General features: G+C 37.7%; 1 protein-coding gene across 1 annotated transcript; it reads left to right on the top strand.

The window, feature by feature from the left end:
• The first annotated feature begins 34,417 nt into the window (after nt 1–34,417).
• SDHAF3 (succinate dehydrogenase complex assembly factor 3) lies at nt 34,418–100,411 on the top strand. The gene is made up of 2 exons (XM_077765360.1): nt 34,418–34,730; nt 99,512–100,411. Exons 1-2 carry the CDS (start codon nt 34,557–34,559, stop codon nt 99,713–99,715), a joined length of 378 nt encoding a protein of 125 aa, XP_077621486.1. The 5' UTR covers nt 34,418–34,556; the 3' UTR covers nt 99,716–100,411.
• The last annotated feature ends 43,768 nt before the right edge of the window (nt 100,412–144,179 follow it).

The raw sequence follows: 144,179 nt of genomic DNA, 5'->3' as shown, positions 1-144,179 counted from the left end.
GAAAATCGGAAAGCAATTGTGTTTATGAATTCACATGTTTTAAGAAACTACCTTAACAGGCCTTTTTTAAAAAGTGGGATTTGGGGTACCCGAGTGGCTCATTTGGTTGAGTGTCCAACTCTTGATTTCCACTCAGGTCATGATCTCATGGTTTGTGAGTTCGAGCCCTGCCATCAGGTGCTGCACTGACTGTGGATCCTGCTTGGTATTTTCTCCCTCTCCCCCTCTCTTTGCCCCTCCCTCTCTTGTGTGCACACACTTGCACTCTCTCTCTTCCTCTCTCTCTCTGTCTCTAAAAAATAAATACATAAATATTTTAGAAATTTTTAATTGGGGTTGGACAGGGGTGCCTGGGTGGTTCAGTTGGTTAAGTATCTGCCTCTTCATTTTGACTCAAGTCATGATCTCATGGTTTGGGAGATGAAGCCCCTGCCTTGGGCTCTGAGCTGACAGTGGGGATCCTGTTTAGGATTTTCTGTCTCCCTCTGTCTCTCTGCCCCTCCCCTCCTCCCACCGCCCCACGTGCTCTCTCTCTTTCAAAATAAATAAATAAAGTTAAAAAATGAAATAAAAATAAAAAGTGGAATTGGACAGTGTTTCCACACAGCTCCTTACCATTTGTAAGACTGTGCCCCACAGACACAGACTTTCACAGGAGAGAGATCTACACCCTCAGAAAAAACTATTTGTAGTTACATTCACCCCACAAGTGTTACCTATTTGGTTTTATTACAAACTTTTATTATTATATTACATCTATACACATAGATTGGTATTATGAATTCATCACCCAGCTTCAGTGAGTATCAACGAATGTCTAATCTGTTTTATCTATATACCCCACTCCCCCTAGCCACCATGATGTCATAATTATTTGGAAGTATATAAGTGGCTTCGTTTTTTGATTTGAAATAATATTTTGTGAGCCTGTTCTGGAGTAGAGGTTAAGAGAAGATTATTCTGCATAATATATATTAGAAATATTGCATTTCCTCCAGGACCTGGGAGAGAGGATCTGCTCTCTTAGGCCTGAAAGAGGAAGAAATTGGAAAAACGATGTATGCATCAAAGAGAAATAGACACTCCAAAATATGGTAGAGTGTGGAGCCCAGGAGGAAGAAACTAACATTGAGAAATTCCCTAAGGCTGCATTGGGGAAGAATATTTTAGATTTATCAAAGTCCGTTGAATGTTATTTATTATTTGGTGCCGACCTGTAATTTGTTTCCATTTTCCTCAAATTCTACTAAAAACGTGAATGTCCATAGAGCTTTGGTTGCAAATAGCAAACAAAAACCTACTCTCTGAATAATTTTTAAAAAAAGGAAATTAGTACAAGATTATTGATGCCAGAACTAAAAAGCCATGGCCTCCAAAAGGATGGGAGTTAGACTATCTTTGGGAACATATGTAGCAAGGATCAGTGGACAGCTCTTACTGTCCCTACTGTCATAGGGTGAATAGCTTGAATTTCTTTTTGTCTTTGCTACTTGCTCAGGATTCAGATTCTAGCAAGAGAGTTTCATATCGGGCTAGCCTGGATCACATGTTCATTGCCTTGATGTAAGTCCTGTCAAAGACGTACCCAATGGATGAGTCTTGGTATCTCAAAGAAGAACAGTTAGTGGCTGCTGAGCGGGCAAAACCCACAGATGTGTGCTTCTCAAAAGCATTTTCTTTTACAAAAATATACAATGCCACATAAGTAGCATTTCCGTTGTACCATGCACAGTGATCCTTGAGCTTGAGATTTTGATTGAGAATGTGAAGCTATGATCTTTGTGGCTTTCCTTTTTAGTGCATCAGAACATAGTTTTAGGTTCTAATTAATATGGTCTAGAATGCAGGTACCCAAAGACAGACAATAGCCTGTGTCAAACAATAGTCTTACATAAATGCAAGTCATATGCCTACCTTAAAACCAAAAAAAGCAGTTTTCTAGAGTCACATACTAAAATCTTTTATGAAAGATAAATCCCAGTTGTCATCAAGTTACATATAGGGTTAGGAGAGGAAACAATCATCTTTTTGGAACTTGGTGTCAGCCCTCGGCGAGAAAGGAGAGGAGGTCAGAGGCAGTCTTGATATAAGATCATGTCTTTTTAGATTAAGATAATGATGATGGAAATTAAGACAAACATGTAGACTCAAGAGATATTTTGGAAGTGGGCTTATGTGATTCTACATTGTAAATATTTTTAGAAGTGAGAGTCTGAAATGACTGTAATACTACTACTGTTTGCTTTTCAAGTCCTCTTCCCTGGTAACCACAAAATGTCCCTCTAAGTCTGAGTAACATTATTATTATTCCAACTCTGCAAATACAAAAAGAAGACCTGCACATGTTTAGTGATTTATCCAAGATGAAAAACGAATCCTGTCACTTTGTTGATTCCCAACTTGTTTTATATCATATTATGGCAGATGTGGCATCTCATTTTTCATAACTATAGGGTTTCAAGGCACTTCCAGGTACCTTGATATCTTCAAAAATCAGGATATCTTCTATCTGTCTAAAAGGCCCCATTTTTTAATGTTGTTCATTTTGGAATGGATGACAACTGTGTATGTGTTTTGAATAAGGAAACGGACAGCATATCACAGAAATCAGGACCTTTTCAAAAACCTACTTGGAAATTCTACTCCTTTTATATCTATTTTGTCATATTTTGTTCACTCTGACAGTAGTTAAGATGATGACAATTTCCATGAAGAATGTTTGTTAGGGAAGAAACCAATCATGATTTCTTTTTTACCACATCTACTGTGTGGAGACTGTACAATTGCAAAAAAAGACAGATGGCAAAAACCATGTCTGCTCCACTGAAAACATGAGGTTTCTTAGCATTTGTTTAATTAAATACGGCTGCTTCCACAGCTTCTGAACTGATGTTTTTGAAGAAATAAACTCTCTAAGAAGAAAAACTTATTCATTTCATTTTATTTGCACAGTTCATGCCAAGTTTTCCAACCAACTCACTTTACAGAGCGATAGTAATATCCAGGAGAGCTCAGGAGAATATGTGAAAAATGGATTGACTCCAGAGTGTTTAGAGTAGGGATTTGGGGTCAGCTCTGGGTGCTCACTAGTTCATATTTAGTACTTACTGGTGGCATTTACAGTTTCCCTGGTTTCTAGCCATTGGAATGTACACCCGGAAAAATCCAGTTGCTGAGGTTATGATGCTTGTTGGAAGGATTTAGGGATTAAATGGAAGGAAACAGGATTCTGGTTTCTGGCTCTGCTCCTGATTGTCTCTCTGTGACTTCAGACAAGTTCCTCAACTTCTTTGTGCGTCCCACCTCCCCTGCCCTGTGCCATTTCTCCACCCTCTCCAGCAATGAAAGGAGCAGTGAAAAATAGAGATGAAGACACTTCAGGGCCAATATAAGTAAATCTGAACTGATGCTTCATGATACTTGGTCTCTTTGTGATCAAAATGGAAGTGGAAAAGAGTATGATTAAAAAGAACTGGGACGTCTGGGTGGCCCTGTCGGTTAAGCATTTGACTCTTGATTTTGGCTCAAGTCATGATCTCATGGTTGGTGAGATTGAGCCCCACATTAGACTCCACGCTGATAGCGTGGAGCCTGCTTGGGAGTCTCTCTCTCCTCTCTCTTTCTGCCCTTTCCCCTGCTCTCTTGTGTTCTCTTTCTCTCTCAAAATAAATAAACTTAAAAAAAAAAAGACCAAGTAACTAAGAGGTAATCTTATGTAATATGGTTTTTTTGTTTACACTTTCAGAGAAATCTGTTTTGTTTTGTTTTGAAATACAATATGAAAGTTTCAGGTGTACAACATAGTGATTTGACATTTGTATACCTTGGGAAAAATGGTCACCACAATAAGTGTACTTATCATCTGTTTCCATACAAAGTTGATACAATGCTAGTGACTACATCCCCATGACTTAATTTCTTTTATAACTTAAAGTTTGTACTTCTTGATCTCCTTCACCCATTTTGCTCCTCCCTCAACCTCCCTCCACTCTGGCAGCCACCAATCTGTTCTCTGTGTCTATGAGTCTGGATTTTGTTTTGTACTGTTCTTTTAGATTCCACATATAAGTGAAATCATTCAGTATTTGCTTTTCTCTGACTTATTTCATTTAGCATAATACCCCCAAGGTCCATCTATGTTGTTGCAAAAGGCAAGATTTTTTTATGGCTGAGTAGTATTCCTTTGTGTATAGTGTGTGTGTGTGTGTGTGTGTGCGTGCGTGCATATATGTCACATCTTCTTTATCCATCCATCCACTAATGGACACTGGTTGTTTCTACCTCTTGGCTATTGTAAATAATGCTGTAATGAAAATAGGGGTGCATATATCTTTTCACATTAATATTTTTGTTTTCTTCAGATAGATACTCAAAACTGAGGTTGTTGGATCCTCTGATAGCTCTGTTATTAATTTTTTGAGGAACTTCCACGCTGCTTTCCAGAGTGGTTGCACCAAAGTACATTCCCACCAATGGTGCAGTAGGGTTCTCTTCTCTCCACATCCTTACCAACATTTGTTATTTCTTATCATTTTGATAATAGCCATGTTGACAGGTATAAGGTGATATCTCACTGTGGTTTTTATTTGCATTTTCCTGATGATGAGTGATGTTGATCATCCTTTCATATGCCCGTTGGCCACCTATATATCTTCTTTGGGAAAATGTCTATTCAGAACCTCTATACCCATTTTTAAATTAGATTGTTTGTTTTTTGGTTATTTAATTGTATGAGTTCTTAAATATTTTTGATATTCCTCTTATAGGACATATGATTTGCCTTCTCTCATTAAGTAGGTCGCCTTTTCCTTTTTCAATGGTTTTATTCATTTTTCAGAAACTTTAAATTTTGGTGTAGTCTCAATAGTTTATTTCTGCTTTTATTTCCCTTGCCTTTGGAGTCAGATCCAAAAAAATTACATGAATACTGATATTAAGGAACTTATTGCCTATGTTTTCTTCTAGGATTTTTATAGTTTCAGGTCTCACATTTAGGTCTTTAATCAATTTTGAGTTGATTTTTGTGTATGGTGTAAGAAAGTAGTTTAGTTTCATTCTTTTTAAAAAAAATTTTACTTGTTTATTTATTTTTAATTATTTTTAAATAATTTCTACACCCAATGTGGGGCTTGAACTCACTACCCTGAGATCAAGAGTCACACAATGACTGAGCCAGCCAGGTGCCCCGGTCCAGTTTCATTCTTTTGCATGAGCTGTCCAGTGTTACCAGCACCATTTATTGAAGAGACTGTCCTTTCCCTATTGTATATCCTTGCATCTTTTGTTGTAAATTAATTGACCATATATACATGAGTTTATTTTTGGCCTCTCTATTCATATAAAGAGATTTATATGTCTCTTTTTATACCGATACCGTACTATTTTGATTACTACAGCTTTGTAGATAGTGTGAAACCAGGGAGTATGATACCGTCAACTTTGCTCTGTCTTTTTCAGAATTATCTTGGCTATTCAGAATCTTTTGTGGTTCCATATAAATTTTAGAACTATTTGTTCTAATTTTGTGAAAGATGTCATTGGAATTTTGATAGGGATTGCATTAAATCTGTAGATTACTTTGAGTAGTATGGACATTTTACAATATTAATTCTTCCAATCCATGAGCATGGAATATCTTTTTTTAAATTTGTGTCTCCAGTTTTTTCATCGATGTCTTATCATTTTCAGAGTACAGGTCTTTTACCTTCTTGGTTAGTTAAATTTATTTCTAGGTATTTTATATTCACAGAAGTCTTTCATTGTATACTTCCCTACATCGTCGAACTTCTAGATTTCAAAATTCATTTCAGCTTCTTATGTTTTGTATCTATCTGAACCCTATAAGCTGAAAATGCATCTCTAAAGAAATATACTTTTCCATTATTATTTTTTACAAAGGTTTTTATTGTTCCATTTCACTCTAGACAAATTTCACTCAGAGGAAAAGATAATAATGACTGATGTGTCAAGCGAAGGTTTGTTTAGACGTGCATTAAGGATACAACTTGATGTTTTCATAATATACTGTGTACAGTAGACCTAGTCTGATTCTTGCTTTTAGCAGATGCCTGCTTCTAAAAGGGAGCATTAGTTTTTGTCTGTGGGAAGTTAAGTACTTGATAATTGATCACCTGCATGTACATTCTGCCTTTTACAAATGATCACTTTGTGATTATTTGTTCTTCGGTTCACTTTAGCTGAGGCGAATTTACACCCAGTTGAAGCATGGAACTACACTAACACCATATGCCATGATATGTCTTAAGTATGTCTTAAGTTAGGGACTGTGTAGTTTTCCTTGGTCTGGCTCAGGGGCTTGTGCTGGGTACTAATGTTTGTTGCTCCCAGTTCAACTGGGCTGGCTCCATCCCCTGGCATCATGGTTGGCACGTGATCTGGACCTCATAAATGGAAGTCCGACTCTGTCCATTGCCCACAGTGACTGGTTCAGGACCATGTGTGTTATTCTATCCAAGCCAGCAATAATTTGGGAAAGAGAAGTTCTTTTGGCACTGCTATGCTGGTAGGATGTAAACCCAGAGCTATCTAGCCATCTTTGCCATGATAGCTTATTCATTCTTGTAGGAGGGCATAAAAAGGCAATAAGCTAAAAAGGTAGTAAAGATGAGTGATATTTGATCTTATTAGGAATCAAAGCAATGCAAATTAAAACAATTAGGCATGATTTACTTTTTGAATTGGAGGGTGACTCATTGATTAATTTGATGATAAACCTAAGTGTTGGAAGGGGTGCTGTAAATGCTCAAATTTGTAGGGATAGAAATTTCTATGATGTTCTTTAAAAGCAATTTGAATACATATCAATAGTCTTTATCAGTATCATATTCTTTGTACCAATATTTGGGAATCTATTTTAAGGAAATAACTCTAAATACAGAAGATTTGGGGGTACAAAACCAAAACCAATTAATATCTAAAGGTAATAAAATGGTAAGTAAATTATAGCAGATATATTTGGGGTATTTTAAGGTCAAGTGAATCAAGCAGAGTACAAAATTGTAGGTCCATAGTCTCTCAGTGCCGTCTATAATATAATTATAATTGATTTGTTATATATAATATGATTTGTCTCTATGATATTTCCCTTTAAAATATGTATAATAACCAGTCATTATTGTACACTTTTAATATCTTTCCACCACTGCCCCAAGTACTATTGTACTCTCTCAGCTGGTGAGACCTAGTGAAGTGTCTTAGGCCAAATGCCACTAGCCTCACCTCCTCCACACTGAGTGTATCATGCAGCGGGCACCATTTATTCTTCTGGGGTTTCTCTTCATATACTTTGTACTTGGTGAATAGTTTTCCCTCCAAACAGTTGACACAGTGCATGCAAGTAGTAGTGGAATAACCATTTCCGAGCATCAGAGGTTAAAACTCAACATTCCTGGAAACCTNAATAAAATAAAATAAAATAAAATAAAATAAAAGGAAATAAAATAAAATAAAATAAAATAAAATAAAATAAAATAAAATAAAATAAAATTAAATTAAATTAAATTAAATTAAATAAAGAGGATCAGGAGTTTAGGGATAGGTGAAAGTCCTTCAACTTTTTGAAAGCATATGAATATCACCGCCAATCAGCAAAGTTTTTTAGGACAGAATTCCTTTTTTTCTTTGTGGGAAAACAATTCTTTCTGAGAACAAAATTTATAACACATGAAAAAACATAATCAAAACTCTACATACTATGTACATAATACTCAACATAATAAAAACTCTTTATGACTGTAATTTGTAAGTCTCAGCGCAAAATAAAAATGTGGAGCCTTTGTTTAAAAGATGGGAAAATAAATAAAAAGCAAGGGGAAAAGTGCTGTTAAAGGTACACATAAAGCTTTTCTCTTTTGCTGTGGTCTCTCGGCCTTGTCAATGTTTTTTATTTGTTTTTTTAATGTCATTCTAAGTAAAGAAAAACTTGAAATTTCCCCTTATTTTTATATGATGCAATGCCAATTTTAAATGCAAATATCAGAACACAATATAAAAATGGAAGGGAAATTTCCTGCCTCTGGGCGTCCAGTAGAGAAATACAAGCCCAACTCCGGCAGGGTGGAAGAAGTAAGAGAGGATCCCCCCCCACCCCCAGGCAGAAGCAGGACGTGCTTTGGGGGTAAGTACAGATGCCCACAGCTATCCAACGGCATGCGCGGCTTGTGTGCATGCGTGGCTTGTGTGCATGCGCCTGATGGTTACCAGCTTCTGCTCTTGCCAACACTGAACCCAGGCAAGGAGCCTCAGTGTTGGGGCAGCGGGGAGATCTAGGAAGTCCACAGTAGATGACTGACCCCCAAAGTTCTTTAAACCTCAGGGCCAGATATGCTCACGATCTGGGTGGGAAAAGGGAAGAGGCTTACCCCTGCCAGATGCAGCCTCTTGGCTGGCTGCCCAACAGATGTGTGGTGGTGCTGTCAGCCCGGGGCTGGGTGCTGGCCACCAATCATCCTTCCCTCTGCTTACAGCCATGCTTCTGCCAGCCGTGGAAGACGGAAGCTGTCATGGGGCAGAAGAGAGGGAGATTGGCTTGTGTGGGGTGCCTAGGAGAAGAGAAGCAAGCCACTGAGAGCCCACACATTCTGCGGGGAGATGGAGGGAGGCAGGATCTCACCAAGCCGAGGCTCCAAGATCCTGGTGCATGCTCCATTGTCCCACTGGATTTCACTCACAAAATCCAAACATAACATTATTAAGAATTTCAAGACAGTGACTATAGAGTACAACACCCCAGTAACGGGGCCCTTCTGAGCATCTGGCCCTGTGTGGCTGCCCTGGTCTCACGTCACGTTCCTGTATGAAGGACACAACTAGACTTGCACTCATCTCCCAGTTTCAGGATATGTAACTCCAGTCTAGGTCACATTTCTCTTGCTGTGTGTGCTTATGGAGCTTGAGATTATATAACTGAATTCAGTGCTTATTAAAAAAAATACCCAAATAAAACCACTGAACAACAATGAATCCCTTAGTGTGACAAGACTGATGTGAACCTTACTTCTTTTCTTGCATGGGGGTTCTGTCTTTCCAGATGATTTGTGAAAGCCCTAGAGGGCAGAGATCCTGTTTTGTACCTCCTGAATTCCTTTGCCCCCCATCATCACCCCTTCATCACTTAACATGCAATGTGAGTCTTCTATTTATGATGGTGATAACTTGGAGTGTTAAGTTTGCTCTCTCCAAATGAAGTAATTACCTTGTTTAGAACAATAAACACATGCCTAGTCCTACGTACTGTTCTGTAAGTGTTTGCAAATTCATTAGGAAAGCATATTGAATCATCGGATCTTAAAGCTGGACGGAAGAAGGGGGTTCACCAGTGGGCTTGCACTTCTGGTCTAAAGTCACACAGCTCATTACTAACAAACCCAGGACTAGAACCCACATTCCCAGATCCTCAGTTCAAATTCTCTTTATAATACATGGTACTCTTGCTAAGATTTTAATTAGCAACGTGTATTTTGTAAATGTTTATTTTATTTTTGAGAGACAGAGCACGAGTGATCACAACCATGAAATCAGCTGAAGTCAGATGCTCAACTGACTGAGCCACCCAGGCACCCCTATTAGCAACACATTTGAATACTGNTCATATTCTTTCTCTCTCTCTCTCTGTCTCTCTCTCTCTCTCTCAAAATAAATAAACATTAAAAAAATTTGAATACCAGGAGCTCATTATACTACACACAATGGAGAGATGGCTTATATCTGACAATAAGAACAAATTGTGAGAGGGTTATATATGTTTTAATAATTCATTAGCAACTTGAGAAGGATGATGAGAAAAAAGGAACAGCTTATTCACATGATTAAAAAAAAATCTTCTGTTTGTATTTTCCTGTTAGGTCTCTATTGCCTCCATGTAGTTTATTCTTTGTGGTAGAGAAATGGAAAATGCAAACTCCAGACCAGCTCCCCAGTCATTCTCCGCTTGGCTGGCAGCCTTTCTTCACTGTACACAGCACTAATATTAACATGAATCTGCTGTTCCTCAAAAGATACATCAGTTGATTTCTTGCAATTATTCACTGCATTTAACTCAACACGTTTTTGCTAAAAATCTATGCTGTGTTAGATACTGCAGAGGTTATAAAGGTAATTAAGTAAACAGCAAAACATAACAATCCTATTTGCAAGGAGCTCAGAAACAAGGAAAGGAGACACCAGTTTTCTTTGCTGTTCTGTTTAATCCAAGTCACTGCTACCTGTTATTATGACTAATCAAAAGTTGAGGTGTATTAGAAAAAACAAACACCAGATGGGGAAGCTGGAGACCTTGAATCTAGTTCTTACTCAGCTTTTAATTAGCTGTGTGACTTTGGGCAGGTCACTTAATCACACTGGATCTCCATTTTTGTTTTTTCATCTCTAAAATGAGAGGTTTAGATGGTAAATAATTTCAAAGCTCCCTTCAAAGTCTAAAATCCCAATTTATGATTACAATATACTTATGTGAACTAAGCAATCACCTAATTTATTCCAGATTATGCCAAAATTAACTTGTAATTAACTGATGTTACCCTCACTTTAATTCCGAGTACTGAGTAAAACTGAAGTTACAAATTGAAATCAAAATGAAACAAAGCTTTTTAGTGCTGGTGATGTTGTCAAGGAAAGCAGTAGCGAAGGTTTAAATGACTACGATATATTCTTTTTGTTTAGCTTTTGCCTGATTTAGACCTGCTGGTGGGAAAGCCCTACTGTGTCATGTCTTTTCATTTTAAGATTCAGAGTGTGTGTGTGTACACACACACACACACACACACACACACACACCTTATTTAAGTGCAAAGGAAGGTAAAAGAAGGTATTTTGGCTCAGAACTTACAATTCACCTATTCTTTGTGCCAAACGGGGGTTTCCTCTTTCAGCTGTGGTTAGTCTTGATTTCTGTGTGAAGCGTTGGGCAGCCTGGTACATACACATATACCACTTTGCCACAGATCATGCCCAGAAGTCCTGACAGTTAAAAACTGTACATTGGTGGTCCTGACCCCTAAGATCCCAGTTTGACAAGGTGCAGTGTAGAACCCACATTCTTGCAAGTTGTCCTCAAGGTTGGCTTTTTTCTTAACATTTCAGCATATCTTTGCTTTCCTTTGATATTTCTGAGGTTTAAGGGTGGCCACTGGCAGAATTACACAAATACAGTGTTCACAGCTCAGCAGTCCTTGGATCCACATTTGGAGTTCTACGTGGGTGGCATAGGAATAAATGCCAATAAGAAGCCAGGACAGATCTGTTAACAGAAATTAAATGACTCAGGATACAGCTCTGAAAGCTTCCACTATAAAGCCTGCAACACTTAAAAATTATAATAGTAGAAAAAAAGCCGAATTAAAAATTTCAAACAGTGTGAATTTACTGACCTTTTGCAAATATATCTTTTCATATGTCTACCAATTAGTTTTAATAGTTTTAAATTAAGAGGCAAGGCAGCCTTTAGAATTGAGTTTAGCTTCACATTAGATTTTTAAAAATTGAAGCCAGCAACAAAATTTCTTTGTGTTTCTACTCTGGCAAAAATAGGGTTGTGGAAACAGATTGGAAGATGAGGAAAATATCACCTAAAACGTAGCCTATTTTTCTACATGTATAGTAACAGCTTCTAGGGTTTGTTATCAGTTATCTTGATGAATTCAAAGTCAATTTCACTGAATTCAACATTAACTATTTAATTATATTTCCAAAATTCTGATGACTGTAATACCAATGATCTGTGCTTGTGTTCCTTTTTTAATACTAATGATCAATTCATGAGTCCCATGCTCAAGATTTTCACTTAAAAATTATAATGATTGATCAATTCATATTTCGTGTACGTAAAAGTATAGGCTTTTTTTTTGGAAAACAATCTCAATTTTAGCTTTTAGGGTAGCAGCTATTTCAGGTTCTGTTTTTCTTTGGTCAGAGGTAGGACATATATCTGAATACACAGGGAAATACTTAACTTTCATTATTTTCCTTTAATTATGAACAGTAGAAGTAACCTAGGTTAAGAACTGTCCTTGTAGTACCTCCATGCCTGGTTGCTGGGCCACCCATGCTGAGCAGCCACAGAGCCCAGTTTCTGCATCAGAGCAATATTTTCCTCCAGTCGTCACTATACTGTGCTAGGATCGGCATTAAATAATGGCCTCAGACAAGGCTTTACTGGGACACAGTTATATGTTCTTCCCTGCCTCACTGCCAGGGCGGTTATTCTCAGGGAAAAGCTGTTTCTCAAGAAGATTATGAGAGACTTGCTGGCTGCCAAGGGAGGGGTTTTGAAAAGAGCAGTGGGGCTGGAAGCAATGATTCTGACTGCATATGTTCCCTGGGGTCTCACAGAGAGCAAAACTCATAAAAGGAGAAGACTACTGGTTCTCCTACCTGAAAAGCAAGGGGACCTGCCCCTGTGGGGTTATAAAACAGAGATATAGGGTTGGAAGCAGCATTCCCCTCTACAACTATGGAAGGGCTAGTACCTTTCATCTGTAATAGAACAAGTCAGAAGGTAACTGACATTTAATTGGACTCAGACGACTTTCTTGAGTCTGTTGGACTCTATTGAGTCTGTTGGAAATATCCACCAAATTGTTATCCATTTCATCCAGCTTTGGCTTCTTACAAGACTTGCATGAAGATGAACGGGCATGACGAAATCAAACCCCAGGTAATATTTCCTGAATGCTTTCCTTGGGACGGTTGTTCCTATGGTTTCCTTTTGACCCTTATACTCTTCCTAAGAGCCACATAGGTTATTGGTAGGTGTGGAATCTGAAAAACTCACGTGAATTACTTAGTTATCCTTTATAAGCAAGTTGGGGCAAAGAGTAAAGACCAAGAGTCTTGAATTCAAATTCTGGTCTCTATGCCAGAACTCTCAGGCTGCAAGGGCTCTAGTCAGAAATGCCCTTTGTTCCTCATGGCCCCAGAAAAATTGGGTAGTGGGTTCTATACTTTTGGTGACTACTGTAGTTATTGATGCTGTGTAACAAGCTACCCCAAAATTAGTGGCTTAAAATAACAATGTATTTTATAATACGTCATGTTTTTTATGGGATAGCAGTTTAAGAAGGGCTCAGCTGAGTAGTTTTGGTTCAGAATTGCTCATCTGATTGTTGTCAGTGGTTGGAGCTGGAATAGTAGATGGCCAGAACATCTGAAAGCTAGCCAGTCATCTCTCTCTTTATATTGTATCTGAGGCTCCTCCCTGTCGACTCTCTGTGTAGCATTAGCTTGGGCTTCCTCACAGCATGGCAGCCTCAGGGTAGGACTTCTTAACATGGTGTCTCAGAGCTCTAGCACAAGTACTTCAGCAAACTAGGTGGAATTATATCTGAGATTGAGAGTTAAGAGACAAGCAGCTATGCATATGCAGATATGCAGGCTTCTCTGATTGGAACCCTCCTTCTTGGACCCCAGTTTCTAAGACATCATGTGTTCCTGGAGAATATACCATATGGTAGAGCTCTTCCTTGAACTACTAGGGCATTGGGGAAAAACATCAAATATGTACATTCATGTAGCAAAAACTGACACTTAAGCCTGTGTTTGGTGAAACAAAAGACAAAATGAGAAAAGGCCAAAATTTGGTAGACTCTCCCTACAGAAATCACACTCTGTAGCTCAAATAAAGCAATAGTTGGTGAAGGTGGTGCACCATGTCTACATTGCTTGGACATCCTTAAATAGCTTTGCATATTGAAATAAATTCAGACAGAAGCACAGAGCCTGTGCATAAGCTTCTGGAAAGTAAAGTATGTGGTATAATCAAGGGACAGCGGTTGATCTTAACAAGCCTTATTTATCTGGAAAATATCCACATTAATTAGGGTAAAGGCTAAGTGTCTCTCATAAAGAAATTTGAAAATACCATGGTTCAAATGAGATAGAATGTTCTATTTCCTTTACATATCAGTCCAGAATTAATTGGCAACTTAAGGTATGTAGGTGGTTCTGTTTCATGAAGCAATTCAGGGACCCAGGGTTCCTTTTCTCTTGTTGTAATGCCATTCTATATGGTGTTGTTATCTTCAAAATTGGTTCATTAGCTTTATGCTTTGCACTTGAGCCTGGACAAGGGGAAGGAGAGATAAATTAGATAGGAAAGAATTCAATTCTTTTTTAAAGAATTTGACTGAGAACATGCACACATCACCTTTGTTCACACCCCACCAGGTGGCATGGGGTCCTATGCCTCTGCCTAGATACAAGGAAGACTGGACAATATGGTGTCAGCCTGGCAGCCATGTGTTCAGTTAAAATGTGAGCTTTCTGTCTCGAAAAGGGAGAAGTGAGGATAGTATCAGGGACAGTGGACAGTCTTTGCCACAAAATCCTCATGGAATTATAGAGCCTGCGTGGAAATGCTAGTAGAAAAGATAATTATGTTGAAGACATTATACTCTCTTTATTCTCACTTTACTCAGCTGAGCCATTGCAACCATATCTAGTTTGAGCGTTGCTGGAGAATACTCAGACTATGAGAGGGATCTGCCTGAGGGTCCAAAAGGAATGAAGCCAGAGAGCTGATCAGCTCCAGATTACAAAGCAAGTTTTTCACTTGTGGCATTTATATGGAGCCACTTTTCATCGATCGTGTTGAATAAGAAATCAAGAAACACATATTACTTTGAGCACCTACTATGCACAAACTGTTGTTTGGGGAGCTCTGTTAGATAAAAGGAATATGACATGATCCTTGCCTCTACAGAGCACAACATCTACTTGGGCAGATTCAGTCTTGAAAAGTTGAAGAGCAATGAGATCATAAAATAATGGTTTAACATTTCTTTTGTTACTCATTGTGTGTTCTATAACTCCAAAGGACCCTATGGCCCATTAAAGATCCACCTAAGCCCTCTTAGGCTGTCTTATGCAGGCAAGAGATGAGCAGAGCAAAAACAACAACAGTCCTGAATGATAAGGAGCTATAGAAAAAAGATGCTCTCAGAGTATGTGGACTGGGGACTGATAGTCCCACTTAATCCAGACCATCTACCCCTTATGCCCACTCATGGCCTAGTGAGTTCTATAGAGAAAAGCACAGTGGAGTCCAAGGATGGAGGGCATTCTGGGGTTTGAAGTCCTCTTAGGGAATTTCCTGAAGAAGTAAATGTCATCTATCATTGGAGAATGGATAAAATGGAGAAAATAAAGGGGGGCTTTGGGGATAAAGAGACAAAAATGAAAAAGTGAGAGGCACGTTCTGGAACTAGCTAGTTATGCCAGTTGCCTAGAGTGGAAGGTACAGGAACAGATTGGGAAGGAACAGGAGCTGGGATCAGTTGATGAAGGACTGTAAATGCCTAGGCAAGAAATCTTTTTAATGCGCTGCCTTTTGTGGAAAGCAACAGGGTGGGCTTGGCAGCAGATGTTTTTAAATAACACACTACACCTAGACAGTGAAGGAACATGACTTAGCTACGTTAGAATTTAAATGTTAGCTGGAAGTTGCTAATCACAGTGGTTTCTTCTGGAACCTGGGGCAAACACAAAAGTTCCATTTTGGAGATCTATATTTAACTAGCTAAGCATCTTTTACAGACTTTGGTCTTTGAGTGTTTGATCAGTTTTTGTTTATTGTGTTTAATGAGCCTGGTCTCACACAGCCTCCTTTGGGGCTTCCTAAATATGAGTGCCTTCAGGAGGGAGAGGAGCAGGCGTTCACTGACGCCTCTCCAGGTCTGCCCGTCGCCCTCAGAGGAGTATGGAGGCTTCAGTATCATTACTGGATCTTGGCACAGAGCCATTAAAAGATGGATGTGAAACTATACACTTGTGCTTTCATGGCTGAAGGCAGGTACTCCTGTAACATCAGGTGATACCACTTTAAAGATCAAAACAAAGTGATAAAAAAGCTTGCTTGGAGTAATTCTACTCTGACTGACATTAAGGAAATTTGGAAAATAAGGAGAAATTTAGTAGAGGAAGCTGCATTTCTGGCACCCTTCATAGGACAATGGAGAGCATTTGGCTAACTATTTGCTTGATAAAAACATGTAATATATGTATATTAGCACATTCCCAATGCCAAGCACAGTGCCTGGTGCTTAGGAGTTTCTTAATCAGTTATGTTGAATGACTGAATTAAGTAATCATGTAAAATAGTTGTGGAACAAATATTAACAAGAAAAATCACTAATTATGCATCTGCTTGTAGAATAGCCTTCTTGTTTGTTTTGTTTTAAAAGGCTCAGAAATTATGGGGGAAGGAGAAGCAAAGCATAAAGAAAATAATGAAAAATCACTTCTTATATCACTTTTCCAAGATAATAACTTTTAACATTTAGGTGTATTTCTTACATTCTTCTTTCTGTGTATGTCTTTGTTCATGCATAAAATTTAGTTTACTTAAACCAGGTACATAACCGGAAAACAGAAGCATAGATTTAAGAATACTATGTGGACTTACTAGGTTTTTTTCTCTGCTGTTGTAAGACATGAAGAAGATATGCAGAAATATACTTAGATCTTATATGAGTCATTATTAGCTTTTTTGTGAAACAAATCTTATTTAATATATCAAGAAATCATTTAAATGTTAATTAATATTAAAACAGTGATTGAGATCCTTACACCTTTTTAATTTTATTGTGTTAAATCTTGGATATCTGATGTGTACAGCTGACCCTTAAACAACATGGGTTTGAACTGTGTGGATCCACTTACACACAGGTTCTTTTTGATGAACACAGTCCTGTAAACATATTATCTCTTCCTTTAATGATTTTCTTTATAACATTTTCTTTTCTCTAACTTTACTTCACTGTACGAATACAGACACAATACATAAAACATACAAAATATGTGTTAATCAACTGTTTATGTTATTGGTATGGTCAGCAGTAGGCTACTAGTTAAGTTTTGGAGCAGGGAGTTATACGTGAATTTTTGACTGCGCAGGGGTTTGGCACCCCAGCTCCTGTGTTATTCAAGGGTCAACTATATTTTACACTTAACTCAGACCCGCCACATTTTTTTAATGTTTATTTGAGAGAGAGAGAGAGAGAGAGAGAGAGAGAGAGAATGCGGGGAGGGCCAGAGAAAGAGGGACTCAGAATCTGAATGAAGCAGGCTCCGGGCCCGGAGCTGTCAGGGCAGAGCCTGATGTGGGGCTTAAACTCATGAACCGTGAGATCATGACCTGAGCTAAAGTCAGACACTCAACTGAGCCACTCAGGTGCCCCCAGGCCTGCCACATTTCAAGTGCTCCAAAGCCATGTATGTCACCATTAGTTTATTCACACCTGTTTGGAGCCTGTTGTATTCAATACACATACTTCATATTATGCATATGCTCCTTTTTGCTCTAGATTTTTAGCAGCATTCAACTGAAGTCTAATTAATATTAAATTAAAAGAAACCAAACTTTTAAAAATAGACAAAAATTCAAAAGGTTTTGAAGCCACTCAGCAGTGTGTCCATTAGTCAACCCTTACCTTCTTTGCTGAGGCTTTACCAAAAGGAAAAGGAAGTTAGAGCATGTTTACTGATTGCCCCCATGTTGGTTATTTTGCTAAGACATGATTGCAGCCTCTAAAACTGGCTTCTAGAGGAGCCTCCAGTCTGGAGATCTATGGTGAAGATAGCACTTAGGCCAGGGAAATATTTTAATATATTGGTATTATATAATTGGATACCATCCTTATTTTCCATAAGCCCTGGAAAGCTATCCACATACTTGAAGTTTAATGTTTTGAGTGTCCTCCATCAGTATGCCAGGAAAATAATGGGCTTTCCTTCAGTACGATAGAAGGAGTCTTCTATGAAAGGCATTTATTGTGCAGTTGGGATGTTTCCCCCGCTTTTTTCTTCTGCTTTCCTATCTAGCCACACAGGAGGTACGATTAGGCGCCTGGGAGGGCAGGGGGGGTTGGTATGTGCTCTCCCAAACCTTCACCACAAACCCGGCTGCCTAAGCTGAAGCAGCCACACAGAGAGCTAAGGAAACTTTAAAAACTTAATTAAGGGAAAAAAAGCAAACAAAATAATACTATAGTGGATTTACTTAGTGCTGTAGCCTTGCCAGGGAAACCGCAGAGCCTGCATTTATATGTTTCTTATATAAGACATATCTAATTAAAACAGGAGATGAGACAACAAGCTTTCTTCTAAGTTCATTTAAATACATGTTTATGTTTGTGTTTAAATTCCCTGTGGGGTAATGTAACGCTGATCCGAAGGCATAAAAGCAATTTGATTAGGCAACTGTAGGCCTTCGTGAATACTTTTAGCCTTAAGTACTTACGACTTAATCCCTCCCATACCCCATACAAAAGCTATCTACTGAGGCTGGGCAAGCCCCAAACCTGAAGAGAATACTTCTCGGTTTGGAGTGATTCACCTTCACCTTCTTAGTATCCTTTCTCTCCTGCGATGGCCTTAATAACTCAAAGATTATTATACTTGAGCCTTACTGTTGCTCTTCTCTTCTCTTGATTATTTATGCTATCCTTTCAGATGATATTTGGCTCTTTTCTTTTTACTTGTCATGCCACTTTTTTTTAAGCAATGGAAATACTTTATAGTGGATTTCAATTTGGAAAAATTTTAGATAGTTACAGGTTATCTAAAATATCCACATTATACATATCTGAGTAAGAAGATGCAGTTTGGGGAAGTAAACTGTCATTCTCTATAAGCTGATAATACAGATTATGTTTTAGGACCTCACTTCTTCAAGTGTAATTCATGGTCCAGCAACATCAGCATCACCTGGGAACTTCTAGAAATAGAATCTCAGGGCCCTCCCCTGACGAACTGGATCAGAATCTGCTTCTCAGCAAGATACCCAGATGATTAGTGAGAAGCACTAATGTAGGAAAATGTTCTTTCTGGACAATTCATTCTTCCTTCAGGCTCATCTTGAGACATTCTATAGTTTCTCCAGTAGGAGAACTTTGGAAAACATCGTGTGTGCTCAGGTTAGAGTCGTCCTTAGGCCATCTTGACTGGCCTTTTATGGACCCATTAGGAGTCTGTTAGGTAGAATAAAAATGAAAAACTACTGCGTAAGTTTTTAATCCTCCCCTTTAATTATTTCTGAATTTAATTTTTAACGGTGCTGGACTCTAATTATTTTAAAAGCTAATTTGTTTTACATTTGTGAACACATAAATTGGGTACTTTTGAGCAAAAATTTTTCTTTATTTTAAAATTTTTCCTTATTAAAACATTTTTTTAAAGATTGTAGTTTTATGTAACCTTTACTTCTTTACATCTAACGTGGGTCTTGAATTTACAGTCCTGAGTTGAAGAGTTGCATGCTCTAGGGGCGCCTGGGTGGCTTAGTCGGTTAAGTGTCCGACTTTCGCTTAGGTCATGATCTCGGGGTTCATGGGTTCGAGCCCCGCGTCGGGTTCTGTGCTGGCTGTCAGCTCAGAGCCTGGAGCCTGTTTCAGTCTGTGATTCCCTCTCTCTCTGACCCTCCCCTACTCACACTGTCTCTCTTTCTCTCCTAGAAATAAATAAAACATTAAAAAAAAAAAAAGAGTTGCATGCTCTACTGACTGAACCAGCCAGGTGCTCTCCCAAAATTTTCTTTAATATCATGTACCTATACATGGGAAAATAGGTTCTCTACAAAATGTTTATTCTCTGCTTGAGAAAGTCTGTAATTCCATAATATATCCATAAAGGAAGACTGGGCTTACGTTCTTTTAAAAATTTTGTTAATAACCATCCTATTTGATCTTACTTTGAAATGTGTATTTCATAACCAATTGCATGTGTGGTGACATTCTTGAGAAAGGTTATAATTCCATCCTATATCTATTTTAACATAATCTCATCTGCTTAAGAACATTATTGTACTATCCAAAAGGCTAGTTGAGGTCCAGTTAAATAAAACAATAAAACAAATTATGATTTGTTCTAAAGTTGAGCCTAATTCTTAGACATCTGTGATATTTGCTATTAAATTTCTAAATAAATCCTGTAAATATTCACTGCCAAGGCCTTATTTTAATGACAGAAGAACTAATGTTACTTTGCTTAATTAAACACTCTTAATTAAACCTTGAAAACAATTTCTAAGAAGTTCCTGGTTCAGAATAATGTAGTCTCCAGAATTATGCAGTCCCTACTCTTCATTCCCTAGATAAATGATCCTCTTTCATCACCATGACTATAGAATGTTAGATAGAGACTAACCACTAATCTTCACTTAATTTGTCATTCTCAGCCACCATGCATAGTAGCAATTCAAGTGATTTCACAACACAAGTCCAAGACTAAAACAGTCTGTTCCTGTCACTGATGCTGACAGTCTGTCAGATATTGCAGTATTTATCTTGAATCAGTAAACTCGGTGCAGATTTACAAGAGATTATCTCTTCAAGAGCAACCATCCTTGTTTTTCAATGGAAGGTCATTGGGAAATGACCTTGTGTATAGTAGGAGCTCACATATAAACCCTACCTAAGACTTAAGGTAGTCACCTAATTGCATTATCTTATTTCAGTTAACTTAAGTTTCATACATCTAAGATGTTATGTCTAAAGTGGGCAAAGTTAAAAAAGACCTCTTAAAATAAGAAGTGCAGTTTCTATTGGTTATCAATTTACATCACCATCATCATTGCTAAGACTAATCAGCACTTCCTATGTGCTGAAATCCTTTTTACATATTAAGTCATTAAAACATGCAAGAGGCTTTGAAGTACAAAATATTTTCATCTTTAGTGGAGAAAATGGAGACCCAGAGAGCTTCAACATTAGTCCAGGATCTAATTTGTAATTAACAAATGGCAGAGCAGGAATCTGGCTGAATATAAACATGATTTAGTCACCTTGAATTTGTGAGGATAAAGAACACATATTGTGAACTTACTCTAATGTGGGGGTTGAGGAAAAAGAAATGACTTCCTTTTTCAGACAATTATTTTTTGCATTTGTTTATATACTTATTTACTTTAGCTTTTTGTAGGTTAAAAGCATAATGACATTATGAAATTGAAATCTTTGAATATATCATTCAGAATTTTTTCCTTCAATTTTAAGAAAATTGTACAATATATAATTGTATATTGTTTAATATAATAAAAATTATATTGTATATGATCATAAAATACTTTTATACATGTATAATATAATAAGAAAATAGATTAATAATAGCTCAGCTACAAGTCTTGCCTTTGATTTCAATGTGATTTAAAGTTTTTTTTAATGTTTATTTATATTTGAGAGAATGAGAGAGACAGAGTGCAAGCAGGGGAGGGGCAGAGAGAGAGGGAGACACAGGATCCACAGTAGGCTCCGGGCTTGAGCTGTCAGCACAGAGCACGACTCCAAGTCATGAACCGTGAGATCATGACCTGAGCTGAAGTAGGACCCTTAAATAACTAAGCCGCCCAGGTGCCCCTCAATTTGATTTTTTAATCTACTTTTATATTTTAGGGGCACAGGCGTTTACCCTGAAGATAGTGGGAAATCTTTGAAGACTTTGAAGAAAGGAAATCCAATTAGATCCATTTGTGTAATCATTTAAAAGGCGAAAGATTTACGTGATCTGAAGACAAACCAGAGTTTTGTGTAATCATTTAAATGAGGATAAGAATCTAGGCAGGTGGGTCAATAATGTGGAAAAAGTGACTGATTTACAAAAGAAGTCTCAACAAGCATTCCTCAATAACAAAATAGATGAAAGCAGTGAAAGATGTTACAGATGTCTCTTGAGTCTTGAGTCTAAGTAAACTGAAGAGTGATGGGAAAGAGGTCTTTGGAGAAAAATGTTAAGTTTATTTTGGGACATAGACTCTAAAGAGATGAGTGGACATCTGATTTGAACTTAATCCATGGTTAGATAGGAGGGCTGAAACTGTAGAGAGGTCAGAGGTGTGTGTGATTTGTTAAGGTGTCCTGGCACTTTTCCAGGGAAGGGTACCAGAGCCTCCAGAGTGGTTACAATGGGCTTGGCCAGGTGGGGGCAGCAGAGCATCACCAATTGCTGGAGACAGCTGGCCAGGACGAGGGCGCTCAGGAAAAGTTGATGTTTGGACATTTGGCAATGGGAAGAAGAACTGCAGGTAGTTAAGGACACACAGGAAATGGGGCCCTAGAGGTGGGATCACCCGGGCAGTACAAATGTATGCGAGTCAAAAGATTTGATTTCAAGAAGGATTTCTAGAAGGTCAGGAGAGAGTAGGTATAAAAACTGAAGGCAAATGACTAGTGACTTTGAAGAAAGTGATTTTAAAAGAGTAGTGGGGCCAAGAATAGATTAAAAGGGATTAAGTGGGGAATAGGAGTGGAGATAGAAAAATATGTAATTTTTTTCAAGTTTGCCAATGAAGGAAACAGAGTGATGGATGGTAATTTGAGGGGGTGGAAGAATAGATGGGAGGGTTTTTTGTTATTTTTTTTTGTTTTTTTTTAATGTTTTATTTATTTCTAGGAGAGAGAGAGAGACAGTGTGAGCAGGGGAGGGTCAGAGAGAGAGGGAGTCACAGACTGAAACAGGCTCCAGGCTCTGAGCTGGCAGTCAGCACAGAGCCCGACACGGGGCTCGAACCCACAAACCGCAAGATCATGACCTAAGCGAAAGTCGGACGCTTAACCGACTAAGCCACCCAGGCGCCCCTCTTTTTGTTTTTTATGTTAAGTTTTCTTGTAAATGTTTACGAGCTGAATGCAACAATCTTATGAAGAGAAGAATTGTAGATGTCAGTGAGAGAAAAAAGTGAGTGGATAATTATGAAGCCACATTTCAGAAGGATTAGGATATAATCAAGAACACTGGTGGAAGTCTTGGGTTGGAGAAGAGTGGGAAGGAAGAAGATATAGTAATAGAGATTTTTGTAGATCTTTGTTAACTGTGCCAACTTTGTGTAAGTAAGCTGTGTTCTTTTTCTTTTTTTTTTTAAGTTTATTTATTTATTTATTTAGAGCACACATGCACACGCGGAAGCAGGAGAAGGGCAGAGAAAGGGAGAGACAGAATCCCAAGCAGACTCCAAGCTGCCAGCATACAGCCTGACTTTGGACTTGAACTCAAACTCTGAGATCATGACCTGCACCGAGATCAAGAGTCGGACGCTTAACTGACTGAGCCACCCAGGAGCCCCATGTAAGCTATGTTCTGAACATTCATTATTTACTTGGAAAGTTTACACCGTGTCGTGAGAGAAACACTCCGGTGTGCCGTGTGGGAAGCGGGACAATTCTAGAGTGAGTTCTTCAGGCAGCCCTGAGGTTATAAATCACCTCCTGCTCTGTAACTGTGGATGCAACCTAGAGTTGTATCACTCTCTTTTTACATTCTCTTCCTTAGAGACAATTTTGCTTTTATGGTTTAGAATATTGTTAGCTATATACAATCTCTAAACCCATGATTGCAGAAACTCCTTAGCATTGAAGTACTGGATATTTAGTAACCAGTTTTTTAATAGTGTCTAATATCCTAGACACTTTTCCCAGAACCTAAGAATCTCCAAGTTGGAAATTTAGACCGTTGGTTCTCAAGCCTGCCTGCACATTAGAATCATTGGAGGAGCTTCTAAGCAATTTCAATGCCTCATCCCACTCTCAGAGATGCTAATTCAAGTGATTTGGAGTGGGCTCAATTATTAATATCTTTTATAAACTGATTTCCCAGGTAATTGTAATTATAGCCAAATTTGAGAACCACTGACAGACCAAAAGTAAATTCCACTGATACTATTAGCAACTTTTCAATGCATCCTGTAGCATAGGCTGTCTCTTCAAACTCAGTGTGACTAAAGTACAATGCATTCCTGAGAGCAGTTTTCCCTCTTGACTTTTCTGTCTTTGTCAGTTGTACCACCCAAGGGAAACCAGAGATACTCTTTCATTCAGCCAGTTGTCCCATTTCCCCCATCTGGTTTGCCCCTAAATTAAGAATTCAGAGTCCTATGACTGTACTCTTTTTTTTAATGTTTTTTAAAAATTTATTTCTGAGAGAGAGAAAGAGAGACAGCATGAGAAGGGGAAGGTCAGAGAGAGAGGCAGACACAGAATCTGAAACAGGTTCCAGGCTCTGAGCTGGCTGTTAGCACAGAGCCCAACGCGGGGCTCGAACCCACAAACCGTAAGATCATGACCTGAGCCAAAGTTGGACACTCAACCAACTAAGCCACCTAGGCGCCCCCCCCCTCCCCCATGACTGTACTCTTAATGCTCTTCCTCCCTCAGGTCACTGACCCCTGGCAATCTCAAGCACAGACTCAAGTGTAGACAGTTGAGTTCATCATATTCTTGTGTGAGTGGCATGTTGTAGTGATGGGTTCAATACAAGGCCTTTTTCTCATTTGAATGAAAGTATGTATGTATGTATGTATTATAGATGTTTATTTGAGTGAGAGAGAGAAAAAGAGCAAGCATGCACAAGCAGAGGAAGGGCAGAGAGAGACAGCGAGAGAGAGAATCCCAAGAAAGCTCACCATTATCAGTGCAGAAGCTGAGGCAGGGCTCCATCTCACGAACTATGAGATCATGACCTGGGCTGAAATGAAGAGTCAGACACTTAACTGACTGAGCCACATGAGCACCCCTCATTTATTCTTTTAGCAGACTATTTTGTGCATGGCTGCCATATTTTTCTTTTTAAAGCACTGCTCTCACCATGTCCTCCTGGCTCAAAATTTCCAGTAACTCTTTATTTCTTACCCTCTAAATGGTAAACTGTGGGGGCATCTGGCTGGCTCAGTTGGTAGAGCACGTGACTCTTGATCTTAGGTTTGGGGTTCAAGCCCCACTTTGGGCATAGAGCTTACTTGAAAAAAATGGTGAACTGTGTTGCGTGCCTTTTGAGGCTCTCCATATTCTAAACATTTTATTTTTTAAATTTTTTAATGTTTATTTATTTTTGAAGGAGAGAGAAACAGAGCATGAGCGGGGTAGGGGCAGAGAGACAGGAAGAGACAGAATCCAAAGCAGGCTCCAGGCTCTGAGCTGTCAGCATAGAGCCTAATGCAGGGCTTGAACTCACAGCCATGAGCCAAAGTCAGACACTTAACCAACTGAGCCACGCAGGAACCCCTCTCCATATTGTAAATCTCTTCAATTGCAAAGTTACTTCTTTGGTTCCAGTTTCACCAATTGTTTAGAATGAGACATTAAGAAATATGTATACATATATATAATTATAATTATATATAAAATATATATAGGTATATATTAAAACATATGTATATTCTTTTTAGCTCCAAACCTTTTCTTTTTAAGACAATTTTCTTCTACTGTCCAGACTATCCACAATTCTAATCAGCTTGGCTTCTTCACTGTTTTAATGACACAAGTTCAATGTTGCTTCTCGTGTTTTTCTCTTTCAACGACCCTGCAGTCTTTCTTTAACCTGTCCATATTGTATTTGTCATTCCAGGCCCAGCTTAAATTCTACTCCTCTATAATCTCTTCTTAGAAGAGCAGCTGAGTATATGTATCATGAAAATGATATGTAAAATGAAATGCATGTTGTTTCATGTCCTTCCCAGTTCTTCAGTGCCTCTTCTTGATATTTCTTGATACTCTGTTATGTTCCTTTCCTTTGCTCAACATTTACATAAGAGAATGTTTTAAAACTTCCAAATGTTTGTATTTTTTTAATGTAAACTTCTGTTATGATTTTCTAATTTAATGTGTGTTGGTCAGAGAACAAGGTCTGTGAGTTTCCTGCTTTTTAGAAAATATAATTGGAGGGGCGCCTGGGNAAGATTTCATGAAAACTTGAATATAAACTCTTTCCCAACTGCTTTGATTATTTATTATTATTTTTAAATGTTTATTTATTTTGAGAGAGAGATAGAGAGAGTGCATGGATGGGGGAGGGGACAGAGAGAGAGGAAGGGATAGAGAGAATCCCAAGTAGGGTCTGCACTGTCAGTGCAGAGCCTGATGCAGCGTTCTATCCCACTACTGCAAGATTATGACCTGAGCCAAAATCAAAAGTTAGATGCTTAGCTGACCAACCCACTCAAGTGCCTCTCAAAAGTTTTTAAAATAGTGATATAAAATATATTTTATATCTAAAAGAGATGGAACTTTCCAAAATTGGAAAGTACATCAATAATCCAACCAGACACAACAGCACTGTTAATATTTTAAATATTAATTTCTGGCTTCTTTTTAGTTAAAAATTACTATCCCTGTCTTATCTATCTGTGTATCTGTCTATCTATCTATCCATCCATCCATCCATCCATCTATCTAATCTCCTGCTTTTGGTGCCTAACAATAATTAAGATGTACTTTCTCACACTAAATATCAACATGGGCATTGTTTTAAAAAGCATATTAAATATTCCATTGCATAAATATATCATAATTTACTTAATCAGTTCCCTGACGTTGGACATTTAGATTTGATTCTGTTTTTTCCAATTATAAATAATGCTTTGTACTTCAAAGGTTAAGGTAAAGACTGGAAAGACAGTAGAGTCACCCCTTCCTGCTAATCCTTAGAAATGTGATAAAAGATATATTTTAAAAAGCTGCAACTGGATTAGAAAAATAAAGGGAATGCATGATGTTCTAGAAACTGTGAGGAATCCCTGGGAAAGGAAGAGTAGATGGAATCTCCTTTAAAAAGAAAATTCAGCCCAAAAGGTAAGCAGAGGAGTAGCGCCAGCAAAGGTGAGATACAAGGAGGCACAGGAAGGGCTGGCAGCTCAGGGGGTGATTGGCTAGGGTGCTATGGCAGGAGCAGCCAGGTGTCGGTCTGCAGGTGAGGGCAGTGAGTACCAGAGCTTGGATCACAGAGAGAGGTGAGTGCCCTTCGTTGGCTTGACAATTACCCAAGGAGAAAGGAATTTCTAAAAGTGGGAAACCACCCACCGAGATACACAAACTGGCATGACAGCCTACAAAAGGCACATCCTCCCCACGCCCTGACTCCTCCTGAAAAGAGTTGGGCATGCAGTCCTTAGTTGCTTCTCTGGCCTTTCCCTGGAATAAAGCAGAGGGAAGAGGAGCACTAATAATGTGTCCGAATACAAAAGTAAATCCTCAGTCAGAATCACCCACATTTGAGGAGAACCAATATCGGGAAAGATAATGAACTTTAATCGAAGGACTGACACCTCAGGAAATAGTTAACAGACAAGCAGAGCAGAGCTTTAGAATAAGTAGACATGGACTTTTGGATAGAAGTATTCAAGAAGATAATAGAGGATAGTGCACCATTAACTAAGAATAGTGAATGAGACAAAAAAAAAAGAATGAGTGAGCCGAAGGCAGATGAACACATCTGGAAAGTCCAGATATTCTTTCATAACAGAACATCCAGGGCTACAAATACAGAAAGTAGAGATATTAGTGACTACTGTAACATTTTGACATCCATCCAGTATAAATTCCAGAAGGCATCAGTGGAGATAAGAGAGGGAAGGTGAATTTTAAAGTTTATTTTTTAATTTTTTAACATTTTATTTATTTTTGAGAGACAGAGTGCAAGTAGGGGAAGGGCAGAGAGAGAGGGAGACACAGAATCTGAAACAGGCTCCAGGCTCTGAGCTGTCAGCACAGAGCCGATGCAGGACTCAGACTCACAAACTGTGAGATCATGACCTGAGCTGAAGTCAGAAGCTTAACCGTCTGAGCCACTCAGGTGCCCTTCTTCTCTCAGAAGGTAAATTTTAAAGAAAAACAATAGAGTAGACTGTCCCAGACTTAAAAAAAAGTCATGAGCCCTCAGTTTGAACTTAATCAGAATTAAAACAAACCAAAGCAAACCAAATAAACCCAAACTACCAAAAGCTTATTCTCAGATCTTAAAAGGTACTGAGGAAGAAGGAATCAAGTACAAAAGTAGTGGTGAGGCAAGAAACTAATAAAAATTAATGTTAACTTTAAATATGTATTGATTGCTAAGAGTACTTTTAAAGCAATAAGTTGAATTCAAAATTCCAACTGACAACAACAGGAGACTTTGCAGAAGGCAGGCAGGGAGAGACGTAGAATTGTGCCAATGTTCTTCTCTCATTTAGAGGAGGACATAATTACTGACTAACTTTACATATTGTTTGAACAGTGTAACTTTATGGGTACATGTTAAAAATCCAAGAGTTATAACCAGAAACACAGAAATAGAATTTAAAACTTTCCAATTAGTAGTTCAATAAAAGGAAATACAGTAGAAATAATCTTGGAATTATGATAAGTAGAAAACAAAATATGACAGCAGGGACTATTCCAAAAAGACCGTTAAACACAATCAATATGAATAGGCTAAACTCATCTACTTAGAGAGTGCATAATAAAAGTAAAATCTAGCTATGAATAATGAAGACAGGACAAAAGAAAGTGACAGACTATGGTTGACAATGAAAAGGTACCTGAAGCAAATGCTAACAAAAAGAAAGCAATTGTAACTATACATTAATATCAGACAAAATAGAATTAAGACAAAAACACTTAAAGGTTAAAGAAGAACTCATTTCTAAAAGGTACAAGAAGATATAACAATCATATATCTTACTATGTCTAACATAATTGACTTTCAAACTAAATTTTTTTAAAGTTTATTTATTTATTTTGACAGAGAGTGAGAGTGGAGAAGGGGCAGAGAGAGAGACAGAGAGACAGAGAGACAGAGAGTGAATCCCAAGCAGGCTCTGCCCTGACAGTGTGGAGTCCAACACCGGGGTCGATCCCATGAACCGTAAGATCGTGATCTGACCCAAAATCAAGAGTCGGACGCTTAATCAACTGAGCCACCCAGGTGCCCCTCAAACTAGCTTTCATATGTAATCTAACTTCTAAAATATAGAAGGCAAAAACAGATATAACTACATAGAGAAACCGACAAATCCACGATCACACTGGGCAACTCCAGTGCTCTCTTTTTGAGCCTGAAAGATGAAGTAGGCAAAAACTTAAAAAATGGAGAATTTGAGTAATATAATTAAGCTTGATCTGAAATATATTTCACATACACATTTTGTACCTGCAAAATAGAAACAACATATTCTTTTTTCAATTTACTTTTTATTTTTGTAGTAAGTTTTTAATTTTAATTCCAGTATAGTTAACATACAGTGTTATATTAGCTTCAGGAGTACAATAAAGAGACTCAGCGATTCTATATATTTCTCAGTGCTCATCATAAGTGTACTCTTTAGTCCCTTACTCCTATTTCACCCATCCCATATCCCCCTCCCCCACTTCTGGTAACCACCCGTTTATTCTCTATAGTTAAGAGTTTGTTTCTTGGTTTGTCTCTCCCTCTCTTCCTTTCCTTTGCTCATTTGTTTTGTTTCTTTTTTTTAAATTTAGGTAGTTAAAAAATTTTTTTAGTGTTTTTTATTTATTTTTGAGAGAGACATAGAGACAGCATGAGAAGGGGAGGGTTGGAGAGAGAGGGAGATACAGAATCTGAAGACAGGCTCCAGGATCTGAGCTAGCTGTCAGCACAGAGCCTGACACGGGGCTCGAACCAAGGAACCGTGAGATAATGACCTGAGCTGAAATCGGATGATTAACCGACTGAACCACCCAGGTGCCCCTCATTTGTTTTGTTTCTTAAATCCTACGTATGAGTGACATCATATGATATTTGTCTTTCTCTGACTGTCTTATTTTGCTTAGCATTTTACTTTCTAGGTCCATCCATTTTGTTGCAAATGGCAAAATTTCATTCTTTTTTTTTTAAGTTTATTTATTTATTTTGAGAGAGTGAAAGAGAGAGAGCAAGAGAATCCACTGTCAGTGCAGAGCCTGATGCCAGGCTTGAACTCACAAACTGTGAGATCATGACCTGAACAAAATCAAGAGCTGGACATTCAATTGACTGAGCCATCCAGGTGCCCCAAGATTTCATTCTTTTTTAATGGCTAGGTAATATTCCAGTGTGTGTGTGTGTGTGTGTGTGTGTGTGTGTGGGTGGGTGTGGGTGTGGGTGTGTTTGTGCCACATCTTCTTTATTAATCTATTGGTAGACACTTGGGCTGCTTCCATAATTTGGCTCTTGTAAAACAAGGCTGCAATAAACAGGGGTGTGCATATCCCTTTGAATTAGTGTTTTTATATTCTTTGGGTAAATACCCAGTAGTGGGACTACTGGATTGTAGGGTAGATCTATTTTCAATTTTTTGAGAAATCTCCATACTGTTTTCCACAGTGACTACATCACTTTGCATTCCCACCAACAGTGCGTGAGGGTTCATTTATCTCCACATCCTCACCAACACTTAGTATTTCTTGTGAAAACAACATATTCCTTTAAGCATACTCAGAACCTCAAAAAATTGTGTGGAAGGCCCCAAAGGAAATTTGAAGAAATTCCTTTTCCCTATAAGTTGATAAATTACAACTGATTCATTGATTATAATGCAGTAAAATTAGACAAGAGTTATGAAAGAGAGGCAAAAGTCAATTTTTACACCAACTAAATAACATTTGGGAAAGGAGGAAATAAGTGTAAGTGATGAACTATTTCACATGAAACTCACAGTGCATGGCCAAAGCAGGAGTCAGCAATCATTCTTAAGGTTTGCTTTTCTATATCAGCATTAACTTTTAAAAAATTTAATGTGTTTTTTTCCTCAGTGTAAGATATTTTCACTGCTCAAAAACTACAGAAAAGTATATTCTTCCATCCTTATCCTCTCTGCCTGGCCAAACTCATCCCTATAGGTAACTTAAAAAAAAAATCAGTCTTTGGTTTATCTTTTTGCACAATGAGGGAAATACTACATAAGTTCTTTTTCCATTCTCTTTTATGCAAAATCTTGCCTACTGTATCAGATGTTCTCCTGTTAACTAAGATATTAGATTTTGTGTTGAGAAATTCATTGATTTCTTATTATTTTAAAATCAGAAATGGGTGTTGACTTTGTCAGATGTTTTCAGCTTCTGTGGCAATGGTCAGGTTTTTTTTTTCCCTTAGAAAAAATTAGTATCTTTAGTATCTTAAATTATTATACATGACAATGTATCTCAACTTTGGTTGATTTTCCATCCTCATTTATCAACAATTGTAAACATTTAAAACATTCCTTATAGTTAGATCTTCCTCTCCAGGTAGAAACACATTTAGTTCCTCTTTGGTATTTCTTGTGTAACATGTTTCAGAAACTTAGAAATATACCAAATGAAGACTAATATGTTTTCCAAAGTGACTTTCAAAGAATAGATTTCCCATGAATTTATTTGCTTCTCTCATTCCTGAACTGTTATGTTTTAAGTTTGAAATTTGGGCTTTCAAGATGATCTGCTTCCTTACCACTGCATTTCGGTACTTAGAGATACTCGGCTACCAAGTAAAAATGTTTAAAGAAGTCTTTCCTCTTACATATTCACCTCCACATAGTAATGTTCCTATTTGGGACTCGAAGGTAAAGTAGAAAATGAGAGACCATTTCTGGTTTTGTTTGGGGGACTATAGGTGATTAACATGGTTAAGTCCAATTTATTCATCTTTCCAGGCCTCTAAGCATATGAAAGCTGTATGGATCAAAGTTGTATCTTGTTCCAGGCATTTAACTTTTCATTATTTTCAAAGATTGAAAATTTGGCATTTAGTAGCCATAAATTAAAAAATGAGCCACATGGCAACCAAATCCAAGCCTGAGGTTGTGTTTCCATACCTACCGGCATGAAGCAGTTTCCAAGTCTTTCCCCTCCAGCCTCTCCGATTCACTAACCATTTCTCATTCTGCTGTAGAGGAAAAGGCTTTAACTAATATTATTTGCAAGTAAGAATTATTTTCAACATGTCCATGCAAAGACTAGGGCACACTACAAAGTAACAATACAGTATGCTCCTCACAGGTGTCTCCTTTCTCCTTTCAGTTTATTTTTTCTTATTCATTGATTTTTCTCTACCTCCTTTGTCCTCACAGTTCTCTGTCTGCTTGTCAGAAACCTTCTCTAGCAGCCTCTTCTATCTCTATTTGTGTGGAGTTGGTCTGCACAAATTCCACACGGCATACTTCAATTGCTGGGTATACTGTGGTTGTTATATTTTGTGTACCCTGAAAGGCTTGGGGGTTTGTTCCACATAGAGTTTTGAGGAGCCCTTTCTCTTAAAAGTATTTTCAAAGCAATTATTTCAGAATGGATATGTGTTTGCTTCAAACTACACAAGAAAATTTTGAAGGGACTCTGGGAGAAATCATGATTAGATTATAGATTTGGGAAGTACTGACAATTGTCTAACCCAGCACAGATAGGCACAGAGTGGTTGAGTGACTTGCTTAAAAGCACATGGGAAAAAGAAACACATGGAGGAAGAATAAAGGAAAGGCCTGCATGTGTTCTAATCTGAATTAGTGACCAGGAATATAACTCAGATCTTATTTTTAATTCATGGCTATTTTGACCACAAGAGGAAAACTGGTCAGCCTGAATTGGAAGGAAGGTCAAGTAAACAGAGAAAGTCTTGTCCTCAAAATATACCTCATTGTCCAGCTCATTGTAAAAAAATAAATAAATAAATAAAGGTCATCTATCATTATAGATGTTATTGCTTGATTCCTCTTCCCAAGGCCTAACCGCTATGTCTTGGCTTCTTTTTCACCCATCATTTGCCATTTCTGAGTATTGATTGCCCAATCAATGTTCTCTGAACCTTTTCTGCTCCCTTTAGGCTGAATTGAATCTTTCATTGTTATTTTTTATTAATTCATTGGCAGAATGTTTTTTCCACATTTTAATAAGAGCTTTGGCTCTGAAAGAAGTATTTATTATACATATAATTTAGCTCCAAAGGAAACTAGAAAAAAAGCAAACGAACAAGAAATTAATTTTCAATTTATAGGGATATTAACAGATGAAGTATGGTTAAAAAAAATGTCCTGAAGTAAAATAACCACACTGCCATTCAATCCTTGCCATTAATGTGGTTTGTCATAATACCAAATTAAATCCATTTTTTAAAAATGTTCTGTGCTCTTTTAAACAAAATTTTTTTTTCTAAATTTTAAGCAGAAGGAAAAAGTCCATTCAAGGTAATCAGTATTAGAGTACTTAGTATTTGTCAGGCACTGTGGTCGGCCCTGAAAAGGGTTCTAAAATGAGTAAGCCCCTGCCCTTATTAGCCGGGTGTGTCTTTGTCTTTCACAAAGTCTTTGCACAGAAAGAAGTCTGTGAGGGAATCACACAAATTCCTACACTGCCCCTTCATCACTAGGTCATATGAGTCATTTGACACCCTCAAGGTCAGAAATGCCTGCCCTCCTGGAGTGTGTGTGTGGGAGAGACAATAAGCAAATAAGTAACATTTGTGTTAGAGAAAAAAAGAGGGGCCTTAGGAAGTTCTTGGCATGGTGATGTTGCAATTTCAAATACAGTCGCCAAGGAGGGTCTTAGAAGGGGACCTGAAGTACTGAGCTGGGTGAAATGAAGATGTGAGACAAGAAGACATATATATGGCAGGGCATTCCAAGCACAGAGAACACCAAGTGAAGGCCCTCAGTTGGGTGTGTGCCTGGCCTCTTCAAAGATGAACTAGGAGCTAAAATACAAGTGTGGCTGGAACTGGTCAACTAGGGAGACAGCAGTAGGAGAAAATTAAGAGAGTTAAGAAGTGGAGAGACTTTGGGTTTTACTGGAGGATTCTGTTGAGCATAGGAGTAACATGATCTAATTTACAGTTTAGGTGGATCATGGCCAAAGCTGATAATAGCCAGAAGCAGGAATACAAGAAGCTATCACAATATCAGGAGGTACTGACTGGAGAGAGAGAGAGAGAGAGACACGGTCGTAATGGAGAGTATGGTGAGAAATGGTCGAATTGGGCAAACATTTTGTTAGTGAAGTCATCAGGATTTGCTGAAGAATCAAAGGTGTGATGGGAGAGAAGGAATGAGGCCCACTTGCTGCCAGCTTTGGAAACCAGTCACATTCTCAGCAGCATCTTTGCAAAAGGTGGAGATTTTTAAACGTCCTGGTTTTACGTTTTCATCTCCGACTGTTTATTCAGTATCTCCAGGATCGTGGCCCTGGAAACAACACACTCAAAATGTTTCTCTGTGATTCTTCAGCCAATTTGACTGGAGCTAATGAAACCTGCTGGCTTCGGGCTCACTTGAGTTCCATGAAAGAGGCTACACATTGAGGGTACAAATTGCGAGCACAGCGCTGTGCAAAGTATGTGGGTAGGTGATCTCGTGAATGTACAGATCAATCCTAATTCCCCTCCGATCCCTCTCGGAGAAGAGAAACACTCAAAGACACCTGAGGTAGGTCAAACCAAGCACGGAAGGCTTCCTGGAGGAGGCTGATTTTGAAAAAGGCTTTCTCAGACCTGTACCAGGAGGGTAAGAGGAATGGAAAAGAGAATGCGGCGTGACTGAGGGGTGACGAACGGCACACGCCAGAACTCCAGCTGTTTGCCATTCCCCGGACTTCAGTAGCCGCACCTCAGGCGTAGCTCCACTAAGGCCACGCCCCCTCCAGGGAAGGACCGCCCATTTCCCCCGTCCGCCACAGCAGCTCGGGTTTCCGGAAGGTCCTGATTTTAGAGCGGACCAAACCGGATGAAGGTGGGGTGCCCTCTTCCGCCCGTGTTCCGGTTCACTGAGACCCCGCTTCTGAGCGGGGTGGGTACGCGTCGTCCTTTGGCGCAGGCGCGGTGTGCGGTCCACGCTCGCTGCTATGCCCGCCGGGCACGTCTCGCGGGTCCGCGCCTTGTATCGGCGCATCTTGCTGCTGCACCGGGGTCTGCCCCCAGACCTCAAAGCCCTTGGTGACCAATACGTGAAGGACGAGTTTAGGAGACATAAGACCGTTGGTTCTGACGAGGCCCGGCGTTTCTTGCAGGAATGGGAGGCAAGTGAATGCCACCTTTTCTTTGCCCCAGACCCTCAAAGGTGTCCCGTTTGTCCCTGTGCGAGACCGCCTGTCTCTGCTGGTTTCCCCCGGGCTCCACGCAGGGTCAAACAGCGGCAGCCTGTTCCGTTTGAATTCAACAGCACGAAGCTGTTCAAACAGTACTTCCCAAAGTTACATCCCGTGCACGTCTATTTCTGCCACCGGTTCCTGGCGGGAGCAGATCTCGTTACATCAGCGTCTCCAAAACAGTTGGTCTTGAACTCGTGCCAGGCTCTGGAGGGGTGAGGATGGGAGGTTACAGAACTGAATAAATCACCGTCAAGCAGCTTTCTGCCTCTCCAGTGCCTTGCACGTAGCAAGCGCCTATCGGTAAATTAATGATTTTCTCGTAACCGAGTTTTCAGACTTAGAGGCTTGTTTCCATACGGTTTTTTAAATTCCCGTGCTCTTCCGTGGGTCTCAATAATGTTCTCAGTTGACTGATACAGATATCAGATACGACTGCAAGCGGTGGAGGAGAAAACTGCTCAAAGTCAGGTGGAAGTTGGTTTCTCGGGAATTTCAAGTTCCGTTAGTTTGTTGCCTTGCCCTGTATCATTGCATTAAATCTCAGACACAGCGTTAGGGATTAGCTCTTTGCCTACCCATCCCTTTTTAGAGTGAGGGCATTTAGATATTTAGAGTTTTGCCGAATTGCCCTTAGTTATGATTTGCAAATATCAATAAATGCATGGAATTGGAAATTAGAGCGTCATCTCATGTATTTGAAAGCATGAAGCGGTGTTAGAAAAAGAGCAGAGGTAAGTGATTCTTTGAAAGCTTAAAAAGTTGATGGCTAGATTGATGTCGGGTTTTTTTTAAATTATAAAGATTATGGTTAGAGTGAACACTGAATCTCAGAATTCTTGATTGTAGCTTGCAAGACGGTTATTTAGGACAATGGTGAAATTTAGAACTTTTATAAAAATCATGTGTGTTGGAGGTAATTAGACTGCATGGAGGCAGGGAAGTTGAATCTTAAATGCAAATTGCTTTCTTTTAATATGGTAACTTGGTCTTGGAGCCAGAAGAACTGGATTCGGCTTTAGGTTCTGGAATTTATTAAATTTCACATCACTTAATTTTTCCTAGTCTTATTTTCTTATCTGCAAAAATAATCGCAGTATCTATGCACCTCTAAATTAGTGTATGTAAATTTATTTATAAGCACTTTGTAAATTGGTAATTGCAGTGAATCTGTAAGAAATTAGGGTGTTTAAGTGACATTTTTTAAAGCTAGGTCAGTTTGTGGCAGGACAGGAAGGAGACTCTAGCTCTGCGTTGAGAAGATAATAAGGGCACTTGGAGAGGTCCTAAAGTATAAGAACTTGGAAGCCTTCTAGCAAGCGTAGACACTCAGAATAAATTGATAATAGGCTGGAGGAGAGACAAAAGTAGAAACAACCAGGTAAATTAAAAAATGTGTTGATCAACCTAGGAGGCTTGGTATCAGGAATTCACCTCCCCCCTTTTTTTAAACCTGTCAAAGTAATTTTAGGCTTATAGAAGATTTTCAGAGGCAGTGCTGATTTCCCATATATTCTACATCCATCTTCTCCTTAATGTTAAATTAACATCATACATAACCATGGTGCAGTTCTCAAAAATAATATAACATTAAAAAATAAGGAAGTTAACATTGTTACAGGAACGTTATCTCCAGGCCTTATTCACATTTTGCCAGTATATCCACTAAAGTTCTTAATCAGTTGCAGGATCCAATCCAGGATCCCACATTGCATTTAGTCATCCTGCCTCCTTATTTTTCTCTAGCCTATGACAGTTCTTCAATCTTTTCTTATCTTTCATGTGTTTGACACTCTTTTAAAAAATACTGGTAAGTTGTTTTGTAGAATATCTCTCAGTCTGGGTTTGCCTGATCTTTTCTTCCCCTCATGATTAGACTGATGGTGTGCATTAGTGGGAGGGACACCACGATAGTGATGTTTCTCAACACATCATATCAGAGGGCACGTGATAACATGACTTACTGTTTGTGATATTAACTGTGATCACTTGATTAAGGTGATATCTGCCAAGTTTCTCCATTGTAAAGTTATTATTTTCCCTTTTGAAATTAGTGTATCTTTTGGGAGCATACTCTGATGATATACAAGTATTTTATTTCTCCTTAAACTTTGCCAACCAGTTTAGCATTCATCGATGGATCTTGCAGTTGAGTTCTTGTGGTGATTTTCTATTTCTCTCATTCTCTCTGAATTTATATCTTGGAATATTTCTGTAGGTAAGCCTTGTCCCTTCTTCCCTATTATTGATGTAGTATTTTCATTTATTTTTTTGTAATGAATAAAAGTGTATTCTGTGGGGCTAGGACCCTGTAATTAATGAGTTAGCAGCTGGGTAAAGATTAGTTTAAACCTAGTGTTCTATTTGGATAAAGTAATAATTCTCACAGTTTCAAGGCAGCTCAGTCTTTCTCAAGCCTGGGAGTTAGAAGGGGGGTAGGGTGGATTCTGCCAAGAGAGCTAGTTTTTCTATTCCAAGGATGAAGGCTAGAGAAGATTCTAATGACTTGGAGGGGACCAGAACTTGGCTAGCACAGCGATACTGGCAAGTGATATCTTTCAGTCTTCTGGGTTTTTCTCTTATGTGTTACTCGAAACATCCAATTTATGATTGTTATATCTGTCGCTACTAGTTATGGCATGGATTTCTGTTGTTTTGGTTAATAATGATTATATATTTGGCACACGTGAGTATTACTAGCTTGCTACTTCTGTTTATGACAAGCTAATTAATTGAGAGTAATAAAGTTGTAGACTTACTGTTTTTTGTGGACTTTGGTATTTGATATTCTCTCATATACTTCTAAAATTACTTAAGAACTTGAATGGATCCTGAATTTGTTTTACTCTAAAGGGTAAATTTGGGTATGGGTACCACTGGGGAAAAGAGAAGGGAAAGATCCAGGCATTTTAGAGGTCCCAGCATTAGAAGGGAAGTTCTCAGTTCCTTTCATTTGTAATCAGGGAAAACTGTGGCAAATGATGGATGGAATTCATCTGGGGAACTTTTCTGTTCAAGGACCACTTAGGGGAAGGTAAGAGGAAAGTATTTCATTTTATCTTAAGGATAAAAATGTATATGCTTACATACAGAGAAAATAGTGAATTTATATAATATCTTACCATAAGAGGAAAAAAATGTAGGTTCAGGAAGAGATGCTGGGAATCTGTTAGGGAGAATGTTCAATATCTGGTTGGTAAGATGTTTATTGTAATCTTACCTCAGATCTTTTAGGAAGTAGCTGTTAGTGGAATTGGGGTTGGGTAGATCAGGGGTCTTATTATTGCATTTAAAAAGTTTTAACTGCTCAGTTTTGAAGAATAGCTGATTTAGGTCATGCTTTCTTTTTTTTTTTTTCCCCCCTCTCTGCCTGCCCTGTTGTGGTGAGAACTATTCACCCCTTATTTTCTGGGAAATCAGAATAAGTGTGGAAGATTAAATAGCAAGCAAAACATGCTTGTGACAGAATGTGAGATGAAGAGTGAAAAACAGCTCTTGGGACCCACTCTAAACGGATTCCATGTGTTTAATTTTTCCTTTTCTTTTTTTTCTTTTTTTTTTTTTTAAATGTTTTCTTTATTTCTAGGAGAGAGAGAGACAGCGTGAGCAGGGGAGGGTCAGAGAGAGAGGGAGTCACAGACTGAAACAGGCTCCAGGCTCTGAGCTGGCAGTCAGCACAGAGCCCGACGCGGGGCCCAAACCCACGAACCACGAGATCATGACCTAAGTCGGACGCTTAACCGACTAAGCCACCCAGGCGCCCCTAATTTTTCCTTTTCTAACCCCATTTGTTTATGTCTATTGTTTTCTTACCTGGTTTCTTTTGTTTTTCTTAAGTAGCTGCTTTGCTCTGAGTCTGTTGGGGGATGTTTATAGTACTTGTTTCTGGAAAAAGCCAAATGGCCTACACATTCTATAAATAGTTATTGATCACTTATTATTTCCAGGCAAAGTGCTAGGCATTGTGGGACACAAAAAAGAATAATAATTGCATTTTACTTTCATGGTATCCAAAATTAAGTAGCGTGTATTGGATTATTATAATACAGTATAGGGGCGCCTTGATGGCTCAGTTGGTTGAGCATCTGACTTCAGCTCAGGTCATGATCTCATGGTTCGGTTCGTGAGTTCTAGGCCGCATCAGGCTCACTGCTCTAAGCACAGAATCCACTTCAGATCCTCTGTTTCCCCCCTCTCTCTGCCCCTTCCCTGCTCACTCTCAAAAATAAATAAACATTAAAAAAATTATAATACAGTATGAAGTGTCTGTTAAATTAGATGAGAGCAAGTAGGGAGTGTAGAAAGTTGAAGGCCACATATAATGTCCAAGCTGAGTCTTGAGCAAGCAAGTCACAGTTACCATGTCAAGAAAAAGACTTTCTAGAAAGAGGCATTAACATATGCAGAGGTACTAAGGTAAGAAACGGTATGTCTTTTTCCAGGATTTGCAGTGATGTATTTAGAATTTAGTGTCATATATGAGAGATTAGGAAGAGATAAAGTTAGAGAGGTGACAAGAGACAGGATATTCTCCTAAGGATTTTAGGTTTTTATTTGGAATCCCTGAAAGATTTTAAGCAGTGGTGAAATGATTCAAATTATATTCTAGAAAGATCACTTTAGCAGCAGTATAAAGGAATGATTGAAGGATGAGTCAGATTGAAGGTAGGGAGAATTATTAGGAGAGATGTAGGAATCCCAAATATATATGTGCCTGAACAATGACAGACGTTGAGAACCCGGAGTGTGGATTTAAGTGTTACCCTTTTTTTAAAAAAAATTTTTTTTTTTTTTAAATTTCTAGGAGAGAGAGAGACAGCATGAGCAGGGGAGGGTCAGAGAGAGAGGGAGTCACAGACTGAAACAGGCTCCAGGCTCTGAGCCGGCAGTCAGCACAGAGCCCGATACGGGGCTCGAACCCACGAACCGCGAGATCATGACCTAAGTGAAAGTCAGACGCTTAACCGACTAAGCCACGCAGGTGCCACAAGTGTTACCCTTTTTAAGGTAGAATGGGTCTTGACTTGGTGACTGATGGAAGATTAGTAAAAGAGGAGGATATAGAATGGATAACTCTCAGAGGTTTGAACATGATGCCAGTAACCAGACTAGGGTCTATAGAAAGGGCAGGTGAAGAATGAGTATACTATGGGACATTTTGTGTTAAGCATTCCGGTGGGACAGTCTGGTGTCTCATACTCAGGAGACAGATCGTGGCTGGAGATAGAGAATTGGAATTCATTATCTGTAGTTAGTTGGTGGTTCAAAGGTATGGTTGAAAGTGCCCAGGTTGGGTATAACTTGGAGGAAGGTAGGCAGAAAAAGACCACCAACTTTTAGAAGTTAAGAGAAAGAAAGTAGAGTGTATTGCTAGAACTGTTTTATTCTTTTCTACTGTATTTGGTTGGTTTCTAGCTACTTCTGCAAAGGAACATACTTTTGTCTTTCTTATGCTTAATTCTTTAGATTTGTATGATAGTCTAGATATTATATGTAACATTGCTTTCTTGTTTTATTTTGTTGTATTTGCAAAGGGGATGTGCTTCAGAGTTTATGTAACCATCCATTTGTAACTCACAAGGGGTATCTTTGTCTTACTTATGACTTTGAAGTAGATCATCAGATAAAATATATGATTAAGTTGCATGTCACCTATATTTAGAGTTTCCTTAACTTGGGATAATTAGGCTTAAATGGGTATTTTGCAGTTTTTATAATTGTATGCCTTTCTTACCTAATTTGGGGACCTCATTTGGTTGCTTTTGAACATCCTGATTTGTAGTTTGTGTTTGAGCTTGCAGAAGAAAAGGAATTCCCTGTCTGTTCCATAGATGGATCATAGATGTTGGGGGATGTATCTATCAAGTGTGAGGGAGTCATTTGTGAACCTCTCAGTCGTGCTGTTTATTCAGCAAGTTCCTCAATGTAGTGTTTTTGTGATGGTTTATTGGATGGTGGTGGTTTATTGGATGGTGATGTATGTTTTCTTCATTAAGCTTTACTTTTTAAAAAAAATTTTAGACATATTGTGGTCCTTATCTAATTGTTGAACGGGAGAAAAGGACAAGATATAAAACTGTCTATCCTTGGAACATAAAATTTTTTTTCCTCTCTGAAATATTTGGCTTTGTAGCCAAATGCTTTTAAAATATTGTTTTTATTTAGGAATATTTAACTTTTATTGATGTCATGAGATGTGTTATAACAATGCTTGTGTTATAAACAGCTAAAGGTATTTTTAAAATCCTAATTTGATCATATTGCTTGTATTGACGTTACTGAAACATAGAGGTATGTTTCTTTTATTTAAATGATTTAAAATTTATTTGAATTTACAGATTTAAAATAATGGTGGTAGTATAATAATATTAATATGCTAGTGGTTATGGTTCTAAAATCCATCTCTACACCCAACGTGGAGCTTGTGCTCATGACCTTGAGATCAAGAGTCATATGCTTTACTGACTGAGCCAGTCACCCTAAAAAAATAAAGAAAATAGATTTGTATGTGTGCATGTATATATAACACAGTCTTAAAATTTTGAGATAAGTGTTTGCACAGAATTTAAGAAGATAAGGATTGTATGTGCATAGGTTTACTGGTTTAACATACTGGTTTTTTTTTTGAAAAGCTATTTTACACTTGCTTAAGAAGAACAAATGTCTGAAATTTTACACAGTGTTAGAATTGAAAGGGAGCGTCAGATTGCTAAAATAAATTCATTTTTAATTTTCAGTTAATGCACTTTAAAATAAAGTCAAGGTAATGGACGCACATAGTTAAAAATTCATTAGTAGAACAGGGCTTATAATAAAAAGCAATACTTTTTATTCCTTATTTATATCTCTTTAATGAATGTTTTTCATTTTATTTCATTATGTCTCAAATGTCTTGTGAATTTTGGTCATCTGTCCTTATTTACAAATAAAGCAGTAAGAAACAGAACTCTGCGTATATATAGGCTTGTTGATTGGAAACTTACTTTTAGGGCTACAGAGTTTCAATTAATCTCCCTTAGATTTGCTTCTCATTCCTAATTTCCTTATCCACCTGGTATTTGTGTTGAGTTGGTCCTGGTAGTTTGGCTTTATCTTCAGCTATATTCTCAGTTGTGTATTCTAAGCTTTGGCTCCCTCTATCTGCACTGTTTTATGAGCCATAGTCTTCTACCTGCTTTCTGTCTTGAGAAATGTATTGAAATCTCTTGGCTGCTAATGGCTCCATTGTTCTCTTAGTCATTATGGATTACTCCTTTTAGAAATTCTTTACCATCAGTTCAAGGAGGTTTTCAAGGGGAGGAAATAAGAAATACTCTGGTGCTATGATTTCTCCAGTCTGCCATCTTAACCTGGAACCTCTGTTTTTTCATTTTAAAAGAAAAAGTAACTGAGGCTTAAAGAGGTAAAATGACTTATTTGGTATCACACAGCTAGACAGGACAAAAATCTTGCCCTCTTACCTCATGAAATTAATGTTCCGAAAAAACATTATGCAACAAAAAAACATTTGCAATATAAATGTTTATAGTGTTTGCTTTGAATTTTGCTTGTCTGCTTGCAATAATTTTTGTATTTGATTCTTCTTCCAGTTTTTGTATTTTTCCTAAGGGAGAGAGCGGCTTCTTAATCATATTCTTATCTTCTACACCTCTAGTATAATAAGTAAAAGTTTAACTATTACTTAAATAATGATTTATTCATATGTTTATTAGCCCAAGATGCTAATTGTCGCAAGTTTCTTTCTCAAATTTTTTTTTCAGTAATGAGAATGTAAGTTGCCATGATAAAACTGTTAGCTATTGTTAAAGTTGGGCACATACATTTCTGTATAATTTTTGGAAGGTTTATTTAGGCCTCGGTAGTCTCAGTAAGAAAATAGTATTTTATCCTTGAAGACAGGAATGGACCAATACTTTTTTTTTTACCTCTAAGATATGCTTATATTAGATGAGTTAAAACTATATCAAATTGGCTTAATCTATTTTACACTTTTATGGTAACACTGGTTTTTCTCTCTAATTTTTTCTATTGGTTTTAGGGTGAAATGTTTTTATAGTAAATAGAATGGGTAAAAAATCATTCTGGTTTTTTTAAGATTTTATTTTTTTTAATTTATTTTTAAATTTACATCCAAGTTAGCATACAGTGCAACAACGGCTTAAGGAGTAGATTCCTTGATGCCCCTTACCCATTTAGCACATCCCCCTCCCTCCAACCCCTCCAGCAACCGGCTGTTTGTTCTCTATATTTAAGACACTTATGTTTTGTCCCCCTCCCTGTTTTTATATTATTTTTGCTTCCTTTCCCTTATGTTCATCTGTTTTATATCTTAAATTCCTCATATGAGTGAAGTCATATGATATTTGTCTTTCTCTGACTAATTTTACTTAGCATAATACCCTCTAGTTCCATCCATGTAGTTGGAAATGGCACATTGTACTTGTTTTTGTAATACAGTTACAATTAATATAAAGTTAATAACTTCTGAATTTTAGAAAGTTAAAAAGACAAATGGAATATATTTGGAATTAATGCGGTATATGATTAATAGCATTAATATAAAACACTAGCTTGGATAGTGAAAACACTAACAGCTTTAATAAAAGAATGGTTAAAAGTGACTTTAATCAGAGATCATTCTATGATTTACATACAAGGCTGTTAATTATGCTGCATGTATATGGTAATAATGAAAAATCTAAAGCCATGTAGATATCCAGTGGTGGAGGAAGAATGAAATGGTAGTGCAGCCGTATGACGGATGGGTTAGTATGCAGCTAGCAATAGCATTTCAGAAGAATTAATGGCATGGAAACCTGTTCATGTTATAAGTAAACAGAAACCGTGTTTATCTTTGGGTGACATGGATGATTGTAATTTTCTTCCTTGAACTTCCTGTTTTCCAGATTCTCCGCAAAGATCACAGCTACTTTAGTAGTTACAAGAAAGCCAATAAATGTAACTTTAAAAAATTCAGTTGGATATACTCAATATTTTTGTTACCAGTCTTGTATCATAAAGCACTTCAAGCAAACACCTTTAATGAGTTAAATACCAGCACCTTCTAAATATATTTCCTAATTTTGTCCTTTAAATTTTGTAGGTTAAACTTAAACTTCTTGATGTTTAATAAAAATGTCAGCTGTATATTTTGTGATTTCTTACTGAGTTTCGTAAGTGCAATGAAAAAACACATAGACATCTGTTTAACATTGTAAATGGCCGCTGAAATAAGATAGAAGAAATAAAAGGTATCTGGATTGGAAAGAAAGAAAGAAAACTGTCTTTATTCATAGACAATATGATTATGTGTGTAGAAACTCTGATGGAATCTATAAAAAAATCTAGAATAAGTAAGTTAGTTTAACAAGGTTGTATGATACATGATCAAGATACAAAAATTAAGTATTTTTATATACTAGCAAAAGCAAACTTGGAAATTAATATTTAAAAATTAACTTACCACCAAAAATATTAAATACTCAGGGATAAGTCAGACAAAGGATGTACAAACATATACACTGAAAACTATGAAGTATTGCTGAAAAAAATGTGTACGCTCAAAATTAAACTTTAGTTACTAACCATTAGAAGACCTATTTTAGAATCTTTAGTGCTCTAAACTGAGATCAGAAAAGAATCATCAGGACCATTTTCTGGCATAAAGTTTTTTTAAACAACATGAAGAATCTTCTCCTGCTTAGATTTCCTAGAGGTCGTACTTAAATATTCATTGATTCTCCAGTAACTTAATTTGATTGAAATTAAGCTGCTACTTGATAACTGTTAAAAATCTATTGTATTTTAATTTTTCACATTTTCTTCTTTCTTTTTTCTTTTTTCTAAGTATTGTAGAAGTTGTATCAGGCTGACAGGCAGGACTGGGAGGGGAGATTGGTTAACTACTGGTCTGTCCTCTAGTAGGGCAGTCAGAGAGGATGAAGACTGGTGAGTGGGTGGACGTGGTGGTTGCTTGGAAGCCAGTAGTTTTAGGACAGAGATTCCAGGTAGGTATGTGCCACCCAAGGTTGTGATAATAATTCCTGGTGATCTTGTAGGTCTGGAATTGGACTTTATGTACCAATACACCACTATACCCAGAAATGATCAGATGTTGGCATCAGACTCACACTGACTAAATTTATAAATATCGAAGTATACATCAAAATGATGATTGAAGTATAGACCAGAACACCATTTCTGTGGGTGGGGGAATAGGGGCTGGTGAAGGAGGCTCTTCTTTTCCAGGAGTCAGAATATTTATATTTAGATCCAGGGAACTCTTCTACAGATGTGTCTCAATTCAGAAGTTTTTAGATTTTTAGGAAGGTAATAACTATGACTGAATTTTACGAAATACCCCAGTAGAATCTGGGGTTGCACTTGTAATGAAATATGTTAATATTTCTGTAGTAAAATATTTGACTGTTAATATTTAATGGAATAAATAAAGAGTTCATGTTCATTTACGTTAAGATTTGTTGCCAGATAAGTTCTGAAAGAGCTTTTTTTTTTTCTTTTGAAACTTTTTTGACATCAGAATTAGAAGTGAGGGATTATGGACCCCTATTAAGCTTTCTGGGAAACTTAATTAGTATTTAGAAGGTTGTCTGGTAAACATAGAATTAAAATAATGGGACGTGGGTAGGCATGAGAGATTTTTCATCAGACCTCGCTGTATCTGCAGCAGAAAACATCATGGGTTTTACTGCTTCACTGCTTTTTCTTCCTGGAAAGTGCTGAACACATATCTGCAACTTTGCCCCTTCTGAATAGTTTATTATTTTATTATTTTCATTGTAAGCACTTTCTCTGTCAAAGCTTTATTATTATTATTGCTATTAATGTGTAAATAGTTTCAGCAACCTAATTTGTCATCTGGGCCTGAGAGAATTCAGATATTTCCCGTTGCGTGTTGATTTAATTAGCTTGTTTCCCAAGGGAGGATCATATTTATCTTATTTACAAGTTTTTGCTCTTCTCAACTCCTGAATCACTAGAGCTTGGAAGCCTTTCCAAAATAAACTGCATTTTGACTTCTATGCTCTCAAACATTAAGTATTTATAGTTTATTTGAATAGATTTTAAATACACACAAAAATGTTTTATCTTCTTTCAAAAAGATTTCATTGTTATAAGTAAATAAAAAATAGCAGAATATTGCATATTGTATGTTTAACATTATAAATAAATAAAAAAAATAAAGAATATTGCATATTGTATGTTTAACAAAGGTTTCCGGACTTTGATGCAGTGACTCTTCATTTTGCTGAAGGGAAGGAGATCTATAGCTTGTTTAAAAACTATCCCGTTGCATTAAAAAATACATACTCTTCTCATAGAAACTTTCCCCCTTCCAAACTAATACTGGGGGTGGATGGCATGGCAAATACATAACATACATTTATCCAAAAACAACTACAGCAACATCAGCATGGAGCATGAGTGGGCCTAGTTTCATACCACATATTCCAAACATGACTCCTCGAAAAGGCCTTTGTTCACTACCTCACACTTCCCAGCATGGGCCTACACTTCCCAGCATGGGCCTTGATAGTTTGTGTATGTTACTCATTCATTTCATAAGCAATGGATATATACGGTTGATAACTCAGGATTTCTAGCCAATGACCCAGTTAATACAGCTTATAAAAAATATCACGGACATCTTTAAATTAAGCCTTTTACAAGGCTAAGAGCAAGATGTGCAGAGTGAGAAAAACTTCTTGTTTTAAAAAATTTGAAAACCTGTATGACTTTGAAGATAGTGTCTGAGTGCTCTAACACCCTTGGCTACTTCATTCATGTAAATCACTTAAGACTTCTAGGATGCTTTTAGAAAGTGCAGTTTGATTCTATTCTCATTTTGTAAATAAATCTAATGAGGGGAGAGACACCTCAAAGAGGTTTATAACCATGTTTTCTTTACTCTGGAATTCACGTGGAAATAGATATTCAGTTTTCTCTATCCACCTCTCATCCTCAAACCCCCTCCCCCCCATCTCCCCTCCTATCTGTCATCCTCTTCCTCTTTTTTTCTTTTTCAGGCAACAAGCACTCTCCTTTGTACCATCAAGTTTTCCCTGCTGGCTAAATCCTTTTTCTTTATTTAGCCTCACTACCTTATTGTCAGATTACTCCACACCTGTTTTGTCTTCAGCAGAGATGCTAGGGCTTTGGGCTTTATCTTAGGGTGGCAATAGGAACAGAAAACAAGAAACTAGCCAGTAATGCCTGCTTCCCTGAGTTAGTCCAAAATGCTCCATATTTGGATCATCAAATTTGGATTTCCTTTCCCAAGATATTGTCTTCTATATCTGAGGGCACTTAGAACACTCAAAGGAAAAACAGCCGACACTGCAGTGCTGATTGGAATCTCTGGATTTTTCTTCTTTTATACAGATTTCTGGCCTTATCTGCATAAAGAAGGCAGATAGACTCTTTGCTCTGGTTGCTAGGGTCACCTTTACCCATATTCACTATGCCAGCCTCTGTATATAATTTTAAAGAAGAATTTGGTAGTTTAATTATTATTAGGATAGTTACAAAAGTATATATTTAAGAACTACTTAAAAACTATACTTCTATGCCATTTTCAGCTATTGTATTTAATCTGAGTTTCACTTTCTAGATTTATCAAGCTTTGGAGACCAAGATTGTAGTGATAGAAATTTCTGAAGCTTTGGGGCACCTGGGTGGCTCAGTCGGTTAAGCGTCCTACTTCAGCTCAGGTCATGATCTCACGGTTCATGGGTTCGAGCCCCGCATCGGACTCTGTGCTGACAGCTAGCTCAGAGCCTGGAGCCTGTTTCAGATTCTGTGTCTCCCTCTCTCTCTGACCCTCTGCTGCTCATGCTGTCTCCTCTCAGAAATAAATAAAACATTAAAAAAAGAGTTTCTGAAGCTTGATATTTTCATAACTACTTTTATACTATATTTTTGAAAAGTTGTTTATAAATTGATTTTTTTTTAAATGTAACTATATTTTAAGTATACTGGCAAACTTACTATTAAGGGGAATTCTTTTGTGAATCCTTTTGTGAAGTGAATAATCAGCCCATAATTTGTTTCTTTGTGTAAACCTGCATTTGCATACATCAAATTTGTTTTAAATAGGGTGTGTCTACACATGTCGATGGCATGTGTCTAAAAAGAATAAAATTTAATTTCTGTTTGATGTGAAGAACAAATTCAGATTTGGCACCTTTGATGAGTGAGACACACCAGATTATTTTAGTTCTATTCTTTTCAACTAAATGCTATCAAAATGTGCTCTGCACCCTAAATTAAGGAGGTGGCAGTGTTCATATATTAAGATTGAACTACAGTATATTTTTAAACTATATTTTTTAAAACTGTATTTTCTTAAATATTCGCTGGGCTAGTGTGAAGTTATCCAAAGTTTAAAAAGTTTCGTAGTTTGTTTTTTATCTTAAAAGCAAACTGCATCCCAAATCCTAATGACTTGTTTTTGTTTTATCTTTGTAGTTATAGAAGTAGTTATAGAAGTAGACGTTAATTATGTTTGTTTGCTTTCTACTCTCAGTAGTTTGGTTCCCAGCAGTTTATTGCTCTGCTTAATACTTGGAAGATATTAATGATAATGTGTCCTCCTGTAATGGATATTGAAATGGCGTTAACCAGAATTAGTCATAAACATCTCTTTAGTCTCTTATACAGCGTAAATATGGTACATTTATAATGAAACATAAAATGTATTTGCTACTGTGTAATATTCTGCACTGTGGTTAAATAGACTGCTTCTGCAAGGCTGTCTGGGAGCCTGCTATTTGTTGTGTTGTTTCTCTGGGAAAGTTATATACAAATTAAAGCTGAGAACATTGGGAACTTGGCTCTATCTTTCAGATCCTTTGCACAGCCTACTGGATAGTCTGTCAAAGGAGAATTCTCATGATTGAACATGGGTACTGTTGGCTCCCATGGAAAGTAAAGCCTTTCCTTGACAACTGACGGAGAAGTCAGTGGGTTAGGGAACCTTTGGAAATGTCCTGGGATTTAGGAGGAAAGCCTTTTGTTACATAAATAGGGCTAGCCATTTGTTTTTTCATGGTCTTCACAAATTGAGCGTATTGAGGGATAATCCTGAAGACGTTATTAAAGTCAAAATCTGGAAAGGGATTAAAGAGTCAGAAGTTGTTCCAAACGTGGGCCTTGAATTGTGTGAGGGTGTTGGTCACACTATGCCAGGGAGGACTAGATGGAAGCAGCCCAGCTGAGTTTATTTGTTCACTCATTCATTCAGTGCCTGCTCTTTTTCAGGGGATTCAGAGAATAATACATGATCACTATCTTTAGGGAGTTTATTAAGTTGGCTACAAGTCTATATAAGCTAGTCTGAGACACATTGTACCTTAAAGGATAGCAGCTGAGAATGTTGGTCTTTGGGCAGTAGGGCAAAAACCTGTATGAGTACAGGAGGAAATCTCTTTCCTTTAGCGAACTGAATTCATGATTAAGCAGTTTTCTTTTTTTAATTTTTTTAAATGTTTTATTTCTGAGAGAGAGAGGCAGCGTGAGCAGGGGAGGGTCAGAGAGAGAGGGAGACGCAGAATCTGAAACAGCCTCCAGGCTTTGAGCTAGCTGTCAGCACAGAGCCCGGACACCGGGCTCAAACCCACCGACCGTGAGACCATGACCTGAGCCAAAGCCGGTTGCCTAACCAGCCGAGCCACCCAGGTGCCCCAGGCAGTTTTCTACTCAGTGTATCTACCTTGTTACTTGCTGTGCCTTCTTGTGAATCCATTCCATTGTATTCTGAAGATCTTTTTTATCTTTGAGGGTTGGTTTGTTTTGTTTGTTTTTTACCCCAGGGTACCTGGGTGGCTCAGTCAGTTACGTGTCCGACTTCGCTCAGGTCATGATCTCCTGGTCCGTGAGGTAGAGCCCTGCGTTGGGCTCTGTTCTGACAGTTTAGAGACTGATGCCTGCTTCGGGTTCTGTGTCTCCCTCTCTCTGCCCTTCCCCTGCTTGCTCTCTGTCTCTCTCCCACAAACATTAAAAATCTCCTTATGGGAGATTCCATCATAAACTATTATCAGTAACACTTTTATGATTATCTGACATTGACTGACATCCAGTCATGTACCCTGAGACTTTGGTTAATTTGATCAACCACTCCAAGCGTGTTTCCTCATCAGTAAAATGGGAATACTAGCAGTAGTTACCTCTAAGGGTAAGGAATCAGTAAGATAATATATTCACAACAGTTGACTTGCACCATACTTAGTTCTCAATAAATGCTAGCTATTTTGCCTCTAGCTTGGGGTAGGACGGAGAGTAAAAGGAAGGAGGCAAGATTTGTTGAGTGTGCTGAAAACAAATTTTATGATTTCATTATTCTTAATTCTTTCTCTCTTCTATATCCAGTTAGTTGCTAAATCCTGTTTATTCTGTTCTTTTTACCATATCAGAACCCTGACCTATTGTATCCATTCTCATTACCTTTAGCTGTTTATAGCAATCTCATAGTCTTGCCTCGTCTCTTTTAATTGTCAGTTATTTATAAAACACAACTTTGACCATATTATTGCCACTGTCAAAATCATTACTGTTTGCCCATTGACCTCTCTTTAACCTAGAGTTTAAAACTGTGTGAAATCTGCCTTGAATATATCTTTCCTACCTTCCATCTCAATATTCTCTACCATGTAGCCTATGATCCAGTCATATTTGACTTGAGTGTTATAATCTAAATGTGGCCTGAAGTTATTTTGGCTTTCACTATTCATTTGGCCTAAATGTTTTCCTTTTTCCATATGGCCAAATCCTAAAATGTCTTTTTCAACAGCTTCAGTACTTTTGTATCTACTCTTTCTTGATTAATTCTTCCAGTAAATAGCAAAACTCTATCTTCTAATCTCCTAAAACTTTTTTTGGTATTTTTGTTTCAGTACTTAATGTTTTCAGCATTGTATCATAGTTCTTAGTACACATTCTTTTGGCACTAGTAGATGGTAAATCCCTTGAGGACAAAAATTCTGTATTACCTATCTTTGTGTACTTTAAGACTCCTATGACAGTGTTTTGCTTATAAAAGATGCTTAGTAAATCTTGCCTTTTTTTCCCCAAAAGAAAATGTGTGTGATTCTATTTCACATGAAGACCAAACATGCTAATGGCCATAAGAAAGAAAGAAAGACTAAAGAAATAATCAATTGAATATGTGAGTTGTGATCTTTATAAAGATTAATAGTGATCTAAAGGCTTTTACCCTGTATTATTTAATACCCTGTATTATTATTATTTATTTCATAAATACACAAGAATTCAGTGTTAAATTTCATAGGGTACTAGGCTTAGTCCAAGCACTTTAATTCATATTTTTATCTAGATATATTGACAAGTCACTAGGCATATGAATGTAGATTCAGTTTATAATTTGTTGTTGTTGTGTAGCTGTTACTAAGCTTTTGGTCTTTATAAAATTTATAACCAACATCTTAATTCTAAGGTTCTTAGTTACTCAGGACAAGTTAAAGTAGCTTTATGTTCCTGTTTTCCTTTTCCATTGAAGATTGTTTTTTAAGTGCCAAAAGTGGGGAAGAGGTAAGGAATGAATATTGAAGGAATTTAAGATGATGAACTGCAAGAGACCTAGGATAGCCATAGTTGCTAAGAGTCTTGGAAGCAAAAAGATTGAGTGTCCGATCTGTTTCCTTAAGTTGCAATGAACACCATCTTCTCTCAGGAAGAAGAGAGGAGCTAAGAGCAACTATGCATGATCATTTTCACTGAGTTCTTCTGAGAATATGTATCTTGTTTATAGTTGGATTCCAATATTGGGAAACAAATACTCTAATGAAATTCTGGAATTTTCCAGTATCTGAAAATACTGGAATTTTTTGCATAAGTGTAATTTCAGATGTTTCCACATGATGGCAGAAGGTCCTTATATCCTGAAAGGCTGTTGAATGAATTTCAGAAAAGTTGGTTTCAATTTTATCTGAAAGTGTTTTGTCTTTCCATATTGTAGCTGGTAATTTTCATGTTTGTATTGTCTGATAACAGATATGCATATCTGTATCAAATGTTCTTGCCATTTAAAGTATTTTAAATGTTTTCACTAGTTTTAAAGTAGAACTTTTTTCTATTTTCTCGTATACAGTTTTAATCCATTTTTGAAGGTTTCATGGGATTCCCCTCAATAGTGTTTAAAATAATTGTTTTGGTAAGTGTACTTTTTCTTGATCGGTTTAGGGGAAATTAGTATGGTTATTTACTATTTATAAATGTATGAAACCTGATATGTGGACTTTTATTTGACTTTATTTTAGAAATTAAGGAATTGATGCAACATACATTCTTTTATGTTCACTTGCTTAGAATTTTGAATGGCTGTGTCAGGCTTCCTGCTCTCTTGACTGTTTTCTCTATTATTGTCACGTCTTCTGAGAAAGTGCCCTTGTCTTAATTTAAGAAACTCATGGGGCGCCTGGGTGGCTCAGTTGGTTAAGTGTCCGACTTTGGCTCAGGTCATGATCTCCTGGTTTCTGAGTTCAAGCCCCACGTCGGGCTCTGCACTGAAGGCTGGGAGCCTGGAGCCTGCTTTGGATTCTGTCTGTCTGTCTGTCTGTGTCTGTCTCTCTGTCTGCCCCTCCCCCACTTGTGCTCTATCTCTCTGTCTCTCAAAAATAAATAAATATAAAAAAAGAAAAAAAAATCATTCATTCTGTAATTCTGTAAACATTAATGCTTACCATGTTTCATATACCACTGTAGACACTGATAATTCATAATTATAAAAAATTTCACCAGATATCGTCTTTGTTTTCTGGAGTTCACAGTCTTGCAAGGCAGGTAGCTACCCAAATACATGATTGAGTTTGAGTTAATATTTGTGATTCTTATTAAAACAGTATACTTTTAATAGAATTTTAAAGACCATACAGTTTTTACATAGGTACAGCAGATTAATTGTAAAATTATGAATTATTCAAATGACCTGAAAAAGGTCAAAGTAAAGATTTGGAAATTTTGTGGAAATTTGGAAATTTTGCAGAAATTTTGTTTTGTTTGATTTGAACATTAGATGATTATGCAGTTTTAATAAAAGGGGAATAGCATGACAGTTTTTACCTATAGCTAGTAACATTATGGCCTTTTTCAATGTGTAAATCTTTTTTATATTATTTATATAATTTGTCAAAACTGGGACACCTGGGAGTAAAGCATTAAAATAAAATTGTACAACACACATACACATATATAAAATGTATATTTATTGATCTATAAATTTGCTTTTTATTGATGGAATTATAAAATAGTTCTTTATGAAAACTTTCCAAAAGTACATTTTCAAAATATAAAAATTATATGTATCAGCACTCCCCCTTTATAGTGACTATATGAACAATACAAAAAGAACATAAATAGGATAATAACTCTTGGGATATATTAATGTCCTTTCTTTTTAGCTGTTTCTGTCCATAATACTGTGTCACTTTTTCCCTGAAGAATACAATTTTGGCAATATGGTTTTGTTATTTAAATTTTTTTCCTTAAAATTGCCTGCAAGTCTTTTCGAAGTTGTATTTTATGATTAACATATTTGAATTGTTGACTTCTTTAATTGATAAAACCATCTTTCTATAGGTATTGAGATATCAAAAGAGCTAAAGGTTAATTAATTCTGCTCAATGGAGAATATTCTCAAATTAACATTTTTTGTCCTTAAATGTATTGCTATTTAAGACCCAAAATTTTAACAGCTACTGTCTTTTAATCTCCATTTAGAGTAGCTTTCTTTGACAAATATTTTTACAAGATAGACCTTGTCTTTATGATTATGAATATTTTGCCAAATTTACATGCTCGAAAATTATAGGCCTTTTCAATTTTTATCCATTTCAGTATGAATATAAATATATCCAATTATAAATAGCTCCTTTAAAAGATGGCTGTCAAAAGTTGAGATAGATACGTAATGATGGAATTTCAGAATTAATTCTTATATGCTGTTTGTGCTTTTAAAATTTAATGTTTCTTTTAGTAGCAGCAAATTTCAGTCTTGTTGATTATAAGCTTTGTTTTCTAAAAATGCCATTTGTCCTAAAAGCTTAAATGTTTTTCTTCTTTGTCTCATACATTAAGATTCCTACTGATTTGAATAATATGCAACCACAATTTAAAAACTTGCTTACAAAAAAGTTCAATATTATTGTAGAACACTTACGTTGATCTATAAATTAGTTTTTTCTTAAAGCTCCAATATTTTTTAAATCTGCAGATAATAGCACAAAGAGAAAGTTGAAGCAATCATGCTAATACGTTGCATTCATGTTAGCCTTGTTACAAAATTTTGTGGATTACTCTTCCTGCGAAACTACTGATCTTTAAGAAGTCTCAGTTTTGACAATAGATACTGATTTGATTAGAATATCACAGTTTGGGCACAGTTATAAATTACATACGCACCACAGCTAATTACTATTCCTTCTCTGAGAGTCTCTAAATTTAATAGTAACTGTTTCTTTGGCACTACACCAAAACCTTTTCATATTATCACTGTAAAAATGATGTTGAACTCTTTAACAGAATTTGCAGTAGCACTGACAATAATGTCTGATATTTTACCTCTGAGAGAGTGAATTTCGGTGTACCCTAGGCCAGGAAGTTACGAATCTGGAGCCTCTGTGTCTGAGTGCACTTGCTTATCAGTAAGGCCTTGCATGCTGTCTCAAAAAGAACATGTTAGTTATAATGCATCAGGAAGGGATCAGGCAAGAAATGCGGATTATTAATAGTCATCATCCAGATTTAACCACTTAAACTGAGAGCTTGTTTTTGTTGCATCTCTGACACTACTAGACTCAGCTGGCTAAAGTTGGAAGTACAAAGTGGAAGTATGCCAGTACCATCCCAGCTATCTTAATGCAACTGTGCATATTTTGGCAAAAAGTGAAAAAATTCAGGACAGGTTTTAAACTGGATGAAATGTGAAAACATGGTAATAAACCAGGATGATCCTCTAAGCAATCAGAATGTGTGGTTGTTAGACTTTATCCACTTAAAGTTTATCAGGCAGTAGATTTCGTAGGAAAGTGGTATACTATGGTTTTATGAATAAAACACTGAATTTAGTCAAGATTTTTTAGTTTTGGACTCTGTCCACTGATTTGCTCTATCACCTTTGTTATGTTTCAGTTTATTTGTTCTTTACTTTGTCCATCTTCCAAATAAAAAAGAATATTTGCTTTAGACACATTTTGCTAGAAAGTACAAATTAGACCTGGCAAGACTTTTGGATCTTATGGAAATAAGTCTAAACCTAAAAGAATTATTGGCCACATAAGGTGAAAAGTTAGGGCTGCCAACAGTAGCACTCCTAAGAAAAACAATGAAAATGTTCCACTAAGCCTAAGAGCTTAGAGCCAGACCTTGCTGTAGGGGCACACCTATAACTCACTGGATGACAGAGAAGTTGTTGTGGTGCCATGCTGGCAGATCTTGCTAGAAATCTGCCATTTGGAACTTGCCGGAAATGCGCACCCAAGGTGTATACAGGAGATGTGTCACTGAAGAGGGGCGCTGTTGGCTACTGGTTGTTTGGCCACTGGACACTGGGTGAGCTGAGTTCTGGAGGCGCCCTGCTGGAGCAAGCACCAGGAGGCAAAGCCCTTTACTCCTCCAGTGTCTCCCCTGTGCCCTCTACTGACAAAGTGTAGCACTGTGCCAACTGGCAGAAGAAAAGTATTTAAAGGGCCCACTTCCATTTCCCAAAGTAGGCTTTTGGTGAATTTGGAGCAGAGCGGCTATAAATTGATAATTGGCACAAACCAAACAGCTTTCTCATTTTACTCTGCTCTGGTAAATTACATTTGCCATTCATCATGAAATTTGTAATAGCTTCTTCCAGTTCTTCTAGCTTTTTGGATCCACTCAATTCTGTATAATTCTGAATCAATATGTCTTTCTTTTAAAGTTGTCCATACTATAGTTTTAAGCTGAAACAAATTTAATGACATATAATTTTTAAGAGGTATTTTGCTTTAATTACCATTTGGTAGATACACTGTAAATCACGCTGACTTGCATAAAGTATTCTAATGTGCATGACTTTAGATATCACTTGAGCTGAATCAGTCCTTGGACATTAACTAGTTATCTGTGTGCCTGTGTGTAGTGCTAGAAGTAATGCTTGCACTTTCTTACCATAGTACAACACAATAATATCTTACACAGTGCAGCTGTTAACGTAAAATGTTTCCTGTCAAAACAAGAAGGTTGTAATTACTGGGAAAATATTTTATACTTGTTCAGGTTTTTTTTTTTTTACCTTTATTTCGAATTCATTATGCATTCATAAGAAGTTGCAAAAAATGTACCAGGCGTTGTTAACCTATCTTTGCCCAGTGTTAACATTTGCATAACTGTAGTACATTATCAGATCTCATTGGCATTGTTTATGACCCAGATAGCTTATTTTTATTTCTGTAGTTATAAAATGCATTGGTGGGTGTGTACGTTGCTCTGTGCAATTTTATATGGGTAGTTGGTGTAAGCACCACTGCAGTGATGACACAGATCTGTGCTGTCACCACAGGGCTCTCTTGGGCCACCCCTTTGTAGCCACACTCACCTCATCCCTTCGCCATCCCTAACCCCTGGGGAATCCTAATCTCTTCACCTGTTTAATTTTGTTATTCAGGAATATTATATAAACAGAATCATAGTGTGGAACTTTTGAGATTTGCTTTTTCACATAGCATAATTCCCTTGAGGTTCATCCAAATTGCTTTGTGTATCAATAGTTTGTTGTTTTTAATTGCTGAGTAGGAGTCTACGGTGTACATATATCACAGATGGCTTAACCATTGGGATACCATTGTCCATTGAAGGACCTTTGGGTAATTTGCATTTCTTGGCTATTATGAATAAAACTGTTGTGAACATTTGCATATCAGCCCCTGTATGAAAATGTTGTAATTTTTCTGGGATAAATCCCCAAGAGTGCAGTTGCTGGACTTGCAGTGCAAATCCATTCAAAAGAAATTGTCCAACTATATTCCAGAGTGACTGTACCATTTTATATACCTACCTGTACTGCATAATTGGCTAGTTTTTCTACATCCTTACCAGCACTATTGTTACTTTTTTGTGTATGGCCATTTTGATAGCTGTGTAGTGATCTCTCATGGTGCTTTAATTTGCATTTTCCCAGTGACTTATGATGGTGAACATCTTCTCATGTGCTTATTTGCCACCTGTAATTGTTCTTGAAATGACTGTGCATGCCTTTTGCCCATTTTCCAATTGGATTTTTTTCTGTTGAGTTTTGAGAATTTTTTATATGTATTCTAGATACCAATCTTTTGTCAGATATGTGGTTTGCACAAATTTCTTCTAGCCTATAATTTGTTGTTCCTTCTCTTAACAGTCTTTTTCAGAGCAGAGGTTGTTATTTTTGGTTTTTTGTTTTTATTTTGTTTAACATATATTTTTGAGAGAGAGCGTGCATGCGTGTGAGTTGGGGAGGGGCAGAGAGAGGGAGACAGAGGATCTGAAGCAGGCTCTGGAGCTGTCAGCGCAGAGCCTGATGTGGGGCTGAAACTCACAAACCTGTGAGATCATGACCTCAGCTGAAATCAAGAGGTGGCCACTTAACCAACAGAGCCATCCAGGTACCCCCAGAGCAGAGGTTTTAAGTTTTGAAGTCTAGTTTATCATTTTTCTTTTTATGAATCATGTTTTTGGACTCAAGTCAAAAAGTCTTTGCCTACTCCTGGGTCCTGAATGAAGATTTGCTCCTATGTTTGTTTTCTGGAAGTTTTATAGTTTTATGTTTAACATTTAATCCAATGATCCATCTTAAATTAACTTATACATACCATACATGGTAAGTCTCTTACCATGTAAGATTTAGCTTAAGGTTCTTTTTTTGTTTTGGCCTGTGGATGTCTAGTTGCTTCAGCACCACTTGTAGAACAGACTATTTTTCTTGCATTGATTTGCTTTTGCATTGTTAAAAAATCAGTGTGAGTTTGTTCCTTGGTTCTCTGATTTATTCCATTGATCTGTGTGGCTATTCCTCCACCACACTGTCTTGTTTGCTGTAGCCATATAGTAAGTTCCAACATCAAGAAGGGTGACTCTTTCCACTTTATTTTTCTTTTCCAAAATTGTTTTAACTATTCTAAGACCATTTTTCCCCATACATGCATTTTCAGATAAGCTTGTCTATGCCTACCAAAAGCATTTCTGGGATTATGATAGGAATTGTGTTAAACTTGGGGGAGAATTGATATCTTTATTATGTTGAACTGCTTCAGTCTTAAATAAAATTAAGAATTCATGTTCTCAGTAGTCCTATTTCAAGTGTTCAATAGGCATGTTGGCTAATGGTTATGTTCTTAGACAGCATAACTCTAGACCCCGGTACATGCTCGTCCCTTTTTCTGGAACATCTTCCTCCTATTTAGCTGACCACCCTCATATCCCTTGAGCGTCAGCTTACATGGCACCTTGTTCCAGGCACATTCTCTGCCTCATGTCTCCTTTTCAGCTCAAGTGCTCCCATTGAACTCTGTATTCATTTCTATTTTTGGCAGCTATTCTCTTACTGCTCTTTATTATTACATTGTGTGCTAATTACCTTTTTACTTGTCTGTTTGATCACAAATTATAAGCTGCTTTGAATCAAATTGTATGATTATCCTTGTATCTCTAGCACCTGACATTTAATGTGTTCTCAATAAATAATTGGTGATGTATTAACAGTTGTATCACATCTAATTAATCTACTCATTTTCTAGAATTGTGGTTTTTATGCTTCAGGGGCTTAGATTTATGTATACTTACTATTTTATAAATTCTGAGTATGTCTTATCATTAACTAATATTTAAAGTGTTCATTAACAGTAGTGAATGTAAGTTTGTATTTCAGGTAGTCTTGATGCTTTTGAAAATTTTAGGCTGAGTTTTTTAGATTTGATTATATTGCCATTTTTCAAAAAGTATGTCATATTTGTCACAATCAGTGAACCAGTCTTTTTACACTGTTATTAACTAAAGTTCATTCTTAATCATATTTGCTTAGTTTTTACATAATGACCTTTTTCTGTTTCAGGATTCCACCTAGGAGACCACATTGCATTTAGGTGTCATGTTTTCTTAGTCTCTCATAGAGTAGGAGAGGTTCTCAGATTTTCCCAGTTTTTGATGTTCTTAACAGTTTTGAGGAGTGCAAGTTGGGTATTTTTATAGAATGTCCTCCAACTGAGAATTGTCTGATGTTTTCCTCATGAATAAACTGGAGTTGTGAGTTTTGGGGAAGGAAGACCACAGAAGTAATTTCGATTCTCGCCACGTATCAAGGGTACATTTTTGCCATTATTTTGACTTCACTAATCTGGTTGATGTACTAGTAGTACAGGTACTATTAGCATGATGTACGAGCATGATTATAGCAAGGCAATCCACCAGGGAAGAAAATGAGAATTTCTATACATATATTGTATTCTATAATGTGTTTGAAGTATACATTTGGAATATGGTATAGCAGTAGGAAGAGTGTCTATTCTCTGTTATCCTTCTTGGTGGTACTTGTGTTATTAATACTGTGTTCAGCCAGAAGATTCTATATAGGGATCTTTTAAAGGCACCTGTCCATTTTGTGAGTTAGTTTAATTAAACTTGATAATATAAATTGAAACCCCATTTAACTGGCTTACCAAGCTGGCACATCCAAATACCGTATGCCAGAAGCAGATGTAGAGGTTATGGGGAGAGGTCTCTGTCAATTTGGGCCTCATGGAGTTACTGGAGAACTAACCTCATTTACTGCCTGAATCCTATATGATTCTGTTACACAGGAGGGTGCCACTGATGACCTGTAATTTAAATACTAATAAAACAAAATTTCCCTTATTTTTTAAATAAGGACCTTACAGAAATTCTGATTATTTTCTTCCGTTACCCAGGTAGATTGGTGCTCACATCTCACTCTGGAGGCCAATGGGCTAGAGAACTAAAAGAATGTTAAAAATCATTTTACTTTTCCCTAAATTGATTCTTTTCTATATTCTCTAGACTTCCTCAAGTTATTATTCCTTTGTGCATGATATCCTTGTTAAGACAGTTTCCTTCTATTTCCTGATAACAAGACTGAATGTTTTGATTTCTACATTCCAGTTAGTTAGAGCCTGGGAACCCCTATAGAAATCACAGCCATTGCTAGAATCCTTATCTTCTTTTGCAAGGTGGATTATTGAGGAGATTATTTGTAGGAGGCTGGCATTTATTTTCTCTAGGAATGTAGAATTTGAATGCTTTCACTCTTTTTCCTTTTTTTCTTTTTCCTCTTTTAAAAATTTGCATTTCTTTTAATCTTCTAACTACTTTCCTAGTTTCTGTATTTATAAATATGTCTTTGAAATGGGAAGATACATGTGCTGGAATGTTAGAAAAAAGGTAATTAGGAAATATTATAGACCAGGATCATTTTAAGGAAACCCAGTGTACAAAATATGAACTTAAGCTGTGATTAATTAGGACTGATGATTTTATTTCCAGAGGGATTTAAAAAAATTTTTTTAACATTTATTTCTTTTTGAGAGAGACAGAGAGAGAGACAGACAGAGACAGCATGTGAGCATGGGAGGGGCAGAAAGTGGGAGACACAGAATCTGAAGCAGGCTCCTGGCTGTCAGCACAGAGCCCAGCATGGGGCTTGAACCCACAAACTGTGAGATCATGACCTGAGCCGAAGTCGGACACTTAACTGACTGAGCCACCCAGGTGCCTCTGGCTGCAATCTTTTTAAGGAAAACATGTATGCATTTAGTCTATAATCTTTTACTTTATACAATATTATACTATAAGCAATATTATACTATATATATTAATATTTTTGTTACTTTTACTCATTTTAGCATTTATGGACTCTATAATCATCAGAACATTGAATGCCTATTAATTAAATAATACCAAATGCTAAATCCTCAAATAGGAGTGGTAAATTGGAAAACTCAGTAACTGGCATTTTGATGCTACTGTTAGGAAAAGAAATTCATGGTCCTTTTAAATATGGCATATGGTAGTATGCTCAAGGAAGTTAATATTTTGTGTGTATTTGGTATTTTTTGAGATGTGATTTCTGAAATTTTTTCTGTGTATTTTGGAACATCTTAAAACTATTGTTAATTATTTTGTTAAAAGTAGGAATTCAACATGAATCCGGGTTTAGGGCTTTGGTCATTCCAGATAAACTGCACAGTTGCATGTATTTCATTTGTTTCTTTGCCTTCCCACTGCCTCAAGTGATTCTCTTTTTATTATGCACACCAATTCTTTGTCATATATTTCTCAGCTGAAGCATTATTATTCAGAAGAATAATTGCATTGATTTGAATACAATTTGAATAGATTTGTATTGACTGTGTTACTCTCCATTTTTAGCTTGAAACTAGTTCATAGTTGTTATTTTCAGTTATTGGTCCCAGATGTTAATACTAAAACACTCTGTTTCAGGTGAAACTCACCTTATAAGATGTATTCTAGTAAAGGTAAATTTGAATGTATGTAATTCCATTTACCTAACAATATGTTTTATGTAATTTAAGATATGTTGGGGGGTGGCTACCATGCACTAATAGAAAAATACACCTATATATACATAGGAAAACAGCCTATTTTTATGTTTTTCTTTTTAATGTTTTTGTTAGTGATTCATCAATATAAAGAAAACATATTTGTTGAGAACCTAAGTGAACAGAACATAGTATAAAAAAGTCACTCACTTTTCTTTAAACAAATTCTTCACTTTACAGCAAAATAACACACATATCTTCTAGGTTCCTTAGATTGTAGGTCTGTATTATTCATATAATTAATGCCAACTTCTGTAACAAATAATCCCAAAGTCTCAGTAGCTTATGATAAAAATTTATGTCTTGCTCTTGAAAAGTGTGTGTGGATGTACCTGTTCAGGCAGCCCTCCCCAAGGGCTTTCCTCTAAGCAGTGGCGCAGAATCTAAACTCTGGCAACATTTTAGATATGTGGCCCTGCATGTGACCTTTTAAATTCCCAGAATTATGTGGGTGCTCTTTTTTCACCCACCTTTACTTTGCAAAGCATCTCATTCATTGTTGGAGGCCGCGCCGGCTCCGACAGGTCCAGGGGTCCCTGAAGGATGGACGGTGTCTGCGAAAGAGAATGAGAGAGCCCCGAGATTCTTTCTGATCACCAGGCAGGCATCTCTGTCCTGTCGGTTTTGGTGTCTTTATTTAAAGGTTCAACAACCATATGAGGTCAGAGAAAAGGAATTTCTTACAATGAGAGGTCTTTTGTGATATCAATTGCAGAATTATCCCAGTCATGGTGAATTTACAACCAAGGAAATAACAGGATGCTCTTAGTGAAAGACAGGATAACATATAGGTTACATTGTATATAGATAAGTTAGGAGTCATTCTGTCTGGCTCTCAAGAGGATGAATGATTCTGAATTGGTTAGTTTGTGGAAGTTACCAAGGGGGCTCTATATGTATCAGTCTTTGCATCTGGGTTTATGTTTTAATTACTCTTATCTATCCTCATCCCAGCTGCCAGTGTAAGGGAGGATGTCTGTGGAATGTAGGCCCTGAGGAAGGGACTGCCATACATCACCAATTAGTAAGTTATGTTCGGTACTTGTCTGTACTTTAACTATAAATTAGGCTCTTCTGATATGGGACCAGGCTCAATAGTAACTCTTGTGTTCTTAACCCCCTTTATTATCTAAGTCTTGGATCTGCAAGGCCCATAGGAAGAACCTTTTGACAATGATCCACAGAGCTCTTATCTAAAATCTCTTTTGTAAAGGCAGGAATATGCTTTTCCTATGAGGTAACTGTGTTCAGAATATGGGTTTGATATGGAATATTGTGAGGCCTGGTCAATACCAGCAGGCTCATTTCCAACATGAGCCAGTAGTAGCAGAAGGAGATACTAGTCTTCATTTCTCATGGCAGAAGCTGTGCAAACATTGCCATTTCCTTGCTGTGACTGCCATCCAGAGAGGCCGGTGCGGCTCCCGGCAATTCATTAGCCTTTATTCCAGGTTTTTTGGTTAGTCTGTTGTTTGCCTCAACTGTCCTCTCCTGCCCCAGGCATCAATAACTAGTACATTTGCCTTACAGGTTTTTGACAAATGTTCTTGGGTGGTCCCCCAACACTCGGAGTTCTGAGAGGAGGAATGAAAGCAAGGGCTTTGAGCTGTTCCTTTAAGGAGTCACCAAACAGATCTAACCAAAAAAAAAAAAGAAAAAAGAAAAATCCCAGTTGTTTGAGAATAATGTCTGTTCTGTTCCTCGGATCCTGGATACCTGTACGGGGGACATGAACTTTTGTCTTTAGCCACCATCCAGCTGCAGAACATGAGTTCTGGATGGGACCAGAATGAATTAAAATATCACAGAGCTCTCTGACCAAGATTTGACTATTTTTTTCTTGGCTAACCATTTACTTGATTGCTGAAAGGTTTCCATTAATTTCCAGAGTTCTGAAAAAGTTGGCTTTGACAATTTTTGCCAGTATATTTATTGCTTTTGTGGAGAGATGAACTATTGGAGTTTCCTACTTTGCCAGGTTTGGCGACATCTCTTTATGATTTATGTTTGTGAATGGTTCTACTCTGAGGACATTGGGAAAGACAGGACATGTTACCCACTGAATGCTGATGGAAGAATATCAAAATGGAGATGAACCTCTGGAATTTAGAAGTGAATTCGTAGAAAAAATATCCAAGGGCTGCTGAGACCTTTGGTTTGGAGAACAATATGCAGTCATTGTGTAAAAGGAAACCTGTGAAATTGGTGTGGTAGAACTTTTTTTTAATGGGAAAATTATTTTTGGAATTTGGTATAAAGTAACACATTATACCAGTTTCTTTGTCATCTCTTTATTATTTATTTTTCAAATTTATTTATTGTGTCATTTATTCAGTATCCTATTAATTTCAGGTTCAACATTACAGTGCTTCAATGTTCTTATACATTATGAAATGAACCCCACAATAAGTCTAGTTACCATCTATTACCATACATAGTTACTACAGTATTGACTATATTCCCTATGCTTTACATTACATCCCCATGACTTACTTATTTTATAACTGGAAGTTTATTATCTCTTAACCCCCTTCAGCTGATTTGGCCCTCCCAAGCCCTCCTCACTCTGGTAACCAATAGTTTGTTTCTTGTATTTGCGAGTCTGTTTCTATTTGGTTTGGGGTGTGTGTGTGTGTTTTAGATTCCATATCTACATGGAATCATATAATATGTCTCTGACTTATTTCACTTAGCACAGTACTCTCTAGGTGGATTCATGTTGTCACAAATGGCAGGATTTCATTATTTTTTAATGGCTGAGTAATATTTCATTATCACACACACCCCACATCTTCTTTGTCCATTCATCTATCATTGAGCGTTTAAGTTGCTTCCACATCTTGGCTACTGTAAATAATGCTGCAGTGAATGTAGGGCCTTGTCATTTCTTAAAAAAAGAACTAGTATGTGGGCTCTACTTAATAATTAGCTGCTGCTGTTTGGGATTAGAAGAAGGAATCATTACATTAGCAGTATTTCTCTGCTTAGTGTTTAATCAGAGAGTCACTAATTTGTACCAAATAAGAAAGACCTAAATGCTCAATGTCTTTATTTTTGTTACTTTTTTTTTCAATTTGCCAATTCCTTCTTCCTTCCAAAATTCAGGAAGCTTATTTCTAATTACTATTGATACAAGGGTTTTAAAATTTCTGCTGAAACTATTTGAACAACCAATTTAACAACTACTTTCTACTATCCTGCCTTTCAAGTAATCAAACTGATCTTATCCTGTTTTTTTCTTCTCCTTCTCTCATATTTAACACTGTTACAAGCCTGCAGGCATTTAAGAAAAGGCAATGAGATGAAATCTATCAAAAATTCCAATATACTTTGCCAATTTTCAGGGTGGAATAAATACCAGAGGTTTTAATTATTTGAAGCTGCCAAAAAAAAAAAACAACATTAAATTTTAAAAGTGTGGGTCATAAATATAATATTGACTGAATCATAGTGTCTTGGGAATTTCAAAATAATTTGTCTCTAGTGACTTGTAAGTTATTTGTCTTTCAAAAATGATTCCATAATTAGACTGGAAAGGGAAGAATCTATCACGAAAGTTTTAATTGCTCCCTAAGTGTATTTTACCAAAGTAATAACATTTTTTTAATTAGAAAGGGAGGACAGTATACTATGCACCGTGTTACTGAAAGTGGAAACCTCAGAAGCATTTTCCCTAGCATAGTGGTTTAGATAACAATTTGTATATCTACTAATGAAGTGTAAAGATTTTAAGGAAATTCTGTTTAGGGTTGAATATTCAATTTTGTGAAAATGTATTCTTTAAAATATTCTTGTTCTATCATTGTACGAAGTTTAGTATAAAAACTTATTTTTGTACGCAGGAGATTATGTACATGCTTTGGAAGCTGGTCTCATTATAAAGCCAGGGCCTAGCTCCGTGACATGAGGAAACTTGTTAAGAGAGAGATAGGAGCATCAATCCTACGAAGTGCAGCGTCTCCATTTCTCTGCATTTTCTGACTGTTCGAATATGACCTTACCAAACTGGGAACTGAGAAAGGTGAGAAGTAGAGCGTGCTGGCTGTGTTCCCCTTTACTCAGTAGGCAGCATGGGAGACCGGTCCAGCCTACTCAGTCACTGTCTCATTCTTGGAAACCTGCAGTGATTAAAGTTCTTAGTAACCGCAGTGTCTGATCTCACCTTGTCAAATTGTCTAAGGTCCAGTTCAGCTGAGTGGAGTATACATCAAATTTAACTATGTGTGACTTGTATTATCTTCATTATTGTATCTCTTCATTCTTATTGATAGTTGAGAACTATTTGTGGAAACTAATAATATTTTTCACTTTTTTGAGATTTTGTGGTTGCATTGTATTTAAGAGACTTTTAAAACTAGAGTCCTATTTCTGTTTGAGAAGTTATTTTATTTAAAAATAATGGGTAAGACAGTATTTGAAATGAATAATTTGTTTTGTAAAGGAGAATTATTTTTCTTAAGGTGATTCTACTATAGTATGGTGTAACATTGAGAAATAAGCCAGAGTTTACAGTTGGGCTTACTACAATATGGTATAATATTCATGAGAAATATGCCAGAGTTTAGAGTTGGACATACTGTGTAGTCAGATGCATTATAAGTGATCCGAAATTATATCTTCATGGTTTGCATTTTGAGTCATTTGAGGGATAGGCCATCATAGAAATGTGTCCAAGTTTTCTTTATTTTGATTAAAGTCTAGAATTCGTACTTAAGGTGAAGTTATTTGCTATACACACAGTACGGATCTCTTGTTTCTAGTAAATATAGGCTTAACATTTTTAGGTAGATGAAATTTTCCAGAAACCTTACTTTGTTAAATATGTGATATATATATAAATATATACATATATGTGTGTATGTTTGCATAATATTTTTAAGTTAATTATTGATCTGTTATTTTCATCCTGAGATCATACTGAATACAGTAAATTTGCATTTTAATATAATGAATAAAGGTTTTATTGAGGAAAGTAACCCTCCTCCGAGCTCATATGACCTGAATATATCATTTGTGTTTATTTAAAAGTGCTTGAAATTTAAGATATACCAAAGTAGAAGAAAATTATAAGAAATCTTGCTAAGGCTCTGACCTTTATAGTCACTTTAACTTTAATACTGATTAATTTTTAGAAACTAAAATGAGCTACAAATTATGATTGTTTCTATTGAAATTTACTTTGGTACTAAGCTAAGCTCCATTTAACCATGTTACTTTCTTCTCCAACAGACATTCAATTGATTTCAGTTTTGTTCTAGGGTCCATGTTAGCTTTTCATCATTAGAATCACAATAACATTTGTGATTTATATATTGCTGTGAAGAATTTAACACATTATATAACATTTAAAAATACTAGTTTTTTAAAATTCTTTATTAAATCTTAAGCTGTCTTCCTGGCTATTAAAGCATTGTTTAAAATTTAATATAAGAATAATCCTTAGAAGCTTTGTTTTGGTTTGTCAGCATTTACGGACATGTACTACAGAACACATTCTGTGGTTTTAAGAATTAAGAGAGGATCAAAGTGATAAAAAGTGTGATATTGTAAAGTACATTTTTTTAAGTTATTTATTTTGAAGGGGGGGGAGGGAGGAAGAAAGGGAGAGCATGAGTGGGGTAGCGGCAGAAATGAAGAGAGAATCCCAAGCAGGCTCCATGCTGTCAGTGCAGAACCCCATGTGGGGTTTGACCTCTCCAACTGTGAGATCATGACCTGAGCCGAAATCAGAGTCAGATGTTCAGCCAACTGAGCCACCCTGATGCCCCAGGACATCTGTTTTTGTTTCTGTTTTTTTAATATTACAGTACTTGTTTTGTTGTAATTTATGGTTAAGAAAGATACATTTTTTTTGGTGAAAAAGTCTTCAGGGCATCTCTTCCATACTATTTCCTTTCATTAAACACTTAAAACATTTCACATTTGTTATTAAACAGCTCTCAGCTTCTGGATATTAGAGAGCAGAATAAAAAGCAGTGTTTATGATAATTGGCCCCTTTTCCCCAGGTATTTATGTTAAATAGAACCAATCTTTTGCATGGGCTGTGCTTGTGTGCGCATGTGCGCACGCGCAGCCTTTGTGAAGGAAGGAATCAGGAAAAGAGAATGTTAAACCAGTATAGTAGTGGTTCTCAAACTTCAGTGTATGTAAGAATCATCTAGAGGGCTTCTTAAAACAGATTGTTGGATCCCACTTGAAGTTTCTGATTCTGTAGATCTGGGATGAGACCAGAAATTTACATATTTAACAAGTTTCGAGGTGATGCTAATGCTGACTCTTTCCGTGTTAGAGATTTAAGACCAATGAGGCTGACAGAAAAATCATAAGAAAGACTTCACTTTGGGAAATGAAGGCAGATTGGAAATCTAAGAAGCAATTAGGGTATAGGGTCATGGAAAAATTGGATCTAGTTAAGCAACACCTACATCACCTGCTAAAAGGACATAGTCGCCATTCTTTTTATTTTTTCAAAGCTATAAGTTTACATAGTTCCAAAAGTCAAGTGGCACCAAAACATTTATAATAAAAACATTACTGGCCTATCCCATCCTTGCCTGTTTTTTTTTGTGTTTTGTTTTGTTTTTTTTTTTGAGAGGGAGGGGAGAGGCAGAGAAGGAGGGAGAGAGAGAATCCCAGGCTCAGTGCTGTTAGGGCGGACCCCCGAGCTGACACACCAGGACAATCACTTATTAAGTCACATGATTTGATATTCAACTGATCTCACACAAACATGCCTTTTTAGGGTATGCATACTACCTATACAAAACAAATTTATAAGCATCTACTTGAAGTGCAGAAAAGGGAAAGTATAAACATTTCTAATATGCAGATAAGTAGAATTGAGTAAATTATATTCATACGTAAAATATCATTGATATTGACTTTACTCAATCTGCTGTCTAGTATTTTTTTTAATGTGAATCTTAAGATATAAAGAGCTTCTATAGCTATAGTTTCAATGTTGGTCTACTTATTTTCCCTGCAAGGTTTTAGACTGATAATTGAGAAAAGGGAGAGCATTTCAGATGGAAAGAATAGATGGATAGAAGTTTAGAAGCAGGAAAAAGCAGACGTAGAGATGGATCTAATGAGAAAGGTGATTAGATTTTATCTTCTTAATTCATTGATCTTTCATTGTCTATTATTATAGAATAAAACATCTTCCTTCCAAATAGCAGCTTTAGATTTAATGGCTATGATATATAAATAAAAATTAAGAAAATTGTGCTACATGCCAGTGTAGAGTTGGAGATACATATGTGTGTGTATAGATAGATGTGTACACACACACGCACACACGCACACATTAGGATATACCTACCATGAGTAGGAAATACCTAGTTAAATTGAAAATAATTTAGGGGTTGGTCAATAGAATTTAAATTTGATCCAGCGGGAAATAGGACACCAATGTGGTTTCTAATGTAAGAGAATGAGTGTATTTAATGTCACTGTTTCTGAATGTATAGTGTCAAGGTAATAATTATCCCCAAACTAAACTTAAGGTGTGTTGATTCATGGTTCTGTTACATAGCTGTGACAGTTATGCTGCTAGTCCTCTTGATGAATTGTTTGAATTAACTAAGAATGAAGTTTTGGAGTAAAACCAGTCTTCCAATTTGGGAATAGAGCACAGACTAACATAATTTCTCATAATTTTCCGCACACTCTTGCTATATACTATTGTCCTATAAAACAGTGGTGTAGTGAACTTAAACTATAAGAAAGGTGGAAAAATAAATATATTAGGGGCATAGTTGAAATGTTATCATGGCTATGAGGAAACTAATGGAAAAGAGTAGCTTGGAGTTCTTTGATCAGTGAAGGAGCAACTCACTTTTTAAAAGATTAAACTGTAGCTGGCTGAAAAGCAAAGAGATGGTATCTCAATGAGAATTACCCCCTGAAAACAGTGTTTTTTGTTATACAGTTTCTAATTTATCATCATTTGAGAAAGCTTATACATCTATAAAATAGTTACATTTTATCTTTTAAATAAAAATTAAAAACTAAAGGAAACTGATGTGATTATTTACTGAGACTATTCATGTTTAGTGATGCAGGTTTTACATATTGAGGGAAGAGAGGAAGACATGAACATCCTTAGAACTGCTTTGAAGTTTAGTTTTAAGAGACCAGACTATACTTGTCCTTCTATAATGGTAAAATAAATTTCTGGACTTCAAATTAGCATATCTGAAATAAATTTTTTATTTTTGTTTTTGTTTTGTTGCTTTTTCTTCATTTTTGTTACTGTTTCATATTTTTGAGATGGTTTTTAAAGTATTTATTCAAAAGTTAACATTTGACTCAAATATAGGGGTAAAGAGACTTTCCTGCCTTTTTACTATTTTTTTATTAAAAAAAACTAAAGATTTTAGAGAGGATTCTGTGAAAGAAATGAAAACCGTCCCCAGATAATTGCATTTTTATGAACACCGAGTCTCTTTTATTTCATTGGGACAAATCAGGGTCTGAATTCTGGTACTTAAATCTGCAAGCTCATCCATTCAGATTTGTCAAATTCTGTGTGTTTTGTGAAATGCAAGAGGTAATATACAAACTGTAATGCCAAATAGGCGATTTCCCTTGTGAGACAAAATTTGTCAGGTGAATTGAGAATGTGGGTTTTAGTTGGCCAGCACATTTTACCCTTTTCTCTGCTTGTTTTCTTTAATAAACACATACTAAGCTTTGTAATGCTGGACTCTGAAGGTATGAGTGTCTAGGCACACTCCTTTGCCTACAGGTCTTTGCCTTCAAAGTCTAACATGAAGAACACGACATAAATAACCTGCTGTAAGACGTGTGCTGTAAGAAATGTATACAGAGTCCCAGGGGAGCACCACAGGCAGAGGCGGTCGGGATACAGATGTAATGGAGAAGAAGGTGACACATGAGCTGAGTCTTGAAGTCTTCTGGCGTGAAATGAGTAAGGACATTCCACATAGAGGCAATGTGTGCCTGTTGTTGATGCAGGAATGAGAATGGGATGTATTTGGGAACTACAGGTAGTTTGTAATGAGGCTGGTGACAGGAGCGGGGGCCAGATGATGAAGGATCTTGTAGAATAGTAGGAATGATAGTCATCATCCTTGGAATTTGAAGAAATGGCAAGTCTGAAAATTATTAAGCTTACTCAGAATGACATATATGGGCTTTTATGACTAAGCTTTTATATGGTAGAACTTTCTCCACCATTAGGTCACGCTTAGAGGATCAGAATACTCATTTGATCCAGTTACTCTGTCACTGGAAAATGCTTGATAACATTTTATAAAATGTACTGCCATTTTTCATGCCAAGGCAGTTAAAGAGGAGTGTTAAGGATGGTTATACACCTCAGCTTTGTGTTTTCGTTATGCCATTTAGTTTTTTTATTGTCTTGTTTTATAAACTAATTTTTGCTTTCTCTTCCTGTTATTTCTTTTTGAACCTACCAGTAAATATCCTGAGTTCGTTTTTTTATATGCTTAATTATATGGTCTCTCCTAGTGATTGAGTTATTTTTGTTTTTTGGGGTTTTTTTGGTTATAGATAAGTGGTTTCTGGATAGTTCATATAATATTGTGACAATGATAATGCTACACTTTACACTTTCTCATCTGGTTCATTACAATAAAGTTTAGGGGCACCTGGATGGCTCAGTTGGTTGAGCGTCCGACTTCAGCTCAGGTCACGATCTCTCGGTTTGAGTTTGAGTCCTGCAGTGGGCTCTGTGCTGACAGCTCAGAGTCTGGAGCCTGGTTCAGATTCTGTTTGTCTGTTTCTCAATCTCTCTCTCTCTCTCTCTCTCTCTCTCTCTCTGCCCCTCGCCCACTCATGCTCTCTCTTTAAAAAATAAACATTAAAAAAAATTTTTAATGAAAATAAAAGTGCAACTGATGGTTCAGAACTAGTGATGGGTAAAACTTCTGGTGCTTGAGCACAAATTGAGGCCATGGCACAGGTGGAATTGTATTACTTACTGCTTTGCACTTGCAGNATGGCTCAGTTGGTTGAGCGTCCGACTTCAGCTCAGGTCACGATCTCTCGGTTTGAGTTTGAGTCCTGCAGTGGGCTCTGTGCTGACAGCTCAGAGTCTGGAGCCTGGTTCAGATTCTGTTTGTCTGTTTCTCAATCTCTCTCTCTCTCTCTCTCTCTCTCTCTCTCTCTCTGCCCCTCGCCCACTCATGCTCTCTCTTTAAAAAATAAACATTAAAAAAAATTTTTAATGAAAATAAAAGTGCAACTGATGGTTCAGAACTAGTGATGGGTAAAACTTCTGGTGCTTGAGCACAAATTGAGGCCATGGCACAGGTGGAATTGTATTACTTACTGCTTTGCACTTGCAGGTTTCATTTCTTCACTTTAAAAAACATTCTGAGAGAGAGAGAGAGAGGCGCGCAAGTGAGCAGGGGAGAGGGAGAGAATCCCCAGCAGGCTCTGCATTGTCAAAGCAGAGCCTGACACAGGGTTCGAGCTCAAGAACTAAACCATGAGATCATGACCTGAGCTGAAATCAAGAGTCGATACTTAACTAAGCCACCCCAGGCCCTCCTGCAGTTTTCTTTTTTATTGAAGTATATAGTTAATCTATAATGTCCTATTGGTTTTAGGTGTGCAGCACTCATTTGACAGTTATATACCTTACTTAGCACTTACCACTGTAAGTGTAGTCACTGTCACCGTGCAACATTATTACAATATTATTGACTATATTCCCTAGGCTCTGCTTTTAATCCCCATGATTTAATTATTTCATAACTGTAAGTTTGTCCCTCTTAATCCCCTTTACCAGTTTCACCCATTTCCATCCCCGCCCCCCATCTCCCATTTGGCAGCTACAGATTTGTTCCTTGTATTTGAGAGTCTGTTTTTCTTTGTTCCTTTTGTTCTTTACATTCCAAATAAAAGTGAAATCATGGTATTTGTCTTTCCCTGTATGACTTATCTCACTTAGCGTAATACCCTCTCTGTCCATCTATGTTGTTGCAAATGGCAAGATCTCATTTTTTTTTTTTGGCCCAGCAGTATTCCTGTGTGTGTGTGTGTGTGTGTGTGTGTGTGTGTGTATCCTGTCTCCTCTATCCTTTCATCTATCAGTGGACACACTTGGGTTGCTTCCATATATTGGCTTTTGTAAATATGGGGTTATGTATGCTTTTGAATTAGTGTTTTCATTTTCTTTGGATAAATACCCAGTAGTGGAATTATTGAATCACATGGTATTTCTATTTTTAAATTTTTTAGGAGCCTCCATACTGTTTTCCACAGCGGTTGCACGAGTTTACATTCCCACCAAGAGTGCACGTATATTCCCTTTCTCCACATTTTCACTAACACTTTTTATTTTTTTATACTAGCCATTCTGATATGAAGTGACATTTCACTGTGATTTGGGTTTGCGTTTCCCTGATGATTAGTGATATTGAGCATTTTTTTCATGTGCCTGTTGGCCATCTGTATGCCTTCTTTGGAAAAATGTCTATTCAGGTCCTCTGCCCATTTTTAAATTGGGTTGGTGTTGGTTGGGTTTTTTTGTGTGTGTGTGTGTGTGTTTTTTTTTTTTTTAGTTTTGAGTGGTAGGGATTTTTAAGTATATTTTGGATATTAGACCCTTATCAGATAGGTAATTTGCAATATGACTTCTCCCATTCACTGGATTGCTTTTTTATTTTGTTGATGGTTTCCTTTGCTCTGCAAAAGTTTTTTAGTGTAGTTCCAGTGGCTTATTTTTTGCTTTGTTTCCTTTCATCTATCAGTGGACACTTGGGTTGCTTCCATATATTAGCTGTTGTAAATATGGGGTTATGTATGTTTTTGAATAAGTGTGTCTCTTCCTTGCCTGAGGAGACCTCTCCATAAATATATTGTTAAGAGTAATGTCCAAGAGATTACTGTCTCTTTACTGCCTACTGTCTCTCATTTAAGTCTTTAATCCATTTTGAGTTTATTTTTGTGTATGGTATAAGAAAGGGGTTTCGTTTAATTTTTTTTTCCATATAGCTGTCCAGTTTTCCCAGTACCGTTAATTGAAAATACTGTCTCTTTTCCACTGTATAATCTTGACTGTTTTGTCATAGATTAATTGATGATATAGCTGTGGATTTATTTCTGGGCTCTCTATACTGCTCTGTTGACCTATGTGGTTTTTTTGTTCTGTTTGTTTTTGTTTGTTTTTTTTGACAGTAACACGGTTTTGCTTATAGTAGTTTGTAGTATATCATGAAATCTTGCAGTGTTTTTCTTTTTCAAGATTACCATGACTATTCACGGTCTTCTGTGATTCCATACAAGTTTTAGTATTATTTGACCTAGTTCTGTGAAGAACATTGGTATTTTGAAAACACTGGTATTTTTATAGGGATTGCATTGAATCTATAGGTTACTTTGGGTAGTTTGGACATTTTAACCATATTCCTCCAAACTATGAACATGGTATACATTTCCATTTGTCATCTTCAATTTCTTTTATCAATGTCTTATAATTTTCAGAATATAGGTCTTTAACTCCTCAGTTAAATTTATTTCTAGTTATTTTACTCTTTTTGGTGCAGTTAGGATTGTTTTCTTATTTTCCCTTTCTGCTACTTGATTATTACTGTATAGAAATGCAACTGGTTTCTGTATGTTAATTTTGTATGCAACTTTACTGAATTCATTCATTCTGATAACTTTTTTGGTGAAGTCTTTAGGGTTTACTCTATGTACTATGGTCGTCTGCAAATAGTGACAGTTTTGCTTCTTCCTAACCAACTTGGATGCCTTTTATTTCTTTTTCTTATTTGCTGATTGCTGATTGCTATAGCCAGGACTTCCAGTACTATGTTGAATAAAGGTGAGAGTGGACATCCTTGCCTTGTTTCTGATCGTAAAGGAAAAGCTTTCTGTTTTTCACCATTGAGTATGATGTTAGCTGTGTGTTTTTCATATATGACTTTTATAATGTTGAGGTATGTTCCCTTGAAATCACTTTGTTGAGGGTTTTTATCATGAGTGGATATTATGCTTTTCCTGTTGTTAAATGCTTTTTCTGCATCAGTTGAGATGATCATATGGTTTTTATCCTTTCCCTTGTGAATTTGGTGTTCACACTGGTTGTGAATATTGAACCACCCTTGCATCCCTGGAATAAATCCCACTTGATCACGGTGAATTATATTTTAAATATATTTTTGACTTTGGTTTGTTTAGTTGAGGATTTCTGCATCTATACACACCAGGGGTATTGGCCTGCAGTTTTCTTTTTTTAGAGTGTCTTTGTCGGGTTTTGTTTCAGGGTAATGCTGGTTTTGTAGTTTTCCTTCCTCTTTATTTATTTATTTTTTATTTATTTTTATTTTTTTAATTTTTTAATGTTTTTTTTAATTTATTTATTTCTAGGAGAGAGAGAGAGAGAGAGACAGCGTGNTTTTTTTTAATGTTTTATTTATTTCTAGGAGAGAGAGAGAGAGAGACAGCGTGAGCAGGGGAGGGTCAGAGAGAGAGAGAGTCACAGACCGAAACAGGCTCCAGGATCTGAGCTGGCAGTCAGCACAGAGCCCGACGCGGGGCTCGAACCCACGAACCGCGAGATCATGACCTAAGCGAAAGTCGGACGCTTAACCGACTAAGCCACTCAGGCACCCCATCTTTTTATTTTTTTATTAAAAAATTTTTTAATGTTTTTATTTTTGAGAGAGAGAGAGAGTTTGCAAGCAGGGGAGGGGCAGAGAGAGAGAGAGGGAACACAGAATCTAAAGCAGGCTCCAGGCTCTGAGCTGTCAGTGCAGAGCCTGACGCAGGGCTCGAACTCACAAACTGTAAGATCATGACCAAGCCAAACTTGGACACTTAACTGACTAAGCCACCCAGGTGCCCCCTCTTTTTATTTTTTGGAATAGTTTGAGAAGAGTAGGTATTAACTGTTCTTTAAATGTTTGGTAGAATTCATCTGTGAAACCATCTGGTCCTAGACTTTTGTTTGGAGTTTTGTGATTGCTGATTCAGTTTTGTTACTAGCAATTGGTTTGTTCAGATTTAATATTTTCCTCATTCAGTTTTTGAAGGATGTATATTTCTAGGAATTTATCCATTTTTCCCAGATTGTCCAATTTGTTGGCATATTTGTTTTCATAATATTCTCTTGTAATTCTTTGTATTTCTATGGTGTAAACTACTATTTCTCTTCATTTCTGATTTTGAGTCTTCTTTTTCTTGATGAGTCTGGCTAAATGTTTATCAATTTTATCCTTTCAAAGAACCAGCTCTTAGTTTTATTAATCTTTTCATGTATATGTGTGTTAGTCTTTCACTTATTTATGCTTTAATCTCTATTATAAATTCCTTTCTTCTAGTTTAGGCTTTGTTTTTTCTTTTTCTGTAAGTTTAATTAAGATTTTTTATTTTGTTGAGGTGGTCTCTATTGCTATGAACTGCTTTTGCTGCATCCCAAAGATTTTGAATTGTATGTTTTTATTTTTCCTTGTCTCCATGTATTTATTTATTCTTTGATTTCTTGGTTAACCCATTCATTGTTTAGTAGCATGTTGCTTACCCTTTATGCATTTGTGTCCTTTCTAAATTTGTTTTAAACTTATAATTTTATATTGTTTTGGTTGGAAAAGATGCATGAGATTTCAATCTTCTTAACTCTACTTTCCCCTCCACATTTTATGTATATTACTTCATATTTTACATCTTTTTGTGTCTCTTGAGTAATTTATTGAGAGTTATTTTGTGGCCTAACATGTGATCTATCCTGGAGAATGGTCCATGTGCACTTGAAAATAATGTATATTCTGTTTTTGGAAGGAATGTTCTGTATATATCTGGTTCATCTGGTCTGTTGTGTTGTTCAAAGCCATTGTTTTCTTTTGACTCTCTGTCTGGATTATCTATCCATTGATATAAGTGGATGTTAAAATTCCATACTGTTACTGTCAATTTCTCCCTCTGTGTTAATGTTTGCTTTATCTAGATGTTGCACTGTTGGGTGCTTAGATACTGACGCTTGTTATATCCTTTGGCTGGATAGATCCCTCTATTGTATAGTACACTTCTTTGACTTTTTATAGTTTTTGTTTTAAAATCCATTTTGTCTGGGGCACCTGGGTGGCTCAGTTGGTTAAGCATCTGACTTCAGCTCAGGTCATGATCTGTGGTTCATGAGTTCAAGCCCCGCATTGGGCTCTGTGCTGACAGTTCAGAGCCTGGAGTCTGCTTCAGATTTTGTGTGTCTCTCTCTGCCCCTTCCCTATTTGCACTGCCTGTCTCTCTCAAAAATAAACATTAAAATAAATAAAATCTATTTTGTCTGATATAATTACTGCTACCCCAGCTTTTTAAAAAAATTTCCATTTATATGAAAAATGTTTTTCCATTTTTCCCCCTTTTCACCTATATATATCTTCAGGTCTGAAGCACGTCTCTTATAGACAACATACAGATGGATCTTGTTTTTCTTTTTCTTTTTTTTTTTAATCTATTCAGTCACATATGTCTTATGATTGGAGCATAGTCCATTTACACTTAAAGTAATTTTTCATAGGTATGTACTTATTGCCATTTTGTTAACTGTTTTCTGGTTGTTCTTATAGTTCTTTTCTGTTCCTCTTTTCTTGCTCTCTTTGCCCTGTGTTTGATGGCTTTGTATGTGTGTATAATAGGTTTTTTATTTGTTGTTACATTGGGGTGATATACATGTGTATATCTGTCTGTATTACATTGATGGTCACTTATGTTTGAACACATTCTAAAAGTGCTCCATTTTTACCTCCCCCTCCACATTTTATGTATATGATTGCATATTTTACATATTTTTATTTAGTGTCTCTTGACTAGTTATAGAAATAATTCATTTTATGTATTATGTATTTTAATCTCCATACCAGTTTTATAAGTGATTAGTCTACTACCTTTACTACATACTTGCTTTTATAATTTTCTTTTGGTTGTAGACTTTTCACTTTAAGTCCCTCTAACATTTCTTAGGCTGGTTTAGTGGTGATGAACTTCTTTAGTTCTTGTTTGGTCTTAGTGATAACCTTGCTGGATAGAGTATTCTTTGTTGCAGGTTTTTTCCTCTTAGGAGTTTGAATATATCAGCAAAGTTTCTGCTGATAAAATCAGCTGATAGTCTAATGATACTGTTATGAAGTTTCCCTTCTGTGTAACTTTTTTCTATTGCTGCTAATTTAATTCTCTATCATTACTTTTTACCATTTTAATTATTATATGTCTTGGTATGAACCTCCTGGGGTTAATCTTGGTTTAGGGGCTTTCTGTGCTTCCCAAATCTGGATGTCTGTTTTCTTCCCCAGATTAGGGAAGTTTTCACAGCTATTATTTCTTCAAACACATTTCTGTCCCCTTGTCTCACACTTCTCTTTTAGGGATACCTATAATACAAATATTATTACACTTGGTAGTGTCACTGACTTCCTATTCTCATTTTTTATTACTATTTTTTTCTTTTTGCTGGTCATCTTAGTTGCTTTCCATCATCCAGTCTTCCAGATTGTCAATCCATTTTTCTGCATCCTCTAATCTGTGGATTCCCTCTAGTGTATTTTTTCAGTTCTTGAATTCTTCAGCTCTATGGATTTTTTTATATTCTCTGAGTTCTCCAATCCAGTGAGTATCTATGGTTATTACTTTGCATTATTTATCAGACATTTTGCTTATCTCCGTTTTATTTCATTCAGTTTTTTGTCATTTGTCCTGTTTTTTGTTTTTTGTTTTAATTTAGGACATATTCCTCTGTCTCCTGATTTTGCCTATCTCTTGTGTTTGTTCCTATGTATTAGAGAAGTCGGTTCCATCCCTGATCTTGAGAGTAGTGGCTTTGTGTACAGTAGATCCTGTGGTGCCCTCCAGCTCAGTCCCCTTTGGTCACCAGAACCAGGTGCTCCAGGGTGTCTTTTGTGTGGACTGCACGCATTGTGATTGTGTTTGCTTTCAGCCTAGCCAGCTGCAATGGCCTGTTTAGCTTGCTGTGGGTGTACCTGGCAGGGTTTGGTCCCTGTGCTATTGAGAGGCTTCTCTGAGGCCATCACAAACTTGTAGGTGGGTGGGGCCAGCAGTCAGACTAGATGTCTGCATGTAACCTCTCAGCCACACTTGCAGGGTGCATGGAAAGGCAGGGCTTTCTCCCTGTGCAGCCAGACCAGCTGAGAGGCCCCGCTACACAAGAACTGCGGGGACGGTGCTGTATGTGTTTATCTTCCCCTCTCCTCAGAGCAGTAGTCACTTTGGAGCAATGGCCCCTGCTGAGGCTGCTTGCAGGGTGTGGTGAGGCTGGAGCTGCTTTGGAGGACAGTCAGCCAAGGCAGGCAGGTTGGATGCGGGTCCTCAGGGAAATGTAGAGGCCAGGCACGTGGTACTAGCAAGGTAGATACTGTTAATGCTGGCTTCTTGCAAATGTCTGGCTATCTAGGTTGGGACCTGCTACCAAAGGTTTTTTGAGAAATTTCCTGAAGCTCCCTGCCCTACCAGCACAGGTTCTGAGAATAGTAAATAAACTTCATCCATCTATATATCCTAGGCACTTTTCAAAGTGCAACTTCTGTGCTGTGTTTCCAGCCAAGTTTATTATCATGCTGGCTCTTTAAGGTCAGGGACTCAGTTTCCTTCAACGTTGGCCTTCCCTGGTGTTAAGCCCAATGTGTTCTAAAGTACCTGGAATTAAGTCCCGCTTATTTTAAAAGCTCCTGAAGTTAATTCCCACTTGTTCTCAAAGCCAGATGTTACGGGGACTGATCCTCTTTCAATGTGGGTCACCATTGCTAGTGTGGCGTCTGATCTTCAGGCTTCTCTGTGCTTGGGGTGTCCTCCCATTTGTGATTAGCCTTGCTGGAGTCTCCACCCCTTCTGTCTTTTCAGTGTGGCCTCCTGTCTATGATTACTTGGGGAAGGTCTCCTCTGCTAGTCTTCAGGTCATTTTCAGAACCAGTTGCCTAATGTAGCTGTTATCTTGTGTCTGGGATGAAAGGAGCTCAGAATCCTCTTCTGGATCTTCCCTGAAGATTGCATTTTTTAAAAAAGTGAATTTTGTTTAAGAATGTCCCTAATGTGGGGCGCCTGGGTGGCTTAGTCGGTTAAGCGTCCGACTTTCGCTTAGGTCATGATCTCGCAGTTCGTGGGTTCGAGCCCCGCGTCGGGCTCTGTGCTAACTGCCAGCTCAGAGCCTGGAGCCTGTTTCAGTCTGTGACTCCCTCTCTCTCTGACCCTCCCCTGCTCACGCTGTCTCTCTCTCTCTCTCTCTCTCTCTCCTAGAAATAAATAAAACATTAAAAAAAAAAAAAAGAATGTCCCTAATGAAATAGTAAATGTTATTTTATTAAACCTTTACCTTTGAGTACATGTCCTTTTAATATTGTGTGAAGAAACAGGAAGTACTTATGAAACACTTTGGCTTCATACCAAAGTATGATGATTACCTTGAGTCAAAGCACTTACAAAGAAAGATATTTGAATTGCAAGTTAAGTTACTCATTTTTAAAATTGTATACAATTTTTACCTAAAAGAACAACTGACAGGTGGTTATTACTTGGAGTTGGGTATTTGCAGACATTTTTCTCAAAAATGAGTGGAGTGAGCCTATTACTTCATGGAAAATTACTGATATTGATTGCCAAAGATAAAATTTGAGATTTTAAGGAAAAAATTAGGATTTTGAAAAACTTGTATCTACCACTGTAAGCTTGACAATTCCTAAGACAAAGATTTTTATTTTATAAAAATTTTATTTTATTTTCATTTTATCAGTGGTGATATTAAGAAATGTAATTTAAAAATACTGTGTAGCAAAATGTCAGTATTTGGGAGATTGGCATAACTTAGCACTATTTTACAAATGACCAATGCATGGTATTACAGAATTACATATGGATAAAAACTTCATTCAAAGGGTGAAGTGGAGTGATGAATTTTAATGTAATAAAATAGGAAAAATTCATTGATATATGGTGGATTACAACCTTTCAGAAACCACCACTTGTTTAGTTTTGGTATAGTAACAAAGGATAGTATCCACAACTATCAGAAAAAATACCAAAAATATCTTCCTCTTCCAACTATTAATCAATATGAGGTTAGATTTTCTTCATATACTTCAACCAAAATTACATAGCACAACAGTAAAGAGAATCTAGCTGTATTTTTAGTAAACTAGTCATCAGATTTGCAGAAATATAAAACAGCATCACTCTTCTAAGAAGTTTTGTTTCTGAAGTTATTTTCCATAAAAATGTGCTGTTACTTTATGAGTTTATTGATAATGCATTATTTTAATGAATAATTTAAAAATTTTTAAATTTCTAATGTGAATATTGGTGGATATATAATCTAAATAAGCAAAAACTCTTTCTTTGTATTTAAGAATATAAAGTTCTGAGACCAAAATGTTTAACAACCATTGAGCAAAGATAGCCTTTGAAAATGTCATCAGTAAGAAATAAGATATTGGGGTGAGTATGGATGTTTCCATAAAGTGAAAATATCAAATCTTAAATTATGAATCTTTAAAAAAAAAAACTAAAGTAGGTGTATTTGAAGATTAGGCATTAACTTTGTACCTGTAATACCCTGGAAGAGCAATTTCTGGTAGATATTTGGACAACATTCATTTATTCATTTTGAATATGGTAATGACTGAACACTTTCTTTGATTTAGGCACCATGTGAGAGGAAGAGAACATAGTAGTGAAAAAGACAGATGTGTCCCTGTTTTCACGGACTCTTCATTCTAGTGGGGGAAATGAAAAGATAAGTACTGAGCAGGAAATGTAGAGTACCAGGGTTATATAGGAAGGGGTCAGGAAGGCCTTTCTGAGAAAGAGACATTTATGGTGTGATCTGAGGGTAAGAAGCCAGCTATGAGAAGAACATCCAGGCAAGAGTGCTCACAAAAGCCCATAACCAACAAAGAGAATTCTGCAGTATTTTATAGAGTAAATACAATACCTTTTTAAAATCTTGTTAATCATTTAATTCTCACAATAATCATGTACTATACATATTTGGTAGTTCTGATTAATAGTTTTTACTATTTTAAAATGTCCTCTGTTAATGGATCATAGTAAAAAATATTAACCTTAAGTATGATGCTAGTATTAAACTTCCAGGAACTTTTGAATGAAACATAAACAGAAATATACTTATATTTTACTGACTTCTCATTTCTGCTATTATGAAACATTTGATTTGTGTGTGTCTAATGTCAAGGACATACAGAATTCATAGTAAACAAGCATAAAGAGCATTTGTGAACCAGACCTTCTCTACATTTCCTTACTACATCCTTAGCCAGGAACCTTCCATGTGTTTACTCTCTCCCTCCCTCCCTTTCTCCCTCCCTTTCTCTCTCTCTCTCTTTCTTTTTCTCTGCGAGTAGCAGCTAACAGCTTTTTTTGCTAATCCCTGGAGTCACAGGTGAATCCTGAGTCTATTTCCCTTCACTAGGCAGAGAAATCTGGGGAACTTGATTCCAGAGGGGCCCAGTTTCATGGCCACCTGAGAAATACTGATTCCTGACACTGGTGCTGCGTTGTTTTCTTATTGTTTGTATTCTGTGAATCTTTGTGATGATTATAACTATTTTGGTGTTAGGAAATAACATAGGTGGCATTTGATATGTTTTGTGCTATAAAAATGATCTGTCATCACTGATACGAAAATCATAAAATCTGTCAGAAAGCCAAAAAATCAAATTTATTATTGACAACACAGATTCCCTTTTTTTCTGTAATATAAAATATTTGTATTAATGACTTGGGCAGCTGTGCTTCAAATCTCTACGGTTTCTTTGAATTATTGTAATTCAGGTAACTTCCAGGTTTCTTACAGAGGGGGATGTTTTTGTTGTTTTTGTTCCTTCAGGAGGCATGGCATTTTTAATCAGTTCTCCAGGGAAAGCTTGATGAAATGTTCTAAACTTTGTTGGTTCAATGTTGCTAAATAAAACCTTACAGTAATTAAATAATTTTTGGGAGGGACGTAGTAGGTATCTCTTTTGGAGTTTACATTGAAGGAGTACAAATAATTTAATTTAGCAGAACTCTGAAAAATTACTCATTTTAGCTTTCCAGGAAATCGTGGGCATGGCAGCACCATATATATGCCTATTTTATAAAGGGAATTAATAATAACACAGATGATAATATGTAGTTCAAAAGAAAGATAGCTTCTTAAACCACCTGTTATCACTTTTAGAAGGGGCAATGATAAATGCTTTTCTAAATATGAATATACTTTTGTGAAGCAGTTTTTTTACTTAGAGTTTGACATTTGGATTATCATATCATGATTTCTTATAGAATTAAAAACATTTCTATCTTTTGGGTTGTTGAGTTGCAATTCTGTTTTAAAGAACAAGGGCCAAATAGATCTGTGATTAAATAAAATGTGAGAATTTGAGTTTTCTTTTGTTAATGTTTATGCCAAATTGGTTTCTGCTATTAGGACAAATCATGAAAAACCAGAACTATAATTTCCTCCCTTCCAAAATGTCTCCTATAAAGCTTCTCTTTGCTTTGTTTTCCTTCCATTTAATTATCATTTAATATATATTATAAAAGATCAAAACATTATAGAGGTGAAATGTTCAGAACAAAATATGAAAGACCACCCCCAAACTTTTATGGGCATCCTTTCAGTTACATTTACCTGTATAAATATATAAATATTCTATTACATATATAAATTTGTACGTATTTAAAAACATATACAAATGACATTTACATAATACTCTGCAAGTTGCTTTTTTCACATGTCTTGGGGAGCTCTTTTTTTTTTTTAAGTTTATTTATTTTAAGAAGGGGAGAACGTGCAGGGGAGGAACAGAGAGAGAGAATCCCAAGCAGGCTCCATGCTGTCAGCAGAGAGCCCAGTGTGGGGCTCAGTCCCAGGAACGGTGAGATCATGACCTGAGCAGATACCAAGAGTCAGACTCCTAACCAACTGAGCCACCCAGGTGCTTCTTGGGGGGCTCTTTTTAACTGTTGCATACTATAGTATAGGGGTAGCATATTTAATTTGACCAATCCTTAATATCTCAGTCTATATACCTGTGAGACTTCTTAAAGATATGAATGTGTCTAGTAGCTTTTCTGTCCTGGTATTCCCATCACTCACAAATGTAGTCTCGGCTGTCGAAGTCCATAGATTTATTTACTTGATTCCTGGCTTTCTGTGACTCTCTCTCTGTCCCGTGTCAAATCTTAACTCTCTTACCAAAAGTGTCTGTTATTGGCATAAAATTGTGGCCCAGGTTTATTCATAAGAACCAATCAGTCTTAATTTTTGTATGCCAGGTGTAAAAGGAATCTTACTCCACTTTGATGCTAGCTTGTGGGGCAGGTGGTGCAAATCCAGTGATTCACGTTATAAATACAAGTGGTAATTTAATGGTACACTAAGTGAATTTAATGAGGGTTCACAAGCAGGTGCTAAAGTATCAAGTTGAAATCCTTTTGGTAAGGAAACTGTGGAATCTATTTAAAAATTATTTCAGTATGTTATACTTAGATTTTTAAAACTATGTATGGTTAAAAATTATTGTAATGGTAAGGTATGTAAGAAATATTTCCAGAAATAGAAAGAAGAAAACCTGCTGGTAAATGTAGTTTGTTGGGTATTTTTTTTTTTTTCATTAAAGAACCTTAGTGTATTCTCTAATGAACACTTACTAGTGAGGCAGGAGAAACTTAAAGAAATGGTTAATTGGAAGCAGGAGAGAGAGGATCAAACAGGTTTAATTAACAATAAGGAATTAAAAGGGACAAAACTTTGTTACCTAGGTAATCATCATGACCTCATTAGAAATATCTCAGGATTAAAAAAGGATAGTGTCAAAGCAAACTCGTTTTCTTGTTTGAACCCTGATGATGCTATGAGAAAAAAAAAAAGATTATTTTAGAAGCTGACATGGCAAAGAAGAGATAGTATTGAATCTGAAAAAGTTTGCTTTTTTCTTTGCTGATTTACAAAAATTAATGTAAAGTTAGCATTAAAGACACAGTGTCCCTCATTGAAACAAGAATTGAGAGCTCTGATTATTGGTTAGATTAACTGAAGCAATATGAGAGGAGACTCTAGAGTCACAGGCTTGTGCTCTGATTGGGCCAAAGGTAGCTTTCCAGTGCTTAGGAAGCTTTGTAGCGAGGTTGAACTTCAAATGCATAATTGAAATTTAGGAGTGATTGAAATAGTTTTAGTTGAATGGTATTTATACATGGCTAATTCTGTTTATTTAAATTTGCTTCTGAGTTTATTTCTTTTAAATTATGTGTGTGTATGTGTGTGTGTGTGGACACACACACATTATTTTCAGTTAATGAAAAGAATTTCAAACATATACACATATAGAGAGAATATAACAAACCACCATGTACCTGTCAGCATTTATCAACGATGGCTAATCCTGTCTCATTTGTACGTTCATCGACTTTCTTCCCTCACCCTCAGATTATTTGAAAGCAAATCGCAAGTATATCAATTTATTTATAAATATATATCTCGTAAAAAACTCTAAAATTGTGTTAATACCATTATTATACCTCCAAAATTAGCAGTAATTCTTAATATCCTCAAACATCCAGTCAGGTTTTTAAATTTCTCGATTGTCTCTCTTTGTTAATGTTTTTGTTTGAATAAGAATCCAAATAAATTGATATATCATAATTGATATATCTGTTAAATCTCCCTTTTTTTGAAGTTAAAAAAAGTTTTTAGCTTTTTATTTTGAGTTCGCTTGGGAGACGTGGGAGTGGCAAAAATAGGACAGCTTCCCTGCATGTTAACATCTGGCATAATTTTAGTGTAATTATAAGAGCTAAAAAATTAACATTGGTACAGTATCATTAACTATTTAGTATATTCTGCTTCAGAAGTTTTTATACTAATGTTCTTTTTCTGTCCAGGGCCTAATCCAGTCTTCCAAACTGCATTTGGCTTTCATGTTGCCATGGTTTCCTCTGATCTGTGACAGTTCTTTAGTCTTTGCTTTCATGACATTAAAATGTTTGAAAACTACCGGTAGTTATTTTGTGACAAGTCCCTTAATTGTGGTTTGTCTGATGCTTTCTTAAAATTATGTTGAGGTTGTACATTAATGGGAACAGTAACTGTGGAGGTGGTATCCCCTTCTCAGGGCAGTATTTTCAAGGGGTACCAAGCTGTCAGTATCACCCATCACTGGTGATATTAACCTTGATCATTTGATTAAGGTGGTGTCTTCTTGGTTTCCCTCTTTAAAATTATTTTTCCTTTGTTTGCTCTTATACTGGGGTGGTTTTTGTAGTTTTTTGTTGTCTGCATTTTGCCGATTGTATTTCCATAGTGATGTTTAACACATTATTCTGTAAGTTGGATTAGCTGTATAGGCTTATTAGGTATAGGTTGATTTTTGGTATAGGTGATAAGTATTTCCATCAAGAGGTACATCTTACCTGGTGGTTTCTCTTCTTAGGTTATCCTTTTAGTTTTATTAATTTCAAAAACTGATAAAATCTCCTGCATTTCACTTTTATTCTTTAAAAAAAAAAAAACCTGTGCAATAGAAGTCAGTTTTCTAAAATACTTTAGAGATAATTTTATTAAGGTAACAGTGTATTATTTTTATCTTTTATATACAGTTAAGTCATAATCTAACAGATTCTATCGACTTTGTTACCAGTATTTAGTGGTATCAACTGGATTCAAGTTTAATACATAGGTAGAGAAGTAGAAAGTATAGTGAAAGCAGAACTAGTCTCCGAAAACGTTGTTTCATTGCTGAAAAACTGATACTATAGATTCTTTGCCCTTTTCAAAAACTCTAGTAAGAAACGGAATTAGCAAACTGTACTAAATTCTCCTTTTGGTTACACCCTAAGTTGTTATCATGGTATGAAGGGTAGTTTTTCCTGTGGAAGACTTTTCCCAAAGTGTTTCAGTAGTTTACTGCTGGATTAGTTTCCTGGGGCTGCTGTAACAGCACAACCAGACGGCCTAACACAACAGAAGTTTATTCTATCACAGTTCTGGCCCCATGTCCAAAGCAAGATGTTGGGGCTCTAGAGGAGAACCTGACCCTTGCTTCTAGCTGCTGGTAGATGCAGGCACTTCCTGACTTGTGGCCACATCACTCCAAACTGTCTCTATTTTCACATGACCTTCCCTTCTGGAGTGTCTAATTTCTCTCTACCTCTCTCCTGTATGAACATTTTTGATGGTATCTAGAGCCCAACAGGATAATTTTCTCATCTCAACATCCTTAGCTTTTAAATACAGCTGCAAATTGTATAGGATAACGCTCACAGGTCTTTAAGGACACCCTGAAGCCCACGACATCTGTTCTCCCCATAATGAAGTTCTCTCCTTTTAATGCCTTTCTGCTACTTGAAGCAGCTACTTAACCTGAGGAAACACAGTACATTTCTTTTCTTCCTTCCTGTACTTTTCTTTCAAGAGATTATAGTCTTCTAGTTTATGGAAAATTCTGGGATACTCTTATTTTTAGAGGCTAACATGACCAAATTTGAAAGTAAGGAATGCTGTATGTAGCTCACGTGGTATATTATTCTAATGAGTTTCTTCCTTCCCTGGAGGTAGATTTCCTTGGCAGGGGACCTAGTCAGAAAATTCTTATTGCTGCTGCTTCCTGTATCTGGATACCCCATATTATGGTCCTGAAGTTGGTATGTCGGTATGTGTATATTTTTTACTTTCTTCTTGTACCCTGTCAGTAAAGGAATGTTGAAAATGAGGCAGACTAGTAAGCAATGGTGGGGTAAGGGGAAAAGGTGTTCTTTTTTGTTTGTGATCATTTTTCCACCCAAAATGTGTATTGATCATTCCTCAAGTTTTTTGTTTTCATTTCACTAAAGAAACATGAGTTTGAGTCATAAGATTTTTTAAAAAGGAGATATAATTGACATACAACATTGTATTAGTTTTATATGTACAACAGATTTGAATATGTAGTGCATTTTCTTTATCCATTTATCTGTCCATGGACAATAACAAGGTTATTTCCTTGTCTTAACTACTGTAAATAGTGTTTGAATGAACCTGGAGTACAGATATCTTTTCAAGTTAGTGTTTTCTCGATCTCTGAATAAATATCTAGTTGTGAAATTGCTGGATCATATGGCAGTTCTACTTTTAACTTTTTAAAGAAATTGATACTATCTTCCACAGTGCTGCACCAGTTTACATTCCCACCAGCAGTGCAGTAGAGTTCCCTTTTTTCTGCATCCTCGCCAACACTTAGAACAGCTGTCAACGAGAGGCTATCAGGTGAATCTCTCTCTACAGTGAATATCTCACTGCAGTTTTGTTTTGCATTTCCCTGGTGATTAGTGATGCTGAATACCTTTTCACGAACCTGTTGGTCAGTTGTATGTCTTATTTGGAACAATGTTTATTTAGGTCCTCTGCACATTTTTAATCAGTTTTTTTTTCTGTTGTGTTGTATTACTCCTTTATGTATTTTGGATATTAACACCTAAGTAGATATGATTTGTAAATATTTTCTTTTTCTGTAGGTGGCCTTTCCATTTGGATGATGGTTTCCTTTACCATGCAGAAGCTTTTTGTTTTGCTACAGTCCCACTTGTTTGTTTTTGCTTTGGTTGCCTTTGCTTTTGGTATCAAATCCAAAAAATCATTGCTGTGACTGATGTCAAAGAGTTTTACGGTTTCTGGCCTTACATTCAAGTTTTAATCCATTTTGAGTTGATCTTTGTGTATGGAATAAGGTAGGAGTACGGTTTTTCTCAGCACCACTTATTGAAGAGACTGTCCTTTCTCCATTGTATGGCCTTGGCTCCCTTGTTGTAAATTAATTGACCATAAAGGCATGGGTTTATTTCTGGGCTATTTTGTTCTTTTGATCTTTGTATCTTTCCCTCCCACCCCCAATACTGTATTGTTTTGATTACTATAGCTTTGTAGTATAATTTGAAATCAGAAAGTGTAATGCCTCCTTCTTTGTTGTTTTTTCTCAAGATTGTTTGAGCTATTTGGGGTACTTTATGGTTTTATACACATTTCTCTGAAAGTGCCACAGGAATTTTGATAGAGATTGCATTGAAAACATAGATTTCTTTGGAGAGTATGAACATGTTAGCAATATTCTTGTCCATGAGCATGGCATACCTCTCCATTTATTTGTGTCTTCGGTTTCTATCATCAAGGTCTTATAGTTGTCGGGGCGCCTGGGTGGCTTAGTCGGTTAAGCGTCCGACTTTCGCTTAGGTCATGATCTCGCGGTTCGTGGGTTCGAGCCCCGCGTCGGGCTCTGTGCTGACTGCCGGCTCAGAGCCTGGAGCCTGTTTCAGTCTGTGACTCCCTCTCTCTCTGACCCTCCCCTGCTCACGCTGTCTCTCTCTCTCTATCCTAGAAATAAAAATTAAAAAAATAAATAAATAAATAAAATAAAATTAAAAAAAAAAAGGTCTTATAGTTGTCAGGGTACAGGTCTTTCACATCTTTGGTTAAACTTATTCTTGAGAGTTTTATTCCTTTTGATGCATTTGTAAATAGGATTGTCTTCTTTCTCTTTCTGATAGTCCATTATTAGTGTATAGAAACACAACTAATTTTTGTATATGGATTTTGTATCCTGCAACTCTACAGTATTTATTAGTACTAACAGTTTTTTGCTGGAGTCTTTATTATATTTATTATAATGCTGCATCACCTGCCAGTAGAGACAGTTTTACTTCTTTCTTTCCTATTTAGATGCTTTTATTTTTCCTGCCTGATTGCTCTGTCTAGGACTGTCAGTAGTGTTGAATAAAAGTGGTGAGAATGGGCATCCTTGTCCTCTCTTGTTTTTAGTGGAAAGGCTTTCAGGTTTTTATCATTGAGTCTGATATTATCTGTGGGTTTGTCCTACATGGCCTTTATTAGAGTGAAGCACATTCCTTATATTCTCAGATTGAGAGTTTTTATCATAAAAGGGCATTGTAGTTTGTCAAATGCTTTTTCTGTATCTACTGAGATACGATTTTTATCCTTTATTTTGTTAATGTGGTGTATCACACTGATTTGTGGATATTGAACCATCCTACATCCACTTGATTATGGTGTATGATCCTTTTAATGTATTGTTGAATTGGGCTTCATAATATTTTGTCGAGGATTTTTGCAGCCGTGTTCATCAGCGATACTGACCTCCAATTTTCTGGTGCAGTGTCTTTGTCTGTTTTTGGTATCAGGGTAACACTGTTTTGTAAAATGAGTAAAACAGGAAATAATCTCTCCTCTTCTAATTTTTAGAAGAGTTTGGGATAGATTGATGTTTTTAAATGTTTGGTTGAATTTGCCAGTGAGGCCATTGGGTCTTGGACTTTACTGATTCTGTTTCCGTACTAATAATTGGTCCGTTCACATTTTCTATTCATGATTCAGTCTTTGTAAGTTGTATGTTTTAAAAATTTATCCATATCTTCTAGGTTGTCCCAATTTGTTGGCATAGAAGTGTTCATAGTAGTCTCCTTTATCTTTCGTATTTTCCACGGTATTGGTTGTAATGTTTTGTTTATCTTTAAAAAAAAAAACCCAATTCTTAGTTACACTGAACTTTTTGCCTAGTATTTTCTTTGGTTCCTTCAGGTGTAAAGTTAGGTTTATTTATTTATTATTTGAGATGTTTCTTAGTGTAGTTGTTTATCACTGTGAACTTCCCTCTTAAAACTGGCCTTTCTGCATCCCCTAAGTTTTGGTGTATTGTATTTCCTTTTTCTCAAGATATTTTTTGAATTTATATTTTTATCCTTTTTGATGTTTGTTTATGAGTGTGAGTGGGGAGGGGCAGAGAGAGGAGGAGATAAAGAATCTGAAGCAGGCTCCAGCCTCTGAGCTGTCAGCACAGAGTCTTTTGTGGGACTTGAACCCATGGACAGTGAGACAGTGACATGAGCTGAAGTTGGATGTTCAACAAGCTGGGCCACCCTGGTGTCCCTAAATATGTAAAAGTTTTGATACTGCCCCACATAACATTGATCTTAAATTTATTTAATGTTTTCTTTTTCTTTCAGATTGGATACCTTCTGTTGTTTTTAAGTTCTTTGAATCTTTCTTCTTTCAACTCCAGTATGCTATCAAGCCCATTCAGTGAGGTTTTTTTGCATTTCAGATATTGCATTTTTGAGTTCTAGAGCTTTCATTTGGTTCTAACAATTCCTCATTTTGTTTTGAGATTTCTCATGTACGCATTTATTATGACAAAATTTTCTTTTACTTCTTTGCACATAGTTGTAATAGTTGCTTTAAAATCCTTTTCCACCAGGGGCGCCTGGCTGGCTGTCAGTAGACCATGCAACTCTTGATGTTAGGGTTGTGAGGTGGAGCCCCACGTTGGGGGTAGAGGAAAAAAAAATCCTTTTCCAATAATGTCTGAATCATTTCAGACATCGTCTTTCTCTTGATTATAGATCACATCTTTCTGTTTCTTCATGGTTCTAATAATCTTTTTTTTTTCTGGACATTGATGAAAGATACATTATATAGAGACATTATTCCACTATTTTCTTCAAAAGCACATTGATTTTATCAGGCGGTTACTTGGCAGAACTCAGATTCTCAACTCCGTGTCTTCTTTAACAAGAATATGCTAAAATACCTATTTCTTTTTTCACCTTAACTGGGCTGTTTGTTTGAGTCAGTCTTGAGATTCATAATTAAGGGATTAGCCAGAGATTTTTGCAGTTAATTTACAGGGTTTGGGCTTCCCTTTCTGTAGCTCTCTTTTTTCCTGAGGTTTCCCCCTTGTCGCTTTTCACTTGCTGTGATTTCCCCCAGGGTCCTCTGATTCTTCACTTACCTCTCAGTCCCATCTGGGATCTTAGACAAAAAGCCATAAAAATGGGAGCCTAACCCAGTATTTCTCTGTCATTTAATGGAGTCAACTCTTTCCTATTTTCTGCGTGGCTTCAGTTGTTCTCCAGTGCCTTGGGGTTGTTGTTTGATTATATTTGTCCAGAGTTTACAAGGTTATCTTGTGGGGTGGATCTGGTAGAAGCTACCTCACCATTAATTGAACCAGAACTTCTTGCATAACCTTTTTAGATGTGGTAAAAAGAAATATAAAATTTGCCCTTTCAACCTTTTTTACACATATAATTCATGAGCATTAATTGCCTTTACAGTGTTGTGCATCATTTACCACTATCTGTTTTTACTCTTTTTTACCCAAACAGAAACATTATGCATGTTAAGCAATAAATCCCATTTTCTGAACCCTTGGTAGCCTCTATTCTATTTTCTGTCTCTCTGTATTTGCTTATTTCCTATAAGTAGAATCCTAAAATGTTCTTTTGTGTCTTGCTTATTTCACTTACCATAATATTTTCAAGGTTTGTCCATGTTGTAGAATTACCACAGCTTCATTGCTTTTTAAGGATAAATATTATTTCATTATATATCTAGATCACATTTTGTTTATCCATTCATCTCATAATGGACACTTGGTTGTTTCCACATATTACCTATTGTGAATGATGCTGCTATCAACAGAGGTGTAGAAGTATCTGAATTCAAGCTTTTATTTATTTTGAGTATATGAGTGGAATTGCTGGATCATATGGTAACTCTTTAACCTTGTGAGACCTGTCATATTGTTTTCCACAGTGGCTATACCATTTTGTATTCCCATTAGCACTGTCCAAGTGTTCCATTTTCTTCAGGTTCTTGCTGACACAACAGGGCTTTGATTTGCATTTCCCTTATGTTGAGTATCTTTTAGTGTGCTTGCAGACCATTTATATATCATCGTTGGAGAAATGTTCTACTTAAGTCTTTGACTACTTTTTAAATTAGGTTGTTGTCTTTTTGTTGGTGAGTTGTATGAGTTTTTTATATAGTCTTGGTGTTTTTATCAATGATATAGTTTGTGAATACTTTCTCCTATTCTGTAGTTTTTCATTTTCTTAATAATGTTTTCTGGTGCACAGAAGCTTTTAATTTTATCAAAGCTCAGTTTATTTTGCTCATATTTTGGGGTCCTATTTAAAAGTCCATAGACAACCCAAGGTCATGAATATCTAAGAGTTTTATGATTTTATTTTTTATATTTGGGTCTGAAATTTCATGGATTTTTCTGTTAATTTTTGTATATGATGGGAGGACAGGGATCTAGTTTTCCCCGAACTTTCCCCCCATTGAGTGAACTTGACACCCTTGTTGAAAATCAGTTGGCCATATGTGTAAAGCTTATTTCTGGACTCTTTTATTCTTTTGGTTTATATATTTATCCTAAACCCAGTATCACACTGTTTTGATTATTTAATGTAGCTTTGTCAGTTTTGAAGTTGAACGCTGTGAATGCTCCAGATTTGTTCTTTTTTATGATTGTTTTGGCTATTCATGGCCTCTAACATTTCCATGTGAAGTTGAGTGTCAATTTTCCCATTTCCACAAATGAATAACTTTCTAAAATCCACTTTTCTTTAGATTCTATTTTGGACATTCCTCCATGCTGATACATACGCATTTAGTTCATTTACTATTAATGGGTTATAAAGTAGTACCTGAAATTCCAGTCCAAGATGGTGAGGCACTAAGACCTTACCTCCAACCTAGACATACCAAATCTACAACTATTTATAGACCAATTACTCCTGGAGCAAAAAAAAAAAAAAAAAAGAGGGATGACTGAAAAGTTTCTATACAATTTCCTTCTCTTTTGCTGTTCGCTATGTGGTAACAAAGGGAACCAAAGGCTGTAGTGCCAGCCACTGCAAACTACAGTAGGGAGTACTGAGGGGAGAGTAAGCAGATAGGTTTGCTCTAGGCCCCAGAAAAAAAGTTGTGGTTTCAAAGGGCAACAAGAGGGGCGCCTGGGTGGCTCAGTCGGTTAAGTATCCGACTTTGGCTCAGGTCATGAGTGGTTTGTGAGTTCAAGCCCCACATCTGGCTCTGTGCTGACAGCTCAGAGCCTGGAGTCTGCTTCCAATTCTGTGACTCCCTTTCTTTCATCCCTCCCCTACCTGCACTTTGCCTCTCTCTCAGAAATAAATAAAGGACAACTAGAATGTAAAAGAATGAGCCCTAGAACCTTGCCAAATGGCAGGAGAGCTATTGGTGAGCACCAGACTTCATGCTCCCTCTCCATTTTGAAAGTAAAGTATAGATCAGAGCAGAGGCTGGGTACCCTGGCAGGTCTGCTGCCTCAGTGAGCTGCCCGCCATCTAGCACACACCAGTGCCAGCTGCCCTGGGGCACAGTAAAAAAAAAAAAAAAAAATGGCTGCCACTTAAAGAACTATAAGAAAACCAAAACTGGAGGTATCACAAGTCTAGACTTTAAAACAATATGGTATTGACATAAAAATAGAAACATAAATCAATGGAACAGGAAACCCAGAAATGAACCCCTGATTATATGGTTAACTAATTGTTGACAAAGGAGAAATGAGTTTGCAATAGGAAAATTTCTTCAACAACTGGTGTGAGGAAAACTGGACAGCCACATGCAAAAGAATGAAACTTGGACCACTTTCTTTCACCATACACAAAAATGAACTGAAGACGGATTAAAGATCTAAATGTAAGACCTGAAACCGTAAAACTCCTTGAAGATAACACAGTAATTTCTCTAACATTGGCTGTAGCAACATTTTTCTAGATATGTCTCCTGAGGCAAAGGAAATAAAATAAGCTACTGGGATTATAGCAAAATAAAAAACTTTTACACAGTAAAGGAAACAATCCACAAAACAAAAAAGCAACCTACTGAATGGGAGAAGATATTTGCAAATAATATACTTGAAAAAAGACTTGTATCCAAAATATGTAAAGAACTGATAAAACTCAACACCCAAGTAATCAATTAAAAAATGGGCAGAACACATGAGCAGACATTCCTGCAAGGAGGACATCCAGATGGCCAACAGACACATGAAAAGATGCTCAGCATCACTCATCATCAGGGAACTACAAATCAAAACTACAATGAGATATTTGGTCACACCTGTCAGAATGGCTAAAATAAAAAACACAAGAAATAACAAGTGTTGGCGAGGATCTGAAGAAAAAGGAACACTCTTGCACTGTTGGTAGGAATGCAACTGGTGTAGCTATTGTGGAAAACAGTATGGCGCCCCCTCAAAAAGTTAAAAATCGAAATATCTGCAGTCCCACTATTGGGTATTTACCCCAGAAATACAAAAACACTAATTCAAAGGAATATGTGCACTCCTATGTTTATTGAATTATTTATAATAGCCAAACTATGGAAGCAACGCAAGTGTCCATCAATACATAAGTGGATAGAGTATAGTATATATATACAGTGGAATATTACTCAGCCAGAAAAAAAGAATAAAATCTCTCCATTTGTAACAGTATGGATAAGGCTAGAGAAAATAATGCTATGTGAAATAAGTTAGACAATAAGAGATAGACAAGACAATAAGAGATAGACAAATAAGAAAGACAATACCATATGATTTCACTTGTGTGGAATTTAAGAAACAAAACAAGTGAGCAAAGATGTGGGGGCAAAGACAGACAAATCAGGAAACAGACTTTTAACTATAGGGAACAAACTCATGGTTACCAGAGGGAAGGTAGGTAGGAGAATGGTGAAGTAAGTGAAGAAGATTAAAGAGTACACTTATGATGGGAAATAAAAGTAAAGAAAAATGTAAGGAAAAACCATAATAGATCCAAACAAGAAGGAAATTGCTGACGTTCTCCTGAGGTCAGAGGGACTAGCAAGAGCCATAGTTTGTTTTCCTTCCACCTTGATACCATGCACAGGAGAAAGGTCTGTGTACCTTAAGCTGACCTATCACCCCGGTGAACCCCAGGACCCTAGCCTACACCAGCCCTAGCCATCCCATCAACCCAGCCTCAGAGCAACATAAACCAGGATGCTCATGGTCAGCTGTTCCTGCAGTTACAGCCATTGTGCCAAGGTGACACAGGTGGAAAACACCCTGGAACACTCTAGGCCTGTACCACTTTGGGTCCAGAGGGCTTGCTAGGGCACTCCTAGCTCGGAGTGCTTCTGGACTTCCCAGCCCCCACTTGCTGCACTGAGCACCCAGGGACCCACCCAGTGTGCCCCACCTTGGCTCTAGCCACCACCTACATGACCAGCCCCTGGCCTACCAGGACACCCCTGTTTTCTTTCACTTTCCCTTTAGCTGTCCTGCCACGGTACCCTGTGCACAGGGAGCTTTGGGACTCCCAGCCCACGTCAGCCAAAGTCATCAGGCATACATAGCTTCCATTGGGGATGATCATACACAAGACCATTTCTTCAGGTTTGGGAGAATTTTAATTCATATAAACAAACCACAAATGTCAAGCACAATGAGACAGAGGAATATGCTCCAAATGAAATGGAGAGAAGCAATATGTCTGATAGAATTTAATGATCATAAAGATGGACTGGAGAGTGGAATAACTCAGTAAGAACTTCAGCAAAGAGAAAATACTAAGAAGAACCAGAGTTGAATACAGTAACTGAAATGAAAAATACACTAGAGGAAATCAACAGATTCATGGATGCAGAGGAAATGTCGCAGAAGATAAGGTAATGGAAAGCACCCAAGCTGAACAGCAAAAAGAACTTTAAAAAAGGATAAGGATAGATCAAAGGATGTCTTGGACAATATCAAGTGCAGGTTCACATTATAGAGATCCCAGAAGGAAAAGAGGGGGAAGAAACAGGCAATCACAGAGAGTTCCAAACAAGATAAACCCAGAGAGGTCCATATTACTTGACACATGATAACTGAAATGTCAAGGGTTAAAGATAGAGAATTTTAAAGCAGCAACAGAGAAGCAAAAGGTATATACAAGTGAAACCCATAAAACCTCTGCTTATTTTTTCAGCAGAAACTTTGTATCATGTCACTCCCTTTGGGCCTGCAAAGAGCTGAAAGGAAAAAAAACCCCACAAGCAAGAATAATCTATCTGGCAAGGAGAGAGAGAAAGAGCTTCCCCAAAAAAAGCTAAACTAAACCAACCTTACAAGAAATGTTAGAGGGACTTCTTTAAGTAGGAAAAAAAAAAAAGGCCCTAATTGCAAGTAGGGAAATTATGAATAAAAAGATGTACAGTATAACAACATTTACATGAACTGGGGAGGTGAGAGTAAAAAAGTTCTTTCAGAATGTGTTTGAACCTAAGTGGCCACCATTTTAATATAGATTGCTTTATACTTGGGATGTTATATATAAATGTCATGGTATCCACAAACTAAATAGTTATAAGAGAAACACACAGAAAATAAAGAGAAAAGAAGCCAAGCAGATCACCACAGAAAGTCACCAATCACAAGGGAAAAGAGCAAGAGAAGAAATGAACAGAGAACTACAAAAGCAACCAGAAAACAGTTTAACAAAATGACAATAAATACATACCCATCAATCATTACTTCAAATGTGAATGGTCTAAATGCTCCAATCAAAAGACATTAGATGACTGAATGGATTAAAAAAAAAAAAAAAAAACAAGACCTATCTATATGCTGTCTACAAAAGACTCACTTCAGAGCTAAAGACACATAGGCTGAAAGTGAAAGAATGGAAAAAGACATTCCATGTAAAAGGGAAGGAAAAAACTGGGATAGCAATACTCATATCAGATAAAATAGATTTTAAAACAAAGACTGTAACAAGAGACAAAGGTACCATGTAACGATAGAAGGATCATCCAGTGAGAAGATCCAGCCATTATAAATACACACCCAACATTGGAAACCTAAATACAATAAAGCAAATAACAAGAGTTATAAAGAGCGAAATTGAGAATAATACAATAATAGTAGGGGACTTTAGCACCCCACTTACATCAGTGGATGGATCATTCAGGCAGAAAATTAATAAGGAAACAGTAGCTTTGCATTCAAGACCAGAGGGACTTTTATATACAACATTCTATCCAAAACAACAGAATGTATATTCTTTTCAAGTGGACATGGAATATTCTCCAGGATAATTTACATGTTAGGCCATAAAACAAGTCTCAAAAATTTTCAGAAGCTTGAAATCATATCGTGCATCTTTTCTGACCACAAGGGTATGAAACTAGAAATCAGTCACAAGAAAAAACTGGAAGAAACACAAACACATAGAGACAAAACAACATGCTACTAAACAGCCAGTGAGTCAACAAAGAAATCAAGAGGAAATTTAAAAAATACATGGAGACAAATGAAAATGAGAGCACAACAGTCCAAAATCTTTGAGATGCAATGAAAGCAATTTAAAAGGGAAATTTATAGTCATACAGGCCTACCTCAAGAAACAAGAAAAATCTAAAGGAACTTAACCATACAGCGATGGTAGCAAGAAAAAGAACAGATAAAGCCCAAACCTAGTAGAAGGAAGGAAATAGAGCAGAAATAGATCAAATAGAGGTTTAAAAAACAATGGAAAAGATCAGTGAAACCAAGAGCTGATTCTTGAAAAGATACGTATCTGAACAAACCTTAGTGTATTTGTCCTTTCTCCTACTGAAAAGTGCAATGAGATTGTTTGTTTACAAATTTAGCTTTAACGAGTAACACCACACTTCTTAGGCTACTCATTCACAGGTTTGAAAGTTTCTTTAGGACCATAGTTCTCAACCTGGGTCAGTTTTGCCTTCCAGGGAACATTTGGCAATGTTTGGAGACATACCTCCCCTCAGTCTTTATACTAAAAAATGCTACTGGAATCGGGTGGAGACTAGAGATACTGCTAAAACATCCTACCTACAGTGCAAGAACAGACTCCCATCCACCCCACTACAAAGTATTGTCCAAATTAGCCAATTTGTTAATACTGTGAAGGTTGAGAAACACTGCTCTAAGGCATATACTTAGAGGTGGGATTGATAAAGCTTGGGGTATGTGCAAGTTTTTTCAGTTATTATATGAAATAGAGTTCTGTAAAACATGAAGAAAATATTTTCAGTACAGGTAAAGCTTTGGAGTGTTTTGGATTGGTTTCTTTGGTGATGATAGCAATCTAGCAGTTATAAGCAATTTAATTATCTTAAATCAGAGGTAGTGGCATTATATAGCGTTAACTACATTATCTACCCACCCAGGAGGTGCATATAATCTTTTAATGTCATGAACTAAAATACATTGTTACCATCTGATTAAAATATAGAGTAAAAGTCTGCTTTAAAAAAGTATCGTTTGTGTGAGATAATAGTAGCTGGACTATTTAGGCTGAAGATGCTAATTGAATGAAAGAAAAATTAGAGCATGAAAAATGTAGAATTTTTTTCCTGACGAAGATTATTATTAAATACAGAAAAGTTAAAGGTTTGAAAGCTTTCTCTCTAGTATGATTTTAAATTTTTTTTAATGTTTACTTTTGAGGGAGAGAGAGAGTGCAAGCGAGAGAGGCAGGGAGACACAGAATCGGAAGCAGGCTCCAGGCTCCGAGCTGTCAGCACAGCCTGACACGGGGCTTGAACTCACAGACTATGAGATCATGACCCAAGCGGAAGTTGGATGCTCAACTGAGCCACCCAGGTGCCCTTATCTCTAGTGTGATTTAAATTAATGTTTTGGGATGCCTGGGTAGTTCAGTAGGTTCAGCATCTGACTCTCGATTTTGTCTCCGGTCATGATCTCATGGTTCATGGGTTTGAGCGTAGTGTGAGGCCCTGCACTGATTCTCTCTCTCCCTCTTCCTCTATCTTTGCCCCTCCCCCTCTCAGAAATAAACATTTAAAAAAATTAGTGTTTTAATTGAGAGCAAGGAAATTAGCAATGAATTTTGCAACCCACTTTTAAGTCTTTAAGACTCACTTTTGAAAATTTGATAGCCCCAGATTTCAAAGCTATAACTCTGAAGAGTTATAGCCCAGAACTATCTGCATTGCTTGTGTGAATACAATGTAGTGTATGACTTTTGGGTGGTCTATGCATGTTCTTGAAATCTATCTATGGGCCACTCCCAGTCCCCAGATTTCCAGGTTAAGAACTTTGCTAAAAATCTATGAATACTCTTAAAGTGCTAAAAATAAGATATGTTTGAAATTATCTTTGAGTAGTAAAGACATCTATATTGCTTGCATCTTCATTGATGGAGTAAAATAGCTGACTTGGAATTAGAATTTTTCAAGTCCTCTAACATTAAAAGAGTGAATATGTGTCTTAATTTTATATCTATAACCTTCATTTTTCTTGGTCTTTTGTTAGGTATATGCAGCAGTACTATGGCAACAAACTAATGAAAACCAACAAAATTCAACAGAAAGAGTATGTTTTGGAGCTGCCCTACCAGAAGAAAAACTTAATGACTTTCGTGATGAACAGATTGGACAGCTGCAGGAGCTGATGCAAGAAGCTACTAAACCTAACAGACAATTTAGTGTCACTGAATCTAGGAAACCAAAATTTTAGTCTATACAATAAAGCTTCAGCATTTTAAGTTCAGAACCCGTTATTTTAACTCTTAGGGTTTCTAAAAATGTATTTCTTCAGCTTTTAGGCTTTGGAATGCCTACTGTTCATAAAATATTCTTTAATTTGGGGATCTTATTAATGCTGTCTACAATCTGTAGGTCAATGTGACTAGTAGACAAACTTCATATGATTGAGGTAACAGTACTTGCTGGATGGGATTTGATTTTTTGACTAAACAAGAAAGAATGACTCTAAAATGGACAAAGTTGTCCATTTTTTTAAAAATTTCATGCTGTTCTTGTTCAAGCATTAGCCTTATGGCTTTGGCTTCAACAGACAAATATGTTATGAAAATGACAGTTGTGGAATTCCAGCAAGGTTATTACTTACCTACATGGACTGTCATCCTGTAAGTTTCTTCATTTCTGTCTTAATAATACGTGTATAGATAATTCATGTAAATATGCCTTCTCCCTGAGTCATTGTTTATATACAATGAAAGGTTAAAAAGAAGCTTTAAGAGTCAGTATTATACATTGTGCAGTGTTTATTAATAACAAGTGACCCCTTAAATTATGTAATTTGTAGTTACCTTGAGAATCTCATTTATTGCCTCATTGTTGGGGAGATAATAACACTTTCATAAATTTGTCTTAAGTTGTTATAAACGGAAAAAATCAAGTGGTAATCCCATTCACGTGTTTTAAATGTTTAATTTTTTAGAAATTACACATTGTGGGGCACCTGGGTGGCTCAGTCAGTTAAGCATCCAACTTCGGCTCAGGTCATGGGTTCCCACAGTTCATGGGTTCAGGCTTTGCATCGGACTCTGTGCCTCCCTCTCTCTCTCTCTCTCTCTCTTTCTGCCCCTCCCTTACTTACACTCTGTCTCTCAAAAATAAACAACAAAATAAATGTTTAAAAATAAAATAAAAATTACACACTTGTAAGTTTAGGTATGTATGTCTACTTTGAGATTCAGAAGTGATCATTTTTCAGATGCTATTGTGTTTATTCAACTATTTAAAAATTGATTCATACTTACTCTCTCTTGCTGGATTGGGCTTTTTCTTTGTGTATGGCTGCCAGACTCCTCAGTCCTTTTTAATATTCCTCACTGAGTCAATCTGGAGGTTGATGCTGGTCTTTTACTGAAAGATAGGTGGTCAGTCAGTAATCAATCTAGGCTCCAGGAATACAAGAAATTAATAAGATAAAAGCTCTTGCCCTCCAAGGAGTTTAAAATCTAGCTATGCATTTAGGAACAATTTCATCATGAACAAATATATCACATCCTCAAACTCTTTACAATTTTTTTGCCTTCCTAGTTTATAGAAATCTGTGTTTTGTGAAGTGGGAGCTATGGATCCTTTTACATACACAGTAATGTATGGTCCACTCCTATGATCTCTTTCAACCTATCACTGGGCCACCCTCATATAAGAATCCTCTTTAACTTTTAGTGTTTTCTTTCTAATTATACTTCCCTATTCATTTTCTTAGGCAACTGGCTCATACTTCTCCATCTCAAGTTTTGCTATCATTTTGGTGACCTTAACACTATAATCCATATGGCTGACATATCTAGTAACTATTCGTTCTCTGATGCATTATTCACCACCCATAGAAAATTTTTTTGGGAAATCACAGCCATATTTATTGGACATCATACAAATTACTAGCTTGAGGTATTTCACAGTTTTACTACTGTATTGCACCATTCATTTTGGTGACATATCTTTGAGAAGCTGTGCTTTTAGTGATTACTGTGATAAAAGTATCACACAAAAATCAGTATGTAAATACTCAATATTATTACAGAGTTTAAAAAGCTGCATTGTGTCTTGCAGGTGCTAAATTTTTAGACCATAAAAACTCACTAAATTGTTGGGCTGTGTAATAAACTAGAGTTTGTTTGTTTTTGTTAGTTTTGCTGTAGGTATGCTGTGTAAATACCGAGACACTAAGTGTATAAACTGAGAAAGTCTGGGAAGCACTGCAAGAAACAGTGTTAACTGTGAACTCATTAGTGTTCTGACCATCAGTTTGTTCAGTGTTGTTCCTTCACTGTCTTCATTCCTATCTCAGTGTGCCCTCCTTTCTGTGATCTTTCACTCCCTTCAGCCACTTAGCAAATACCCTCAATGATTCATTGTAACCTTTTTCTTTAACCTCTTCTAATGCTCCAGTGTAGCCACTCACTTGCCAAAATCAGGATACTAATCAGTGCAAGACTGATATGTTATCTTGAGTCTTGATAGTATTAACTATTCCCCACAGCTTTTAAATCACTCCTGCTTGGATGATATGATACTGTATATAGAAAACTGTAAGGACTCCACCAAAAAATTACGAGAGCTGATAAGTGAATTCAGTAAAGTTTCAGGATATAAAATCAATGTACAGAAATCTATTGCATTTCTGTACACTAATAATGAAGCAGCAGAAAGAGAAATTAAGCAATCTCTGTCAAAAAAAAAACAAACAAAAACAAAACACTAGCATTCTTCACAGAGCTAGAACAACAATCCTAAAATTTGTATGGAACCAGAAAAGACCCCAAACAGACAAAGCAGTCTTGAAAAAGAAAACAAGCTGGAGGCATCACAATCCCAGACTTCAGGCTGTATTACAAAACTAATCATTAAGACAGTATGGTACTGGCACAAAAACAGATCAACAGAACAGAATAAAGAACCCAGAAAAGGACCCACAAACGTATGGCCAACTAATCTTTGACAAAGCAGGAAAGAATATCCAACAGAAACAAGACAGTCTCTTCAGCAAGTTGTGTTGGGAAAACTGGACAGCAATATGCAGAAAAATGAACCTGGACCACTTTCTTACACAATACACAAAATAAACTCAAAATGGATGAAAGACCTAAATGTGAGACAGGAAGCCGTCCAAATCCTAGAGGAGAAAGCAGGCAAAAACCTCTTTGGACTTAGCTGCAGCAACTTCTTACTCAACACATCTCCAGAGGGAAGGGAGACAAAAGCAAAAATGAACTGCTGGGACCTCATCAAAATAAAAAGCTTCTGCACAGCGAAGAAAACAATCAGCAAAACTAAAGGGCAACCAATGAAATGGGAGAAGATATTTGCAAACGACATATCAGATAAAGAGTTAGTATCCAAGATCTATAAAGAACTTCTGAAACTCTGCGCCCAAAACACAAATAATCCAGTGAAGAAATAGGCAAAAGACACGAATAGACACTTCTCCAAAGAAGACATCCAGATGGCCAATTGACACATGAAAAAATGCTTAACATCACTCATCATCAGGGAAATACAAACCAAAACCATAATGAGATACCACCTCACACCCGTCAAAATGGCTAACATTAACAACTCAGGTAACAACGGATGCTGGCGAGGATGTGGAGAAAGAGGATCTCTTGCACTGCTGGTGGGAATGCAAACTGGTGCAGCCAGTCTAGATAACAGTATGGAGGTTCCTGAAAAAATTAAAAATAGAACTACCTTAATGCCTAGCAATTTCACTACTAGGTATTTATCCAAGGGATACGGGTGTGCTGTTTTGAAGGGGCACATACACTCCAATGTTTATGGCAGCGCTATTGACAATAGCCAAAGTATGGAAAGAGTCCAAATGTCCATTGTTGGATGAGTGGATAAAGAGGAAGTGGTTATATGTGTGTGTGTGTGTATACACAATGGAGTACTACCGGCAATCAAAAAGAATGAAATCCTGCCATTTGCAACTACATGGATGGAACTAGAAGGTATTATGCTAAGTGAAATTAGAGAAAGACAAATATCATATGACTTCACTCCTATGAGGACTTTAAGATCCGTAACATGAACATAAGGGAAAGGAAGCAAGAATAATATAAAAACAGGGAGGAGGAGAAAACATAAGAGATCCTTAAATACAGGCGATTTATATTTGGAGAGGTCTTGGGGGGGAATGGGCTAAATGGGTAAGGGGCATTACGGAATCTACTCCTGAAATCATTGTTGTACTAAATGCTAACTAACTTGAACGTAAATTAAAAAATAAACTATAAAAAAGAAATTAATCCCACCTACAACTGCACCAAAAACGATAAAATACTTAGGAATAAGCCTACGCAAAGAGGTGAAAGACCTGTACTCTGAAAACTATAAGATATTGATAAAAGTAAGTGAAGATGACACAAAGACATGCAAAAACATTTCATGCTCAGATTGGAATATTGTTAAAATGCCCATACTACCCAAAGCAAGCTATAGGTTTAATTCAATCTTTATCAAAATATCAACAGCATTTTTCATAGAATTAAAAAAATCCTCAGATTTGTAATGTAAGACAGAAGACTCTGAATAGCCAAAGCAATCTTGAAAAACAAAACCATAGATATCACAATTCTAGACTTCAAGTGGTATTACATAGCTATAGTAATCAAAACCATATGCAAGGAGGTGAAAGACGTGTACTCTGGCACAAAAATAAGACACAGATCAATGCAACAGAAAACCCAGAAGAAACCCCATGATCATATTGTCAATCTACAACAAAGGAGGAAAGAATATGCAGTGGGAAAAAGATAGTCTTTTCAACAGCTGGTGGGAGGAAACTGTACAGCTACATGCAAAAGACAGGTACTGGACCTGAAACTGGACCACTTTCTTACTCCATACACAACAATAAACAAAATGGATTAAAGACCAATATGTAAGACCTGAAGCCATAAAAATCTTTAAGGAGAGCACAGGCAGTAATTTCTGACATTGGCTGTAGCAACATATTCCTAGATGTGTCTCTTGAGGTAAGGGAAACAAAGGCAAGAATAAACAATTGAGACTACATTTTTTTTAAAAAAAACCCAACTTCTGCACAGTGAAGGGAATAACAAAACTAACAGGCATCCTACTGAATGGGAGAAACTATTTGCAAATGAAATATCTGATAAAGGGCTAGGATCTAAATGTATAAAGAACTGATAAAACTCAACTCCCCCAAAATGCATAATCCAGTTATAAAATGGGCAGAAGACATGAACAGACATTCCTCCAAGAGGACATCCAGATGGCAAACAGACACATGAAAAGATGCTTAACATCACTGATCATCAGGAAAATCAGAACTACAATGAGATATTATGATCCTATGATCATGATACAGTAATCCCACTACTGGGTATTTACACTCCCTCCATACAAAAACACTAATTCAAAGGGATACATGCACCCCTGTGTTTATTCCAGCACTGTTTACAACAGCCAAACTGAAGCAGCCAAAGGGTCCATTGATAGATGAATGATAAAGATGTAGTTGTTATACACACAGGAATATTATTCAGCCATAAAAAGGAATGCAATCTTGCCTCTTGCAACAACATAGGTGGAGCTAGAGAGTGATAAGGAAGCATAAGCTGACAGGTTGCAACTCCCCACCCCCCACCAGGGGGGATATGTGAGATATTTCTTGGGCTCTCCTGGCTGCCCAAGAACAAAGAGATGGGGAAAATCAAATGGTTAACAGATAGAGACCATAGTCCTGCAGGACCTAAGTTTCCATCGCCCTCCATAGTGATGTGGGAAACAAAGGCAGAAAGAAATGGCAGATAGAACTAAAGTTCCTTATAACCTGCAGCCCATTGGCAAATATTTGAGGCTGGTGAAGTAAAACATTTCTCCAGGATCGCCTACTGTTTTAATGCTAATACTTTGCTAGAAGGAAAAACAACCCTAGCTTGACAATAGCTAGGCCTCCAGTATCCAGTGAGTCTTCTTTAGCGTATGAAAATCCCACTGGAAACTTCCCCTGGACTTTACCTCCCCCAACTCCATAGTAGAAAATCAATCTCTCCTCATGGTCCTGGGGCAGCACTTCCTGTCCTGTCCTGTCCCCTTGCTTCAATAAAATCACCTTTTAGCACCACAGACTTCTTCAAGAATTCTTTCTTGGTCGTTGGCTCCAGACCCCGCAAGCCCTACTATCACCCCCAAAAACCTTATCAGAGAGTACAGTGCTGTGCAAATAAGGAAGACAAATACCATATGATTTCACTTCTATGTAGCATTTAAGAAAGAAAACAAAAGAGCAAAGGAAAAACCCCCACAAAGACTCAACTATGGAGAATAAACTGATTGCTACTAGAGGAGAGGTGAGTGTGGGGATGGGTAAAATAGATGATAGGGATTAAAGAGTACACTTCCGATGAGCACTGAGTAATATATAGAGTTGTTGAATCACTATATTGTACACCTGAAATAATCTTACATGTTAACTGTACTGAAATGTAAAAACTTAATAAGCCACTCCTGCTTGGTTTGTGTACTGCCTAACTTTCCTTTATAGCTGTAATTTTTCTTACCTTTTTTTTGTTTGTTTGTTAATAATGCTGTTCTCAGGGCGCCTGGGTGGCTCAGTCGGTTAAACATCTGACTTCAGCTCAGGTTCATATCTCACAGTTTGTGAGTTCGAGTCCCGCATCTGGCTCTGTGCTGGCAGCTCAGAGCCTGGAGCTTACTTTGGATTCTGTGTCTCCCTCTCTCTCTGCCCCACCCCCGCTCACTTTCTGTCTCTCTTGAAAATAAATAAACATTAAAAAAATAATGGTGTTCTCTGAGATTTTATCTTTAGGACTCTTTACACATCCATTGCTACAAATATTAACTGTGCTCTTACATCTGTAACACCAACCTAAATCTCATTTTTGAACTTCAGATCTCTATTTGAAATCTGAGTTGGCATTTCCAACTTATTTAAAAACAAACTTACTTTCAGGGATCATGGGTGGCTCAGTAGGTTTAATGTTCAGCTCCTGGTTTCAGCTTAAGTCATGGTCTCTTGCTTCATGAGATCATACCCCACGTTGGGTTCGGCACTGTCAGTGCTTGGGATTTCTGCCTCACCCCCACCTCCACCTGTGTCCTTCCCCTGCGCACATGCTCTCTGTTTCAAAAATAAACATTTAAAAGAAAACAAACTTTCTTCCCTTATCAGTGAATGAACATTAATAAATAACTAGTTTACCCCTTCAAAATTCTGTAATTCAGCCTAGATTTCACCATTTCTCTAGTGGCCTCCTCCTCACTATTCAGCAATTCTGACAGCTGGCACCATTTTTCTTGCTCTCCTTTAGCTAGCTAGCAGCATATTTGCAGAAACCAATTCTAACACTGTCAATCTTGTTAGCACCACTTGCCCCACACCAGCAATTCACTGAGGATCCACCACACCCAACCTTCCCACCCTGGCAGCTACCTCTCCAGAGCAGCTTCCCCGCCCCCACCACACCCAGTGGGCAGCTACAGTCGGGAGCCATGTTCTCCCCGAGCAACTGGCATGCCGCCACACCCGGCACGCAGCCCCACTGGGGAGACAAGCACCGCTCTAAAGTGCCTCCTGCTCCAGGGAGGGGAGAGCTAGCCCCACCAATCTGTACACGCAGTAGGTACAGCTGGACCTCTCCCTGGGCTGTGCCAGGAGCTAGCCTTCCTCCCCATCGGCAAGCCGGAAGTTGATGCAGTTGAACCCCTCAGCCATGCCAGGGTAAGCCCTGCCCACAAGTACATGAACAGCAGTCATAGCTTGTTACTAACAGCTGGGCTGAAGGCCAGCCTTGTCCACTGCCACCTGCAGCAGTCTAGGCCCAGCCACAATAGGAAGGCACACACAGCCGATACAGAGGACACCCCTGGAATGCGTGGCTCTGGTGAACAGGGTGGGATTGCAAGCCTGGATGCCTCAGGATGGTTTCTACATGAGATTACTGCTTTCAAGACCAGGAGATGTAGCTGATCTACCTAATACATAGTGACAAACACAGTAAGTCAGACACAGTGAGGATAAAGAGGAATGTAACCCAAACGAAATAACAAGACAAAACTCTAGAAAAAGATAACGGAATGGAGATGTCTACCTGATAAAGAGTCCAAAGTAATGGTCATAAAGATACTCAGTGAACTTAAGAGTAGATGAATTCTATGAGAACTTCAACAAAGAGGACATATTAAAATGAACAAGTCAGAGTTTGAAAATACAATAACTGGGGCATCTGGGTGGCTCGGTGAGTTAAGTATCAGACTTTGGCTCGGGTCATAATCTCACAGCTCGTGAGTTCAAGCCCTCCTTTGGGACTATGTGCTGACAGCTCAGAGCCTGGAGCCTGCTTCAGATTCTGTGTCTCCCTTTCTCTCTGACCCTCCCCCACTTGTGCTGTCTCTCTCTCTCTCTCTCTGTGTCTCTCTCAAAAGTAAATAAACATTAAAAAAATTTTTTAAATAAAAATACAACTGAAATTAAAAAGATGCTAGAGGGAATCAACAGCACATTAGAGGACAAAGAATGGATCACTAGTCTATAAGACAGTATAGTGGAAAGCAACCACACTGAGCAGCAAAATAATAAGTAACTACAAGACACAAACATACATACATATACACATACATATATACATACAAATGAGGACAGGTTAAGGAACCTCTACAACTGCATCAAGTGTAATAATATATGAATTACAGACACCCCACAAGGAGAAGAAAAAGAGAAAGGGGGAGAAAACTTATCTGAAGAAATAACAGTCAAAAAAGCTTCCCTTTTTTGAGAAAAAGGGAAGAAAGGATAGACATTTATGTCTAGGAAGCAAAAAGAATCCCAAGCTAGATGAACCCATGGTGGTCCACAACAAGGCACATAACAATTAAATTGGCAAAATTAAAGATAAAGAGAGAATCTTAAAAACAGCAAGAGAAAAGCAAACAGTTAAATATAAGGGGAACCCCATTTGTCAGCAGAAACTTTGCAAACCAGAGGGAAGTGCTGAAAGAGAAAAACTTGCAATCAAGAATACTCTACCCAGCAAGATTATCATTAAGAATTAGGGGCGCCTGGGTGGCTTAGTCGGTTGGGCATCCGACTTTCGCTTGGGTCATGATCTCGCGATTGTGGGTTCGAGCCCCGCGTCGGGCTCTGTGCTGACTGCCAGCTCAGAGCCTGGAGCCTGTTTCAGTCTGTGACTCCCTCTCTCTCTGACCCTCCCCTGCTCACGCTGTCTCTCTCTCTCTCTCCTAGAAATAAAATAAAAAAAAAATAAAAAAATAAAAAATAAAAAAAAAAATAAAAAAAAAGAATTAAAGAAGAGGGGCCGCCTGGGTGGCTCAGTCAGTTAAGCATCCAACTTCAGCTCAGGTCATGATCTCACCGTTCGAGAGTTCCAGCCCCATGGCGGGCTCTGTGCTGACAGCCAGCTTGGAGCCTGGAGCCTGCTTCAGATTCTGTCTCTGTCTCTCTCAGAAATTAATAAAACATGAAAAAAAAATTTAAAAAGAAGAATTGAAGAAGAGAGAGAGTTTCCAGGACAAGCAAAAGTTTAAGAAGTTCATCACCACTAAACTGGCTTTAAACAAAATGGTAAAGAACCCTCTTTAAGGGGAAAGTAAAAGGCTGTAACAAGAAGCAAGAAAATTAAGAAAGGAAAAGTTTTTACTGTAAAAGTAGACTTACAGTAAATGTAGTAGATCAATCAGTTATAAAGCTAGTCTGAAAGTTAAAACACAAAAATAGAAAATCAATTTCATCTATAAAAATCAGGGAATATACAAAATAAAAAGATGTAATGCATGACATCATATGCATAAAAAGTAGAAGGGGGAGTAAAAATGTAGTGCTTTCAGAATGTGTTCCAACTTGAGCAGCCATCGACTTAATATGGGCTGCTCTATACATGGGAGGTTTTACATAAACTTCCTGATAGCAGACTAAAACCTATAATTGATACACAAAAAAATAAGGAGAGAGGGAAAGCCAAGCAGAACACTAAGTAGTCATCAAATCAAAAGAGAAGAGAGCAAAAGAAGAAAGAAAGAGAGAAAATCTACAAAAACAACCAGAAAATTGTTAACAAAATGGCAAATACCTATTAGAAATTAAAATGTAAATGTTCTAAATGCACTAAAAGACATAGGATGATTGGTTAAAAAAACAAGACCTGTCTATATGTTGCCTACAAGAGACTCACTTTAGAGCTGAAGACACATAAGGATTGAAAGTGAAAGGATAGAAAAAGATACTCCACACAAAAGCAAAGAAAACAAAAACAAAAACAATCCACAAAAACAAAAGGCTGAGGTAGCAATAATTATGTTAGAAAAAATGGACTTTAAAGCCGAGACTATAATAAGAGACAAAAAAGGGCACCACGTAATGATAAAACGATCATCCAACAGCAGGATCTAACCATCATAAATATGCACACAAAATAAGAGCACCTAAATACATAAAGCAAATACTTAAAGACATCAAGGGACAAATTGAGAACAATACAATTATAGTAGAGGACTTCAACACCCTACTTACGTCAATGGATACATCATGCAGACAGAAGTCAGTAAGAAGACAATGGCTTTGAATGCTACATTATACTAGATGGACTAGATGAACTTAACCAATATACACAGAATATTCCTCCCCCAAACCAGCAGAATACATCTTTGTAAGGGCACGTGGGACATTTTGGAGGACAGAGCACATGTTAGGCCACAAAACAAATCTCAGTAAATTTTAGAAGACTGAAATCATATGCATTTTTTCCCAACCACCATGGTGTATAATTAAAAATAAATTTCAAGGGGAAAACTGGAAAAAATAAAAATACATGGAGGCTAAACAGTATTCTATAAAACAACCAATGGTCAATGAAGAAAACAAGGAGAATATAAAAAATAACCGTAGACAAAGGAAAATGGAAACACAATAGTCCAAAAACTTTTGGACACAATAAAAGTGGTTTTAGAAGGAAGTTTATAGTAATACAGGCCTACCTCAAGAAAGAAAAATCTCAAATAAACAATCTTACCTTACACCTAAAGGAACTAGAAAAAGAAAAAGACACAAAGCCCGAAGTTAGAAGGAAGGAAATTATAAAGATCATAGTGGCTATCAATGACAGATTAACAAAATCAATAGAAAGGATAAATGAAACCAAAAGCTGGTTCTTTGAAAAGATCAACAAATTGATAAACATTTTGCTAGAGTCATTAAGAAAAAAGAGAGGACTCAAATAAAATGAAAAATAAAAGGGAGGTTACAACAGAAACCACAAAAATACAACTGATTATAAGAGACCACTACAAAAAGAAAAAAAAAAAAAACAATGATATGCCAACAAAATGAACAATCTAGAAGAAATGGATAAATTCCTAAAAATATACAGTCTTCCAAAACTAAATCAGGAAAAAATAGCAAACCCAAATAGATCAACTACCAGTAACAAAATTGAATCAATCAACTCCCAAGAAACAAAAGGCCAGGACCAAATAGCTTTTCTGGTAAATTTTGCCTTAAAGAAGTGTTAATACATAACCTCAAATTATTCCAAAAATAGAAGTGATAGGAATGCTTCCAAATTCATTCTAAGAGGTCAGGATNCCCCCAATTACAGACCAATATCCCAGATGAACACAGATGTAATAATCCTCAACAAAATATTAGCAAACCAAATTGAAAAATACATTAAGAGGATCATTCACCATGATAAAGTGGGATTTATTTCAGGAATGCAGGATAGTTGAATATCCACAAATCAATCAACATAATATATCACACGGACAAAAGGAAGGATAAAAATCATATTATTTCAATAGATGCAGAAAAAGCATGTGACAAAATTCAACATTTATTCATGATAAAATTCTCAACAAAGCGGGTTTAGAGGGAACATACGTCAACATAATAAAGGCCATGTATAAAAAATCCATAGCTAACATCATACTCAATGGTGAAAAGCTGAAAGCTTTTCTTCTAAGAGCAGGATCAAAATAAGGATGTCCATTCTCACCACTTTTAGTCAATATAGAACTAAAAGTCCCAGACAGGGGACTTTTTGGGCAAGAAAAAAAAAGGCATCCATTTTATATATAGAAAACCCTAAGGATGCCAACAAAAACTATTAGAACTACTAAATGAACTAAAAAATGAATAAAAGTTGCAGGATACAAAATCCATAGACAGAAATCTGTTGCATTTCTATACACTAAAAATGAGCTAGCAGAAAGTGAAATTAAGAAACCAATCCCATTTACAATCACATCAGAAAAAATAAAATACCTTGAAATAAATTTAACCAAGGAGGTGAAAGACCTGTATTCTGAAGACTGTAAGACATTGATTAAATAAACTAAACACAACACAAATAAGTGAAATAAATAAGTAGAAAGATACATACTACCCAAAGTAATCTACAGATTCAATGTAATCCCTATCAACATATCAATATTTTTCACAGAACTAGAATAATATGTATAATGGAATATTATTCAGCCATATAAAAGAATGAAATCTTGCCATTTGCAATGAAGTGGATGGAGCTAGAATGTATTATGCTAAGTGAAATAAGTCAATTAGAGAAAGACAAATACCATATGATTTCACTCATATGTGAAATATAAGAAACAAAACATGAACATACGGGAAGAATGGGGGAAACAGAGAGGAGAGGGAAACAAACCACAAGAGACTCTTAACAATAGACAACAAACGGAGGATTGACAGAGGGAAGCTGGGGGGGTGAGCTAGATGGGTGATGGGCATTAAGGAGGGCACTTGTTATGATGAGCTGTGGGTGTTGAATGGAAGTGATGAATCTCTACAGTCCACTCCTGAAACCAATATTGAACTGTATGTTAACTACCATTTAAATAAATAAATAAATAAATAAATAAATAAATAAATAAATAAGAGAAATTCTAATAGATCCTAAAATATATGTGGAACTGAACACTAGTGAAATACTTGATAAACTTGCAGGCTGTAGTAGAAACAAGTTGGAGAAGAGTGATAGCTTTAAATGTGTCTAGCAGAAAGAAAGACTGAATATTAACAAGAAGCATCTAGCATCTATTTTAATAAATTAGAGAGCACAAAATAGCCTCCAATGAAATAAAGATTATAGCAGAAAGTAACAGATCAAAAGTTTATTCTTTGAGAAAAACTTTTTTCAGTGACGAATAAATCTCTGGCAAAGCAGATTAAGAGAAAGAGAGGAGTGATACCAGATGTGAAAAAGAGGACATAACCATTTCTTTTGTGACATTAAATAGATATGGCATTTTGAACAACTCAAAGCCAATACATTTAACACAGAAGAAATGGGCTAATTTTTAGAAATATGTAATTTACCAAAATAGACCCCAACAAATGGTTCTATAGCTTTTAAATTAATTGTGTCAATATTTATAGAAAGAAAATTCCAGGCCTGAACACCTTTTTTGGTAAGTATAGACAAATACTCAGGAAATACATAATTCTCTGGTGAATACTGCCAAATATTCAAGGACCTAAACAAGCTTTTCCAAAGAAGAGAAAGAGAGGGATAATTTGTGACCTCTGAGACCACTGAATAACTGACACCAAACAATGCTACAAGGGAAATTACAGGCCATTTTCACTTATNGAAAGAGAGGGATAATTTGTGACCTCTGAGACCACTGAATAACTGACACCAAACAATGCTACAAGAAAGGGAAATTACAGGCCATTTTCACTTAGGATATAGATGCACAATTGTAAACTACGCATTAGTAAAACAAATATAGCAAAGGACGACTCATTATGACTTGGTCAGGTTTATCTTAGAAATACAAAGTTGTTTTTACATTAAAAAATATGATCCACCACATAATCGAGTATAAGGAGATTTAAGTGTGATCATCTCATTAGATGCATAAAAACATTTGCTGGGTGCCAGGGTGGCTCTGTCAGTTAAGCGACCAACTCTCGATTTTGGCTCAGGTCATTTCTTGCAGTTTCGGAGTTCAAGGCCTGCATCCGGCTCTAGGCTGAAGTGCAGAGCCTGCCTGGGATTCTCTCCCTCTCTCTGCCCTTCCCCTGCTCTGCCTCTCTCTCTCTCTCTCTCAAAATAAGTAAACTTTTTAAAAAGGCGTTTGCCAAGCATTCAACATCTATTCATGATAAAAATGCTCTTAACAAACAAGATACAAAGGGCACTTTGTCAATCCAATTAAAGTGTTTCTGCCAAACATCTGCAGAAAACATAAATGATGAATCCTTGAAAGCTTTCTCTTTGAGATTAGGAAAAAGACAAGAATGTCTGTCATCACTGCTTTTCAAGGCAAAACTGTTATGTTGGAGACAATATTAATATATATGTTGAACATCAAAAGAAATTACAAATAATTAAAATGAGTAAGAATTTAACAAGTTTGTTGGATGCCAAAATTGCTATACAAAAATCAATTGCATTTCTATATAGCAGCAACAGAAAGTGGAAAATTATTAAAGTATTATCAAAATAATACCAACAATTAGTAAACACTTACATAGCCATCTCACAAAAGATGTTCAAAACTCTTTATAGAAAATTCTGAAATTTAACTTATAGACTCTGAAGAGGTGGCATTCTCTTGTTCACTTTGTTATATTTGTATAAAGTTCTGATTGCCAGGTTCTCAAGTAATAAGTGACAGGCACTTTAATTTTAATATTTTTATTAAATATTTTATATTTTAATTCTTTAAAATATTAAAGTTCCTTTTTCCTAAGGCTAAATCTTGAGTACATTATTAAATTCACTAATATCCTGATGGCTAGCAGATCAACATCTTCACGTTTGGCATACTTCATTTTTTTAAATTTCATTATAGATTTATTTAGAAATATACAGTAAATTTTGTAAACTTGCATCATGTTTATGAATAAAGAAACATTAAAAAAGTGGTACTCCATGCTCAAAGACTGGAAGATTTTGAATTGTAAACCTCATAATTATTCCCAAATGCTTTATAGTTTCAATGCAATCTTCATCAAAATTCCAATTTTTTTTAAGATTTAGTTATTTTGAGAGAGAGAGAACAAGTGAGCGAGAATGGGAGAGGGGCAGAGAGAGAAGGAGAGAAAGAATCGCAAGCAGGGTCCACATTGGCAGCACAAAGCCCTATGTGGGGCACGATCTCACAAACCATGAGATCATAACCGGAGCCAAAACCAAGAGTCAGATCCTTAACTGACTAAGCCACCCAGGAGCCCCCAAATGGTTTTATAATTGAAAAGCATGTTTTAAAATGTATACGGAAGTGCATAGGACCAAGAATAGCCAATGTACTGTCTAAAAGGAAGAACGTAATAGAACTTACCCTGCCTGCCAGATGTTGAAATACATTATAACTATAATTATGAAGATAATGCAGTATTTTATTATATCGAGGCTTAGCTTATGGCAATGGCGGTGCCATCCTAAAGGGTGGAAAGGCCTGCTTTTCAACAAATGGCTCTGGGACATTGAGCAGGGAAAATTTCTTGGGGACCTAAAATTGGTTGTAGGTTTCTTAAAGATCAAAATCTTGAAGACAAAATTACAACACTATAAGAACACAATATAAAGAGTATTGAAGAGGATTTTTTAAAGATACAACCAGCTCTAGCTATAAAGGAAAAAAGTGAACATATCTAAACAAGTTACTTTTTTCCATCAAAAGCAATAAAGAGTGCAAATGTAAACCTCAGAGTATGAAGAGACCGTTGCATCACAGATAATGCTCAAAGAAATAGTATACAGAACATCTCAAGAACTCCATATAGCAATAAGAAAGTTATAAAATACAATAGAAAATGGGGGAAATCCTTGAACAAGAAATTCACAAATACGGAAATTCACATGGTTGGTAAACAAAACTAAAAAATCCTTTGCTTCATTTGTAAGAGAGAAATGCAAGTATAAATCACAATGAGGTTGCATCACACAAGTGTTAGATTGACTAAACTAAGGAGGCTGACAATAACAGGTGTTGAGACAGATCGGAAGTAATGGAAACTCTCTTATCCTGCTAATGAGAGTTTAAATTAGTATAACTTCTTTGGAAAACAGGTCGACATTCTCTAACAAATTTGAAGATGTTTATATTGTATAAATACACTGCATTATGATGTAGTGGTTGAGTACACACTCTGCTTGCCATGTACATGGATTTGAATCCAATCTTTTTACTTCTATGACCTTGAGCATGTGACTTAATAAATAAAAAGAGTAAGACTTTTTCTCTCTTATCTCTTGCTCCAAGAACTAAGTTTTGCCCTCAAGGGATTTATTTTGTGAGGATTACATGAGTTAATCTATCTGAAATGCTCAGAACAATATCCGGAACCTAATAAATAATATAAAGTGTTTTCTACCATTGTTATTGCTATTACTGTTATTAATATTATTTTACAACCCACAAAACACTCCAACAGATGTACACTAGATCATCTTGTGCATTTGTAGATTAGGTTACTATACAAGAATGCTCATATAAGAATTATTTTAGCAGCCCCAAACTAGAAACAAACCCAGTGTCCCTCAAATAGTGAATGGATAAAATGTTATGGTGTAAACATACAGCAATGAATAGTGAATGGATAAAATGTTATGGTATAAACATACAGCAATGAAACTGAATGAACTATAGCTCTTCATAACTATAATACCAATGGAAAGAAATAAGTCAAATCCAAACATGCATAGCATGAATCCATTGGTACCAAGTTCAAAACCAGGCACAGTGAAACAATACTGTAACGGATGCTGATATTGGTGGTAAAACTATAAAGAAAAGCAGGAAAATAATAGTCACAAAAATTAGGATGGTTCCCTCTAGCAGAGTGAAAAAGGTTAGGAATGGGAATGGATACATCGGGTCTTTAGGGATCCTGGGTGACAATGTTTTATATTTTGATTGGGTAAGGTTTATTTGAATGTTTACCATTATTCTTGACCTCTCTGCCCCTAACATATGGCATATTGGGCCTTGTTTGAAAAAAACAACAACAGAGCATTTCATTACTATGATGTTAGATTTTACAGAATACATCTGGTGCCCACCCTAATTATTCAATAAAGAAAATAATCATTTTATTTTAGTAAGGCTCAACCACAGGTTTCCTTTCATCTAATATGAGTAGCTTCCCTCTTTCTTTTAGCATAATCCAACTCTCTACAGTTTCAATTTTTTCATAACATTTCTATAAATGTGTTCAAGACGTAAGGCAGGAACACACTGGTTTGAGAAGGAAAATAAAGATAAGGGTTATGTTTGTATTTGCACTTCTTGCTTTCATTTTTTTAAAGCTCTTTACATTTTAGACTTTGGCACTATTTTATGTTGATGTGTTTCAAGTAAACTTAGTTTTACAGTAAACACTTGAAGATTGTTTGCATTTTCTCTTTGGTCTTTATTCTTTAGTAAGAGCTCTGATAGAGAAAAGATTATGGGACCTTTGTAATGTCAATTAGATTCATCTACAACTATTGAATTTGAAGAGGTTGATAAGTTTAGTCTAACCACATTTTTTACCTTTTCATTTTTAGAATTTATTTGATCAAGAAATGCATCTTAACTCTCAAGATTAGTGAGTTTGAAACACAGATTTACTTATTTCAACTAGTTTTATGCCTTGAATACCTCTAATTCTGATAGAAACATGTAGGAATGCTGGCTCAATTAGCAATCATTGTGGGCTTTAATAAATGTATAATTTCTATACAAACTTTAAGACTGTGCTATTTTGGCAAAGAAATAATGGAGTTCAATGCTAAGTATCTGAAATAGTACACCCTTTTCAGCGTTTCAAAACATTTCAGTGTAAAAGTTGATAGGAGATGAATGTTAAATAATTGTTTCTGGGCAACTTCAAAATAATAACTATCTGCAAAGTCATGTTATACCCAGATCGCAGTATCCTCACCGACCAGAGACCACCGGGGAGACTGAGTCATGCATGCAAAGGCAAAGGGCTTTATTATGGGCGCGAGCTCGGGCTTACAGACTTTACCCACACAGTGGATCCGTGCTGAGAGCCCCAAGCAAAGGCAGAGTAGGGTTTTTATGGGGTTTGTGACGGGGGAGTTACAGAAGTTGTGGCATGGGAACAGTGATCCAATCATAATTATTCAACATCATTGACAGCGGGTTTAACCATACACATTGTCTAGAGTATTCGTTACTTTTGGCGGGATCCAATTACAACGTTTAGAATCCCTTTAAATTCAACCAATCACAGAGCGAGCCTAGGGTCTTGTTTGGCGACTAACGGGTTAACTTTAACATTAGGTTGAACAGGGTCCTATCTATATTTTCTATCTATAGTCCTCTCCCTTAACAATGGGGAGGGTGGTTGCTGGCCTTTCCTGATTGGGTGTTGCAAGGGTGGTTTCTCCTGCCTTGGGCAATGTGTCACTGCCTGATAGTTTCAGGGAAGCGGAAACTTAGGCCTTCTAGTTTAGAGGGGAAACTTAAAACCTGTCATGGAGTCAGTTTGGTTTAGACGTTTAGACTTGTGTCCTTACAGTCACAGGCTATCTACTGAATGCTGCCCCTCACACTAGATGACTAAAAAGAGAAACAAGCACCAAGATATAAGAATAGTAAAAATGTAAATTTAAAATGAATATTACAATGAACCTGTAACACAAGCTCACTCAATAGCCATGTGATTTTTAAATGGTTAAAAAAAAGATTATGTTAAAAACATTTGAATGGACTAGATTTATATTAGTTGATATTTTACACCACCTTCTCTAAAGTAGGGAGGAGATGTGAATTTGATCTCAAGGCTTCATGAAGCATGTGAGGGTCCTCTTATGTCTTCTAGAGACAAAGAAACATCTCACATCGTTTAACTGTTGCCCCAATCTGGCTTTCTAAAAAGAATGCAATTTCCATAAGCGTAGGGATTTTGTCTTATTTATTACCGTTTCACAGGATTTATTTATTATTAAAAATTTTTAAACGTTTATTTATTTTGGGGAGAGAGAGAGAGAGAGACAAAGAGAGTGTACAAGCGACGGGGCGGTGGGGAGAGCGCAGAGAGAGAGGGAGACACAGAATCTGAAGCAGGCTCGAGGCTCTGAGCTGTCAGCACAGGGCCCGATGTGATGTGAGGAGGCTCGAATCCACCAACCACGCTATCATGACCTGAGCCGAAGGTGGATGCTGAACCGACTGAGCCACCCAGGTGCCCTATGTTTCATCAGAATTTAGAACAGCACCAACCACATTGCAAGAATTCAGTAAACATTTGTTGAATAAAATAATAACAGGTAAAAATAGTGCCTCAGTCAAGATCTATTCTGGAAACCAAAATCACAATTAATTTGAATATAGAAGGCTTAATGTAAAAAAGTATTAGGGGCGCCTGGGTGGCTCAGTCGGTTAAGTGTCTGACTTCGGCTCAGGTCATGATCTCACGGTTTGTGGGTTCGAGCCCCGCGTCGGGCTCTGTGCCGACACCTAGCTCAGAGCCTGGAGCCTGTCTTCAGATACTGTGTCTCCTTCTCTCTCTGACCCTCCCCTGCTCACACTGTCTCTCTCTGACTCTCAAAAATAAAAAATAAAAACAAATAAATTTAAAAAAAATATTAAACACAATCGCAAAGTAACTGAAAAGATCTAAGGAAAACTCTACAGGAAACACTAGGGCTGATGGAGAGTATCCAAGGAAAGACCGAGTTGGAATGGGGGGCCCTCCCCAAGGTTGGTATTCAGAACTCATTGGAAAAGGTATGGTTGTAGCCGCTGGGACAGCAGAGATGCCTGTTGTTTATCCCAGGCTAGGAGTAGTCTATTTGCTGGGAAGCAGGAAGCTCCCCTCTGGTGGGTGTGCTGAGGCCGGTAGATGGGCTTGCAGAGAAAGTTGGGGTATTTGGATCCCGGTCACCAGCAGGGCAGTGAGCGGCCTGGGGTATGCGCTGTACAGATCTGGAGGATGTGGGGAAACAACACAGAGGTCGCAGGAGGGTCGAGGCTGACAGCAGCACACAGAGTGAGTCAAGGCATCAAAAGCCGATCTGTGGGCAAGGTGCCATGAGGCCTGGGATGCCCAGGGTCTATGGCAGGAGGGCCATGTGAAGTTTCACGGGTCCCGGCCAGGCTGCAAGCTTGACAAGAGACAATATATCCTGGGTGTGCAGCTGGGACAGGGTACCCCTGGATATCCCTAACCCTGTCCCGCTGACATCTATGCAGCAGGAGCAAGAAGCAAAAAATGGCACACTGGTACCAGGGAGCAAAATCCCTCCTCTTGCAATAACCCTCCATCGACAAAGCTTAATACTGTGCTCACTGCAAAGAAGTCCTTAAATCTCTATTAGCACAGAGCCAGTATTCAGGATGACTTTGGAAAGGAGAGGCAATAAACTGATATCTAGCACATACAGCTAACACACAGTGTTTATTTTATTCCAGGCACTGGGCTTTATATGGATTCTCTCATTTAAACGTCAACTCTCCTGTGATTTAGGCTGGTATTATTTTCTCTATTTTATAGGTGAATAATCTGAAATTCGAGAAGTGAAATAACTAGCTTGAGGTCAGATAGCTGCTAAGTGCAAGAGCTGGGATCAACTGTTTTAGTTTGCTAGCACCTGTGCATGTACACACCGTACTGTTACACTTCCTCCCAAAGGAAAATGTAATTGAACTGGTAAAGGTGATAGACGGGTCCCCCGTTGGGTCAGCAGCTATTGGTCATGTCCTCATCAAGTGACACTTTAGCCACTTGCTTTTCAGTGGTCTTACTCTCTTAGAGGGTCTTAGTTTGCTCACAAGATTCTCATCATGCTTTGAGGCACCTCTGCATCAATTCCTCCTAGAAGAGTGCCCCACACTGGCCACCTAGTAGTTATGCCAACAAACAGGGCGTCCTCACTAGAGTCCCCAAGGCAGGGAGACACTGATGGCTTGGCATGAACATGAGATGATAGCAGCTATCTCAAAAGGCAGAGACTATATAGTGAATTTCCTAAGGTTCCTGAGGTCACACAAATGGGCCCTAAAGCTGAACAGAGCTTTCAAATTCAGGAATGGAGAGAAATACACCTGTTTACTCTAAGGACCACATGAAACATCCTCACATTTTGTTCAAAGATTTTAGCCTTAGATGTCTTTTTGCTCCATTTTCTCTCTGGGTGCTCCATCAACTCCTTTGGCTCTCTGCACCATGGATTTTGCTAATTCCCAAATCTCTGTCTCCAGGTCAATCTATTTCTCTTGATCTACAGATCTGTGAATCTAACCACCCCTACGTGTCCTAAGAGCCAAAGACCACAATTCAAAACCAAATTCATTTGATTGCCTTAAACCTGATTTACCCTCAGTGTTTGGGCTTCTTTTCTATGAATTGACTTACCCAGCTGTCATTAACAGAGACTATCAACCTTGCTGACTTCCTCTTCGTCAATTTCAAATGAAATATACTCCTTGCCCTGCTTCTCTAGCTTTATCCAATCCAGCACCAAGTTCTGTTGGTCCTATCTAACAGCTCCTATTTCATTTTTAAAATCAATTTCACTTCTTCACTTCAAGCCACCATCTCATCTGGATTGCTGTGATCCGTTCCTAAATGCCTCTAGTATTGACCTCTCTCCAGTGTATCCCCCAGAATGCAGCCAGGGTAATTTTTCTCAAGTCCAAACCTGACTGTTCTTGGTTTTAAAACTTTTCAATGCCATTTTATTGAGAATAGGTCCAAATTTCTTAACGGTTAGTGTAAGAGGCTTTGTGAGCCAGCGTGTGTGTGTGTATGTGTGCGCGCGCTCGTGTGTGTATTTATTTATTTATTTATTTTTGTATTAGTTAGGCGCCAGTCAGGGAACTGAAACCACACCAATCATCATCACTAAAAGAACTGAATATAAAGAATTGTTAATTGAGTGGCCTTGTTTTCTGCCTTTCTCTTCTTGTAGTTGAGGCCGCCCTGCTCTTGTCAGCCTCGGGCCCGCAGTCTCCTTGAGGCCAAGCACCGTGCCTTCAGTTAAGTTGCAGAGTTATGATGGAAGAGATATTTGAAGTTGATGTAGAAATTGCCAAACGGCCTGTGACTCTCAAGACCAGGCTGGAAGATTTGGGAATGGATAATGAAGGGGGTGATGACCCAGTTCCTCTACCAAATGCTAACGCAGCAGTATTAAAAATGGTCATTCAAGGATGACTCCCCTCCTCCTGTGGATGATGAGAACAAAAAAAAAAAAAAAAGCGAACAGATGATATCCCTCTTTGGGACCAAGAACTCCTGAAAGTTGATCAAGGAACACTTTTTGAACTTGTTCTGGCCATGAACTACATAGACACTAAAGGTTTGCTTGATGATAATTGCAAGACAGTTGCCTATATGATCAAGGGGAAAACTCCTGAGGAGATTCGCAAGACCTTCAATATCAAAAATGACTTTACTGAAGACTAGGAAGCCCAGGTACACAAAGAGAACCAGTGGTGTGGAGATCAGTGAAATGTTATGCCTGACGTTGTACTACTGTAAGGATCGTTCCAAATACTAGTCGCACTGCTTCGTTTACAATTGTTAATATTAGACAAACTGTAGACAAATGTAGCAGCAAATTGGTTGTTTTAGCAGAATATTGTGCCCCTTGCATACATAGTTTGAGTACAGATTCCAAACTTATGGCTGAGTGTCTTCTAGTATGATCAAAAGTTTCTTTTTTCTCTACTCTGAATAAAACTCAACTGTGGGTTCTCTATAGAAGGTGACATTTTGGGATTTCCTTCTCTTTGAAAAATGATTTCCTCTTAGTTTATTGCCAGGTAACTTTAGTTTAATGACCTTTTAAAAGTTGGCATTGTAAATAAAACAAGTTGCAAAAAGTTTCCTGAAATATAATTAACAACGTATTATCTTTATTCATGACTTGGAATCTGGAAAAAGGCTACTTGAGGTAAAACTTTTGAGTGGGATTATTAGGATGTCTTCCAGCTTCCTGGAGTCAAGGAGTACCACTGGTATTGATGAGCCTGGATGTAGCAGGGGTCCCTTAATTAGATCTAAGGACTTAGTTTTGCATTTTTAATCCTCAACTTTGAGTGTGTTGGCTAGAGACTCAGATACTCTCAGTTTGTGGTTTGGGGGGAACTATAACTAGAGGGTCTGTTAGCTTTTCAATTACAAAGGACAAATAACCTATATGATATGTGATCTTTTTAAAATCAGTGATTCCATGTGGGGGAAATGTCACACTGTTTGCATGTAAAAATCATTTAACCTTTAACATTAAAATGTCTGGCAAAACCTAGAAAGCCTCCATCACGAATGTAAGCTACTTTCAGTAAAAAATAAGTTATGTAGGAAAAAAAATTGTTAACTAGTTATTGAACAGCTGTCAAAGCAAAAAGAGAATGCCAAGAGAGTGCAGAGCAGAGAATGAAAGAAGCAGCTATTAATCCAAGGGCTGGAGGAGTAAGGGAAGAAGTTAAAGTGATCAAACTTGAGAAATTTAGAGGTGGTACCTGAGCGGCTGAAGCGAAGACCGCTGCAGAGAAGGCAGCGGGCAGCTGGTGCTGGTGTCTCTGAGATAAGAGTGTGTGAGGTGGATAGTTTGCAATCGTTGGACACGGGGCTGCTACTTCTGGAGGGAAGAGGTGAGGCTGGGGTGTCACTGACAGGAACAGAGAGCAAGTAAGAAGCAAACAGTAAGAGACAGGAAGGACCAGCCTCTTCTCCCTCCTATGTAGTTTTCCTGGCACCCCCTATTGGCAGAACCTAACCAAGCCTCTGGCAAAGCAGAAATGTGATTTGTAGAGCCCCAGCCTCAATATCACAAACGGTATAGAGAAGCGGGTTTGAAGCTAACAGACAGTAACTTAATAACTGGCAAAACCCATCCCTTTGGCTAGTCAGTACACACATGTCCTTTCTGTACCTATTTGTCTCCCAAACAACAACAAAAACAGCTCTCTGTTTTCATCCAACAAGGTAACCATCCTTTGTACAAATGAAGACGTTCTCATCCTTTTCTCTAAATGAGAATCCAAAACCTCAACAATAAATGCATCCAGGGGCACCTAAGTGGCTCAGCTGCTTAAGTGTCCCACTTCAGCTCAGGTCATGATCTCACGGTTCATGGGTCCGGGCCCCGCATTGAGCTCTGTGCTGATGGCTTAGAGCCTGGAGCCTGCTTTGGATTCAGTGTCTCCCTCTCTTTCTGCTCCTCCCCCCTTCATGCTCTGTCTCTCTCTCTGTCTCTCAAAAATAAATAAACGTTAAAAAAATAAATAAATAAATGCATCCAATTTAATTAGTAATCACACCTTTTATCTCTGGGCTGTAATACTTATTCCTCAAATTCAGTCACAATTCCATTTGGACATTTAATTGCCTAAAGACTAAATTGTAAACTTAACTGCCAACAAAACTTGCATAAATAAAAGGAATGTAAGAGAAGGATAAATTTGTATTTACAAATATACATACCTCCATTCATATAATCAGCAAAGAAGAAAATTTATACAGCCATTAGTCATTGTTTCTATATCTAGTCACAGGACTATTGTTTATATTATAACTTCCTTCTTCTTCTACACATCCCACATTTCCCGTGCTGACAGCCATAACTTCAGTAGGTCAAAGTAGTTTAATTGGTGAGAGGTTCTAAATCCTCACTCCTGATGGAACTGCTTCTCCAAAGGACCTGTCATTTTTGGGCAGACAAATACCTGGATTTCACATGTAGTCTCCCCTGTTTTAATGTATAGCAGCAAACCAGTTTCCTTCTAGTAATCAGGGATAATCATCTCAGCCAGCAGTTTAAACCCACCTTCACCTATTGAATTGGTAGCCTGAGGAGCTCTAAATGGTCAAGTGGGAGTCCTAATTTCTAATTCAACAGAACCATCATTGTGTCTCCTAATGGAAACATTTTCCCCTCCTAAACTGGAAAACCTCAAAGTTGTATGGACAGAAAGCAGAAATTCTGCATGTGAATAATTAAAATTTTTTTAATGTTTTATTTATTTTTGAGAGAGAGAGACAGACAGAGTGAGCAGGGGAGGGTCAGATAGAGAGGGAGACACAGAATCTGAAACAGGCTCCAGACTCTGAGCTAGCTGTCAGCACAGAGCCTGATGTGGGGCTCAAACTCACAAACTCACAAAAACGTGAGATCATGTCCTGAGCTAAAGTCGGACGCTTAACTGACTGAGCGACCCAGGCGCTCCAAGACTTTTGATTCTAGATGTCAAATTAAACTCATCCATTTACCTCCTTTTCCTCCCAAGACTACAGTAAATAAGTATAAATTAATAAACTATGTTATACATACCACCCACAATGAAGAAAATAGAAAGGGAATAGCAGCAGAAGAGGAGTCTAATAAATATCTAGTAGATATTTTGTGATAAGCAGAATTATGGCCCACAATAATGTCCACACTTTAATCCCCAGGACGGAAGGATATCCTTACATGGCAAAATGTACTTTCCTAACATTGAGGTTATATAGGTCTGGAGATGGGAAGACTATTGCAGACTATCCAAGTGTCTGTCAGCACAGAGCCTGACATAGGGCTCAAACCCATGAACCATGAAATCATGACCTGAGCTGAAGTCAGACGCTTAACCAACTGAGCCACCCAGGCGCCCCTCCATGTGGATAATTAATAGTGAGGGGAACACGTTCCATATATTGATTCCTGGACCCATGTTCTCTAACTGTGGGAGAGACTGTTTTACTTATTGGTCTCTGATTCAAAATATGAACGGCATCCTGTAAAAGAGAATCCTGTCCTTTCCAGATATCATTTCCCAAATAGCACCATAGCTGAGTCTTCAGCTGGGTTAACTGTTTCCACATGACAGGTACTGGGACACCCATGAGCCCATTGCGCACATCTTTTGGTCTGAAATGAGCTCCCTGATTAGAAAGGATATTTGCATAATATCATGATGGTGAATGAAGCATTTCAGAGGTTCACAAATTGTGTTGCTGGCAGGACATTATAAACAGGGATGGTCAATTCTTGTCCATAATCATGTCCATTTGAATGAGAATAAACTCCTGTCTCCTCCATATAACCAATGTAATTAATCTGCCACTGGTGTCTATCTGGTCCCTCTGGGGAATACCTGGCAATACTGGCAAACCATCCGTCTCTGATGTTGGCATATTAGACACTCAACAGCAGTGAGAGCCAGGTCAGCTTTGGTGAGGGGAAGTCAGTGTCACTGAGCTCATGTCTAGCTTCTGTTCCTGCCACCATGGCCACTTTGCAAACGGACCCGTTGAGCAAGCCCTGGGATGACTGGGGGAGGGGATTGACTGACATCTACATTCCACGACATTTCACCTGATTACTGAGAACCTCCCCTCTAATAGATGTTTTCTGACGACCAATAACATGTCATAAAAATATTTTCACATTCTCTGCCCATTCTCAAAAGTTAATCCTCATATTTCTTCCCCAGACCTCACTGTCGGGTGTCTTCCAATATTGTCTGTCCTTTCCAAGTCCTTGATCATCTTTGAGATCAACGGTTAACAACTGCCCATAAATCAATGTAGATACCTACATTGGTCCATCATCTGGTACCCAGTGAATAATCAAATAAACTGCCCACTGGGACATTTTTTCCCTAATGCTTCCCTTCATTGCCAGCCCTGAGAAGGACTGTGATGCTGCAGCCATTTACCTCTGGTTGGTGCTAGAATATTGTGCAGCAACACCCGTAAACCATGGCTGAGTTTTTCTCTCAACTGTCATAAGAATTCTCATGCTGCCTTAAGTATGGACTGGGGGAAAAGAGGTAGTGCAATAAAAGTAGGTGTCAAAGAAGTCTGAACCATCTACTCATGGAATTTGCTGATAGACTGCTGTTGAATACACTCAATTTATGGCTCAATGAGACAGCACCCAGTTTTGTATTGGCAGCTCAGTTCACACGGTCACTTGATATCTCATGGTTAGGCATTTAACCTATCAGTACCTGTAGCAAGCCAAAAACTGTTTCTCAAAAGGACAGTTTTCTGCAGAAGAGGGTGTGGGTTTGCTTCAACCTCCCCTAGCTCTCTGCTGTGATTCTTCTTTCGTCGCCTACCACAGACTCACACGCCATGCCTATTTGTCACAGGTAACTTGTGTCTCATTGGATCTGCCAAGTCGTAAGGCCCAAGAGCAGCTTGCATCGCAGTGTTGACTTGCTGCAGAGCCTTCTATTGCTTTGGGCCACACTCAAAAGTAGCAGTAATATGAGGTACTTGGTGTGGGTAAGAGTAGAAACCGCATCTTAGCCTTTCCATTTTCCAACTTTAACTCTCTGGTGAGGTTTGTGAACATCATGCAGTTACATGAATGTGGCAGGCTTTCTTTCTCAACCCTAGGACTCTACATGCAATGCTCCATATCTCTGGAATGCCTTGCTACCCCTTTTCTGGCCCTCACTTGCCATTTGGGCCCCAGCAGAGATGCTGCCTGCAGGGCAGTCCTCCCGTCTCCTTGAGCCCAGGTTAGGTGTCTCTATTTTGCATTCTCATGGACCATTTGGTTCATTACAGCATTTGTCACATTGTGTTGAAACTGCTTGATAAATTGTCTATATTAGTGTTTCTTGACCCATTTTTTTTTAATATTTTTATTTATTTCTAGGAGAGAGAGAGAGAGACAGCATGAGCAGGAGAGGGTCAGAGAGAGAGGGAGACACAGACTCTGAAATAGGCTCCAGGCTCTGAGCTGGCAGTCAGCACAGAGCCTGACGCGGGGCTCGAACCCACAAACCGCGAGATCATGACCTAAGCGAAAGTCGGACGCTTAACTGACTAAGCCACCCAGGTGCCCCTCTTGACCCGTTTTTAATACCACCTCCCCCAAAGAACCTTTCTAGGCATTTTGTTCAGAAGCACTCTACCCTCCCATAAAGTTTTAACACCACATATACGGTGTGTATCTGTTTATTTACTGCATGTATATCTGTGCTTTACAGGCTTAAAAACATAATTTTTTCACTCTGCCAAGAACCAATTTGCATCCCCTTGTAGGTGATGTTACCTCTTCCTTTCCCCCATCCTCCCTCATGAAAATGCCTGGTCCAAAGGCTCCAGCCCCACCAAGGCAAAAGCTGTCTTGCTCTTTGTTGAATTACCAGAGCCTAGCGTGATGATACTTGGCATATAGTAAAGGCTCAATATTAGGGAAGCCACAGAGTTCGGAATCCCTGAGCCTAAACACTTTGCTAGTCACCTAGCACCCCAAAGGTCGTGTGCTGAGCTCCCACTGTTTATTGCAGCTACAGTCCATGTCCATAAAGTACAAGTTCTAGGACAGATAATTTTCACAGCTAAGTACAACATACTTAGGAACATTTTTGGCTCCCTCAACGGACCACAATGGATATTTCAAGAAGTTTAACGGAAGATCTAACCATACTCAAGTATCTCTGAGGCGGGAGGAAGATTTTCAGTCCAGCTGTTAATTACTTCCTTTCACCAGGTCATGTGTAGAATCCTGACTGAAAGGAAGCTTGGGAAACAGCTTTCCCATGATCTATGGCCCAGGAATCCAAGCAAGAAGACAGTTGGGGTGGACGTTGCCTGGACCAGAGCACAGAAGTGCACATACTGCCTGAGTGCTAAAGGCCTGGGGGGTCTAGTGCCGGGCCTCTAAACCATCTGACCCAAGTTGTGACTCTGGACAAGTCACATACCCCGTGAGGTTTTCAACTTTCTTCTCTGCCACAAGAGACTTTTGGAGACTGTATTGCTTTTGCAATTAGTCCTGCTGTAACATTATACAATTCCATAATTTGGGGCAAATCTATTCCAGATTCACTGAGCTTTAGCACCATGGAGGACACATAAATAGGCCGTGCGTAATTAAGGCCTTTAAATGAAAAATCCATCCCACGTCAGAACCTTAGCTCTTATGCATCATTGTGCTATTTTCAGATTTTTAAAGTAGTTTTCCTGCTCTTATGCTAATGGGACTTATATAAATGTCAGTTGGCTTTAATTCACATTCATAACCTTCAATTTCACAACGTTAAAATCTCGATCTTTAATTGTTTTGGACACATTGGATTTCCAGAAAAAGAATATTTTTTATAAACAAAACAGCACTACATACTATGGTGTGTATATTTTACACACACAATATATTGTGTCAGGTGGCATTCATTAACTTTTGAGGTAAAAATGAAACTGCCTCAATGTGACCTAAAGTCATAGTAAAGAGAAGTGCCATTTTATTACCTGCTAGGTCAAAACCTTTAAAGGAACTACCTTGGAATCTCTCTATCTGGCTTGGCTTTTCTCATAAATTTGTTTAAATCCTTGCCGGAAGAATGGTAAAGCTCTATTCATTTCATTACTTCTTTAGAATGATATAAACTTTAGAAAGACATTGAAAGAGCATAATGATTACAGAAGCAGAACTGAGAGAAGTTCTATGATTAATGTAGAAATGAAAAATCCTCTGACAGGTGATATTCACCTCACTGCGGTGGCTCCCAAAAAACCCTAAAGTTGGTTAAGCACATTTTTTACAACCTTAATGCATTGGGATCATGTTGTGTCAAGTCATTTAGTCCAGGTTACAGGGCTGAGATTAAAAACATAAACATACTTTGGCAAGTTCCTTAGGATATTTCTCAGAGGCAGTTTACCTTCTGCCTTTGAGGATGGGATTGAATTTGGAAAATGGGTGTAGCAAACACAGTGGATGATTAATCTGACAGCACACAGCTATTATACAAGACATTCATGATAAATTGCCTCCCTTCTGTGCAGTTGAAACCCAGTTCTGTTGGGTAGTTGGACACACAGCTGATAAAGCTTGTACATTCAGGATTTTGTAGTCCAGTGTTTGCTTTCACAGTTCTTCATGTCCCCCCCTAATTCCCAACCGTCATAGTTGTGAAACTAATATAGGTTACAGGTCTTGAATTATTTAGTTCTCAATATGACCACCAGCTCTTTTGGCTTTTTCCTTTTAGTTTTAGAACAATGTGATGATAGAAGAGACCAGTACATGCTTTTACCTGAAAAGGTCTGAGAGCCATTATTGTCAGGGGATGGAAAAGATGTGGGGAAGCCAGAAAAGCCCGGTGAAACCTTAGCAACCTCTGGGGAAAACAATTACAAAAACCATCTCTTCATATGTCAACCTCCAGGACATAAAAACAAATTCCAAACCTTCCAGAGGTCCACAGGCCTATTCTTGTTACACTCAGAAAAGGACCTGAGGTTGGATGATGATGGCCTCATCAAGCCTGAGGCTGAGCAAATATTTTGTATTTTATTATTTTAGCTTGAAAAGTGTTGTAACAAAAATTCTAATATAGAAAAGATAGTAAGTTTGTCATCACAGAGTGTCTTGTATCTTTTTGTTTTTAATTTTTTAAATGCTTATTTATTTTTGAGAGAGAGAGAGACAGACAGAGCATGAATGGGGGAGGGGCAGAGCGAGAGGGAGACACAGAATCCGAAGCAGGATTCAGGCTCTGAGCTGTCAGCACACACCCCAATGTGGGACCTGAACTCATGAACAGTGAGATCATGACCTGAGCCAAAGTCAGATGCTTAACCGAATGGGCCACCCAGATGCTCCCAGTGTGTCTTGTTTCTAATGAATTAAAGAAAGGACCAAAAAAAGAGTGCTTCCAGATTGCGTCAAGTCAAAAGACTTAGGGCATCTGGGCGGCTCGGTTGGTTGAGTGACTGACTCTTGATTCTGGCTAAGGTCATGATCCCGGGGTCAAGGGATTGAGCCCTGCATCAGGCTCTGTACTGAGCATAGAACCTGCTTAATATTCTCTCTCTCTCTCTCTCTCTCTCTCTCTCTCCTTCTACTCCTCTTCCTGGTTCGTGCTTTCTCTACAATATAAAAAGAGTGAGGTAAATTGAAGCAAATTAAAGTGGCAAAATAAAAAAAGTTGGAGAAAGATTTCTAAGTATAGCTGTTAAAAGGTGAGGTTGTGTCCCGGAAGATGATGGTGCTTCTATCATCACATTGTTCTAAAACTAAGTAGGAAGAACATTCCTCCACTAAGTTATTTCTGTTTAAGGATTGTCCTGATGTGTACCTTGGTGACATGAAAAGGACAGGGGTAAAATTAGTAGAGGTCTACGATTACTGTTTTATCAGAAAAAAAGTGGACAGAACATTTCATTCGTCAACTCTGGAATTAAAGTGAAAATAGGGACAGTAACTCAAGAGAGTGGGTCCATTTGGGAAGGAACGCTGAGCAGGTCGTAGCAAAAGATGAAACACTTGGTCTGTGGGGTGATAGTTGAGCAGGTGGGAAGATATCTTAGAGGTAGGGTTGCCAGATTTAGGTAAAAAAAACCCAAAAAACCAAAACATACAGCACCAAAAAACCCTACACAGGACAGTAAGTCAAATTTGATTTTCACATAAAAATATTTGTCTGTGTGTGTGTGTGTGTGTGTGTGTGTGTGTGTGTAATTTTTAGTCGGCCCCAAAGGACATGCTAAATGAATCCAATGACTATACAGAATTCAAATTTAACGGGGTTTGCTGTATTTTCTACCAGAGCGAGCCAGGCCAGCCCTAGGAGAGCATGGAAGCAAAACCAGACTGTGCAGGAGGAACTGGACACTATGGTGCTATTTTTAGCAAGGAGGGGAGCAACAGCTGAAAAGGGGTAAGGGGAGGAGCTAGAATTGGATGCCCTGGAAAATGCTAGGTTTCCTGTAATCCTGAAGTGTCCTGTCCTCCTTTATGGCAGCTGTCCCACCTGGCTGGACACATAAAGGACAAAGCTTCAGGAGAAAGGAGTTCTGTATGAAACATCTCAAACTAAAAATAACGAGTGGAACTGCGAGGTTAACAAACACCTGTGGAACTGATTACTGTCATCCATTTTTCCATCCACCATTTTCTCCCTTTTGATAGTGACATGAGGAACAAAAAAAATTTATTTTCAGAAGAAAAACAACAGAGCTCACATGAAGATAAATGGCAGATGCTGGGGAGACAGAAAGATCTGGTGAGGACTCTGGGGATCTCCAGCATAGGAGTCTGGTCTGAAGGTGATGGTATCATCTCCCATACATCGGATGTCCGACACAAAAAGTGACCCTAATGCAAACTATTGACTTTTACTTAATGATAATCAATATTGGCTCCTTGATTGTAACAAATATACCACACGAATACAAGATATTAATCATAAGGGGAAAAACTATGTGTTGGGGGAGAGGGCATATATGGGACTCTATACTTTTTTGTGAAATTATTCTGTTAACTGAAAAACTGCTCTAAAATGTAAAGCGTATTCATTTTAAAAAATGAGTTTTGTGCTGGAAATCGGCTGGAGCTTTTTGGAAATGCAGAATCACAGGTCCCTACTGAAGCATGCTGAATCAGAATCTGCATTTCAAGATCTTTGAGTGGTTTCTATGAACGTTAAGTTTAAGAAAGCAGCACAGCTGTGAGAAACCTGGATTATGATGTCAGATGGACTTAGTTTCGAATTCTATCACACGCTTTCTTCTAACTGGGTCCCTGTGGGCAAGTTACCTAACATCTTTAAACCTAGGGCTTTTTAAAATTTCCAACACCGGAGAGTGAGTGAGAGTGCCTAACCCAAAGAGATATTAATGGAAAAAAATGAGGTCCTGTTTATGAAGCTCTTACCACGGTGCTTGGCAAATCAAAAGTAGCTGATAAAGATTAAGGATCAATATCCCCAACAATGTCAATGGTTGCAAACACCTAGGAAGAATCTGAACTTACATTAGAGTTTTGCCTTTTTAACTTTCAAGACACTTTTCCCCCCTAAGAAAGTAAGGAAGAAGGGAGTGGAATAAAGGAAAGAAAGAAAAAATGTCTTATTCCTTGAAGGAATAAGCTTGCTAAAGTCACTCCTCAGATAGCTGGATTGTGCCTTTCTATTTGTGGAAATAATTGGCATTGTTCTCTTGGAGCTCCGCATGAAAAGCCAATGAATCAATCTGCCGGAGTGACATGACATAAATGAACTCATTTAGTCCAAGTGACTCGTTAGCTACTCATTGTGACTTGCCTTTTACACAGAAGGAAACGCGAGGGTCCCCTTCTAGTCCTATTAGGGCACGAAGGCCCAGTGTGTCTCAGCAATGAAAACTGTTGGCTGGCACTCATCTCTCTTTGGGATCCTATGATCTCTAGAAGACATTTAATGCTAAAATAATTTCTTTCAAGTGGAAAGTTTAGGAAGCAGAATTGCACCTTATCTAAACAGGACTCAGTTGTAAGAAAGGTATTTGTATTAATCATGCCTTTTTATGTTCTGTATTTCTGATGCTTCGACATTTTGAGGACTCGTTGATCCTGGGGAGTCTAGCCCTTTCAGGGCTAGCCAGTTCCTACCAACAGTAAACTCAGTAAATCCAGGAGGGTGCAAACTAATCCAGAGGCTCCCACACATCATCTCCTCTCTCTGGCTCTCCCTCTGGACCTTTATCTACCTGCCCTAACCACCCCACAGCCAGGTGCCAGATGACCAGGGATAGCCCGTACACCACAGAGCCCGATGACATTATCCAAACCAGCCAACCCTAAACCTGCTTACCTGGCCTTGCTTGTTTCTCCCATGGAAACCATAACTAAGGTCCTTGCTTATGTTTTTCTCTGGCTCTCTCAGCCTCTTGACCTACACTGGGGATTCCCTATGTGGCCCCTGCAGCAAGCCCCCTCTTCTTGGGAAGTGTAAAAAACTATGCATGTATTCACCAATTGCCTCTTGTTCTGTTTGCTTCACAATACCTGAGTAACATCAATGTTTTATTATTTTATTTTAAAGTTTATTTATTTATTTTGAGAGAGAGAGAGAGAGATTGAGAGAGAGAGAAGATGCACAAGTACATGCAGGTGGAGGAGGGGCAGAAAGAGAGGGAAACAGAGAATTCTAAGCAGGCTCTACACTGTCAGCACGCTCAACACGGAGATCAGTTTCATGAACTGGTGAGATCATGACTTGAGCCAAAATCAAGAGTCAGATGCTTAACCCACGGAGCCATCCAGGCACCCCTACATTTTTAAAATAGTATTTTTAAAGGTGTTTTACAGATGACTCAGAGTAAAACTCTGTTTGACAGAAGAGTAATCAGTTTTGAGCCAAGAAATGGCCACCTTAGAGTAACTGCCTGTAATATCAAAAGTCAAAGAGCATATGATGGATAGAAGGTTATTTCTGTGGATTTGAGTGTAGACAATAATTTAACTGGCCATGGCAATAAAATATAATGATGGTATCCTTTCCTAATACTATTCCTTCCATTTGAATAGCTTGTTCCTCCCATTTCTATAGAATACCTACTTGTTCCTCAGATTTAGCCACAAAGCCCCTTTTCTGTGAAGTCTTCTTCAATCACCTTAGCCATAGTTCACATGTTTACTCTCCTATTTGGCACTTATCCCTATCTTATTCCATGAATCCCCTAGTCTAGTGCTGGTGGTTGGTGGGTCTGCTTCTCCCCCCCACCCCCCAACCGTGCTTCCCTGGCATTGTGAGTTCCTGGAAAGTGGAGATCATGCCATTCATCTCCACATTCCTAGCACTCAGCATGGAGGGACAGTAGTGGACACCTAATGAGTGGCTGTTGACTAAATGAATGAGCAGAACTATTTCTTGGATGGTATATCAGGTTGCGAGGGCTGCTGTAATGAAGTTCCCCAAACTGTGACTTAAAATGAGAGAAACTTATTCTCTTTCAGTCTGGAGGCTAGAAGTCTGAAGGAGGCGTCAGGAAGACCATGCTTGCTCCAAAACTTCTGGAGAAAATTCCATTCTTGCCTCTTTCAGCTTCTGGTAGCCTCAGGCATTGCTTGTCTTGTGACAGCAAAGTTCCATTCCTGCTTCAGTGTTCATACAGCCCTCTTCTTTCCGTGTCTGTGTCCAAATTTCTCTCTTGTTGAAAGGACACCAGTGGGGCACCTGGGTGGCTCAGTTGGCTAAGTGTCCAACTCTAGCTTTCGGCTCAGGTCATGATCTCACAGTTTTGTGAGTTTGAGCCCCATGTCAGGCTTTGCACTGATGGCATGGAGACTGCTTGGGATTCCCTCCCTCTTTCTCTCTCTCTCTCTGCTCCTTCCCCCCCCCCACTTGTGCTGTCTCTGTCTTTCAAAATAAATAAATAAATTTAAAAAAAAAAAGGTCACCAGTCATACTAGATTAAGTACCCACCCTACTTCAGTATGACCTCATCTTAACTAATAACACCACCAACAACTCCGTTCCTAAATAAGGCCACATTCTGAAGTACCAGGGGTTAGGAATTCAACATATGTTTTGTGAGTGACACAAATTCAACCCCTAACAGATAGTAGAGATCTTATGGGAAACTCCACAGAGGATGTAGTCTGTCCTTCATGCCATCTTTTTATAGGTGAATTCTGATTTAGAATTAAGATCACAGATAATTCTAATAAATAGCAGCTGTAAGTTGAATCTTAGAGAAACGATGTAAAAAAAACCCTATAGATGGAAATTCATTATTATCTAAAGTGATATCAAAGTATCTCTCACCTAGAACTCTAACATTTATTAAATGAATGAAAATTAATTGACAGACATCTTTATAATTGTCAGTGGAATGAAACAGCATTTACTCTTTACACAGGTCTGATCCAGATATTAGAATAATAAATATTCACTGTTATTTCATATTAAGTAAAATTAATTTGACAATTTACCAAAACGTTAGCAGCTTGCATTCTAATAACTTTAGTAAATAACAAGAGAAGAGCAAGTTAATTCCTGAGGACAGTATGGGAATATAATGAAAAGGATGAGGAGACGTTGAAAGTCTAAGGTGTTTGCAGCATTGTGTTGGCATTGATGGCAGATGGCATCCTCTGGGCAGACATCAGTACCTGTGACATTTAGTCATTGTCAGCCTTACCCTAGGTAGGGGCCATGATGCAAACCCTGCTATGGGGGTCCCAGCAATGGTAGAAAATAACACCTGGCTAAGTTGGGACAGCTGAGGAAGACAACGGCAGCTGTCAACAGGTAGCAAAGGGGCCTTGACATGACACACCTCAGCTACTCTCTTCAGGTCCTGGAATCATTTGGAATCATTTCTGTAGTTTTGGCAGAACACCATGAGGCAGAGCCAGACAACTGTGGAGCGGTGACATTCACAGTGACGTTACTTTACCTCCAGACTTGTCTGACTTTAAGCTCCTGATTCTACAGAGAAAGCAACAAATATAAACAAAAAGTCCTGACAGAGCAAGAAAGTAAACCTTGTGAGGGCAAAAGAGAGAGAGAGAGGTGATGTAAGGGAGGAAGATGGTAGGCTAAGAAAAGGGAAGAGAAGGGGCGCCTGGGTGGCTTAGTCGGTTAAGCGTCCGACTTTCACTTAGGTCATGATCTCTCGGTTCGTGGGTTCGAGCCCCGCGTCGGGCTCTGTGCTGACTGCCAGCTCAGAGCCTGGAGCCTGTTTCAGTCTGTGACTCCCTCTCTCTCTGACCCTCCCCTGCTCACGCTGTCTCTCTCTCTCTCTCTCCTAGAAATAAATAAAACATCTAAAAAAGAAAAAAAAAAAAGGGAAGAGAAGCCCCAGAGAGATCAGGAAGCCTTAGTGAGGGATGACCTGGACAACAGAGAACAGCGTTAACAGGAATGGTGCTGAGAGAGGGTGAGGCTGGGAAGATGTCTTAAGCTTTCTATGCAGCATGTCACAGAGAGGGAAAGATGGGTGGATAAGCTTTTTTTCCAGAAATTGGAATGGGTGTGGGGAATACCTAGGTGGCTCTGAGAGGGTGGAATGGTGGGGGAGGGGAAGAGGCCTGGGGGCAGCTGGTGTGGGGTGATGGGGTGGTTTGGGAAGGTGACAAGGATGAGGCAGGAGAGCTGCTGACATGCTGTCCTGAATGTCTGTGTATGTGTGTGGGGGGGGGAGGGGGCAGATGATGTGTACAGTTGTTCAGGTGGGGCTCTTACAAGGGAAGCCAGCTGAGGGCATGTGTGGGGTTTAGAATCCACCCAGCTATGGGCCCTACCTCAAGATGGCGCCCCCTTGGATGAAGCAGGGAGGCTTTGTAAACTTCATAAAGCACCTCGGGGACGGGTGTAGCCCCGAAAAATAACACTTTCTCTGGCCATTTTTGACACCTGAGCCACTAATGCTTTTTCTTCTGTTTACCTCCCCATTTGGAAACAACCCATTCTGTAAAGTCTGGGGCCTGGGTTAGTTTTCTCAGTCAGCTCTGACAGAAGCCATGACACAGACTTGAGAAAGCTTTATGCTGCCTCTCCTCTTGAACTCTCCCCATCAGTTACTGCTGGATACTTTTCCTGCCTTCATCTCCAGGCTTTGTTTTCTGCATTGACCAAAATCTTCACAGCAACTTGCCTGTTCAGGGCTCAGTCATTCCTCATTCTCAGTAAGCTTGCAAAGAGCTTTCTTTGTAACATTCACTCCCTGCTCACTCACAAGCTTCTCTGAGAGGGAATGGCATGAAGTCTTTCTCTTTGCCTTTCTTAGGCTAAAACTTTCTCTTTTGGCTCTGGAAACCATTTGACTATTTGTAAAACTATCAACTGTCTCCCCACACAAGTGCGTGCACACAATAACGTCAATATATTCAGTCATTCCTGGATTCTACAAAACTCATTCATAGCCCAGCTCCAGAGATCATTTTAAGTAGTTACAGACGCCTGTATGTTGTAACAGTCTTCTCATTTGTAGAACTCAGTCTCAATTGCAAAACAAAGACTTGACTTAACCAAATGCCTGTGGTACCTAGAGGCAACTGTATTTGCTGCCACTGCTCCAAGAATCCTGTACTATTATTTTGCGGTAGTCTATCTCTTAGTCTCCAGCTTCATTCCCTGAATTCAGGCCTTTTCTAATTTCTTTCTTTAAAAAATTTTTTTTATAGTTTTTTTGTTTATTTTTGAAACAGAGAGAGACAGAGCATGAGCGAGGAGGGGCAGAGAGACAGGGAGACACAGAATCTGAAGCAGACTCCAGGCTCTGAGCTGCCTGCACAGAACCTGATGCAGGGCTCGAACCCACAAACCGTGAGATCATGACCTGAGCCGAAGTCAGACACTCAACCGACTGAGCCACCCAGGCACCCCAAATTTCTAACCTGGTGTATTACATGTGGCCTCCTTGCTTATTATCCCAATTCTTACCCTCCTTCATTCCATGTTCCAGTCTGGCTTTGAGAGTGATCTTTGTAAAATAAGATTCAAGTGCCATCCCCTGCTTAAAATCATTCAAGGACGACACTGTTACTTATAGCTAGTATGTGATCAGAAACTTGTGACCACGAATCCTTCATGGATCCCAGTGCAAAGTTTTGATCAAAACTTTGATCCAAAAAAATCTGTTTTTGCTCCAATTAGGACAACATGATAAGCAGAGAGAATGGGAGCCAAGAGGGGCATGTACTTAGCTTGGGGAAGAGCTTGCTCTGACACTCACAAGAGGCCAAGGACAGAAAGACGGTCATGTGTTTCCTGAAGCTGCAGTTGCCTTGTCTCAGAAGTGGGGAAGAAGGCTCCGGCGAGAGAAAAGAAGACAATTTTGCCCAAAGACCACATCGTGCTGATGGGTGCCCAGAGTTGTGTTCTGGTTGTTATATTATAGTTTTCTGTCCCAATATCTACAAATCGAGATTCTTACCATCTATAATTTTACATGTGTGAAAAAGGGAAAAAATTCATTTTCTGAAACATGAAATGAGGATTTTAACTCTTTCCTCCTAACTTTTCTAGAATACATAGATTAATACCCCAGACCCTGAGACAAGGATTGTTTGGGGGCGGGGAGTGATCAGAGGAAGCGTGGAGAGGGGTGAAGGAGATAGGGAAGGAAAGGTAGCCAAATCACACACACGTGACCCCACCAGACTGCAGGATTGTCCATGTTTTATATAAATTTATATCCCCATCATCTACCACAAATTTAACAAATGATAGATACTTAATGATTATTTAACTAAATTGAACTGTATTTCCTGGCTGTCTGTAATGAGCTATACTGCTGTAGAGCTGTGTAGATAAATTCATCCAGACTTCTAAGGCCAAGGTCAAAAGAAATAATAAAGGCAAGCACAGTTTTTTCCTTTCCATTGTGGTAAAGAGTGAATTTTATTCTAAAAGGAAAGCCATTGAAGGGATTTAAAAAGAGGAGTCACATGACCCAATTTGCATTTTAAATCTGTCACTCGGTACGCTTTCATTTGGATACTAAAGAAAGCATTGTTCGTGGGTACTGAACCATTTATGCCACACACATTATGCAAAAACAAGTCCACATCATTGAAATCTTCAAGGATGATTAGAAAGAGAAATTTAAATGCGGCAAGTCAGACAAAGAAATTACCCTGCTACCTTCCTATTCTCCCATATGTGAATTTTCTATTGGGAATGTATAACCTTCCCAAATAATATTTCGGCGAGAACACAGACGTAGGTCTTTTAAATCTCTGGCAGAAAACCTAATGGCAATTCCCAAGGTATACAACGTCCTAATGATAAACTTATTGGAAGTTTAAAAAATGAGCAGCGTTCTTTACTGTGTATCATCAGACCCTCTGGCAGGCTCCACGAGATGAGATATTAGTAATAGACCGTTGGCGTGATTCAGCCATCCCATCCTCAGGAAGGTGGACCTCTACAGTGTCTCTGAAGCCACACAGACCCTCTTGATCCCCCATGTCTGAAGTCCCCTGTCTCACACTCCCCACTTCTGCGACCGTCTCTGAGTGGAAACTTTTCTTGACCCCTTGTTCACTAGCATTTACATGGCGTTAGGCATTTCTATTTTTTTTCTATTCTATTTCTATCTATATTTCTATGCCTGGCGTCAGGCATCTACAACGATGCCTGGAACATGGCACTGACTGGGATTTCAGGATGAAAATCATTCTTCAAGGAAAACTGAACACGGTTAAACTTTAAATATACTTTACGACATTATTCTGTAAGGACACAAGTCTAAACATCTAAACCAAACTGACTCCATGACAGGCTTTAAGTTTCCCTCTAAACTAGAAGGCCTAAATTCCAGCTTCCCCGAAACCATCAGGCAGTGACACATTGCCCAAGGCAGGAGAAACCACCCTTGCAACACCCAATCAGGAAAGGCCAGCAACCACCCTCCCCATTATTAAAGGAGAGGCCTATAGATAGAAACTATAGATAGGACCCTGTTCAACCTAATGTTAAAGTTAACCTGTTAGTCGCCGAATAAGACCCTAGGCTCGCTCTGTGATTGGTTAAATTTAAAGGTACTCTAAACGTTGTAATTGGATCCCGCCAAAAGTAACGAATACTCTAGACAATCTGTATGGTCAAACCCGCTGTCAATGATGTTGAATAATTATGATTGGATCACTGTTCCCATGTCACAACTTCTGTAACTCCCCCGTCACAAACCCCATAAAAACCCTACTCTGCCCTTGTTCATGGCTCTCAGCATGGATCCACTGCGTTGGTGAGGTCTGGGAGCCCGAGCTCCAGCCCGTAATAAAGCCCTTCGCCTTTGCATGCGTGACTCGGTCTCCCCGGTGGTCTCTGGTCGTTGAGGATACTGCGATCTGGGTACAACAATTCATGTAGAAATGTTTCCTTCGCTTCAGGCGGTCTGGGGAACTTCTGAAAGTAACAGCATGGAGAGAGTAAGGAGTCAGTCAGAGCTGCTACTGTGTGATATTGGTCATGTTTAACTTCTCTGACTCCAGTTTTATCTTTCATAGCATGAGGATAAGAATACTTGCCGTCCAGGGCTGTTAGAAAGTTTAGAGTTGGTTTATATAAAGTGTCTGGTACATAAGAGATGCTAAACTAATAATAGTGCTTATTACTTTTATATTTGCTGATTGGACGGCTCCACTGATTTAATATCTTTCTAGCCATGAAGGAATAAGTTAGAGTCACAGTCTCTTTTTTCTCTTTGGTATTCTTAGTCTGTCGTCAACTTGGTTATACATCTTTTCATTTTCACAAAAGCAGTCATCCGTCTCCGAAGGGAGATGTCAGAACTCAATTCCCAAGCTTCCTTTGCAACTGACTTGCTATATCTGATTGGGATGCTGTAAATGGGACTTCTATTTTTTAGTCTATTTACTATTTATGTATTTATATATGTGTGTATGTATGTATGTATGTATTTAACTTTCTGCAAGGTTGAGCTTCTGAGGCAGAAGCAGCCCCAGTGGTAAAGTTGCCTGTGGGTGCAGTAAAATTTCATGAGGTGGTTTGAGGCTTTGTTCCTTAGCTTTAAGAATCCTTCATGTAATATCCTATGTTAAAGTGATTTAGGTATTATCCTTTCTGCTTTATCTAGACAGAGCAGGTTCTGTGATGCTAGGGGTTTTCTGTTCCTTTGTTTTGTTTTTAAATAAACTTTTATTTGGAATAACTTGTATTTATAGAGAATTTGCAAAGCAATTTGCAAAGTTAGGAAACATTACACGGAATCGCCTCACTTCTTAACACCAGTTGCAAGTTCAGACATGCCTAAGACCACTCTGTGTTTCGATAATTCACTGGAAGGACTCATAAAACTCACTGAAATCTGTTACACTCTCAGCTACAGTTTATTACAGCAAAAGGAAACATTAAAATCAGCCAAGGGAAGAGACACATAGAGCAGCGTCCAGAAAAGTTCAAAATCTGGGCTTCCGCTTGCTCTCCGAGGTCTCAGATGCCTTTAACTTTCCTGGCAAACAATGTATGTACTGCTAACCAGGGAAGGTCACCCCAACTGCGGTGTCCTGAGGTTTTATTGATCACACAGACCTGGCTGACTGTCCACATGGCCAATCTTATTTTCCACCTCATTGGAAGGCTGAGCTAATATTGTGTGTGCAAAAGTCCCTATTCTAAGTCACACTGTTGGACTTCTTTGTGTACCAAAGCCCCCAGGTAAACAAACACACTTTTGTTACATAGGATATTTTCCAGATGTCTTTGCGCTAGGTTAATTCTTTACAATACATACATGTAAGTAATAATGTAAATATACTTCACATCAGTATTGACATGATGCTACTCTTTGGGTGTAGTAGCTACCATTTAAGTGTCTTACATATTCCAGGCCATTTCTAAACATTACTTCCAATCACCGCAGTGATAGTTTAAGGCATTAGGATATTTTATAGATGAAGTAACTAGGGATGTTTTATAGAGAAGAAATATAAACATGCCTAAAAGTCACCAAGGTAATAAGTCATAGAGTCATATTTGGCCATGACACGAAAGCCAATTTTCTTTTTATTTGGTTGCATGGACTCCCATAAGGTGCTCGTTTTACTATGTGATGGAAGCATGAGCCCTGGGCTCTGAAAGTATAGACAAGACTGATGACTACTGCCTACTACAATAAACTCTGATTAGATATGCATATTTTTTGGATCAGTCTTCATATTTATATTACTCACACGCATATGAGCATTTTTAAAAAGAAAAGAGTAATTGATGTGTTAATCCAAATAGCATGAGTATGATACAAAGTTCATCTCTCTGTAATTTTTGCTATAACTTTTCTTTTTTTTTAATGTTTTTTTTTTAAATTTATTTCTAGGAGAGAGAGAGAGAGAGAGAGAGTGAGCAGGGGAGGGTCAGAGGGTCAGAGAGAGAGGGAGTCACAGACTCTGAAACAGGCTCCAGGCTCTGAGCTGGCAGTCAGCACAGAGCCCGACGCGGGGCTCGAACCCATGAACCGCGAGATCATGACCTAAGCAAAAGTCGGACGCTTAACTGACTAAGCCACCCAGGCGCCCCTGCTATAACTTTTCTTAAACTTATTTGAATCTCATTCCTTTCTTCACAAACTTCAGTTAAGTGCTCGCTATTAGTATTTAAAATATTTCATGGTCATCTCATAAATAATTAAATCTAATTTTTTCACCTTTTAAAAATTTATGTCTTTATTTTATTTAGAGAGACAGAGACAGAGAGCGAGCAGGGGAGGGGCAGAGAGAGAGGGAGACACAGAATCTGAAACAGACTCCAGGCTCTGAGCTGTCAGCACAGAGCCTGAGGCAGGGCTCGAACCTACGAACTGTGAGATCATGACCTGAGCCAAAGTCGGCGCTGACCGACTAAGTCACCCAGGCGCCCCTAGTGTTTTCACCTTCTTAGGGAAGGCCATCAACATTTTAATGCGCTTGGTGTGGGGTTTATAAAAGTTCAGAGTTCACTTGTAATTCTAAAACAATGGGTCCCCCAGCACTTTCTTGTTCCTTGAGAGTCAGAGCACGGTGTAAGCTCTTCACAAAAGTGTAGCACACTATTCCTGCTGAGGAAGTAGAGCTCTGGGAGTGGTGTTCTCAGTGTTGGGTGGGTTAATTAGTAAGTGCTAAGCATGGGGCACAGCAGGGAACTGGTAGTAGGATGAAACTAATACCAGGTCAGATGACGAGAACTATGCAATCTTAACAATTAGTATAGATTTAAATAAACCTAAGCCAGGAAGGCTGACAGAGTAAATCTACATGCACACATTTCCAAGGAGATAACAATTAAATTAACTCCTACCCACTGTATTTTGAGATGAGAAAACAGGAGCACGATGATGTTATGCAGCAATATTAATAACAGCAGCAATTACAGCTACTATTTATTAAGAGGTTTCTGGAGAGCAGGTGCTGTATTACACACAGAACATTATATCTTTCACTACTCATGAAAATTCTGAGAAGAATGATTATAGCCTTTCTCTGTAAATTGAGGAATGGGGTTTAGAAAGGTTAAGCAACTTGCCCAAGTTTATACAATTGCTAAATGATGACAATGGGATTTGAGTCAAAGAAGTCTACGTCAAAATTCATGCTTTTAACCCCTAGGTTCTATTTCTGAATAGGAACCCACAGCCAATAATGGAACCATAAGAAGACTCCATCTTTCCATTGTTACAACTTGATAGAAATCAATATGCCTTTATGTCTCATTGTTGATTGCCTCCGTATTGCATTATGAACAGATAGGTCTCAGAAAACAGGGTTGGGACAACTGATAATCTCCATGGAAGTCTTCTAATGAGGGTCCTATGGAGAGCAAATATCTTTCTGGCCCTTCACCCAAACCTTCCATCTTCCCCTGTTGGCTTTCTGTCAACCTGGTGCCCTTAGGAATACAAAATACACCAGATCTTGAACTTTCCTAAGCAAACCAATGGCCTCAGACTGATTTCCTTCCTTCTTCCCTCTCTTCCTCTCTGCCCTTCAGAACATCATATTGATTCTGGTTCAGGTTTAACAGGTGTAACCGATTAGAAATGAAAAGTGAGGCTGACAAAGTGAACAATTTACCAATAAAGATATCTTCCTATAACCCTATTCCCAAACACTTGAAGTGTAAATGAGAAAGAAATATATAGCCAGGTCAAAAATGAGAGACTTACTCTAAAGAAATTGAATGAATCTTCTGGGAAAATGAGAAGTCTTATAATTTGTGTGTTAATATGCCATAGTTTCATCAAACGTCTCAGACTTAATATGTTCCCCACACAAGAGTACTTATATTCATATCAGGAAAGGTGAGACATTGTGGCATCATTACAAGTAGTTTATGAAAATGATTTAACACCGATGAATTGTACCCATTAAATGACAAAGCAGCTAAATATATAAAGTATCCACTATTAGCTATGCAGGGTTAAGATGATGAAAGCACAGTAACGGTGAGAAATTTTAATGTATTTTTTTCAGCATAAAATATATCTACTAGACAAAAAATAAGCAGGGATGTAGAAAAATAAAAACTTT

Source organism: Crocuta crocuta, unplaced genomic scaffold (genome assembly GCF_008692635.1).
Source record: "Crocuta crocuta isolate KB4526 unplaced genomic scaffold, BGI_CrCroc_1.0 scaffold14, whole genome shotgun sequence".
In the NCBI taxonomy this organism is placed as follows: domain Eukaryota; kingdom Metazoa; phylum Chordata; class Mammalia; order Carnivora; family Hyaenidae; genus Crocuta; species Crocuta crocuta.
The sequence above is the reverse complement of the archived record's forward strand: the minus strand, read 5'-3'. Positions and strand labels throughout refer to the sequence as shown.

Coding starts and splice junctions, on each gene's coding strand:
- SDHAF3 (XM_077765360.1), top strand. CDS start 34,557: ATGCCCGCCGGGCACGTCTCGCGGGTCCGCGCCTTGTATCGGCGCATC. Junction 34,731..99,511: donor GTTTCTTGCAGGAATGGGAG/GCAAGTGAATGC, acceptor GTCTTTTGTTAG/GTATATGCAGCAGTACTATG.